This window comes from Pongo pygmaeus, chromosome 2 (assembly GCF_028885625.2).
Source record: "Pongo pygmaeus isolate AG05252 chromosome 2, NHGRI_mPonPyg2-v2.0_pri, whole genome shotgun sequence".
NCBI lineage: Eukaryota > Metazoa > Chordata > Mammalia > Primates > Hominidae > Pongo > Pongo pygmaeus.
The window spans coordinates 108,444,373-108,566,268 of record NC_085930.1 but is presented as its reverse complement, the minus strand read 5'-3'; the positions used below and the strand labels follow the sequence as shown (position 1 = coordinate 108,566,268).

The window sequence follows — 121,896 nt, the reverse complement described above, 5'->3', positions numbered from 1 at the left end:
AGAAAAAGGGGAATGTGAGCACATATTGGTCTCATGGTCTACTCACCCAGTTAGAGATTAATCCCAGTCTTTCTTTTTCATTACGATAAATGCAACCTGCAGGGGCATTGATCAGTAGAAACAAACACTCAGCCTCATTGTGGGAGGTGATAGGGCGTAGTGTGGGCTGTGGTGACCTGGTGAAGTGGACATCCCTTCTAAAGGCAGAGCTGGTGCCCAGCTCCAGCCAGTTGTTGCTAGGTGAGAATGTGAGCCCCAGCATGGCCAGATCTTCTGATCTGGGTTGTTTTTTTAAGTGTTAGATTCCGCAAGCTAAACAAAACATCCCTGTGGGCCAGATCATTTTGTAGCCTCTCCTGTGGGAGTCAGTGGCAGGAAGGTGTGATAGGCAGAATAACAGTACCCCAAAGATGTCCCGGTCCTAATCCCCACCTGTGGCTATGTTGTCTTGCATGGTAAAAGGCTCTTCCAGGATGATGAAGGATCTTCAGATGGAGAGATTATCCTGGATCTTCCTGGTGGGCTTTGTAAGTCAAAGAGGGAAGTGGGAGGGCCAGTGTCACAGTGATGCCATGTGAGAAAAGCTTGACCAGCCACTGGAGCCTGGGAATGCAGCCAGCCTCTAGAAGCTTGAAACGGCAAGGAACCGGCTTCTCCCTAGAGCCTTCAGAAGGAGCACAGCTCTGCTGACACCCTGATTTTCATTCAGGGACACTATTTTGGAATTCTGATCCCCAGGACTATAAGCTAATGTGTTGTTTTTAAGCTACCAAGTAATGGGTTGCAGTGGCAACAGAAAACTAATGCAGGGGGCCACTGTTTGGTATATATTTAAACATTTTTAGAGGATGAGAATATTCTCTAAATTTCTCTTTAAATGTCAAAGTATTGCTGCAGCTAAGAGAACCGCACATGGAAACTTGAGGAAATTTCTCTTATTGCTAGGACTACAGGACAATGGAATTCAAGATGAATTTCCACAATGGGATAACCACGAACCAACCTAGAGAATCAGGAAGTCTCTTATCAAAGCAGATATGCGTCAATGCTGCTCAAACACACACATTCTTTTCTGGCTGGACAGATTGTAAATTATTCCCACCTCCCGGGGGACAAGCACACGTTTATCTAGTGGCCGGTAGAAGTCACAATGCAGGCATCCAAACCAGTTAGTATGAGTTGTTACTAAGTCAGGTGAAAAGAGCTAGGTGGTTATGCATTTGATCTCTTAAATGCACAGGACCATCAAATAAATAATAATAAAAAGGCACATTGTCGTTTTCATCCCGGGGACCCCAGTGAGAGTAGGGACCTCAGGTAGGCTCCTTGGAATTGGAACTGTTGTCCTGAAGAGGTCAAGCCTCTGTTTAACACTCTGAATCCAGGGCTTGCTGCAACCCTGTGCTAGGTGACTCAGGCCTCTCTCCTCTCATTACAGGCTGGCCAACCACACAGCCTGAGTTGAGAAGGACATGAGCTGTCATGACTGTATCCAGATCAGAATTCATCATTTTCAATGTCTTGCCCTTAGAATGAGTCCACTGAGCAATGTGAAGTTGGTGGTGTCCAGGAAAACCTCCTGCTGTTCCTTCTGTATAATTCCTCTTCTTTAGGATTTCTGGTTAGGAACACGGACGGGTGTCTCAGTGCCCTGCTTTATGAAACTCAGCAAAGTCCCTGGAATGGATCAAGTTATTCTGCTGGCTCCACAGGCTCCTGAATGTTCAGTAAGGGAATGTCTGTGTCCTTGCTGCTTACATCCCCATTGTTGGGATGGGAGAAGGTGTACGGTTCACCCTCGGACTCAGGAGGGAAGCAAGGAGGTGGCTCCTCGGTGGCCAACTTTGCAGTTGGGGCCCTGGAGCATATGGTGGGTGGGGAGGGAGGGCAGACCCCCATGGTGCCCTGGAACGGCCGGTAGGTGTCCACCTCTGGCTGCAGGAAGGACCCGCCGGAATCCTGTAGCAGATGCCCATACACCATGGTGTCCTCGATGACTGCATACACATGGGACTCATTGTCCTTTCGCCCTTTCTGAAACTTTTTTGGCTGCCTCGGCATCTCAGTATTGATGTTGCCATTGTAGACACCCACGGCGGGGCCCTTGTTTGTCTTCTTTTTCCTATTTGGAAAAATGGAACAAGACGGAAGTCAGAAAGGCAAGAATCTTCGATGGGTACCATTGCTATGGCCCTGCTAGAGCTTGGATTCTTTAGGGTTCTGACCATGTCTCCCCCAAATCCCTCAGATTGCTCAGCATTTGAAACTGAAACTACTGTCCTCAGTGAACATTTAGAAGGGACCTGATTTTGTCTCCAGTTTTCGAAGTGGAAACAGAGATCACAGGTGGTAGAAGAGTGGTTTAGAGAGGGCACCTCTAACACTATCTGTGCTCAATTCGCTTTTGATAGATATGTGGTATCCGATGGTGGAGACATCTGACAATCCCTTTCCCCTCCATTCTACCAGAAACGGGCAGTGTCCCAGACCTTCTCAACCACGTCAGGCTCAGTCATGCCTAGGTCAACCTTCCCGCACTCTTAGTACTTTCCCCTAGCTCATGCTTTATCTCTCTTTTGCCTGGGAAAAGCTCTGACCATCTAGATTCCAAATGGTGATACAAGAAACTCAGGAGACCAGGTTGTATCTTAGTTTTCAGCATGAGCTGGGGAGAGGATAACTCAGCATTAGCAGAGAGACCCGGTGCCTCAGTAGTCACCCCCAACAGAGGAAAGAGCTAAAAAGAAGACAAAATTCAGGCTGCAGTGCCAGAGTTCTTGAATAACACCATTAGCATCTGGTTTATAATGTTCTTTGGTACTTGGACCTGCATGGGCATTGGCGCTTGCTGCCACAGAAAACAAAGCTTTGCTCTCCATCTTTGTGAGCCAAACAGCAGGGAATGCTGACTTTTTAGCTGACCAGTGATGCAAATGGAGGACATAGCTCAATTAGCGTAATGGACCATATAACGCACAGGCTGGCAGTTCATAATGGTGGACAGGCTCTCTGTACTTTGCTGAGATAAAAATAAGCCTGGTACCTTTAACTTGTAACGCTGAGCCCCTGGCCAGGATGATGGGTTCCTAAGGCTCCTGCCTGAAGCCCTGTAATGTTTGTCCCCACTAAAACTCGTCTCATGCTATCCTGAAACTGACTGTTTATTTGCCTGTCTTTTCAGTCCCCCTGCCCCCATAGAAGAGATTGTCTCACTCATCATTGTCCCCAGTACCTCATTGAATCCTAGTGCCCAGGAGACACTCAGGAAGTACTCGCTTAGTGAACAAGTTAGATGGCATTGTCTCTCTTCGTTCTCACTGCACAACCTGTCCATCCTCCTACAACAGCTTAGGCATGGACAGGCCTTATGTAAACCTGCCAGCCAGCAGCCTCACACAAGCAAGGCCTGTAGCAAGGCTGGGCTGATGATTCTCAGGCTTAAACTGGAGCTGTTTCAAGATGAGGCAAGTGCTGGATTTCTTTCCTTGTCCAATTCCCTCCTGATAAGGAACCTGGGGCCCAGTGTTAATGCCACGCTTCCCCAACTGGGTGGGCTATTCCGTGCACCCCAGATGGGAAAATTCCCTGAGAGAAACAGTAACATGATGTTTCCTTAAAAGCAGTCCTTTTTCCCCCATGTGTTATAGGTACAGCCACTTCTCACGGAGAAAAGACCTCCTGCAAGCCAGTCCTTCCTCATCAGCAGAGACATTTGTAGACAGTCTTGTTGTAGACCAGGAATTTCAGTTGTTTGCTCAGGTCCACAGTTAATTTTTAAAAAAGAATTTTTTGGCTGGGCGTGGTGGCTCACGCCTGTAATCTTAGCACTTTGGGAGGCTGAGGCGGGCAGATCACAAGGTCAAGAGATCGAGACCATCCTGGCCAACATGGTGAAACCCTGTGTCTACTAAAAATACAAAAAAAAATTAGCTGGGCGTGGTGGCGGGTGCCTGTAGTCCCAGCTACTTGGGAGGCTGAGGCAGGGGAATCGCTTGAACCCAGGAGGCAGAGGTTGCAGTGAGCCGAGATCGCGCCACTGCACTCCAGCCTGGCAACAGAGTAAGACTCTGTCTTAAAAAAAAAAAAAGAATTTTTTCAGGTTGGCTTTTTGGAAGGTCAAACCATGTTAAGGAAAATAGCTCTCTTCTCTCTCCCATGACTTTAGTCAGAAATATGAGCAGAATTTATAGTTTGGTGGCAGCATGGACTCTGTCTAAAAAGGTCAACATTTTCCTTTTATAAAATAGAAGCTCGGCCAGGCGCAGTGGCTCATGCCTGTAATCCCAACACTTTGGGAAGCCAAGGCGGGTGGATCACTTGAGGTCAGGAGTTCAAGACCAATCTGGCCAATAAGGTGAAATCCCGTCTCTACAAAAAAATACAAAAAAAGTTAGCTGGGCGTGGTGGTGTGTGCCTGTAGTCCCCGTTACTCGGGAGGCTGAGGAAGGAGAATCACTTGAACCCCGGAGGCGGAGGCTGCAGTGAACCAAGATTGCACCACTGGCAACAGAGCAAGACTCTGTCTCAAAAATAAATAAATAAATAAAACAGAAGTTGTCCTCCTGAGGGGATGGAAAGAGAGACTGAGGCAGTTAACTGGGCCTTCCTTCCTCTTGGCCACAGGCCTGGCGTCTGTTATATACCTGGAGCCCAACAGACAAGGATAAAGCAGTTTGCTTAAGAAACTGCAGGAGAACAAGCTGGGACAACACACATTCATTCTCCTTAAGGTGACGGAGGGAGTGGTTTCAGAGGCATAGTCTGGCAGAGCCTACGTGAGCATTTTCTTGCCAAGATCACCCCTGCTTGATCAATCTACTGAGCAAACAGCACTCTGCTTGCAGCGGACTTGTGCTGAGGCAGCTGCACCATGAACTACAGGTGAAAATGCCACATGTGTTTTTTATCCCCCCCCTCACCCTCAGGCATGGGATTTTTTGACTCACACCTGGCAATATTGTTTAACATTGATCTTTGGGGGAAAAAATGGGAAGCAAGAAAACAAAGTCAATAATTACTAATTGACACAGACCCAGTCTGTGTGATCTGAGGAGGCATCAAATCAGATAGAGAGTAAGAGATTCCACCTACTTCTTTTTCACACAGCAAATGATGAGTCCCAGGGCAGACAGCAGTAAGGCTCCACCTCCCACCACTGCGATGAGGATGACAGTCAAGTCTGTGAGCAGAGACATAAAGAGACAGATGAAGAGGCAGCTGGGGTTAGCTCTGCAATGAACTTGAGGCATCTCCAAAAGCAGCTGCCATCTTTCCAAAGGTGGAGCACCATACATGTGGCTCCTTGTGTGCACATGGGGCTCCTCACATCACAAAGTGTTTATTTCCTTTCTTCTTGGATCTGGGTCAGCCAATATAAGGCAACTGTGCCAGTTCTGGGCCTAACTTTTAAGAGGATGTCAGCTTGCACTTTCTCTCTGAGAGAAAGCCAGCTACTATGTAAGAAGTCTGACTATGCTGAGACCACCATGCTGTGAGGAAGCCCAAGCTAACCATGTAGAGACTCCACCGGGGAAAAAAACCAACCCAGTGAGAACCAAAGGCCATAGACATATGTCTCCAGTTGAATTCTCCAAGCCATCCTCTCTATTTGTTCAAGGCTTCTGGTTGGGGCCCCAGATATCCTGGAGCACAGATAAGATACACTGCTGTGCCCTGTCTGAATTCCTGATCCATAAATTGTGGGTAAACAAAATGGCTATTGCCTAAGCCACCAAATTTTGGGGTAGTTCATATATAGCAATGAACAATTGAAACAAACTGAGGGACCTACCAGATCGACTTCAACGGTTACTCCTGGCCTACAACAGGTGTGTTCCACTGATTGCCACAGCCTGTCTTGGAGAAGAGAAGAGCAGAGGAGGGTAAGAGAAAGCAGGGAGTCAAAAGTCAGAAGTGAGGCAGCTAAAGGGAGGGTTGTTTCCTTTGTGCTGTCCTTTTCCTGCAGCTGCACAAAGGAAAAAGAAAATAAATCAGAGGGAGAACCCTGTACCAAATAGCGATTTAGAATGTCTTGCTTATTCACCAAGAAAACAAAAGGTGAGATCCAAAGGAAAGAGGAATGGAAAGAAATGACAGAAAATGAATCTAAGAGAGGAAGAAAACCCAGGAGGTAACCTATGAGTGTGGAGAGGTTTTCACTTGTGGCATTTGGCTCCCACCAGTTCTCTTGAGGCTAACCAGTTGTGTGGCTTGGATGGACCTTCAATCACTCTGACCTCCAGAAAGGGAAAGGGAAAAAAGCAGCCTCCATGGTCCCTTCTGGTTCTGACACTGTGATGCTCTGTGCCTTCACTGAGTAAAGGGCAGACATGGCCCCATCACAGCCTGCCCTGCCACACCTGCATTCCCTTGCTTGATACCCTTCAGTGGTGCCCACGACTTTGAGGAATAAAGGCAAACTCATCATCCTGGCTCCAAGGCCTCCCATTGAGGGTATTTCATGGATTCCAACGTTTCACTGAGACTAAATAAAAAACCATGTACCTGTCAGACTTTTCAGGTCCCCATATTTTAATTCATGACACTGAATCCCATGATACTTTTATGAGGTGGCTATTATTATCTACTCTCTGTAGATGAGGAAGATCATAGGTGTGAAGAGACTTCCCCTACTTAAAAGAGAGATGAATGGTAAAGGATGCTGGTAGATTGACTAAAAAAAAATCTAGGCTAGCCAAAAGAATGCAGTCGAAGGGATGGTGTGTGAGTTCCTAACCTAAAAGTATCAGAAGATCTTATATGCCTCCTCCAGTCTCTTGTGGATCTCTCTGCCTCTGCCATGAAAACAGCCCAGGCTGGAGGACAAGAGACCATGTAGAGTCAAGCCAAGTAATCTCAGTAGTCTCAGATTATCTTGGCTGAGCCTCAGCTTCTTGAAAGCACCAAGCTAAGATCAGCAAAGTCCTCTAGCCAACCTGCAGCTGCCAGCAGTTACATGAATGACTGAGCCCTGATAAGTCCAGCTGAGACCAGAATTGCCCAGCCAACGTTGGAGCAATAATAGATGGCTGCTACTAAGCCACTATGTTCTGGGATGGTTTGTTACTCAGCACTATTGATGCAATAGCTGACTGATACATGGACAGTCAGGACTCAATCTGTGTTTCTGACTTGTCTCCAGGCTTGCTCTCTATCCTCCAGCTGACAATTTTTTTTTTATCACCATCCCCAAAGACCCTGAAGGCCCTTACCCACAGTCCTTGGGGTAAGTGTCACCGAGAAGAGCAGGTCTAGCTGCTTGCCACTCGCGGGGCTGCAGTTAGAGATGTTGACCCAGAAGCTGTGATGGTGGAAGCTTGGCTTGGGGAGCACATCCTCGTCCAGGCTGAAGATCTCCTCAGCCCGGGTCCGCTGCTCCTGGATGATCATGAATGCGCGCCCTGTCTGGCAGACCACGCTGGTCCGCTCCTTAAAGAAAGTCAGGCAGGCCACCTGGTCTCTGGGCACGCTGATGTTCCAGGACACCGAGGTGAGGGACGGCAGGCCCCGGTCCCAGTTGGGGGTCCTCAGGTAGACCTTGCTTTTTGTGTCAGGGGTCACCATGAAAACGCCTTCCTCTGCAGGAAAGGGAGGGAGATACGGACAGATGTTTCATTCAGTCAACATGGAGAGGAAAGGGAGCGGTGGAGGAGATGAAGTCCAACTGTCCAGACCAGCGCTGTCTAACAGAACTTTCTGGGATGATGGAAATCTTCTAGATCTGCACCATCTGGTAGGGTAGCCACCAGCTATATGTCTGCTGAGCCTTGAAATGTGCCCAGCATGACCAAAGAACTGCATTTTAAATTTATTTCATGTTAATTTATTATTATTAGTTATTTTTGAGAGGGAGTCTCACTCTGTTGCCCAGGCTAGAGTGCAGTGGCACGATCTCGGCTCACTGCAAACTGCAACCTCCACCTCTCAGGATCAAGCAATTCTCCGGCCTCAGCCTCCCGAGTAGCTAGGACTACAGGCATGAGCCACCATGCCCAGCTAATTTTTTGTATTTTTAGTAGAGATGGGGTTTCACCATGTTGGCCAGGCTGGTCTTGAACTCCTGAGCTCAAGTGATCTGCCTGCCTTGGCCTCCCAAAGAGCTGGGATTACAGGCATGAGCCACTGTGCCTGGCCTCATATTAATTTAAATTCAAATCATTGCTATGTGGCTAGCACTACTGTATTGGTCAGTGCTGGATCAGTCTCAGTCAGAGTAGGTACTCAGGACTTTTGAAAAAAACAAAACAAACAGGCAAACAAAAACCAGGCTAGTTTCCCAAACTGGTGGTTATCTCAGCTTCCCTTCAGAAATGCTCTCAACGTAGCTACTATGTTCATCTACTGCCCTGCTCTGGGGTGGGGCTGGTATAGACTGATTTCTGTTTCAGAGATTAAAATATCTTCAGGTTCTGGGAAGAGTTCGGGAACTGCAAAGCTGAAAGAGCTCCTGACATGTCAACTAATCCCTTCCTTACCTTCAGGAGAGATAAAACCCACACATTCCACACTGATGAGAATGTGTCTTATTTGCAAAGACTCCTCACAAGGAGTTTCTCTGGTAACCTTGGAGATATCAGGCAGCCTGGACCCACCTTAATCTTATGACCAAAGATTCTTCTCTCTCCCACTCACACCTCAGAGAATAAGAGTATGAAATAAACATCAAACAAAGGTCTTGGTCAATTTTAAAATGGCTCTAACTTAATGTTCTTGGAGCAACTTGTAATGGTGACTGTGACTTTTAAAGTCAACCATGTAGAAGTCACATTGTGAGCCATTTAGACCTCATTTACTGCCTCAGAACACGGAGACCACATGCCAGCCTCCCAGGAGGGTCGGGTCTGCCCAGCCATGCTGCTGGACTCTGGCTCCAGAGACTCATCTCCTTCCCAACGCTCCTCCCTCTGTGCTCTCTGCACTGCATTCTGAATTGTAAAAGCAGAGTCATAAAAATGTCTGCCTAAGGATTTTTATGTCACTACCTTAAAAATCCGGGACTGGGGAATATTTGGCTATTTCTCATTTACGTCCTGCCTGCTTCCAAAAAAGACTCAAACCTGATTATGTGTTTTGCTGCCTACCAACCATCGCCTCCCACTGTCGGAAACATTTTTTATTTCTAATCTCAGGAATTTTCCATGCTAGGTTAATGGTAAAGTCAGGATTAAGACTCACTGTCTTTCAAATTTCTTGTGCAAGGACCAGCATATCGAGCTATCCCTTCTTCCCAAACTGGCAGCTTAATTAAGGTGATCACAAAACTAAAATCAAATAAACGCTTAAACTAAAGGGGCATGGAGATGGGGGAGACCCCCCTTACCTTTGAAATAAGGTATAAAGGACACCGTCAGACCCTGCCTGGAGGCCTCTTGTCGGAAGCTGGGGGCAAAGGTGCGAAGGGTCACCGAGATGTTCTGCTTCACCTGGATCTGCTCGATAGAGCCTCCCGGGCAGAAGGAGCCGAAGTACAGGTCCTGGCTGGGTACGGCACTGGCCACGAGGTAGCTGAAGCTGGTGTTGCAGGGCTTCTCGTGCGTATGCTGCTGCAGCTTCTGGGCTGGCACCAGCACCAGGCTGAGCCTGTCCTTGGGCACCAGCAGCTTCCAGGAGAAGTCATGCAGCTCCACAGGCAGGTGGAGGACGTCACTGGGCACCTGGAGTGAGTAGGATTTCCTTTGGCAGTACCGGTGGTCTGTGCAGCCTGGAAGAAGTGGGGCATGCTAGCCCTGCACACAGGAGACCAGAAGTGCACCCTCCCCAGCTCTCCCGTCAGCCCGAGGTTGGGTGTCTGCATGCTGCCCTGTGTTTCCCTTTCGTCTCTCTTCTCCCACCCTGCCCTCTGCTTCTGGCTCCTCTGTGTACCTTTTCTAGTGGTCCCTCTGCTCGCTCACATTCTTACTGTTTACTAAGCTGGCAAACAAACTTCTGGGTAGTACTCAGGGTTGAAATTTCCTCTCCTTTTTTAAAAGCTTAAGTTCTTTCTTCTATGTATGTGTCTTAGATGCTAAGTGTCATGGGGCAGGGCACAGGTTTCACTCCACCCAGGTGTGTTGCTCGGGAGGCAGTTCTGGGCAGTGGTTGGAGCTGTGAGTGGCGTTGGGGAGATGTCAGTTCGTCTTCTGGCTCTGCCACTTCCTAATAGGGTGTTCTTGGGCAGGCTACTTTGCCTCTTGTGGCCTTAGTTCCTGCATTTGTAGAGATGCTAAGAGCACACATCAGAAGTCATGGTAGCCCAGCAAGGAGGTGGCTGTTGGTTTACTGGCCTTCAGTCATCAAACATTTTTTTTTTTTTTTTTGAGACCGAGTCTCGCTCTGTTGCCCAGGCTGGAGTGAAGTGGCGCGATCTCGGCTCACTGCAACCTCCACCTCCCGGGTTCAGGCGACTCTCCTGCCTCAGCTTCCCGAGTAGCTGGGATTACAGGCACCCACCACCATGCCCGGCTAACTTTTTGTATTTTTAGTAGAGATGGGGTTTCGCCATGTTGGGCAGGCTGGTCTGGAACTCCTGACCTCAAGTTATCTGCCTGCTTCGGCCTCCCAAAGTGCTGGGATTACAGGCATGAGCCACTGCGCCTGGCCAATCAAACATTTTTTAAGTGACTAGTGCATGTCCAGCACAGGTAGCGGCTAACTGGAAGAAAAACGGAACGAGCCAAAGTTCTTGACCTCAGGAATCACAGTCTTGTGTGAGAGAAGACAAGAGGGCAGTGAGTGTGGGAGTTGGGGTGTGGGGTGTGGGGGGATGGGGATGGGAGAGGCTGGGGAAGTCTGAGCAAAAGAGGAGAGGATCTCACAAGAGGAAGATTGGAAGGCTGGGCAGAGAGACATAAGCCTGAACATGGGGCAGTAAGACACACTCCTGAGGGCTGCAGGCTCTACCTGAGGCTGGTCCCAAAGGGACGTGTTGACACTCTGCTTGCCTCTTGGTCACCCTTGCTCACCTGCACTGTGGGTGGGTTTGTTTGTTTGTTTGTTTTTTGAGTCTTACTCTGTTGCCCAGGCTAGAGTGCAGTGGTGCAATCTTGGCTCACTGCAACCTCTGCCTCCCAGGTTCAGGCCATTCTCCTGCTTCAGCCTTCTGAGCAGCTGAGATTATAGGCGCCTGCCACCATGCCCAGCTAATTTTTGTATTTTTAGTAAAGATGGGGTTTCACCACGTTGGCCAGGCTGGTCTCGAACTCCTGACCTCAAGTGATCCCAGCCTTGGCCTCCCAAAGTGCTGGGATTACAGGCGTGAGCCATTGTGCCCGGCCAGGTGGGCCTTTTTGATATGATTTACAACCTACCCAGGGAACCCCACTAAGGCAAGGCAGGGAGAGAAGAGCTATCCATATCCCGGGAGAAATGCACTAATTCAGGGGCGTACTTATGGTTTTTTCCACATTCATCCACAGACGTGTCAGATCATCACAAAGGAAGGAGATTTTGTGTTTGGAGCCAGATGTCAGGGTGAGGTTGCTACTGCAGGTCCGAGATTCTAGACACACGAAACAGCCAGGGACAAACTTGCGGCTCTGTTTGACAGGCCGTGGCTCAATGGTGAGTGACATGGCTCGCTCATTACTCAAGTCAACCACGTAGATTTTATCTGAAACCACAAACAGAAAACAGCCATGAAGCATGGATCAGCAGCAACCACAGGAAACGGCAAAAATTGGTAGAAAACCTCTCCTGAGGAAGACAATGGCATAGCGGACCATGGATGGATGATGTTGGGAAAGTGTATTGTTAAGGCAACATTACAATAACTATAAAAGAAAGTTAAAAAGAAAAATAATGGACTTCACTGCAATAAAAACAAAGAGAAAATCATTATAAATGTGGAATAAACACAAATTATAAAAGTGAAAAGAGATTAAAATATCTGTCTGATGATAGGTGCTACAAATAAGGTTAAAGGACAAGGGACACGTCGGGAGAAAGTGTTTGCAATATAGAATGATTGAGCAGCTCACAGAAAAGGAGATATAAATGACCAAATATTTAAAATATAGAAAGTTCTTAATGTCACTTGTAATCAGAAAATGCAAGTTAAAACAAAGTGTTACCGTATCCCACTCCTCAGATGGGGGGAAACGTAGATGTCTGGCAATACCGAAAGCTGGGGAGGCTATAGGAAACAGGCCCTTTGGCACACGGCCGGTGGGGGCCTGGAACAGCCTGTTACAGAAACATGGGAATTAGTAAAAGAATGAACTCTTGTCCCTTCTGGGAACCAAACAGTGTGACATGGCCATGAGTGCCCACGTTTAACTGCAGCACTATGATTGTGGAAAACTAGAGACCACCTTATACTGGAATAGATAAACTATGGGGACATTCACGAATGGAATATTATGCAGCTGTTAAAAAGAATGAGGGAGGCCGGGCACAGTGGCTCATGCTTGTAATCCTAGCACTTTGGGAGGCCGAGGCGGGTGGATCACCTGAGGTCAGGAGTTAAAGACCAGCATGACATGTTGAAACCCCGTCTCTACTAAAAATACAAAAATTGGCCGGGTGTGGTAGCCTGTGCCTGTAATCCCAGCTACTTGGGAGGCTGAGACGGGAGAATCGCTTGAACCCGGGAGGCAGAGGTTGTTGTGAGCTGGGATTGCGCCACTGCACTCTAGCCTAGTGACAGAGCAAGACGCTGTCTCAAAAAAAAAAAAAAAAAAAAGAGGGAGATTTGAAAACCTAAATATAATATTGAGCAAAACAGCAAATTGTAGATAATATGTAGAGTATGATACAATGCAGATGGTAAAATCTCTCTGTGAAACAAAATAGCTATTTATATGTACAGACTTATGTATGCAGATGAAGAGAAAAAAGATGTGGAGAGAAATATGACAAATCCGTGACTGTGGTTACCCCAGGAGAGGAGCCTGGGAGTAAAGACAAACTGGGTGCTCAGGGAGGATTTCAGCTTTGCCTATAATATTTAAATTTCTAATACGAACATATTTACCTATTTCTTGCATCATTTGGAAAACTGCCGGATTATTGGTCATTTAGGTGATTTCTATAATTTTGCCATTAAAAATAAATGAATAGTGCCAGGCATGGTGGCTCACACCTGTAATCCCAGCACTTTGAGAGGCTGAGGCGGGCGAATCACTTGAGGTCAGGAGTTGCAGACCAGTCTGGCCAACATGGTGAAACCTCGTCTCTACTAAAATACAAAAATTAGCCAGGCATGATGGTGGGCGCCTGTAATCCCAGCTACTCGGGAGGCTGAGGCACAAGAATCGCTTGAACCCAGGAGGTGGAGGTTGCAGTGAGCCGAGATCCTGCTATTTCACTCCAGCCTGAGCAATAGAGCAAAAAAAAAAAAAAAAAAAAAAAAGAAAGAAAAAGAAGAAAAGAATAGGGATACCTTTTCAACTCTTTAGAATAGATTACCAGATTGGTTTATAAAAGACTCATTTCACTTTTTAATGTTATCCCTAGAAAGCTCTACACCACAGATGCCTGGGGATCAAGTTTTACTGAGTTGCTTTTGAATTTCATTCATTCTTTTGTTAAAAAAAAAAAAAAAAAAAAAAAGCCCATCGGATTAGGAAGGCGCCTGTGCAAAGTGGTGCTAACTTTGCAATTCAAGGCTGTTGACAATATCACCCATCAGCGCCAGCGAATGACTTCAATTCTAACTGGGAAAGCTCTATTTCCAAAAAGGCCTGCTAAACTTCCTTCTTCCTCATAACAGGAACCATAAAATTGATGGAATCGCTCCTTTTGAACTGGCTGCAGGGAAGCTCGGTGTCAAATTAGAAGCACAATTAGGAAAATGTTTTATAGCTGTCATATCTGTTAATTGCCTGCTGTAGTTCTTGCTGTCTATTTTCCATGTAAATTTTGACATCATATCCAACAGTGCTTTAATTAGAGAGATGCCATGTCTAGAGCTGAAGTATATATTCTAATGCTGCTAACTTAAATATAATTGGATTTAGAAAATAGTCAGCTTTTCAATCACCTAGCCCCACATCCAGCTCATTTCTTACTGTCTTTCAAAACTCACCTTCATTGTTACTTCCAGGACACCTCCCCACCCCAAAGCCATGTTAGAAGCCCCTCTGCTTCTGCAGTCCCTGCTTACCTTTACCAAGGCCCAGCCACACACTGCAGTAGTCTCCCCACCCGCTCTTCCCTCATTTCCATCTTACCAAAGCCATCCATGCACATACTTTAAAGCAGAGATTCTCAGCCTTTATTATTATTATTATTATTATTATTATTTTGGGGGACAAAGTCCCACCCTGTCACCCAGGCTAGAGTGTGGTGGCATGATCATAGCTCACTGCAGCCTCAACCTCCCAGGTTCAAGCAATTCTCCTGCTTTAGCCTCCTGAGTATCTGTGAAACAAAACAGCTATTTATATGTACAGATTTATGTATGCAGATGAAGAGAAAAAAGATCTGGAGAGAAATATGACAAATCCGTGACTGTGGTTACCCCAGGGGAGGAGCCTGGGATAACCACAATAAAACACGCTCTGTTCCATTGCTCAATAACATGGTCTGTTCCATTGCTGCCTGTGGATCTTTCAGTTTCAGGCACTGTCTATTGGCTTCCCACTCAGGAAGATGTGGATTTCTCCTCCTTCACCCCACACCCCCTCCACACCCTACACCCCCACAACACAGCACAGACTAGCAAACACTCATACCACACACACTTCCCATTCCCATTCCCCCATCTTCCTGATAGTTAGCGTCACATTTTCAGCTAGATCTTCATTCTATGTTTGTGTAATCGTGACTATGTAATAATATTAACAGTGTTTAGGTAGTCACACTATATTGCATACTATAATTATTTTTCCTTTCTGCATAAAATTTTGTGTTCCCTGTAGTGAATTATTATCATTTTAATCATTTCCTTAGTTTCTATGTACTTATCAATAATTTGATACCCAAACTCTCTTCCACTTGTATAAATCTCCTTTCAATAAATTTGAAAACATTAGGTACTTCCTCAACTTCTTAAGAAATCTCTCCAGAGCCTTTTCAATGCTCTAATCTAAAGGGGCTGCTCTTGATGCCTGGTGCTCAGGTGTGATCCTGGATCTCCTTCACTATCATTGTGGGATTCCCTTTGCTTCTCTCTTGGACTAGATCCTGGGCTTCCTGGATCCATCTTTTCTTTTCTTTTTAATTTTTACTTTCTTTTTAGGTGGATTACAGCCTTCAGGTGCTTCTTGAGAAAGTATATATGGGGGTAAATTTTTTTAGATCTTGTAGGTCTAAAAATGTCTTTATTCCACCTTCACACTTAATTGTTTGGCTTGGTATAAAATTCTAGGTTGGAAATAATATTCCTTCAGAACTTTGAAGATCTTGTTCCATTGTTTGATAATACCCAGTGTTGCTCATAAAGTTTATTGCCATTTGGTTTCTTCTTCCTCTGTATAAAACTTTTTTACCTCTTCTCTAGAAGCTTGTAGGGTCTCTGTGTCCCTGATGTTCCGAAATGTTACAATACTGTGCCTTGGTGTGGGTCTATTTATATCCATTGTGTTTGGTGGTCCCTTCCAGTTGGCAACTCATCGATCAGTCTTGGCAAATGTTCCTGAAATATTTTGTAATGATTCCTTTCCCTCTATTTTTTCTCTCTAAAACTCCATCTATCTGGATATTGGGCCTCCTTGACTGGTCCTTGAGTTTTATATTTTCTCTTTCTTTCTATTGCGCTGGCTTTTTCTTCACTCCACTTTCTGGGAGATATCCTCAACTTTATCTTTCAGCCCTTTTGACTCTTTCATTTCTGTTAACATATTTTTAATCTCCAAGAGTTCCTTTGAACTCTTGGAGATTAAAAACGAGCTTTCTCCTGAAAGCCCTTTTTAAAAATTACAACCTGTTCCTTTTACATAAATGCAGTATCTCTTCTTATTAACTTGAGAGTCTTGATAGCTGATTTTGTTTTAGTTTCTTCTCCCTCTACAGTCTCTGTTTCCTGCAAGTGGCTTTTCTTCTATTCATTGTTTTAGTCTTTGTATTTTTCATTAGGCTTCACCAGATGTCTGGGGATCTATATACTGCTCTTATTTAAAGTGAGGCACTAATGCTATTTGGAATAGCTCTGCTTGTTGACTGGGCTTCTCAGTAGGGTGATATGGCCAGATTGCTTCCTGGGGAGCCCATAACATCAATATCTTTGGGTCTTTTCTCTTAGGTTGGTCAGATGCCCCCAGAGAAGAAGTCATTCTCTACTGAAGGGAAGAAACATACCCATGGGTACCAGGGAAGGAAGGATGAAGCCTCACGCTCAGTACTTCAGTTTTACTCAATCCCCCGTGTTCAGCTTAGTACCTCCACCTTCAATGTGACTGGGATCTTTGGTTCAGGGACTCTCATCTCAGGAAAAGAAACTTCTCTTCTGTCAGCTCAGGGAAGAACAGTTGTTTGGCTGCTTGTTGTCAAGGAGACCATCTGAGGCTCTAGTGGCTCTTCCCACCTTAGCCCCACATTTGCCCCCAGTTCTGGAGGAGACTTGCTGCCAATTCTTGAGGATTTGCAAGATAAAGCAGATTTCTTCTTGGTTTTTCCCACTGTTGGCTTAGGATTCTGCCCTTTCACGTCTGCTGGATCAGTTACCACCTTTCTACTCTATGAAATGTTTTATGATATTGTTTCCTTTCTATTTCTCTTTCTCCTTGAATTTTATTTCTTTAAAAATATTAAAAAATTGTACCTTAAAAATGTTTGAAAATGCTTTAAAAATGTTCTAAGAAAACCCATTATAGTAGGGTGTATGAAGGGAGTAAAGCCATCTTTAACGGGAAGTCATGATTTTCCTTTTACTTGTTCATCTTTCCCACCAGACTGTGAACTTCACGGCTCCCCATAACTGGTATATGGTAGAGGATCAATTACAATGTTAGGCTGTTCATCCTCATGATATCCTTGAGAGGGAGCGTATAAATCAGCTGAGGCTAAATTATGCTGCAGCAACAAATGATTCCCAAATCTGAATGGTTAGAATAACAAGGGTTTATTTCTTGTTCACTTTATATATTCATTGTGAGTTGGCTGCAGCTCTGGCTTATGTCTTCTGAATTCCAGATCCAAGTTGAAGAAGCCTCTATTTGTGACACAGCAGTCTTGTGACAGAGTTTGAAAATGTGAACCACATGATGAGTGCTGAGGCTTCTCTCAGAAGCAGCAGGCTCACTTCTTTTCACATCTCGTTGGCCAAAGCAAACCCACATGGCCAAGGCTGTGGTCAATGCAGTACCAAGTCTAATCCTCCCTCAGCAGGGGTGGTGAATATTTTAGAACAAAAATGCAATCTAGCATAGGAGGCATTATCACTACCATTTCGCAGACAGAGAAACTAAGGCTAGGAAGTGGTGAGACTGGCAATGAAGTCGACATCTTCCTGATTACAAAGCCTGTGCTCTTTCTATGATGTTCACTGCTTCCTTGGACCCAACTGCCTCTCCTCTAGCCTGGTGGTTGCACTGAGGAGACAAGAAATTGTGTGGGCCCTGGGACTGGCTTCATGCAGCTCACTTACAGATGACACACTCATGGAAAAACTCTGCCAACTGCCATCCAGTTTCAAGATGATAGTGAAGCTGTTCCTTAATGTGCTGTAGAAGTGTATTAAATGTGGTCATGTGCTGGGTGCAGTGGTTCATGTCTGTAATCCCAGCACTTTGGGAGGCCGAGGTGGGCAGATCACCTGAGGTGAGGAGTTCGAGACCAGCCTGGCCAACATGGTGAAACCCCATCTCTACTAAAAATACAAAATTAGCCGGGCATGGTGGCGCATGCCTGTAATCCCAGCTACTCGGGAGGCTGAGGCAGGAGAATCACTTGAACCTGGAAGGCAGAGGTTGCAGTGAGCCGAGATCACGCCGTTGCACTCCAGCCTGGGCAACAAGAGCAAAACTCCATCTCAAAAATAAAATTAAAAAAAAAAATGTGGTGATGCTTGGTTTAATTCAACAACCGTTCATCGAATATGTACAGAGGGCGTGTTTCTACTTTCAACACTATGCTCCAGTGTTGGTACACACAATAAATAGGCTTTTCCTTAGAGAAGGTTGCAATTTAAATTTGCATTAGATAATACTGTTTTTATTATCTTCATTTTTTTTTGAGATGGAGTCTTGCTCTGTTACTCAGGCTGGAGTACAATGGCGTGATCTCAGCTCACTGTAACCTCTGCCTCCCAGGTTCAAGTGATTCCTCCGCCTCAGCCTCCTGAGTAGCTGGGATTATAGGCACTCGCCATCATGCCTGGCTACGTTTTGTACCTTTGTAGAGATGGGGTTTCACCATGTTGGCCAGGTTGGCTTTGAACTCCTGACCTCAGGTGATCCACTGCCTCGGCCTCCCAAAGTGCTGGGATTACAGGCATGAGCCACCATGCCTGGCATATATTCATTTTATAAAATACAAATTTAAAGCTTAGAAAGGTTAAGTAATTTGCCCAAACTTACATAGCTAGCTAGTGGGTGGGACCCCACATCCAAACATATGGTCTTGACCTTTCGATATATATCTTCCCTTGGTTAAAAAAAAAATTATTTGTTGGGCATGGTGGCTCATGCCTGTAATCCCAGCACTTTGGGAGGCTGAGGTGGGCAGATCACTTGAGGTTAGGAGTTCGAGACCAACCTGGCCAGTATGGTGAAACCCTATCTCTACTAAAAAAAAAAAAAAAAAAAAAAAAAAATTATTATTATTTTGAGACAGTTTCACTCTATCAACTCTGTCACCCAGGCTGGAGTTTATGGCTCACTGCAGCCTCTGCCTCCTGGCCTCAAGTGATTCTCCCACCTCAGCCTCCGTAGTAGCTGGGACCACTCCCTAGTAGCACATGCCACCACACCCAGCTATTTTTTGTAGAGACAGGGTTTTGCCATGTTGCCCAGGCTGGTCTCAAACTCCTTTGGGCTCAACCAAATGTGCCTGCCTTGGCCTCCCAAAGTGTTGGGATTACAGGCGTGAGCCACCATACCTGGTCCTGATTTTTTTTTTTTTTGACAAATAATTTACACATAATAAAATACATAGATCTTAAGTGTTCAGTGTGATGAGTCTGTACAATTTTGTTATATCCATTGTATCAAGCACCCAAAGAAAGATCTAGAACATTCTTATCATCCCAGAGTTTCCTTTGTGCTCTTTTCCAGTCAGTTTCCCCCAGCTTCCCATCCCCTAAAAGGCAACGATTTTCTGATTTCTATCACTGCAGATTCTGGCTGCCCTGGAACTTCAGAGAAATGGAGTTGTACGGTACATACTCTTTTGTCTCTGGCTTTTTTTCTCTCTACAGAATGATGTTTTTAGGGCTCATCCATGTTGTTGTGGGTATCAGTCATTCTTTCCCTTGTTATTCCTGAGCAGTACTCCATGAACGAGCACATCACATTTGTTTATCCATTCCTCTGTTGGTGATTTAGATTGTTTTCAGTTTTTGACTTTTATGGATAAGACTGCTAAAAATATCCTTGTACAAGTGTTTGAGTAGACACATAGTTTCCTTTCTCTTGAGTAAATACCTAGGTGGGTCATAGGTAGGCACTATGCTTTGAATATGGCTTGTCCCCACCCAAATTCATATTGAGGTGTGGTCGGTCCCCAGTAGGGCAATGTTGGGAGGTGGTGCCTTTAAGAGGTGATTAGGTTGCTAAAATAGATTAATCTCTTTCTCACAAGACTGGGTTAGTTCCATGGGAGTGGATCAGTTTTCACAAGAGTGGGCTGTTATAAAGCTAGGCTGCCTCTCATGTTTTCATCTTTTTCACACATGCCCGCTTCCCTTGCCACTCCTCTGCTATATTACGGCACAGCAAGAGGCTCTCACCAGAAGCTGAGCAGATGCTGGTGCCATGCTTCTTGGACTTTCCAGTCACCAGAATCGTGAGCCAAATAAATCTCTTTTCTTTATAAATTACCTAGTCTCAGGTATTCTGTTATGGCAACACTAAATGGACTATGAGAGTAGGTGTAAGTTTAACTTCATAAGAATCTGCCAGACAATTCTCCCAGGTGGTCACACCATTTGACACTCCCAGGAGCACTCCATAAGAGTTCTGTTGCCGTCCATTCTCACCATCATTTGATGTTCTCAGCCTTTCTTGTTTTAGCTATTCTAGTGGGTGTGAAACACTACTGTGGTTTTACAGTTTATATTCCTTTTGAAAATTATTGTATAATAATCAGGTGGACTGTGGTGAGACACCTTATGTCCCAGCTAAAACAGAAGCGCAGTTTATTGACTCTGGGGGCAAGACAGACCACCCATTATGAGGAGGCTCTCTGTAATATCACACTTCATTCCACTTTCTATTTTGCATTTGCACCTCATTCATTAGTCATTTTACACGTGTTCTTTCCACACTTCTTCTGGTTGGATCTTAAAATAACCTGAGGAACCTGAGGGGTAGACACAGTTAATTTCCCTGCTGCCTACAGAATGTTTTCATATGTGGCTTCAGCAGGCAAAACAGGGTGGAAATGTGTAGCCCTCACCTCTCATAGATGGGTGTTTTAAATGTAAAATTACCTATTAATATTCATAAATCTATGGAAAAACAAGACAGATCTTTACTCAGTGTGTTCTGTGTGCTTTGACAAGTTGCCTTATCTCACCCTCACAACATGGGGGGAAGGAGGAATTACTATTGTTATTTTACAGCTGAGAAGGTTGCAAATTAACCACTCAATGTTCCCTAATAAAGGGGCAGATCTGTGATCTGGACACAGTTTCCTGCCTTGAAAGAATCCCATAGTTTTTCTACAACATTGCAGATGCCTTCATATAAAAAACATTTGAGGCCAGGCGTGGTGGCTCATGCATGTAATCCTGGCACTTTGGGAGGCTGAGGTGGGCAGATCACCTGAGGTCGAGAGTTTGAGACCAGCCTGACGAACATGGAGAAACCCCGTCTCTACTGAAAATACAAAATTAGCTGGGCGTGGCGGCGCATGCCTGTAATCCCAGCTACTTGGGAGGCTGAGGCAGGAGAATCGCTTGAACCCAGGAGGTGGAGGTTGCGGTGAGCCGAGATCGTGCCATTGCACACCAGCCTGGGCAACAAGAGCGAAACTCTGTCTCAAAAAACAAACAAACAAACAAAAACATTTGAGCCTGATGTTTAGCCCCCACCCCCCACCAAAAGAAAACCCTTCACTATTTAATAGTTATTGATACTGTTTTAAAAGCCACACTGGGGAACTTTGAAGGATTAGGTTACTGACTGATGTTTCATAAAGGCCCCTAATCATTTTTGTGGTATCTAGAGATAGACATTCTGTTTTGAAATGGATTCCATGGGAATAAGTCAAAGGCCATAATACCTATCAGCTCTGGCAGGACAAATTTAAGACTCATGGAGCACAAGTTACCCAACAACAACAAAAAACAAGAAGCAAAAACAAATCCAATAATTATTTAAGGTTCCAGGTGGCTTCTGGAGGTTGTAAAAGCCAAAAAGGAGCAATGTATCTGCTTCCACAACCAGCATTCACCCAGAGTGGTTAACAAAGCGTCCTGTGTAACACACTGGAAATGCACATCTGCTTGTCTTATGACTCATGATCACCCAGAAGCCCATGGGTTTTGAAGATAATAGTTTGTTTGGTATTTTCAGGAAAGCAAACAGATTTTCCAAAAGCTAGAAGAGGATGCATAAAGCAGTAGGCTAGTAGGCTAGAAGGCTCTCCCTAAAGCCTTATAGATGGGTAGATATATAGATGGGTAGAATATAATATAGATGGGTAGAATACTGTACCATTAACTCATATAATCATTATCAGCAGGGCCACTTGAAACTTTAGAAATTATACAGAGAGAGAAACAGGCTGCCTGGTGAAAGTGGTAATAACACCAGGTATGACATGGTAATATTGTGATATCAAAAAAGAAAGGAGATGCTGCATTGTGGAGCACTTAAAAACAAGATTTGTGTGGTAGAGGTGAACGTGAACTGAGCTCTCAGACATCTCTGGTTTGCACATTGTGGGCAGCTGAAGCCATCACTGCTTACAGATGTGGTCATGGATGGCCACATCAGTTATTCCTCAGTTCCTGGGTAATCATACATGACTCAAAACACAGGATGTTTGTGGTCAAGCCATGGAAAAATACTCCCTACAGGAGTTCTCTGGGTCTAGCTTGAACCTACCTGATGTTTCTCAGCAAAGTAGAGAGAGGACTGGTAGTAGATATTTTTATTTTGTTTTTTGGACAATTAGGTTCAAGGTAACATCTGTCTGTTTTTTTTGTAGCCTGGGCCCACTGTGCTCAGGTCCTGCTGTGGATAATGAGGGGTTTGGGCTAGCTGGTGCCTCTCACAGCTTTCTCCACCCCTGCTGAGGCTCTGGCTTTCTATGGTTGCTCTTTGGCTTGAGAAGGTCTCCAGGCTCTGCCTTTGCTCTCATTTCTGATGCCCTTCTCCTTGTCTGCCCCCCCACCAAGCAGCTGCTCTCATGGGCACCCCACTTCACTGTATCTGCCTTGTCCCTTCAGATGGGCTGTGGGTTCTTATGGCGCATCTGGCTCTTAAGCCACTTTGGACAAGATGCTGACTCCTGAGATTGGTGCAACACGGATTTATGGAGGGCCTGGAATGTACCAGAAGCTGTGGTGGGAATAGAAAGAGCAATAAGACAAGATTCCTGACTGGGAGGAGTTTAGTGAGATGCAGACATGGAGACAGATAAATCCATGTTGTGTGAAGAATGCAAACCACCCACATGTGCACTCCTGGGGTAGTGGCTTTGGTCTGGTTAGTTGTTCCTCTGCTTCTGGGGACAAAGGAAGGTCAAGTTAGGGCAAAGCCTGGGTTGGACTCAGAGAGGTACAGCAGTGAAGGGGTCGAGGGGGAGACTAGCCCCAGGAGATTTTCCTCTAGCACTCACAGGAGAAGCAAGGGCAGAGGCTCTGACCCAAAACTCAGTCATCTTGAGGCCCCTCTCTCAGTTTCTTTCTCACCTCCAAGGCTAAGAAAGCAGGAGCAGCACATAGAGCTCTTCCAGTGGTCATGAGCGGCACACACCATTGGCACAGATGGGGCCTCCTGCACAGCCTGAAAAGGGCCAGACTCCGCCCAGAGTCTCCCCTTGGTATTCCTACCAGCTGCAGTCCACTCTCCTGCCTCCAACCTCACCACATGCCATTGGAACTCCTTCCATGAATGACTTGCTGCATCCTACCAATCATTTCTGGGGCCACAGTCTAATCTCTTTGTTTGGGCAAGTGTTGTGTCTTTTTTTCCTTTCTTTCTTTTTTTTTTTTTGAGATGGAGTCTTGCTGTGTTGCCCAGGCTGGAGTGCAGTGGCACAATATTGGCTCACCACAACCTCCACCTCCCGGGTTCAAGCGATTCTCCTGCCTCAGCCTCCTGAGTAGCTGGGATTACAGGTGCCTGCCACCACGCCTGGCTAATTTTTTGTATTTTTAGTAGAGATGGGGTTTCACCATATTGGCCAGGCTGGTCTCAAACTCCTGACCTTATGATCTGCCCACCTCGGCCTCTGAAAGTACTGGGATTACAGTCATGAGCCACTGCGCCCGGCCTGTGTTGTCTTTTCTAACCTTGCATACCTGCCTTGACCTAGAACCCTGCACGAAACATTTAAAGAGCACTCACTGCCTGCCAGGCGCTGTGCTGCCTCACACTGTCCTCACAACACCCCGATGAGGACAGTCTTACCACTTCCACTTTACAGATGAGCAACTGGGTCACAAAGAGGTGAAGTGACTTGCCCATGGTCAAAATAAGTGGGGGAACCAGATTCAAATCCATGCAGGCCAACTCCAGGTCATTGCCCTTAATGGGGCTATGCTGCCTGCAATACAAGCTGCCTGCAAAAACTTAGCAAATGAGAGAGAATAAAGAATGGAGGCTGGGAGTGGTGGCTCACACCTGTAATCCCAGCACTTTGGGAGGCCAAGGCGGGTGGATCACTTGAGGCCAGGAGTTCAAGACCAGCCTGGCCAACATGGTGAAACCTACTAAACTCTATTAAAAATACAAAAAATTAGTTGGGTGTGATGGCAGGCGCCTGTAATCCCAGCTACTCAAGAAGCTGAGGCAGAAGAATCGCTTGAACCTGGGAGGTGGAGGTTACAGTGAACTGAGAGCCGAGATCATGCCACTGCACTCCAGCCTGGGTGACAGAGAAAGACTCTGCCTAAAAAAAAAAAAAAAAAAAATGGGTCAGACAAACATGTGGGGGCACAGGACTGGCTTCCTTGGGCTAGCCCTTGAAATTTAGGGTCCACATAGGGGTTCAGAGGATCAAGATGAAGCTGCCCAGAGATCAGAGTTCTTAGGCAGTCCAGCCCAACCTAAACTTATCCCCAAAGACATCTCTGCCGCCAAGTCCACTCACTCCGCTAGAAACAGTGCAAAGTTATAGAGGCCTTGACACTGCTAAACACCTCTCAACAGCAGTTATTGCCCTTTAATCTCAGCACTTTAGAAATCAACCCAGCTGATGTTACAGTTAGCAGAATTAATCAGAGGTTCTAAGCAGCATTCCACCATGACTGAGGTGATAAACAAATCCCCCTGTCTTCTAAGCCCCAAACCCACTCCATTTCTAAATCCTTTTGTGGCTGTTTTCAACATTCTGATTGTGCAATTGTGACAGTGGAATCATAAAAATGTCTCAATGGATACACACACACACACTATATATATGTGTGCATGTATACATATATATATATATATATATTTATTTATTTTTGAGACAGAGTCTCACTCTGTCACCCAGGCTAGAGTGCAGTGGCCCAGTCTCGGCTCACTGCAACCTCTGCCTTCTGGGTTCAAACGATTTCCATGCCTCAGCCTCCCAAGTAGCTGGGATTACAGGTGTGTGCCATCATGCCTGGCTAATTTTTGAATTTTTTGTAGAGACGGGGTTTTGCCATGTAGGCCAGGCTGGTCTCAAACTCCTGACCTCAAGTGATTTGCCTGCCTTGGTCTCCCAAAGTGCTGGGATTACAGGCATGAGCCACCGTGCCCGGCCCCATGTATACATATCTATACACACATTATACATACATACTTATGGACGTTTCCAGGGCAGAACCAGTTGGGCAATCCCTCTAGTGGATCCCACACTGCCACTTTTCAGATGCTTATCAGCCCTACAAAAATCAGCAGCATGCCATTCCACACTCCCACTTAATTTTTCTGCCTGGCTCTGCCTACTTCCTAGAAGTAAATAATAGTAAAAACAAGAATGAGAATCAGCCCTCTGGACAGCGCCCATCCTCAGCACATATCAGAAATGTCCTGGTTCGAGAACACTTGTCACAACTCACTCCACATCATACATGAGCCCCAGGAAGAGCCACTCTGAGTTCATTTCGCATCTTTTATCTCAAAATCTGCACTGCACCCGTCAGGGCCAAGACTGGGGTGAGGCAAGCCAGGCACCCAGGGAGCAAAATTTAAGGAGGTGCTCACTCTCAGGGGCTGACCTTGCAATTACACAACCCTGAGAGTGGTTACCTCCTTAAATATTGCACCCTGCGCACTTTGCCTTACCCTAGTCCTGGCCTTAACTCTGCTCCTCTATGTTCACGGCATCTCAGCAATGTTTGTGGAATGATGTCCAACCTAATTCTCATCACCCTAATTGGGCTTCAGTATGGGCCAGATTACAGGCTCAGGGTTCTGAACTTGCTCTGCTCTTGACAAGTTGCGTGATGTCAGGCCAGTTCCGTAACCCTCTCTGAACCTTATGGTTTCTTATTAGTAAATAAAGATAATTCCCACCTCCCCTACAGAGTTGCAATAAAGATTAGCTGAGATTGTGTAAGTGGCGTGCCTAACCCAAGATGACATGCAGAGTATGTGTCCATAGTAGGGGCGCTGAGCCATAAAACTGTAAGTTCCCATCATCATCGCTGATGGTGCGGGTGACATCCTCATTCACACTGCAGGGTCAAGACATAAGATCTAGAAAATGACCTTTCAATGCCTTCGTTAAAAACAATTTAGCATCTTGAATGCAAGATTGCTTTTTATTGTGCTGAAATGGAACTACATACCAGGTGTTCACCAATGAGCCTGTCTAACTGCCTAGCAACCCACTTCCTGAAACTCTTACCAGGTCCAGAGTCTAAGTGTTTCAGAAGCCACAGATGAGAAACAGGAAGGGAGCCTCACCCAGGCAGACTACCCAGGAAACAACGAAGGTGCTGGAGGAGGAAGAAAAAGGAAAGTGGGGCTCACTCACTGCTTTCATTTTGTGGATGTTGGACTAAAACTTGGAACTGCAGCCGGAGGATCCCTGGACTTTGGGCATCTTGGTCACAGCCTTGCAGAGAGAGGTTGAAGTTCCCTGCCATGTTCCCAGGCTGCTTGTCCTCCAGCTTGAACACCTCGGGGTTGGTGGTGGAGCCCGGGATGTAGTATTCAACCCGCTCCTCCTTCCTCTCGCAGTTGGAGAGGTTGAAGTTGAGGAAGGAGACGCTGGCCCGCAGGTGTGCAGGAACGACAAACTGCCATGTCATGAGCTCATCCTCAGGGAAGCCTTCTGGGTAGTTGGCAGACATCAGGGTTGCTGAGCCTTCACCCTCAAACACAGACTCGATGATGCACAGACCTATTGAGAGTGGAACCCAAACCAGAAAGAACAGGGACCCATTAGACCCTGTCCTTGTTGTCTGCAGCCGAGGGGTGGGGGTATAGGAAAAATGACTGCAGTCTCAGATCCTGAGCAGTGGGTTTAGATACTGTATATTTGGACTCAAGGCAGAGATTGGGAATGCAGACACATTAGTGGTGTGTGAGTAAATATTAAAAACCGGTCCAGTGGTGGAGGGGAAAGCCCTGACTTATAGCATCTGCCCACTTCCATAGTGGATGTAAATAATCCCACCACGGCTGATTTCAAGCTACCAACACCAAGTGACTGAATGTGGAGTTGGGCAGTAGCACACCTTTATATTATTCCCTCCATACAGATACGACAACACAAATAACCGTGAGAGCACAGGCAACAGTAAAATAATTAGGAAGTGATGAGTTTTGAGTATTTATTACCTTTGTTTTAAAAATAATTTATTTAATTGTAAGTTAATTTAATTCTATTTTTGTAACGGATCTGTTTCACATCAGCTCACAAAATGCCTGAACACTTAATAGTCAGCTCTCTGCCAGGTGCAGTGGCTCATGCCTGTAATCCCAGCACTTTGGGAGGCCAAGGCAGGAGGATTACCTGAGGTCAGGAGTTCGAGACCAGCCTGGCCAACATGGTGAAACCCCGTCTCTACTAAAAATACAAAAGTTAGCTGGGTGTGGTGGCGCACGCCTATAGTCCCAGCTACTTGGGAGGCTGAGGCAGGAGAATCGCTTGGACCTGGAGGTAGAGGTTGCAGTGAGCCAAGACAGTGCCACTGCACTCCAGCCTGGGCCACAGACTGAGACTCTTTCTCAAAACAAACAAAAACAAAAACAAAAAACAGCTTTTATGAGCCAGTGTGAGTGAGCTCTGCACATCACTGATACATTTACAGAAAACGCGAAAGAGATGGAAGACAAAGAAGTTAGAAATGAAGCAATCAAGGTGGGTCTGTAGAATCAATCCCTTGTCATTTTTTTGAAAACAAATATCACATGCAAAAAGGACAAAGAGAATCACCCCCTGTTTGTTTAATAGAGAAGGGGGGTTCACACTAGGAATGAGTGACCCATGTCACTTATAGAAGAGTAAGATCTTTCTTTATGGTTTTTAGATCGAGTATTAGAGATTTGCTGACATTTGACCATTTCTGACCTAGAACAATGATGATCTTGTGTGTTTTAACCTAATCAGACAGTGGGGAGGGGCTTGCTCACGTTTTATAGATGAGCGGTTTGCAATGCTGAAGCCGGAGACATTTCTGGGGTGGAACCATGGTAGGTGTAAGGCCATTTTCACTCCTTCTTGCATCTTGATCCGCGACACAGTGCCATTGCTGCAGAAGGTTCCGATCCTGACCACGGTGGCATCGATTCGGCCGCTGATGGAGTGAGTGACTCCGTCTGGGCAGCTCTCACCTGGACCGATCTGCCTCAGGCGAGGGATGGAAAACTGCAGCTCTAAACCGATGCTCTTATGAGCTTTGACATCCCAGATGAAAGTTCTGTTGAGAGTAGGCAACAACGTTGTCGAGGGCTGAAGCTGAACCTCCCCAAAAGGACATGGACCCGACATACAGTCTGAAAAACAGTCACAAAAGCAATTTTGATCACAGATGCTCCAAGGCCCCACACCACTCCTCCTCCACCACTCAGCCCCCTGTAGTAGACTCTTTGGGGCTCCCCCAAGGTGGCCTTTACCAGGCAGGGGCACCCAGGCCACAACTGCTGTGAGTCTTAGTGGCCAATGGCTCACAGATGTACCCTCCTTCGGGGAAGTGCCTCAGCTCAGGGGAGCTGCCTTGAACCGGAAAAGCCTGAGAGGTGTTGCAGCCCCTCATGCCCATCCCAAGGGAGAGGTGCTGTCTACAGCCAGTAATAGCCTCTGGCAGGAATTAAAAAGTCTGACCTCCTTGCTTCAAGTGACATAACCTGGGTATGCTATTCATACTCCAGAGCTCCCCATGGGGTCAGGCTGAGGCTACTCTTCAGCTAAAACCACATCTGCATTCAGCTACGTGCCCTGCTCTATCCTGCTTTCCTCACTTCTGAGAGCACTTTCTTGATCACTGACTTAAACAAAATATCCTGTCTCAGGCTCTGCTTCCAGGTCACCAGACTTGAGACATCTCTTAATTACTGTGATTTCCAGATTAAGTTCCTGGGGTCCAGTGGGTGAAGCCAGAAGGAGGGCATTTGCAGCAGAGTCTGTGCTTTGGGATCTCCTACTTCTCCTGTACTGAGAGAGTCACGATTTCACAATTTGTAGAGCACAGTGCCAAGATCCATCCTTTAAAACTGGTTTCCCCATCAACACATTCATCAACATGGCAAATATACTCTGAACGTGCAACTCCTCTGGACAGCTGGAATCTGGCGGCACCATTTCTCTTCCTGCACTGCCTTAATACTGATATTTTATAACCACTGCAGTTGAATTTCTTTTTTTAAGGCTAACAGCTAATAATATCCTTTGATATATTTGTTTCCTAAGCCTTTTAAAACAAAGCAAGAAATATTATCATCAGAGGAAACAAGAGGAAAGAAGGGAAGAAACAGAAAGTAGGCAATGTAACATTAAGGTTTTGTTGTCTTGAGCAGGGGGCATCTGAAAGGTGTGATGGACTCTGGCCTCCATAATAATAATTTGTGAATCTTTACTGCTGTTCCATTGGGGTATTTGAAAGTACTGTCCACTCAAAATAGAATTATGGAGAATTTCAGATCAGTCTTGGATCTCTGAGGTCATCCAAGCCAGACCTCTGATTTTTGCAAAGCAGCTATGGATCCAGGTGACTTGGGCTGGCCCTTGCAGCAAGTACATGGCAATCCCAGATCCCAGGACAAAAGCTCAGGCTGTGTTTGGTCAACCCTTTCTTGCCAATGTGCTATGCTGTCTAACCAATAACACAGGGTTAGATAACATGGTGACTAACGTGACTAAAATTAGACTTTGCATGTTGCTAAAGGTAGTTCCTATTTTAGGAGCTCATGGAAACTTCAATGTTTATATCAAGCCACCTCTTTCTTTCAAAAGCTGACCTCAAGTGATTTTCCACTCACACCTCCAGTGTGCCCAGGGCAACATCAGTTGGCTCTGGCTACGTTCTGTACTCTTACGGGAACACTTAACTCTAGTAAGGCAGTGACTCTTAGCTCTGGTTCTACCTACAACTCACCTGCAGGCCATTTAAAAACTACACATGCCTGGGCCATCCCAGGGATTCTGATTTAATTCTATAGCAAAATCTGGAGTCAAAAAGCCCCATCTCCCAGCCTCAGCTCTGTCACCAGCCATGTGACACTGTGAGAGGCAGGTTATGAAAGCAATTTTTCATTTGATGCTAAGAGCTTTGTTTTTTAGGATGAACACACAGGTAAGAGTAGTCAAAATGATCGGCATGCCTCGGAATCTTCTCCTGTACTCTGTTCGGTGCAAACATTTTAAATAACTAAAATGATTCCTGTCCAGAGAATGGAGAAGTATTATTTCTGAAGTGATTCACAACTCATTTTCCCCAGCAGATTTCTACTTTCATTAACTCTCTCTTTTTTTTTTTCTTTTTGGAGATGGAGTCTTGCTCTGTCGCCCAAGCTGGAATGCAGTGGCACCATCTTGGCTCACTGCAACCTGTCTCCCAGGTTCAGGTGATCCTCCTGCCTCAGCCTCCCAAGTAGCTGGGACTATAGGCATGTGCCACCATGCCTGGGTAATTTTTTTTGTATTTTTAGTAGAGACGGGGTTTCACTATTTTGGCCAGGCTGGTCTTGAACTCCTGACCTCAGGTGATCCACCTGCCTCAGCCTCCCAGAGTGCTGGGATTACAGGCATGAGCCACCACGCTCAGCCAACTTTCATTAGCTCTCATGGAACTATTCAAGAAGAGATGAGAATGGAGACGTCAAATTTTATCTGATGCTGATTTCAGAATGATTGTTCAGAAAAGGCAGTGAAGGGCAGGTGGACCACTGGACCTGATTCAGTGTCTAGATTTATTATTTTAGAAATTGATATTTTCATATCATTTTCAAAAGTTGTGAGCATGGGTTTTTACTACATAGTAAGCCATGTGGGCATCCTAGGATTGAGAGACTGAATGCATTCAAAGGCTTGACTTGTGGAATGTGTCATTTGTTACATTTTTCCTTTTTCAAAGTGGAAGTCACTTTACTGGTTTAACTGATTATAAAAGTAATGTATAGTTGTTTTAAAAACAAACAAAAAGACAAGTGGGTGTGGTGGTGTGTGCCCAGCTACCCCAGAGGCTGAGGTGGGAGGATCACCTGAGTCCAGGAGGTTTGAGGCTACAGTGAGGTGTGGTCACCACTGCACTCCAGCCTGGGTGACAGAAAAAAAATAGGTGGGGGGTGGGGTGGGGCGGGGAAGTACAGAAAAGTAGAAAGAAGAAAATGTCAACTGTTCCCCTCTGCTATCCCCTATAGGGTAGTATAAAGTTCGAATTTTGGAGTTTTGGAGTTTATCCCTCCATACTTTGGGTTCTGTATGATTGTGTGTGCATGTTTGTGTGCATGTATGTAAGTGTGCATGTGCACATGTGTGTATTTAATAGAGTAGCATCAAACTATATAAACTATTGTCCTACTATAAGCTACGTTGTTTTTAATGGAACAAAACTATTTTGGGCATCTTTCTATGTCAAACACACAAACTTACTTCATTCTCTTAGTAGCAACACACCATTCCACTGCATTCTTAAATATATCAACGTTCTCTTTAGCTCTGTAAAAGTTCATTAAAATTTTAATTATAATTGACTTAAATTGAAAAATTAATATGGGGAGAATCTACATTTTAAAAATACTTAGTTTTTCTTTTTTTTTTTTTTTTAGTTTTTTTGAGACGAAGTCTCACTCTGTCATCCAGGCTGGAGTGCAATGGCACGATCTAGGCTCACTGCAACCTCTGCCTCCTGGGTTCGAGCGATTCTCCCACCTCAGCCTCCCGAGTAGCTGGGACTACCGGCATGTGCCACCACGCCTGGCTAATTTTTTGTAAAAATACTTATTTTTTCTATCAAGGAACATGGCATATCTTTCCATTTATTTAAGTCTTCTCTTTTGTCTTTCAACAAAATTTTATATTTTGCTTCATATACTTTATGTACTTATTAAGATAATCTCTATATATTTAATTAGAGATTCTGAAAAATGGTGACCAAGGGCATGCATAATAAGCCTCCTTATGTTATTGCCTGTTTCATTGGTAATGCTGCCATATCTGATAGTTAAATATGGTATTTGCTATCAGTTCTTGATAGACGCTCTTTATTGAATTAAGAAAATATCCTTCCATTCCTGATTTACTAAGAGTGTTTTATGAAAGACATTTAAAATCTATGTTCATACTGTTCTGTAAAAAAAAAAAGAAGACGAAGACATCTAAAGTCATCTATTGAGATGATCATATATAGTTTTTTTCCTCTAACCTAATAATGCAAAGCATCACATTAACTGATTAGCCAGGTGGTTTATGTATCATCTATGGCAGATTTCACTCTGTAATAGCAGAGTTGAGGAGCTATAGTGTTCTGTTAAAAAAAAAAAAAAGACATTTAAAATCATCTATTGAGATGATCATATGTAGTTTTTTCCTCTCTAACCTGATAATGCAAAACATCACATTAACTGATTTGCCAGGTGGTTTATGTATATTGTCTACAGCAGGTTTCACTCTGTAATAGCAGAGTTGAGGAGCTGTGATGTGACAGAAACCTCCCGGCCCACAGGCCTAAGACACCTACTATCTGACCTTATCTGAAAGAAGTTTGCCAACCTGCCTCTAGAATGGTTTGAATATCATAGAAATTAACTGCTCCTTGAAGTTTTATAGAACTTACTTGTAAAATCATCTCTAACTAACCCAAACTGTTCTCCCCTGTCTCGGGCATTTTTTCCAATCCCCTCCTTGGTTATTTATTTATTCAGTTTTCCTACCTTTCCATGAGTCAATCTAGCCCATTAAATTTTCTTTGAAAATCATCCACTTCCTTTGGATTTTCACATTTATGATGAAAATATTATACAGAGTCTCTTACAATTTTAGAAATAGTCTCTGTATATATTGTTAAGTCCATTTTTATACCTTTAATGCTGTATATTTGTATTTTGTCTCTTTTTTCCATGAGACTAGTCAGGGATTTGTCTATTTAATTAGTCTGCAGAGAACCAGGTCTTGGTATTAGTCATTAAATGTAGTTTTTAAAATTGATTTTTAGTACTTCAATTTCTCCTTTTACTTTTGAATTCCTTCCTTCCTAAGGTATGGCTTTGATTGGATGACAAATAGTGCTCTTATTCTTATTAATACATCTATTCATCCTATTTGACATGGCCCCCTTAAAATGATTGAGAAATTATAAATGCATGTTTCCCTACCTAATTATTATTATTTCCTATGTCAATCTTCTATCCCAAGCTCAAATTATGAATAATAAAACCAAATATCTATAGTTTAAGTATTATGTGTCATCCATTTTTCAATCCATTATTTTATTTCATCCTCATAACTCTCTTGTTTGGTACAATAATCCTTATTTTATAGACTAGAAAACTAAGGCATCAAGCAGTTGAATAATTCGCTTAAAGTCATGTGATCAGGTCACATGAGTAGTAGCCCTGGAGCTTGAAGCCAAACCCAACTCCATCATTCTCCAAAGGAGCCGTCTCTTCTACTGTGTCTTATGGATCCATCGCTCTATCTTTATCTCCTCAACTTCTTTTTTTTTTTTTTTTTTTTTTGAGACGTAGTCTCGCTCTATTACCCAGGCTGGAGTGCAGTGGTGTGCTCTGGGTTCACTGCAACTTGTGCCTCCCGAGTTCAAGTGATTTTCCTGCCTTAGCCTCCCAAATAGCTGGGATTACAGGCATCTGCCACCACGCCTGGCTAATTTTTGTATTTTTAGTAGAGACGGGGTTTCACCATGTTGGCCAGGCTGGTCTTGATGCCCAGCTAATTTTTGTATTTTTAGTAGAGATGGTTTCACCATGTTGGCCAGGTTGATCTTGAACTCCTGACCTCAGGGGATCCGCCTACCTCAGCCTCCTCAGTGCTGGGATTACAGGTGTGAACCACCACGCCCGGCCTTTCCTCAACCTTCTGATTCTTTTGCCTTCCATATCAGCCAGATATTTTTAGCACACAGGATGAGCATCACAGACCTGAAAATCTGTAGCTTGTGGGCTTCTGTAGTGCTGCCTGAAGAGCCCATGTGGACAGTGGCTAAGTGCAAAGACTTGAAAGCCAGAGTACCTGGGTCCTTCTCCTGATCTGCTGCTTACTAGTTGTGCTCACTTAGGCAAGTTCCTCCCTCTGTGAACTTCTCATAGGGCTGTTTTAAAGATTAAACAAATTAAGCTGTGTAATGCATTTAGAACTCTAACTAGCCACATCAGAGCTAAATTAAAAAACTGTAGAGTTTCAGAATAGATCTTAGCTCTCTAGCAGTAGAGACTACTTAGCATGGGAAAGACAGGCAGGGAGGTGTAGAGATATTTAAAAGACATTGTCAAACAGCTCACAAGTGTCTACTTACCAATATTTTTCTGGATCTCTATGACAAAGTGATTCTCAGGACTCTGGCAGCTAAAGGTAAAGACTATTCTTTCTCCAGACTTGATGGACAACATGGTTATATGTCTTTTAGAAATGACGATGTAACAGGGTTTTGCCAGCAGAGTCGGGGTCCCCAGCTTTATGAGAACTGTAATGTTGCTTTCTCGTGGCAGAGCAATCTCAAAAGCTTCTGAAGGAAGGAAGGAAACTGAAGTGAGCAGGATGATTTAGGTCTGCAAACTGCTGTGGTCCCCGACCCCAATCTGGTTCAGAGAGGATGTCCTCTCTGACAACTTTGTTCCTTCCCTCCTTTTCTGAGAAGAAGGATGGTGCAAAATGACAGTTCCGACCTTAGCAATGAAAAAGAACCACGATGCTGCCAGCTGGTCACTGACATGTGTTTCTTGTTTGCATTAATTTTTCTACAAATTGAAAACACTATACCGCATTCTAGATGTCTTGAGCAGTATGCTGTTAGATATCCCATCTGAGCAGTATTAAATAACAACCAGAGTAACCACCACACCTTTTCTCAACATGACTGTAGAACAAAGTCTACACACAGAAACCATCCATCATAGGGAGACACATTTATCTGCAAAGAGCTGCTGTCCCTTGCCCTGGGTGCTTTATATGCCCAGCACATACATACATACATACGTACGTACATACATACATACGTATGTACGTATGGTAGTGGGGGCTAGAAAAACATTTGCAGAAATTAGATATAATCATATCGTATCAATGAACTTGGAAAGTTAGAGCAAAACAATGCTATTATCTCAGATTGGGGTTTAGTAAAAATACCTGAGCAAACAATATCAAGCAAGTGAGGTGGGGGTTGGTTATTAAACAGAATTGTACAAATGTCAGAGTAGGGCTCTGGTTCACAAACAAGCCCAATCTCCTTCCCATTTGCTTTGCTTGATCGATTAAGTGCTCTTAGACCAAGAAGGGAGAGCCACTTTCTCCTTAGCTGACACTGCCCCTGCCCTATCTTGGATTCTGATTATGAGTCTCTGGGCAGCTGATGGCCTGGGAACAGCAGATGATGGGAGGATCGTCTGTAGGTGAATCCTGTGGAGGGAGGGAGCCTAGGGGCTCACAGTCCATGTAGCACCGTGTTCTGGTACAAACAGCTGGTCGGGATCTGTTATCGTGCTGGCACAAATGGTGTTTGATAAGCAGTTAGTGAATGAATAGCAATCTGATCAGAAGCTTTTGTTTCCCATCTATTCTTCTTTCCCTCCTTGTAAAAATTTATTTTTAAAAAATCAACCTTATTGACAGTAATTTACACACATTAAAAAGGACTCACTCATTTTAAGAGTTTTGACAAATGTATACACTCATGTGACCACCACAATCAAGATATACAAATATTTTCCTCACCCTCAAAAGTTCCCTCAATGCCCCTCTGCAGTCAACCTCCACTCCAAGTTCTAGAAAACTGTCAGTGAATTTGTCCTGCTCTGGACCTTCATGCAAATGGAAGCCTATAGTACTTTCTCTTTTGTAGCTGGCTGCTTCTGCTCAGCATGCTTGTGAGATTCACCCACGCTGCTGCATGGGTCAGTAGTTTCCTCCTTTTTATTGCTGAGTACTATTCCATTGACAGAATAGGCCATGATTTATTTATCCATGCACCTGTTGAATGACATCTGAGTCCTCTTCAGTGTTGGACGAGCCATGTGCTATAATTTTACCATAACTGCTAGCCTGCACAAGACTGGATGTACTTCTGCCAGCTGCCATGAGTGAGCATGCTGTATTCCCACAGCTCAGCAGCTGTATGTGATCACACATTTGGATTTCTGTCACCCTCTTCTTGTGCCTCTCTCTCCATCCTACTCTGCTCCAGCCCCGCTGGCCAGCTGCTCCTTACATAGTATGGAAATTGATCTCCCAACCTGTGATATGAACTGTAAATATTTCCCCTAGTTTATCATTTGCCTTTTGACCTCACTTAGACTGGTTTTTCAGGTATGAACTTTACCCTCTTTGGGCCTCTGTTCCTTCATTGTAAAATGAAGGGGTGGGGCTAGAATAACTCTACACTCCCTGACAGCTCTGAGTCTATGACCATTACCTGAGTAAGTAGGAAGCGACTTTGTAACTGGAAGAATTCCCAACTACTGCTCAGAAGTGACATATCTCTCTGGGCACCAGGGCACTGTCATGGCCAGCTTTATGACTGCAAGAGTGCTTAGATTTCCATTTTTGGGGCAAAACTTCTTGTCTTTCTGGCCTCTGCGTGTAACCCTCTCCACCTCAGTCACTGTGTTCAGGCCAGCCTTGCCTTCTTTCTTGAACACACCAACCTCTTTCCCACCTCAGGGCCTTTGCACATGCTGGTCCTGACACCAAAAGTGCTTTCTCTAGAAAAAGCTGGCTCCTTGTTGTCATCCCGGTCTCAGCACTAAGGTCACATTTTCAGAGTGGCCTTCCCTGACCAGCCCACCTAAAGTGCTCCCCTCCCCCCGCCACCTCAGTCCTCCTGAACCCTGTGCTTGATGTCCGTGAGCTCGTACAGGAGGCAGCAGGAACTTGCCTGTATTTTTTAGTGGTAGCCCCAGGACCAAGGCAGTGCCTGATCCCCACGAGGAGACAAAACGTTTTAAGCCCCAAAACAACTCCATATAAAACTATTAGTCCCTGTGTTCTTGTCTTCACCGCATTTAATTTCTCATAGACATACTACCATTCCCGTATTTTACTTTCGGCTAATAAATCCTGGCAAGAACAAGGGACTATGTATCTTTTAATTAATAGCTTGAGAGAGAATACATTCTCAGAGGCAGAAGTTTTATTTGCTCGAATGCTTGGTTTTCAAGCAGTGTGGCCATTTAGAATCTTCTGAGGCTGAGGGGTTCTTCAAGATGTCAGATTAAAAATGAATCCAGATCTATGTTCAGAAACCCATTTGCCAGGTTTATATCTGAGCTGTATATTACAACTCTTGTGTTCTTTTTCTGTAATCATGAAAACATCTAACTGTGTTATTTGTAAAAAAAAAAATTCTTGGAGCACTCAGTCTCTCCAAGTTGGGCTAATTCACCAGCAAGTGAAGCTGAGTCCAATCTGAGGCTACAGCCCGCCTAGCTATGTTACCAATTTCTTTCTTATTCCCATTTCCCCTTCTGTCAGCTTTTTTATCCTTTATTTAAAAATTCCTGCCCCTATGATCATTATTTTAAATCAGTGCTAGACACTAAGCAGAGTTGCATTGCCTGAGGCTAGAGATGGAGAGAGGGGATGGAGTTCCAGGGGGCCAAGCAGACTGTGCAGGGTGAGGGGACTGTTTTGTATCTTGACTATAGCAGTGATTACACCTTGTATACAAGTGCCAAAATTCATCAAACTGTACACTTAAAATTGATGATGTTTATTTTATGTAAGCTATACCTTAATAAAAAGAAAAAAAGTATTCAAAAGATCATGTTTTTACACAAAGTAGGCATGTAATAAATTAATAAAAGAATAATCATTACCACTGTTAAAATATGGTTTAATAATATTTTGGGGGGAGCCTAGGTATATGTAATATTTTAAATCTCTTTAACTTAGATTCAGAGAAGACCAAAGCTGATCTCACCAAAATCTCTCCACTCAGTTCTTCTCTGTTGTTTGGCCAGGTTAGTATCCAAAATAATTCTGGGTATATGGCAAGGTATTCTTTTATAATGACAGTCAAAGGAAAATGTATAATCTCTACTTTTTTTTTGAGACAGAATCTCACTCTGTTGCCCAGGCTGGAGTGCGGTGGTGCAACCTTGGCTCACTGCAACCTCCGCCTCCTGGGCTCAAGCTAGTCTCCTGCCTCAGCCTCCCGACTAGCTGGGACTAAAGGCATGTGCCACCATGCTCAGCTAATTTTTGTATTTTTAGTAGAGATGGGGTTTCACCATGTTGGCCAAGCTGGTCTTGAACTCCTGACCTCAGGTGATCCAACCACCTCGGCCTCCCAAAGTGCTGGGATTACAGGTGTGAGCCATTGTGCCCAGCCAGAAAAATGTATAATCTCTTTTAGAATTTTTTTTTTTTTTTTTTTTGAGACAGTTTCCCTCTGTTGCCCAGGCTGGAGTACAATGGCGTGATCTTGGCAACCTCTGCCTTTGGGACTCAAGTGATTCTCGTGCCTCAGTCTCCCGAGAAGCTGGGACTACAGGTGTGCCACCACGCCTGGCTAATTTTTGTATTTTGTAGTAAAGAGGGGGTTTCACCATGTTGGCTGGGCTGGTCTTGAACTCCTGGCCTCAAGTGATTTGCCCACCTTGGCCTCCCAAAGTGCTGGGATTACAGGTGTGAGCCACTGCGCCTGGCCTAGAAATTCATTTTTTAAAGAATTTTGGAAATGATGTATTCATTTGACAAACATTTTCTGGGTTCATAATCTATTCTAGGGACACACTTGGTGCAAATGACTTAATGATAAAAACAGCCAGAGTCCCTGCCCTTAGGGAATTAATAGCCTAGACTAAGGGCCTACAAATGGTCTGTGATAAAGTTCTAAGCCCTAGTAGGTGTAACAAGGGCTCTGGGAATCTGTGCTGGTCTATGCTGAGACGTAGGGATTTTTTTTTTTTTTGGTCCATGGTGAGAAGTAGGGATTCACTTTCATCTTTTTTTTTCCATATGGAGAGCCCACTGTTCCAACTCTAAGCGTTGAATATACCAGTCCTTCCTTCATGAATTACTAATGCTACTTCTGTTGTTTCTATTTTTTATTTATGGTCTTTCACGCAAACTCATTTTGCAATCAAGAAAGATGAAATCTTATGAGGGTTAAATGACTCACTCCTGGTAGATGTTTAACATCTTAATATGTTTCTTTGCCCTGGCTGAGATGATCAACCCAGCACGTTCTACTGTCCAGCTGTAGTTTGTAACTATTCTTTGGTGTACCAGACCAGAGAATTTGGGCTTGAGTAATCCCCCACCTGGTGTCCAGCTCATAGTTCAGAGGAAACAACTAAGCTAAAGACACATGATAGGCTAAGCTGAATTTAGCTACCTTTCCATCAGGAGGAGATGACTTATATTATAGGCTCTTTTCTAGGGTCATAGCCAAGGACACATCACTCACATGGCTGTCATTTTTAATGGTCCCCCTCATCCTAATTGATAAATAAGTTAGCTAGAAGGGGTGAATAGGAGCAAGAAGATAATGATTCAACACCTTGTACATACTTGAAATGTAGACTCTCTCCTGATCCCCACCAATTCTGCCACTCCGGAGGCACTTACTTCGCTGCAATAAAAACAGTGGTAAAATCCCCACTGCTTAAGTAGAGTAACTTGTCAGCTCATTTGATCACAAATGCTTGGATCACATCTCTTTCTTTTGCCTCCCCAGGAATTTGGTATTTCATTGGTCTAATGTTTCAGAAAATCATTACCCAGGTTCAGAGAAACTTAGAAATGCTCCAGATTCTGGTGTGACTTTGAGGCCTTACGGGCTGAAAGGCATCCAAGCTTTCACTAGAGCAGTGCGTGGGCTCCTGGGCTTAGGGCATTTGGAAAAGCTTACAAGGCACAGGCTTGGGCTCCTGAGTCACACACAGCTCTTTTCTTCAGCTCTCCTGCCTCCTGACCTCTCCTTATTAGGACACCTTTGTGAGTATATGCCTCACCAGCTCCTTCTTGGGCAGGCAGGGTTGGGGGAAGAATTTCCATTTGTTTTAATCATCATTCATGATTCACCATTCATTAATCACCATATCACACATCTCTGTTATTTCTTCTCCCTGCCATCCTATTTCTTTGCAATTCTCGATTCTTGTAAGGGAAACTAATGTAGCGGAGGGAATTCCACGTGATAAACAACAGGAAGTCATTTTTCTCCCAGATCTGTCAAATACAGTTTAAAGGACTGGCGAAATAACTGGCAACCCGTCTAAAATTTGTAGACGAATTGGAACAAGTTGCCTCAGTTCTGGGTGTGGTTGCCTGTGGGACTCGGCTCTCATTCACCTTCTCTGTCCAAGGAAGATGGACTGAGCAGCTCCCAGCCAGGGCTGGCTCAGCTTAGGCACCAGGAGATACAAATTAAGATGCATGGTGCCCTGGAGGGTGCCCAGGATGCCAAGGGAGGCAGACTCAGAAACCAAGAAGTTTGTGGCTGCTCAATCACGGCTTGCATGTGAGTCAGGTTCCACTTATGGCCAAAATAGCCCTGTCCTCTCTTAGGAAGAGGTCACATTGCAGACCAACATTCCATTCTCAACAAGTCCAGCAGCTGGTGTTTCCTCCATCCATGGAGCAGATCCCTGCTTTTCAGACTGAGCATCAGATAAGTCGTGATATGCTTTTAGGGGCCAGGTTTGCAAAATATATTTCATTAAACTGTGGATGTGCACACCATGAGAGCCCCAGGATGTCCAGCAGATTGGCAAGTTTATACCCTACCTCATATCCACCCCAAGGGGACACACACACCATTGAAATGATTTCTCCCAACCTTTATTCCCTGCAGGGAGCAAGTGTTGAATTCACATACATTGAATGAACATTTGCCTGTCTATCTGTTCATTAGACCCAGATAGTAATTTTAGGACACCAGAGAAGTTCAAGGTACTCTGAAGACATTGAGGGTCTGCTATCAACCATCTCGGGGTGGTGGTCAAGCAGGGCTTCACAGAAGGGGTATGACTTAAGATGGGTCTTAAAGAATGGATATGAGTGTGCCAACCAGGAACTGTGAGATGACTGTCAGGAAGGACAGATGGAAGGAACAGCAGGTGCAAAGATGCCAAGATATGAAAATCACGGCTTCCTTGGAGCCACTCTGGGGAGTTTGATTTGGCCAGAGTTTTGTTTGGGTAGGTAGAGGAGGCTGGAGAAGCGGGAAAGGGCTTGGTTGTTGGCCATGGAGTTTGGGCTTCACCCACTGGGACCAGCACACCTTAGCAGCTTGGTGTGGTGGTGAAGAGTACAGATTCTAGAATCAAACTATCTAGGGTCAATTCCTGGCTCTACCACTCACCCAGATGTGCTTCCTTGGGCAAATTCCTTAGCTTCTTGGTGCCTCACTTTCCTCATCTGCAAACAGGATAATAATGAAATTCCTGTAAGGCCTAAATGAGTTAATACCTACAAAGTGCTTAGAATGATGCCAGGTAGTCAATCAATATTGGCTGTTAGTATTGTTGATATTATCAATGATAGCAAATTACAACTACTACTAGCAGTGATGGGGCACCATTGAAGGTTGTTAAGCAGACAACTATAGCAGCAGTTTGGCTCTGAGTCTAAAGCCTACAGTCCTGGCTGGCTGGGTGGGGACTAGGTAAGGCAGGCAAGGCACTGAAGAGGCAAACCTTAAGGAGGCACTCACTGTCAGGGAGGTGCCACTTAAGGAGGCAAGTATGAGTGCCTCCTTAAATTCTGCACACCTTATCTACCTCACCTAGCCATGGCCCTGGCCCTGATCATTGGCTATTAATAGGCCCTTCTAAGTGTTGACTCATTTGACTCCAGCACCCTCACTGAGACCGGAGAAGTGACCTCACTTCTCCAAGTTTGCTGAGCTCAGGAGGCAGCTGGGACATTCTGGTTCAACCCTGGCACCTCTGCAGTCTCCACCCACCCAGGGTACCACACTGAGCTGCCCTCATAGAAGCTGCCAAGGCTGGTCAAGTTACCTAGCAGAAAAGGAGGAACTGCTGTCATTCTTTTTCTTTCTTTCTTTCTCTTTCTTTCTTTCTCTCTGTTCTTTCTTTCTTTCTTTCTTCCTTTCCTTCCTTCCTTCTTTCTTTTTCTTTTCTTTCTTTCTTTCCTCCTTCCTTCCTTCTTTCTTTCTTCCTTCCTTTTCTCTCTCTCTGTTTCTTTTTCTTTTTTTGTCTACCCTGGAGGTGACAGAAACTGCCATTCTTATTAAATGAATGCAGTTGTTGGCTGATTCCAAGAAGTGGGGGGTCACCTCCAACAGAATTCATTCTAACAGTGCCTGCTGTGGGAGGGGTGGGGGTGCCAGACAGTCACATCGCCAAACTTGGAGTCTTCCTAGTCTAGTGGACCTGAGGCAGTGAGGCCTAAAGGCATAGAGAGATATCTGGTTTAGACACTCAAAATCTATGTGTCATTGACTTGGCCGGCTCCATTTACAGACTGGTAAATTGAGGTGTAAGTCTTGCCAACAACAGGAAGACCACTGATCTGCCTACCTGGAAATAGTTCATTTCCACCTTCACATAAGAAAGAACTAGAACATGAATTGCCATTTCAAGGGCTAATCATTCTCTCTTGGATGGGAGAAAAACCTTTGGAATCTAGACACCAGGCCTGTCTAAATAGTAATAACAACAAACATTTAATGACTCCTTAATATGAGGCAGCCTCCCTGCATATGTTTATAAATATTTATAAATTCCCACAACCACTCCATAAAGTAGGTTCTAATATTAATCCCCATTGTACAGATGAAGAAACTGAGGCTTGGGCAGGTTAAGTAATGTGCCCAGGCATATATGATTAATAAGAGTTAGAGACAAGTTTTGTGCCCCAGCTCTGACACCAGTGCCCAGGGCATGATAAATGACTATTTAGCAGAGCTAGTCCCGCCCGAAGAATTCCACACACAACCAGGAACTTTCTGATGATGGTGGGTTGTTCTTACCAACAAAGTCAATCAAGGTAGAATAAAGCATTTCCAAGCTGCTGGCTCTCCAGGATATCGAAAGGAAAACATATTTGTTTTAAATGGTCCAACAAGCACACTGCATTACTGCAAATCCTCCTTCATGTCAAAGTAATTTGAAAGTATAGTTGGAATTTAAGCTTAAGATTTAAATTCCACAGAATTTGACATGTTTGGGGAGTGGTTGTTCTTTTGTATTGTTCTTTTTTGGCAGTGCCGGGTGTAAGGTTCTAAGAAAGGGAACTGGTATGGTTCCACTGCTGATGGCTCCACAGCTTCATGACGTCTGCCCGGGGGGTGTGGGCATGGGAGGTTAATGTGGCCGAGTTGGTGGCAAAAGAAAAGCAGCCATGATTCTAGAACAAAGCACTGGGAATGAAAGGCCAGTGCCAAGTTTTAGCAGAAAAGCATGCTATAGAAGCCCTGGCCTGCAGGACTCACTTCTCTAGACAGCTGTCAGTGAGACTCATGGGAAAATCCAATGCAAGTTTGAGTCAATTTCAACCAGGCTTCTGCTTGGGCTTGGCAGGAAATGCTTCTTCCTAAAAGAGACCCCCACATGTCCTTCTGGGTATCTGAGCTGTAAAGCCTTTCATCCACTGGTTTGGAAGTCAAGTAGGATGTGCCAAGACCTGCCAATTCCCCTTCCCCACCCCACTCCTTTCACCTTATTCCCATGGCTGGTTTCAGGAAAGGGCCTGTCAAGACAGCAGGGCAAATCTCTCATTCTCCCTCTGAGAAGTAAAGGGATGTGAAATGATGGCTGCTTACCAGACTCTCCTAGAAAGAAGCTGGGGCAAGGTACAACAGTCAGGCCAAGCTGAGGAAATGCTTTCAGGCTACTGTTGCAGGTCTGGAGAAAGGGATGGGTGGCAGGGCAGGTGACCATCCCATTCCCCAACCCCAACAGCAGGTGCACCTCCCAACTGAAGATACGGTGCCACAGGTGGCTATAAGAACTTGCCTGCCATTCTGCCATTATAGGCTCTCCAAAGGAAAGGACTACATTAAACACTGCAGTGATCAGTTAACACCCAGGAAGGACTGGACATAGACCCTAGTTATCAAGAAAGGACCTGGGGAGTGATCAAGCACAACCTCCCACCTGCAGTGGGCCTGGGACACAGGACTGCACTGGGAAGTCAGGGCAGGGAAGAAAGCCCGAGGGAGTAGGACAAGGGCATGCACAGTGCAGGTGGGAAGTGCAGAGACAACTTGCTGCAAAATGTTGATGAAGGCCGACTCTGATCTCTCTCAAGATCATTTTGCCATGAGTTACTGTCATGCCAGGTGCTGGCATACAAAGATGAACAAGGCTGGGCTCCAACTTCCAGACTTACATCCAGTGACCTCAGGGCTCGAGAGATATCAGGGTCCCACCCCCTCAGTGAAAGAGACACATAGTTCCCATTAAAATAGTTTACTATTCCCACAGCTCTTAGATTAATTACAGAAGACAGTAAAATTAAGTTCCAATAGCAACGTTAAAAAGAACCATGTGCACGCTTAGTCAATCCAACTTGTTGGAACAGTTTATCAATATGGGACTGTTTTGTACATTCATTCACTCCCTACTCTTAATTCCCAAGGTCCTTAAGAAAGAAAATGATATGTGATGATGCAAGTTGTTTCTTTTATTTATTTTACTTTTTTGAGACAGAGTCTTGCTCTTGTTGCCCAGGCTGGAGTGCAATGGTGCAATCTCGGCTCACCACAATCTCTGCCTTCCAGGTTCAAGCGATTCTCCTGCCTCAGCCTTCTGAGTAGCTGGGATTACAGGTGCCCGCCACCATGCCTGGCTAATTTTTGTACTTTTAGTAGAACAGGGTTTCACCATATTGGCCAGACTGGTCTGGAACTCCTGACCTCAGGTGATCCACCTGCCTCGGCCTCCCAAAGTGCTGGGATTACAGGGGTGAGACACTGTGCCTAGCCAAGTTATTTATTTTTTAAAGTAACTGAACCATTCCTCAAAAGCAATGCTAGCAGTTCACTGTCTGCAGAGCTTATGCTTTGAATCATTTTTCTAAAGTGGTGACAGGTTTGCATAGAACCATCCAAACTCTTCTGTTGCATTTTTCCCTTTTATGATCAAAGACACATGCCATATGAGAGAGGTGGCCCTGTCTGGGTCACAGTCTAGATCACAGTCTGCAGCAAACGGACACATCTGCGTATAAACCCCTCTGAGACTGAGGCCATCTTAAGGCTCCTTGTCAATCCAAAACATGGATGTTAACATTTAATTCCAGATTGAATCACACCATATCGGTGGAGGAATGGTTTCCAAGAGGACCACAGAGGTCAGAAAGCTGCATAATAACAGACTGAACATGGGAATTGCAGAATTAAATAACAAATATAACTCAGCTTATGACCACTGTAAATAATTCATGCAAGATGCTAAAATGCCACAAGGCTACTTTAAATCACATTAACATTTTATGAAATGTTAACAAGATTTATTTTGTTAGACCTTGAAGTGTGAGTCACGAGGACCATGAAAGTCACTGAGGATCACAAGGATGGCTGGAGAAGAATCAAAGGAGTAGATTAAAAAACCCATCTGTATGTACACTCAGGGACACACACGCAAAGGCCCACAGCCCCCCTCCCTCATCTGCTAAATGTTTAGAAGTTACTGAATTTCCAGTGTCTTTAGTATTCCCCCCAGAGTACCTCATTCAAATGGTCCAACCTTGCCATCAGAGATTAAATAGTTGTTCAAGTTCTTCTGACAAAAAGTCAGCAGGGGGGTGGTTAAACAAGAATCCACACACAAAAGACTTGATATAAATCCTATTTATATCAAGTTCAAGAAGACAAAACCAGTCTGTGCTTGTAGAAGTCAGAATAGTGAACCTGGGGTGAGGAAAGTAGGCAGGTGATTAGAAAGGGGCAAGAGAGAAAATTCTGCAGTACTAGAATGTTCCAAATCTTGGTAACAAGACACACACACACACACCCACACACATACAATACGACACACACACACCTAAAAATTATCCAGCTATACGCTTAAGATTTGTGTACTTAAGTCTCAATAAAACAACTTTTTTTTTTTTTTTTTGAGATATAGTCTCATTCTGTCACCCAGGCTGCAGAGCAGTGGTGTGATCTTGGCTCACTGCAGCTTTGGCTTCCCAGACTCAAGCAATCCTCCCACCTCAGTCTCCTGGGTAGCTGGGACCACCAGTGCATGCCACCATGCCTGACTAATTTTTTAATTTTTGTAGAGACAGGGTATCACTATGTTGCTCAGGCTGGTCTTGAACTCCCGGGCTCAAGTGATCTTCCTGCCTTGGCCTCCCAAAGTGCTGGGATTACAGGCTTGAGGCTGTATCCAGACACAATAAAACAGTTCTTAAAACTCAGAATAACCATTGCTAGCTATGTGAAACTTTCTTGGATGCTGAGAAGCTCCTCTCCCGCCATCCTTCTGGGCATATACCAAACCCCTTCTGAGTTGCTCTTTGTGCCTGTAAGGTCCTGGGCATAAGGTCTCATCCACACATGATTCAAAGTCTCTGCCCTCAAGGTACTAGGTCCTTGCAGGGCTTCACAGTTCTTGTTACAACAAATTGTTGTTTGCACAACTCTGAAAATTGAGGAGAAAAACCTGTTGGTCCTTCCTCATGATGTGAACCCTAAGTGCAGTGAGTTATGCTCGGGGGAGTTGCTTACAAGTGTTGTCCCTGGGCCTTGTAAGGGAAGGAGCCTCCTAGTGTGTCAAGGCTTCCTTTTTAGCAGAGACAGAGTCTAGCATTAGAAACCAATAGTACATTTACAAAGCTAGCCATAGAATTGGAAGGTATGCTTCATTTTTTTTTCTTTCAGTGACAGGGTCTCGTTTTGTTGCTCAGGCTGGAGTGCAATGGCACAATCACAGCTCACTGCAGCCTTGACCTCCCGGGCTCAAGCAATCCTCCCACCTCAGCCTCCTGAGTAGCTGGGACCACCAGCGCATGACACCATGCCTGGCTAAGTTTTTTGTTTTTATTTTTGTAGAGACGGGGGTCTTCCTATGTTGCCCAGGTTGGTCTTGAACTCCTAGGCTCAAGCTTTAGCCTCCCCAAATGCTGGGATGACAGGTGCATGCCATCGTGCCTGGCCTATGCTTCACTTCTTTAAAAAAAATCTTTTTTTATTGTGGTAAAAAAAAAAACCCAACTCAATAAAATAGAAAAGAGAAAAAAGCACCTATAAATAAACCCTGCAAACATTTCTTTTTGCTTTTTTATTATAGTAAAATATGCATACACAAACTTTATCATTTTAACCATTTTAAAGTGTGTAGTTCAGAAGCATTAAGCACATTCACACTGTTGTGCAACCATTACCACCATCCACCTCTGGAATGTTTTCATTATCCTAAAGAGAAACCCTGTATCCATTAAATAATAACTCCCATCTCTCCTCTCAACCCTGGTAACCAGCATCCTACTTTGTCTCTATGAATTTGACTACTAATCTAAGTGGAATCAGACAGTACTTGCCCTTTTGTATCTGGCTTATTTCATTTAGCATAATGTAGGTGAGAATTAATTGCTAATTACGAATTTGGATGCCAACCAAAAATTGACTAAAACTACATGGCCTCAAATTCATATATATTCACGGTAATCCCCTGGATTACTATGGAAGGGAGGGAGAGAAACTTGTTTAAACGAAAATTATGTCAATGACTAGAAAACTCAAAAGATGGCAAAAGGTCATGAAAAATAAGGATTTCCCTGATAAGTGAAAAGCTGGTTAGCACATAATGCAGCCCATTGACCACTGCATTCAGAGACCTTACTTTGGTTTCTGTAGACCACGCACTGAATAAGGGACACTGCTGGGGGCAGGCCTGCGAGAAATGTTCTGACAGGACTGCATTTTTTTGGCTATTAAGAGCCATGTAAGGCTGGGTGTGGTGGCTCAGGCCTGTAATCCCAGCACTTTGGGAGGCCAGGGCTGGCGGATCATCTGAGGTCAGGAGTTCGAGACCAGCCTGGCCAACACGGTAAAACTCTGTCTCTACTTAAAAAACTACAAAAATTAGCCAGGCGTGGTGGCTCATGCCTGTAATCCCAGCTACTTGGGAGGCTGAGGCAGGAGAATCACTTGAGCCCGGGAGGCAGAGGTTGCAGTGAGCCGTGATCACACCACTGCACTACAGCCTGGTGACACAGCGAGACTCCGTCTCAAAAAAAAAAGAGCCATATGAAAGAAAACTTTCTTACTTGTCTGAACATAAGCTGCTTAAACTAAAAATAAAGTTCAGTTTAAAATGAACTTTTCCAGAAGGTTATATCCGGCTATTTCTACCTTACCATTTGTCATCCCTCAAAGGATAACACTAGAGACGGGGTGGGGTGGTAGAAGGGAAACACTTCACTACCAAAATGTTCAGCTCTAGGTTAGTTCAGCCTGCAGCTTTGAAAATCCACTCATGGGGGAGGAGCAAAAGGCAGCAGGAGAGGAGGTTCTATTAAGACAGAGACCTGTTCTGCAGCCCCGTCACCTGACCTCACATGTGTAATACTCCCTGTCTTGTGTGCCTCATCACTTCAGTCACTTGGCTTGGCCACTAGAAGCCACCTGACCTCTCTGAACCACAAGTTTCTCATCTGCAGCATTTGGCTAAAAACATCAACTGTGCAGGGCTTTTACAAGCATTGGAATGAGACCACATGTGCAAAGCCAGGCACGTGGCAGGCCCTCAAAGAGTGATGGCCATGATCATTACCATTCCGACAGAGGGGGCAGAGCCTCTGTGCCACGGCCCCAGGGGCAGGCAGAATTCTAAGATGCCCTCCAGTGACTTATATCCTTGTAGAATCTCTTCCACTTGAGTGTGGGAGGGATGGGATATTACTTGCCTGATTAGGCCATGTTGAACAGTACTATTAACTTTAGGAAAGAAAGACTATCCTGCGTGGTTCTGGCCTAATCAGTTGAACTCTTAAAAGAGGCTGGGTTTTTCCTGGAGAAAAGGAGTCGACGTGTGAAAGGAATTCAACATAAGGGAGAGTCTCTGTAGCTAGTATTGAAGATGGAGGGGTCCACATAACAAGGAATGTAGGTGGTCTCTGAAAGCTGAGAGCAGTGTTGGTTGAAAGCCAGCAAGGAAAGGGAGACATCAGACCTGCAGCCACAGGAACTGAATTCTGCTACAACCAACATGCTTAGAAGAGCACCACAAGCTCCTGTTGAGAATGTAGCCTGGTCAACGTCTTGATCTTAGCCTTTTGAGACCTTGCGCAGAGAACCCACCCGTACTGTACATTTCTGGACTTCCGACCTACAGAACTGTGAGCTAACAGGTGTTGTTTTATGACACCAAGTTTCTGGCAATTTGTATGCAGCAATAGAAAACCAATACAGAACTCTTGGCTGGACGTGGTGGCTCATGCCTGTAATCCCAGCACTTTGGGAGGCCGAGGCGGTGGATCACCTAAAGTCAGGAGTTCGAGACCAGCCTGACCAACATGGAGAAACCCCATCTCTTCTAAAAATACAAAATTAGCTGGGCGTGGTGGCGCATGCCTGTAATCCCAGCTACTCGAGAGGCTGAGGCAGGAGAATCGCTTGAACCCAGGAGGTGGAGGTTGCAGTGAGCTGAGATTGAGCCATTGCACTCCAGCCTGGGCAACAAGAGTGAAACTCCGTCTAAAAAAAGAAAAAAAAATATATGCTTTTTTAAAGAAGAAAACCAATACAGAACTCTTAACTAGATGGGGTACCAGGCAGGGAAAGATGGGGTGGTTTTTGTAGGACCTGCCGAGCTGCTCAAGGAAAGAAGTTTGGACAAATACAAAGTATTGTTTGGGATGCTGAGCCTCCCCTTCTGAGCTGAATTACCAGATGGAAGGTGTTATATAGATAAGCCAGCCTTTATGAAAATATTATATCAACAAGGATTTCTAAAACATTGGAATTACTGTAAAACTTTAACGTCCAGATACTGGAAGGTGACAGGAGGGAGGCAAATCAGTGGGTCAGAGAGAAGGTGATGATATGGCCAAGAGAGGTTATGGCTGGTCATCTCACCTAGACCTATGGGCTGAGCAAGAGCCCCAGACAAAAACCAGAGATCAAAGAGCAATCCAGTGGGGAGCCTGGCTTTAAAATCCAGAATCCAGAAGAGGCAGGCTGTGTAGGCACTGGCGAAGGCTGAAGGCAGGTGGGAGAGGGCGTCTAGGAATGATGGCAATAATTTAGCAGCTGCCATTTGTTCAGCCTCTATCATGTGCCAGGCACTTTCTATACATTTTCTTTAGGTAAACTGTTTAAATTCACGCTGGGAAGACACACAGCTGAGCTTCAAACTCAGGCCTGCCTGATTCGAAGGCCCATGCACCTTCTGCTCCTCTAAGGTCACAAGCTGGACAGCCTGGGACCAAGTGTTTGCCCTGAAGCCCAGCTAGAGAAGAGCAGTGGTTAGAGATGCATTTCAGCTTGTACCATTCAACACCAGCAGCAGAGAGGAGTGCTGGAGTTTTCTGTCCTAAACACCACTCTGACTGTCCACCTTTCCCTTTACACTAGTGACGGGGCTGCAGTGGCTCCAGAAAATATTCTGTCGGTAGGAAAGAGGCTAGCAGCCCTCCAAGACAGGAGTCTCTCCCTAGCGTGGGCCCTTCCTTGGCCTATAATCTTGCCTCTGAGTCCCCCAAACTCTTCCTCATTAATCACAAGCCCTGGGCAATCAATCAGGAACAGCATCTGCTCCTCCTCCATCTCCGATGTCCTCACCACCTCCGTCACTGCCTTTACTTCCGATACTTTGGCAGCAATCCATCCTCTGCTTCACTGTGGTCTGAAGGATGACCACCAGCTGACTCACTCCTTGCTCCTTTCTTGCTGCCCTGGAAGGACAGATTGCAGCACCCACCCACGGCAGCCAAGGTGTGAGAGGAAGTGACCATTTGGGATGTCAGCTTCCCCACTGAGCAAGGGGAGAAATCCATGTTTTTGAGGCCTTAGATCTACTTCTTTCTTTCTTTCTTTTTTTTTTTTTTTTTTTTTTGAGATGGAGTCTCAGTGCAGTGGTGCAATCTCTGCTCACTGCAAGCTCCGCCTCCTGGGCTCATGTCATTCTCCTGCCTCAGCCTCCTGAGTAGCTGGGACTACAGGTGCCTGCCACCACGCCCGGCTAATTTTTTGTATTTTTAGTAGAGATGGGGTTTCACCGTGTTAGCCAGGATGGTCTCTATCTCCTGACCTCGTGATCCGCCCACCTCAGCCTCCCAAAGTGCTGGGATTACAGGCGTGAGCCACCGTGCCCGGCCCAGATCTACTTTTTTCTTAACTGCAAAGCCCCAACCTCTTGATCACTCAGGGGACTTGACTGGGGAGTGTGGGTGTATTGCCATCCCAGGGGCCAGGGCAGCCAACCAGGAATACATCCCTCAGTTTAAACCTTCTGTTTTAGGGACTAGGGATTAACACCATTTTTGTTGTTGCTATTGTTGTGTCCAGCAATCTTAAAGTGGGGGATGGGAGAGCAAACCACACAGCCTGAGATGGCAAACAGGTTTCTGAATGAAGCCCTTGCAAGCGACCACAAGCCAGGTCAATAACGTGATTCCACAGCAAACCAGGCAGCCCAGGATAAACAGATCAGCAACACAACGCGGCACACTCCAGGAGATCTTTGGGGCCAGACACATGCCTTCCTCACCCAGAGGGCCCAGGGCAGCCTCCAGGAGGTGTTATGTCAATGAGGATGTCCATTACAGACCATTCTCCAAAATAACCTACATCAGAATTTGGTTACCTTTGAAAGGTGTTATGTCGATGAGGAAGGCCATTATAGAAGATACTATATCAACAAGGATAGTCATGGTAGAAGATACATACACAAGGGTGACTGCAGTAAAAGGTACTGATGTGGAAGGTGTTAAGTCAATGAGGACAGCCATTATAAAAGGTGTTTGGGCATCATAATGAAGTTACAAGAACAAGGACAGTCATTATGGAAGGCGTTACATCAACTAAGATGGTCATTATTGACAACAAGACAGTGTCAATGTTGGGACCAGCCAGTGATCTTAAGATGAATATGCCAAAAATTAAGGGATATGAAAAACTAAGTTGAGGCACCAAGAATGCTAAGATGGGTTTTGAGAAGCTTGGCTCCAAAGCACATTTTGTGGGTGGATGGAAAAAAAAAAAAAAAAACAGATGGTTCTTCCTGAAAGGGAAAGAGATTGTGGGGCAGAGCACTTTCTGCATTCCTTCCTTACAGTAGAAGTTGGCCCTACTGCTAACAGCTATTGCCAAGGGAGGAAAAGGAGGCTTCGAACAAAACCCAAGCTAGAAAATTTGGAGTAATCAAGAATTTAATCCTCATTAGACTATATTCTGCTTGCTCTTGTAGGTGATCTCTAGTTATAAATCAGATATTGAAGGATTAACTCTGAATTGCGTCTTTCCAGATAGTGGATCACTTAGCAAGTCGTCATTTCAGAGATGGTGGGAGACACCATTTTAAATATAAAAATAAACATTGTGGGGTTATTGGTAATTAATAACAGAGCTATACTTCTGCTCCAGGGCCAAACTCGGGGTTTTGTTAATGATGTCCCACAGACCTCAGGCACCAGGAGAATATTTTGTCCTCCTCTTTCTCTTGTCTTGCCTGTAGAAGCTTATATTGCAATTCTTATACCTACATCTTTTGCTTTACTTATTACACTGGAAAGTGTTGCAAACCCAAATATGAAAGGCAACATAGGGAAGAGGGTCTTTGTTGAATTAGAGGGTGCAAGCTCTATCAAATACTTTGTAATTTAGGTTTCTTCAAAACATACAAAATGGAACTAGGCCAAGCCCCCAGGCCATCAATTTGTAGCCCCTGGTTTACATGTTTGAATCCCTTCCAGATGGTGAGTCCTTGGAGAGCAAGAGATAAGGGCACACAGAGCTAGATGCACAAGGGGTCGCCAATATCTACAGAATGAACAGAATTTGTTACCAAAATGACCTTGGACTGGGCTAGATCTTTTCAAGACCTTCTAAGAATTCAGGGATGTGAAAAACTAAGTTGAGGAACCAAGAATGCTGAGTTGGAGGTTTTAAGAAGCCTGGCTCCAAAGCACATTGTGTGGGTGGGTGGAAGAAAAAAAAGCAGATGGTTCTTCCTGAAAGGGCGAGAGACTGTAGGTCAAAGTACTTTCCTTTTCATGAACCATATTCCTTCCTTACAGTAGAAGTTAGCCCTACTGCTAAGAGCTATTGCTAAGGAAGAAAGAGGAGGATGGGAACAAAACTAGCTAGAAAATTTGGGGCAATGAAGCATTAATCCTCATTCCACTATATTCTGCTTTGCTCTTATAGATGATCTCCAGTTATCCATCAAATAATATATCAAATTTTCTAGGCCTGCTCAGTGCTAGGCCCTAAAAGTAGATAGGGAAAAAACAAAACAAAACAAATCACAGCAAGTTGCTCCTCATGAAAAGCTGCTCCAAGTCGAGAAGTAAGTTTTTTGGTCATCAACTCCTCAATTCCTAGCAACTTAACACTTCTACTCCATCCCTTCTACACAACCACATTCTTGTAGGAAGTAACTTTAGGCTTTTTTGAAGATGGGGTCTATACTTGAGAAATTTGTTTTAATGCAACAAAAATAGTGAGGGCTATATTCATACCTGGCTTTAAATTGTTTTTATTTTAAAAATATTTTAAAGGCAAAACTATGGTGATAGAAGGCAAATCAGTGGTTGCTAGGGGCTAAGGGGTATGAATTTATTACAAAGGAATCTGGAGGAACTTTGCAGGGTGATGGAAATGTTATACCATGCACTTGACAGGACCCATTGAATTATACAATTGATACTGCTGAATTTGATTGTATGTACATTATATCTCAGTAGAGCTGAAAAATATTTTTACATTTAGATAAATAATATACGAAGCACACAATAAAGTAAAACAAAATGTAAAAAGTCATTCTCTTACCTTTGAATCTGGTTCTGTTCCCATAGGCAACCACTATTACCAGTATTTGTGCACTCTTCCAGAAGTAATCTATGAATATGCAAGTGTGTATTTATATACCATCCCTATTTCATTTTATTTTGCCAAAAGGTTGCATGCCATACATACTGTTCTGATCCTTGTGTTTTTCTCTCCACATTCTAATGATGAGCATTTGGGTTGTTTCCAGTCTCTAGCAACTAAGGCAAGGAGGGGAAGATGCCAGTGGGACATACCTTCTCACCAGTATTCCAGGTTCCTGCCTGGAACTTGAGTTGTATTTCCCATAGAGGCAGAGGCCAGTGAGGCTAGAAGAAGTTATGTTGAGGGTCTGGCACCATTTGGGTTGTGGTGGGCTTCTGCAAGATGATCCAAGCATTGTTTACAACTTGAAAAATGTCTTCTAGGCTGGGTGCAGTGGTTCATACCTGTAATCCCAGCACTTTGGGAGGCCAAGGTGGGCAGATCACCTGAGGTCAGGAGTTCAAGACCAGCCTGGCCAACACGGTGAAACCCCATCTCTACTAAAAATACAAAAAAAAAAAAAATTAGCTGGGCATGGTGGCACGTGCCTGTAATCCCAGGTACACGGGAGGCTGAGGTAGGAGAATTGCCGGAACCTGGGAGGCAGAGGCTGCAGTGAGTCGAGATCATGCCACTGTACTCCAGCCTGGGCAACAGAGAAAAAAAAAAAAAAAAAAAAAGTCTTCTATGTTCCGTGAAGATAAGAACTTAACCCTGACAGATGTAGCCCAATGCTGAAGTACCTGATAAGACTGTCAGAAACTTCCAAGCCAGTTCCAGAGTAATCCTCCATCTCTCAGCAGAGATTAAAGGCCAGGGCCCTGCCAGGTTTCCCTGGCAGGTTTCCCTGGAGATCTAGCTCTAGTTTCACAGACTGGCAAACTGCAGCCCAGTCTTGGCTAATAACACCTGGTCATGAAGATAGCTGCAATCCCCAGGAGACCACTGGGGTGTTCTCATTCCCATCTCAAGTGTAATTGAGCATGACACTTAAGTTGTTATAAAACTGGTCCAGTCAGTTCCTTGATTAACAGGACTGGTCCAGTCCTGTTCCTTGGCTAACAGGAAATTCATGTGTGTGCAGGCACTTGCTCACAAAACATTTTTTTAAAACTTGTTCTAGTGTCTTTTAGAATAACTTCATACAGCTTTTCACTGAGCAGTTTCACTTCTAGGAATTTCTTCCACAGATATCCTTACATGTCCCCAAAGTCGACTGCACTGGGACAGTAACCAAAGCACAATGTGTAGGTAGCAAAAGTCAAAAACAATCTTACTGTCTCCCACTAGATACCTGGTTATACAGACTATGATAGCCTACAATTTTGGCCCAGGTTGTCTGCCTACTGAATATCTAAATGTTCTTCTTGGACCTGACTCAAATAATCAAAGTGTCTTAGTTTGTTTTGTGTTGCTATAAAGGAATACCTAAAGCTGGGTAATTGATAAAGAAAAGAGGTTTGGCTGGGCGCGGTGGCTCATTCCTGTAATCTCGGCACTTTGGGAGGCTGAGGCCGAGGCGGGTGGATCACCTGAGGTCAAGAGTTTGAGACCAGCCTGGCTGACAAGGTGAAACCTCGTCTCCACTAAAAATACAAAAATTAGCCGGAGGTGGTGGCAGGCACCTGTAATCCCAACTACTCAGGAGGCTGAGGCAAGAGAACTGCTTCCCAGGAGGCGGAGGTTGCAGTGAGCTGAGATCGTGCCATTGTACTCTAGCCTGGGCAACAGAGCAAAAACTCCATCTCAAAGAAAAAAAGAAGAATGAAAAGAAAAAGAAAGACAGAAAAGAAAAGAGGTTTATTTAGCTCATGGTTCTGCTGGCTAAAAGGTTCAAGATTGAGCATCTGGTGAGGGCCTCAGGCTGCTTCCACTCATGGCAGAGAGCAAAGGGGATCTGGTGTGTAGAGATCACATAGCGAGAGAAGAAGCAAGGGCAGGGGGTTCGTGCTGGGCTCTTTTTAACAAGCACCTCTCTAGGGAACTAACAGAGTTAAGAACTCACTCACTCCTGAGGGATCCACCCCCATGACCCAACACTTCCCATTAGGCCCCACCTCCAGCACTGGGGATCAAATTTCAACATGAGATTTGGAGGAAACAGTCATCCAAACTATAGCACAAAGTCATGACAATTCTCACTAACTGAGGAATTTGTTCTAGGCCAGACTAGTGTACACATCATTTCATTCAGACCTCCAGCCAGCCTCAGGGTGCTGCTGTCCCTACAGGTTATGCAACTTGCCCAGCTCACCTGGTTAATAAGTGGTGGAGTCAGGATTTGAACCAAGCTTTGACCAAATCCAGAGCTTGTCTGAGTGAGGCTGTCTCCAAAAATCTGGAAAGGCAACTCTGAGTCCAGTGAGGTCTTTGGCTCCAGTCCTTCCATTTCTCTGCCCTCCTCCCTCCACCAATTTGCAGCTGGGAAGCTAAGCCCTTTGGGATGCGCAGTCTGAGGACACGGGCAATGTAGCAGTGAGCAAGAACTCAGAGGCAATAGTGACCGGGAGAGCCTGGTGTTTGTATCCTTGAAGGTGGCCCAGGATGCAACTCCAGCGAGACTTGTCAGCAGGGCAGTTGATGTGAAAACAGCCCATCAACACAGGCTGAACCCTCCTGACACATTGTCCCTGGGCAGACTCCAGCAGAGCACAGAGTTCCAGTATGAGCAGCAGTGTGTAATAACTCATCCCACTATGTTGTTTGGTTCTTGGTGTGTACCTCTCCTCTGTGGCTGGTGGCCACTCTGTAGGAGGTGAGTGTCTACCTGTGTCCAAGAGATGCCATGAGTCCTTCAAACTCAGGGGCTTCATCTTACCACCTCTGCATTCTCTGTGATGTCCCAGAAACTGCTTGCCTGCTCTAAATTGTTCTCGGGGTTAAACATTGTTTTAGCCAAACTTCCTTGTTTGAGATGGCCAGATGTTCCTGCCTCCAGATCAGTAACAGAAGGCATCTCTTTGGATGCATATGGCATACGCCTGGATGTTCACCATTCTAGCTCAGCTCCCAGCTGGACCACACATTGTCAAGAATTGAAGAAGCCCTCTCATGGCTCTAAGGGTTTTGTGACATGGCAGATGCCAAGGAAGTAGGCAGACCCAAAATAAAGACAACAGCCCGACTTCAACTCTATATAATCTTTGGACTCAGGGAGTTGATAAAACTCATTTCTGGAGACTGTATTTACCCAGACAAAGGCAGCAGATTGTCACCTTGTACATTTTTGCATTTGGCACATTTCGCCCGGAACCCTTTGATCTTCTGTCATTGAGGGTAGGATCATTTGCACTTCATTTAAAACTTAAAGAAAGCTACGCCATCTGTGCTCAGGGAACAGTTTTAATTTTCTTTTCAAGACATTCTCAAATTTATTATTTAAGAATATTCACACCCTGAGGGGAGGCATTTACTGGCCTTGCAGTCCTATTACCGTGCTGGGTTCTGGAGTCATACTCCCGGGGCTGCCAGCTCAGCATCATTACATACCAGCTAGGGAGCCCTGGCAAGTCACGTCACCTCTCTGTGCCTACTAACAGGAAGTTAGTAAGAGTAATTGTTTGAGGATGGAGAATTAAATGACATGCAGACCTACTCAAGACCACCTCCCCCATTTACATTCTCTCAGGAGATAATAGCTTCATTTTTATCATTGAACACTGTAGAACTTATGTTTCATCTATCAAAGTTATTTTTGGCCAAGGTCTATTTCAGAAATGTGTATATTTACATCTCCAACCTCAACACATTTTAAACAAAATTATTTGCAGAAAGTCTTGACTTATATTCCAAATACACTAGGATCAAGAATGTCAGGATCTGGCTGGGCGTGGTGGCTCATGCCTATAATCCCAGCACTTTGGCAGAGCGAGGTGGGTGGATTGCTTGAGGCCAGGAGTTTGAGGCCAGCCTGGCCAACATGGTGAAACCCCACCTCTACTAAAAATACAAAAATTAGCTGGGCATGGTGGTACACGCCTGTAATTCCAGCTACTTGGGAGGCTGAGGCATGAGAATCACTTGAACCCAGGAGGTGGGGGGGTTGCAGTGAGCCAAGGTCATGCCACTGCATTCCAGCCTGGGCAACAGAGTGAGACTCCGTCTCAAAAAAAAAAAAAAAAAAAAAAAAAAGAATGTCAGGATCAAGCGAGGACACTCCAAGTGTCAAAAATGTCAACAAAGGGAGGTGCCCTACATTACTGCACACAAAGCAACTGTCTGCAAACAACCATGTAAATGGTTTGGTAGTCCTCAAGTGATGTCTTATGCACTTTATGCTTAACAGGATTGGTTAATTATATACGGGTATCTTCCTGTATTTCATCACACTTTCAGAAACTGTTAGAGGTTTTGCATCGCTGTGCAGTGGATTGTTATAATTTTTCCCACACAAAATAATGAGATGTATAGCGTTGCTTCGTGTTTTCACACAGAATGTCTGGTTTTCAGGAATGGATTACTGATGTTAATCAGAAGATGCTTATTTGTAAAATCCTCAGAGGAGTGGCTGGCACAGCAAATGCTCAATGTGTTGGCTATTACAAGCAGCAGTAGTAGTTAATACTTTTAAAAACTGATGGACCAGATACAAACCCAAGGCTACAAAGAGGCGAGGGAAGGAGCCTGGATCTCCTTACCTGGTTGTCTAGAATGCTGCCAGCTTCCCGGGAGATGAAGATTACAAGGTTGTGGGAAGTGGTTTGAAATAATTTGATTGTGGCATAATTTTTTAATTTAGAATGATAATTAAGGGGTACAAATGATGGACCAGATACAAACCCAAGGCTACAAAGAGGCGAGGGAAGGAGCCTGGATCTCCTTACCTGGTTGTCTAGAATGCTGCCAGCTTCCCAGGAGATGAAGATTACAAGGTTGTGGGAAGTGGTTTGAAATAATTTGATTGTGGCATAATTTTTATAATTTAGAATGATAATTAAGGGGTACAAACTTTTCTTTTTTTTTGAGACAAAGTCTTGCTCTGTCGCTTAGGCTGGAGTGCAGTGGCATGATCTAGGCTTACTGCAACCTCTGCCCCCTGGGTTCAAGCGATTCTCAAGCCTCAGCGTCCTGCGTAGCTGGGATTACAGGTGTGTATCACCATGTCTGGCTAATTTTTGTATTTTTTAGTACAGACGGTGTTTTGCCATGTTGGCCGGGCTGGTCTTGAACTCCTAACCTCATGTGATCCGCCCCCCTCAGCATCCCAAAGTGTTGGGATTACAGGTGTGAGCCACTGCGCCCAGCTGGGTATAAACTTTTCTTAACCACCAAGGCAAAGAACCCTAGCCACCGGTCCCCCACATCAGTGGTCTTATCATGTCTCACTGTCCCACCCACCCTGACCTCAATCAGGGGTCTTTCTGACCAGCAGACTCCTCTCCCTACCCACTTCCCACCTCATCCTATCCCATCCAAACCCAGGTCAGCACCACTAGGCAAAAACGCAGGTGAGGCTTGTGTTATAAGCCAAGGGATCCAGTTCTGTTTTCTTTTGGCAAAAAAGCACTGGTGAGCTATTAGTACCATCCAGCTAGGGTGGTGCTTCTAAGACTCTTGAGTCTCTACCACACTGTCCAGATTCTATCTGCCAAATTGGAGGGAGGAAAATGCTTCTTCCGTAGATGCTGGTGAAACAACAATGAGGAGAGCCTGGGAGATTGTGAGAAACAGGCACTAACACACTGATGGCTGGAAAGCACACCAGGACAGGCTCTCCACAGGCGACACGGAAAGATGCATCCAAAGCCCTAAGAGCCTCTCTACTCTTTATCCCAGCAACTCTGCTTCCAGAACACGGAAATATGCGTCCAAAGCCCTAAGAGACTCTCTACTCTTCCTCCCAGCAACTCTGCTTCCAGAATATGGAAATACGCCTCCAAAGACCTAAGAACCTCTCTACTCTTCATCCCAGCAACTCTGCTTCCAGAACATGGAAATGCGCATCCAAAGCCCTAAGAGCCTCTCTACTCTTCATCCCAGCAACTCTGCTTCCAGAACTGTAGCTGGACAAAATAGTTAAGAATGTGCAGAACATAGGCACGGTGGTTCATGCCTGTAATCCCAGCACTTTGGGAGGCCGAGGCGGGCAGATCACCTGAGGTCAGGAGTTTGAGACCAGCCTGGCTAACATGGTGAAACCCCGTTTCTACTAAAAATACAAAAAATTGGCCGGGTGTGATGGTGCACACCTGTAATCCCAGCTACTCAGGAGGCTGAGGTAGGAGAATCGCTTGAACCTGGGAGACGGAGGTTGCAGTGAGCCGAGATTGCGCCATTGCACTCCAGCTTGGGCAACAAGAGTGAAACTCTGTCTCAAAAATTAAAAAAAAGAGTGTGCAGAACAACACAGCTGAAGAACACATTCTTAGATATGTCAAAATGGGATAATCTAGTTGATACTATTTTATAACCTTGGCAACATGAGGATAATGGTTCATCCTTTCATGTCATTTTCTAGTCTGTGCTATGTAATTTCAAGTGCCTTTTCACTGAGTAGACCTATTAAAATTGATACAAGCAGCTGGCTATTGTTGGACATGTTCTATTTTTAATAAGAAAAGCTGGAAGCAACCTAAATGTCCAACAACTGGGGACTGGTTAAAGCCACACAATGGGATGATCCCATTTTTGGTTTGTGCATATGAGCGTGCATACATACACATTAAGAAGACTGCATCAAAATGAATAAGGCAGTTTGCTTATAGATGATTTTTTTCCATTTTGGTTATATTTATTGCCATTTTTTCTAAAATAACTATATGCTACTTAAAACATCTTATTTATTAACTTCCTTCCCCCACATTGATAGCCAGGGAGAATGCCCAGAAGAGTGTGTGTGTGCACATGCAAGGCGTGCAACCATCATAGATGAAATGGCAGCATCTGAGGTGAGCCCTAGGGCTAACAGGTCTGACTCCAAGTCATGCAAATCTGTGGGGATGTGGGGGAGGAGTTGGGGGAGACTCATTAGCGCTACCAGTTACACATTCCAGACAACAGCCAGTAGCTCCTCATTTGAATTGGAAACAGAATGAACACCCACACTCGCCCAGGGAGTGTGAACATATCATTTGATCTGTCTGCTCACATTTTTGGCAAGAGACAATGGTGGCAAGATTGGGGTCACTGACCCAGATTCTGGTATCTGAGTGGTTCTTAGAAAGCAACCAAATGGAGGTTTTCAAAAGGCTATGATCCCAATGTAACCAGTGTTTCACTCTTGGAAATGGGGGAGTTGGTGGGGATACCAAAGTCACACAAACACACGACACCAAGACACAAACTTTCCTTTACTCTTCATCTCTGCAGTGACACCAAGTTCATTTTTACTCTGCTGAGTCTTTCTTTGTTAACAGACTTCATGGATTTATAAAACAAATCCACTGTGCCAGGGCTCTGGCTTTCTGTATCCTTTCAGGACAGTCTCCAGGAATTTCTCAAAGGCCTTTGCCAGTTAGATCCTCAAGACTGCAGGCAACTGCTCCAATCACAAAAGCTCTCAGTTCAGCCTGATGTACCCTCAAAGGGCCAGTTGCTGAGACCATAGGGAGGAACTTAAGAAAGCGAAAGGGAAAGTTCCTAGGCTTCTACGTATTTATATATTGAACCATGAGACAGGGCTTAGCCAGTCAAGGACTTCCTGGAAGGGACTCCATTGGAGTTACTCGACCAAAATGGCAGCCTTCCCAGATCACAGGGAGAAATGAGACCAGGAACAGAGGCTCTCATTAGCAATGCCTTGATTTACACTCTGTTCTTACTGGAAGAGTTCCCCACTGTTGTCACAGAAAGCCAAAGACATCTCAAACAATTCCCAGAGTTTCAATACAGTTCCAAGATTGGTAAGCACACATTTTTCTCAGCACACATATACACATATTTTCACTTCCTTTTTATTCTTAAACTAATTCTTTTTCTTCAAAGGGAATCTTGGAAATTCAGTCCTAAGAAATTATAGTAAATATTCATCAGCCAGGCACAGTGGCTCACATCTGTAATCCCAGCACTTTGGGAGGCCCAGGTGGGAGGATCACCTGAGCTCAGGAGTTCGAGACCAGCCTGGACAACATCGTGAAACCCTGTCTCTACTTTAATATACATTTTATATATATATATATATAATATATATATATATATATATATATCTCCATGCTATGGTTTAAATGAAGTTTTAAATTTTCTATCTACTATGCAGCAATATGTCGCCTGATGTTGGAGAATGAACCAGGAAGTATTCCTGGAGCTTATATTGATATTTTAGAAGCTCCTGTCTTGTATTTGTAATGAGGGCAGTCACCGGGACGCCCAAATTCAACCTCACTTGCGTCCTTTTATTCCTTAATCTAATTTACACCTGCCAAACACAAACCCACCTTAGATGCAGCAAAGGGAATCAAACCCACATGGCTTCCTGGAGAGCTCTATTTAAAAAACACAAAACCTGTACTAATCTCGCGAAACCTGTACTAGCCTCACATCAAGTTCTTACATGAAGAAACCAGGTTATTTACTACGTTCTAATACATTCAGGGCCCACAGGGCATTTCCTGGCTGGCACAGGTCACTGGGACGTGGCGGTCCCTTCCCCCAACCGAAACAACTCGAAATTCACACACATCCCCGCAACAACAGCCTCCTGCCCTCAAAATCCACTGCCAAGTGCGAGGGACGCGGGAACGTCCAGTCTCTGCGGCGGCGCAGATGCCTGGCGGCTTTCTCTGAGACCCCTAAAAGAAATTCGGGCGCTTTCATTTTTGCACTAATGCTCTTCAACTTTAGGAGAGGGAGAATGCAGCGTGCGGACGGGAAAAAGAGGATCTAGTGGGAAATGCGGCCATGAAAGCACTTTTCTTGCACCTTCTCTCTGGACCAGGCGAGGAGGTAGAGGGCGAGCCTGGAGAGGAAAGATCTCTTCCCACACCCTACCTGGGTGTTTTCAAGAATTCCCGCAAAGACCCTGGGGCGCAGAGCGCGCCACCTTGGATATGTCGCCTGGGATCAGCTACCGGGAGCTCCTTTTCCCGCCTTCTCGGCCAGCACCGAGCTCATCCTCCCGGACCGGGAGGCTCCCCGATCGGGGACACTCTCAGATGCCGAGGGCAAGGTTGGCTCCAGAAGGGCAAGGCCCACGCGCCCGACGCGGCGCGCGCAGGAACCGGACAGTCCTGGGGACCCGGAACCACCCGCGCGTTTTGACTACGCCGCCCCCGCCCTCACTCCGCACCCTCCGCACCCCCCGCACCCTCCGCACCCTCCGCACCCTGCGTCCCTCGGCCGCATCTCCACCGGGCGTCCGCTGGCTGGCTAGCTCACCACTCCGCGCCACCCGCCTCCAAAGCCCGGCACTCACCTGCCCCACGCGGCAGGCGCGCCGCACCCAGCAGCAGAACCCCTAGCAGTGCGATAGTGACCCCGCAGTTCAGGCCGGCCATGACTCCGGTACGCCTCGGCTTTGGTGGGGAAAACGACGGTGGGGAGCGGCGGCCCCAGGCGCCCAAGCCCGGCGCAGCTGCGCTCCGCCCTGCCTCACTCACCTGCGCGCGGGCGGACCGGCCCGAGCCCCGCCCTGCGCAGCAGGAGCGCGAGCCGACCCGGTGCGTCCCTCCTCTCTCTCCTCCTCCTCTTCCTGCCTCAGCGACCGCCTCTCCCGCCCAGGGTGCAGGGCTCCCGGCACCGGGTTGCTGGGTCCCTACTACTCCCCATTGCGGCGCTGGGGCGGACTTGTCCCCACCTTTCCGGGCTTAGTCTTCCTTCCCAAGTCTGAGAATGATGAGGTCTTTTTGTCCAGAGTCGCGAAGGTCGCCCATAGAGGAAGCCAGTCTACCTTCCCTTTTCTGTCCAGGAGACAAAGGCCATTATGCGCCTCGTTTTGGAGAAGAATCCTATTTGTGGGCCACCCAAGCCCTGGATCCTCTACTACCTGACTTGGGCCAGAGGTCTGTTGGACTTTAAAGCCGGTGGTGGTACAGCTAGTATTTGCAGGACGGTGAGCCTGCAGCCTACTCCACACACATCACCTGCAGTATTTCCAGACACACAACGTGCCCAAGGTCCCCAGGGTAGCTAGTAAATTAGAGGCAGATGCACCACTTTGTTGAATTGAGTAGAGCAGTATGTATCCCTTCACTGAGCTGTGGATGGAGTAGTATGTGCCCTTCTCGAGTTGTATTATAAATGGAGTAGTGTGTGCAGTGTGGGCGTGAAGCATTCAGGTCAAACATCGGGCTGGAAAATGAATGGCGCTGTACTCCTTTTCCAAATCCTCCCAGCCGCAGGTGTGCCATCTGCCTGTCTTCAGAGGCCCTGTGGGTTCTCCTTCCACCCTGCAGGCCATACACCAAGTCCAGGCCACAGGGAGAGATTGCGGATGGTTCAGGAGTTCTTAGCTAGCAGACCTGGGTTCTGCCAAAATGACTCCCTGGGACTACTTGTGTTCATGGATAGCCAGAAGCTGGGCCAGAGTCACCCAGAGCAACCTGGGAGGCTTGGGACAGGAACCAAAGCATGTGGGACAGCATCAGTTTACAGTCCAGTCCCAACTTCTGGTTAATTCTTGAGGGCACTTAGCCTCTCCAGGCTGCCCCAATCCTTCTTGTGGACGGTGGTGGGAAATCATCTCCTAGGAGCGTCACCCCTTCCTTCTCGGTGTCCTTAATCATGAGAATAGAGCTAGCTTTGCCCTCTGGGAGCCCACAGTCCGTCGAGGGAGGCAGCACTTGGAACATGACCCTGCCCACACCCCCACCTCTGGGAGGGCCTGTAGTGTGAGCTAAAGGGGACCTTAGATGTAATCTTCTAGTCCACTTCTGTCCTTGTGCAGACAAATGGGAAAACTGAGAACTAGAGGGAAGGGAGAGGATGAGAAACGAAGGGAGGCTCTTGGTTCTCCCCACTAAATTGAGGACCAATTCATCAAGAGAAAGAAATCTTGACAAAAATCTAAACACTCTAAAAATATTTATGCTGACCAGGAGGGTGAAAGCAGATTTATCTTTTCTCCTGATTCTAAGCAGGCATATATATCCCAGCACCTTTTCCTAACATCCGTAACACCATTGTTTCCCACATACAGTAACACCCACAACAGTACTAGAATGGCAGTGTATTGAATGCAAAATATCAGAAATATTGCTTGACAAGTTAAGCCTAAGGAACAAGTTATTTCCTTACTATTTCGTCTCTCCAAAGTTTGCTTAACTGTCTTTCTTGGGATAGTTGACACCAGCTTTCTGAAAATGGAATGAGAGTCACTAATTCCCAAATATGAAGTATTGGTGATGGTTCCAGAAAGTAGCAGCAACGAGAAAGAAGAAAAGTAGGGAGGCACTTCAGCATCCTTTGCATGACAACCCAACTATATAGTTGAAGTAAAGATGTCCTGACATACTGTCCTGGTCCTCCAAGTGGAGTGTGAACAAAGCATTGCCAAGGATGGACATGTTTTGTCTTTACAAACATGGCTGAATGGAAGGAGTAAATTTTAAAAGGTTATTTCTGAACTGGAAAGCAATGTAGGTAACTATAATCTAGTGCTAGAGAGAAATGACAGATTGAAAGGTAAATTTTCGGCTGGGTGCAGTAGCTCATGCCTGTAATCCCAGCACTTTGGGAGGCCAAGGTGGGTGGATAACTTAAGGTCAGGAGTTGGAGACCAGCCTGGCCAACATGGCGAAACCTCGTCTCTACTAAAAGTACAAAAATTAGCTGGGTGTGGTGGCAGGCGCCTGTAGTCCCAGCTACTCAGGAGACTGAGACAGGAGAATCGCTTGAACCTGGGAGGCGGAGGTTGCAGTGAGCTAAGATTGCACCATTCCACTCCAGCATGAGCGACAGAGTAAGGCTCTCTGTGGGAAAAAAAAAAAAAAAAGGGAGAGTGAGTCTTAAAACAGACTGTCCCATCTAATTTTGACCTCTTCTGAAACCCTGCAAAGGCTATAAAACAGGGATTAAAAAAAATTACGTAAGCCCACAAAGGTGGGTAGAACAGAGAGAAGACAACAGCAAAATCACCCTGGAAGCTAGACAGCAGCTGGACTAGTGGTAGCTGCCTTAGGAGCCTGGAGATGGCAGAACCCTAAGCCAGTAGTGGAAAACTGAGAAATAACACGATTAACACAGAAATCCTCAAAAAAGATCCTCAGGAAATGGCAGCATAAGGTATTCTGGAACTGAAGGATGAAAGAGGAGTTAAAACAAGAAAGGCTAGGAGAAAGCTGTTTGAGAAGTACTGTGGTTAGATCCCAGAACCCATCCGCCATTACCCCTGTCTGGGCAACAGCCCCTCATCCAGCTTCCAGTGTTGTTCTTGAGAAATCCAAAACCATTCCCATTTTTGTTATTTTCTTTGAGACCCTTTTCTTGCCTCTAAAGCTGTAGAATCTTCTTGTTGTTCATTGGTTTCTGAAATTTCACCATAATATGCCTTGATGTGAGTCTGCCTATATTATCCATCTTTAGATCTTGACAAGTTAGAGGGTTGGTAAGCTTAACAACTTTAGTGTTGTTTTCTGGAGTGATTAAAACCTAGGGATGTGGGCTGAGGGATGCCAGGCATAGCTGAAGGCATAGGAAACATTGTAAAAGTAGATAAATAAAGGGAAGATGTGCATTCTGAATGCTGAGATCCCCAGCTGTCTGGCCCCAACTTGCGTCCAAGGATGAGACAAAAGGGCTTTGTTATCCATATTGGGAATGGAAAAAGTCTTCTTCTGGAGAGTCTGACCAGCACAGGAGGAAAGACCCAAACATATGGACATTTGACTCTCATAAATGGGCCAACCAGCTTCCTACCCTGAGGCTTTCAATTAAGTCCCACCAACTTAGCTTTTTAATATCTCATTTTAATTTTAATTTTTATTTATTTATTTATTTTTTTGAGATGGAGTTTCGCTCTGTCACCCAGGCTGGAGTACAGTGGCTTGATCTCGGCTCACTGCAACCTCTGCCTCCCGGGTTTAAGAGATTCTCCTGCCTCAGCCTCCCAAGTAGCTGGGACTACAGTCGCCCACCAGCACGCCTGGCTAAGTTTTGTATTTTTAGTAGAGATGAGGTTTCATCATGTTGGCCAGGCTGGTCTCGAACTGCTGACCTCATGTGATCCACCCACCTCAACCTCCCATAGTGCTGGGTTTACAGGCGTGAGCCACTGTGCCTGGCCAATATCTCACTTTTAAACATGAGCAGTCAGGATTTCAGGATATCTGAGGAGAGCTTCTAACATAATAGAGTCAACATAACAAGTAACCAAACCGAAAAAAAAAAAAGAAAGAAAGAAAGAAGCAACCTGAAAGAGACTATACAAAGAGAAGAAAATAAAAGGAAGCAAAACAAAACAATTACTAACTCTCTTAGAGTGATGTAGGCAACTATAATTTGGTGTCAGACAATATTCTCTCTATGAAGCAGGAACAGCATGTTATAAAAAACAAAACAAGGCCGGGTGTGGTGGCTCACACCTGTAATCCCAGCGCTTTGGGAGGCCGAGGTGGGCAGATCACCTAAGGTTGGGAGTTCGAGACCAACCTGACCAACATGGAGAAACCCTGTCTCTACTAAAAATACAAAAAATTAGCCAGGCGTGGTGGTGTGTGCCTGTAATCCCAGCTACTCAGGAGGCTGAGGCAGGAGAACCACTAGAACCTAGTAGGCAGAGGTTGCAGTGAGCCGGGATCGTGCCATTGCACTCCAGCCTGGGCAACAAGAGTGAAACTCCGTCGCAAAAACAAAACAAAACAAAACAAACAAACAAAACAATTCAGAGAACCACAAAAGAATTCTTGGAAATGAAAAAAAGTGATTGTAGATAAAAATAATAATAATAAATAAATAGAAGAGTTAGAAGTGCTCCCAGAAAGTAAAGCAAAAAGACAAAGAGATAAAAAGTAGGAGGGAAAAGTAAATTTGAGATCCGGTTCAGAAGATCCAACATCTGAAAAATAAGTTTCCTAGAAGGAGAGAGCAGATGAAACAGAGGAGATGACATCATCAATAATATAATTGAAGAAATTCTCCAGGCCTGAATGACATGAGTTTCCAGATTAAAAGACTCATGCAGTGTCCTGCACAATGGATAATATAGGCAGACTCACGTCAAGGCACATCATGGTGAAATATCAGAAACCAATAACAAAAAGAAGATTCTAGGCCAGGTGTGGTGGCTCACGCCTGTAATCCCAGCTATTCCTGAGGCTGAGACATGAGAATCACTTGAACTCGGGAGGCGGAGGTTGCAGTGAGCTGAGATTGTACCACTGTACTCCAGCCTGGGCGATGGAAACAAACAAACAACAAAAAAGAAGATTCTGTAGCTTCCAGAGGCAAGAAAATGGTCTCACAGAAAATAACAAAAATCAAAGTGGTTTTGGATTTCTCAAGAACAACACTGGAATTTGGAAAACAATGAAGCAATACCTTCAAAATTCTGAAGAGAGATAACTTCCAAATTAGAATTCTATACCTAGCCAAACTACCAATTAAACAATAAGGTAGAAAAAGGGCACTTTTAAATGTTCAAGATCTTAAAAAAACCTCCAAACCTCCTACATACCTCTTCTCAAGAAAATACTGGAAGATGTGTTGCATTAAAACAAAAAATGCATGCAACACAGGGAGGAGTGGATACAGGTTTGTGGGGGGTAAACATAATCACCTTAAGAAAAAGAATACAAAGTTGCAAACAGAAAATCAAGTGTGGGGCCAGGCATGGTGGCTCGCACCTGTAATCCCAGCACTTTGGGAGGCAGGGGTGGACAGATCACCTGAGGTCAGGAGTTCGAGACCAGCCTGGCCAACATGGTGAAATCCCGTCTCTACTAAAACTACAAAAATTAGCCAGGCATGGTGGCACACGCCTGTAATCCTAGCTACTTGAGAGGCTGAGGCAGGAGAATGGCTTGAACCCGGGAGGTGGAGGTTGCAGTGAGCTGATATCGCACCATTGCACTCCAGCCTGGGCGACAGGGCAAGACTCCTGTCTAAAAAAAAAAAAAAAAAAAAGAGAGAGAAAGAAAAGAAAAGAAAAAAAATCAGGTGTGAAAATGATTACTGTGTTTAGACTGAGGAAAGAAATCTCAATGAATTACAAATGGAAAAATATCACAAATGTTCCAAAATCCAGAAAAAATAACACAGTATTTTTACTGTTAATTATCTGGTTCAACTCTAAGTCATTCTCCAGGTCATTTTGCAAGATGCATCAGATAAGATGCAACTGATATGTTGAGATCCATAAGACCTGTGAATTCACATGCAGAAATACTCACTGTCCATAGAACCATTATAGTTTTGTGCCCTACAAATACAGAAATTCCTATAAGTTCCATTTGTGTGATTCCTATTAAATATAAAGATCAAAATAGTATAGTGCATTCAAAATTATACTGCTGATTACCAATTTGTTTCTGACAGAAAAAAAAGCCCATCATTTTTGATAAGCCATGATGAGTTGCATGTTCTGCTTAAAATTTTAGCTTTGATAATTGGAAAACTTTTCCACAGACTAGCTTATTCTGGATCTGTACATTTCACTTTATTCCTCCTCCTCCACTGTGCACATAATCTGGGTGTTGGCCACGGCAGCACGGGTTCATAATGTAATATCACCTCTGGCCTTGCTCCTTCTGGTCACCTCACCTTGTGAGTCAGCCCCGTGGATGGGAGGAGTATTCCTAGAAGCCATTACTGCAATGTGAGAACAAGCAATGGCTTAACTATACATGAATGTGACCATGAATCAAGTAAATATATCCCACCAAACCCCAATTATAATAAATGTACGTCTGAGTTAACATCCCTTTAGCCGGATCCCAAAATGCCCACAGCCACTCAATGCTACATTGTATAAGGGGAAGTTTGATGGAAAGAAAGTGGAGGGAGGGCTTTTTTGGCAGTCAAAATACGTGCCTTTGCAAATTTGACAAAGACCTATGACCAGGGAAGCACACTGGAGCTTTCTTAGCTTCTTTGTGTATTTGCCTCTAGATATATGAAGTAGAGATACAGCCCAAGGGAGAGTCAAGGAACTCCCAGCGTGAGGTGCCCCAGGCTTAGAGAGCCCAGCATCCAGACCGAGTCAAGCCATAAACATATGGCCAACTACACTGGGCCCTGAATTCCGTAGCCACCCTTCTCTCCTGAGTGAACAGATGGGCGGAGTTAAATCAAATGGAGCCATTGCTTTTAGTGATGAGATTCTCAAATAATAGTGGTGCTTGGTTAAAACCACCCCCCATGCCCCCGACACAAACCTGTGCTCTGCAAATGCCCTTGAGCCACGTACACCTGAACAAGCACAGAGAAGGAGCCTGCACCGGCCCTGGATAACTACCTAGCTTTTTACATGAGAGAAGAATAAACGTCTCTTTTTTAAGCTTCCAGTCACTTGTGTCTAAACCGCATCCTAAGGCAGGCTTAGGAGATTTTTCTGCTGCTATGGAAAATGTAAGGGAGAGCAAACCCATGTAATTCACTGCAAATAAAGGACTTGACCTAAGTGGGTAAGATGGAATGGCTCAGCGACTATGAATGTGCATTCTGCAGTCAGATGTCCTGGATTCAAATACTGTCTCTTGCCGGGCACGGTGGCTCATGCCTGTAATCCCAGCAATTTAGGAGGCTGAGGCAAGCAGATCACCTAAGATCAGGAGTTCAAGACCAGCCTGGCCAACACGGTGAAACCCCGTCTCTACTAAAAATACAAAAATTAGTCAGGCATGGTGGTACGGTCCTGTAGTCCCAGCTACTCGGGAGGATGAGGCAGGAGAATCATTTAAACCTGGGAGGTGGAGGTTGCAGTGAGCTGAGATTGTACCACTGCACTCCAGCCTGGGTGACAAAGCGAGACTCCATCTCAAACAAAAACAAAAACAAATACAAATACTGCCTCTGCAACTTTACTGGCTTGTGCCAACTCCTTTCACCTACATGTGCCTCAGTTTCCTCATCCATGAACTGGGTCCATGAATAGGGTGTTGTAAAGATTAATGAGGTAATATATGTAACACATTCAGCACAGTGCTTGGCACATAGTAAATGCACAGTAAAGTTAGCTGAGATTGCCTGTGTCATGAGCAAAGGAAGAAAGGAGTGGGTATCAGCTTGGTGGGGAGGGAAGCTATGGAAGTGGAGTGCAGAGTTCTGGAAAGAGAAGGCTGCAGACAAATTTCTTCACAGTCTCACTCAAATCTGAAAGTGTCAGCTCCTCAAGGCAGGAAGCTGTGTCTGTTTTATTCATCTTTATATTTCTGGAGCTGAAGATAGGGATTGAGTAAACGCTTAACAAATAGTTGGGGAATGAATGAACTCATTAGCCAAGGATGTGTGGATTACCCCACCAATTGGGCCACTGAGCCCAGGGAGCTCTTTGAAACTTGTGACCCTGAAAAGATGAATGCACAGTTCATTTTAAAGCGGGGGTAGGGCCCCTGGTCGAATGCGGTCATTGTGGCCATGTTGGGTGTCTAGCAGTCTCCCTGGCCTTGTAGGATGGGCCAGAGTCCGGTGGGACAGGACTTTATCCAGTTTGAACAGAGGGTGGAAGGAACATCTGTCCAAATCAGGTAACTTCTCTGAAACTTTCCCTTCCGGTGATTAAGCAAGTTAATAAAGTTGAGATTCTTTCAGTGCACTAATAGCTCTTAGTGTCACTGTCAATGTCAACTACTGTTTGAGGGAGAAAACTTCCCATTCACAGTTTGAGCAGAGCTTCTTTGTGAGCCTCAAAACAGAAGAGTTTGCCATTGTCTCAGGATAAGAGAGAAGTTCCTTGGGAATGACTGACTTTGCCAAGTAATTTGCCCAACGGTAACCACGTGGTATAATTTCAGTCTTAGAATGAGTAAGACAAATAAGAACAATCCTTGCAGAGCAGCTAGTCATGCCGCCGCAGATGGGATCTGAATGAACTCAGTTCTGCATGACTCAGGAACTCGGCAGCAGGCAGCTGAGCACCTTCTGAGGTCACCCCAAAGTGACCAGAGGCCTGGGATCCATGCACCATCACCTCCTCAAACTGTACCATCTAAGAGGTCAAGATGAAATGCCCCGGGGCAAAAAGAGAGGAAGAGTATAGATGTCTACTCCTTTCTTAAGTTCATGCAACCAGCTCTCAGTAAGTCACTTGCCCACAGGGTAGAGAGAGCCGTACCCTGCCCATCCCTGGAGTCTGCACCACCCTCGGATATGATCCATCCGCATGTCAGGCCTCTGCTTGCCACCCTTGCTTCTTTCTTTTCTGTGTGTTTCCTTGAAATTTGGGAGGAAAAGAGCTTTAGTCGCCCTCTCAGGGATTTTCCTCCCCCTGGAGAGGGAATTGAGTCACATCATTGTTGAGCAGGAGGACTTGGAGCTCATCTGGTTGACACCTGCCTGATGGACGCAGGCCTGGGAAGGGTGACACAGTTGAGTCAAATAGCAGGTGAGCTTCAGAGCAGAAGCCAGGTGTCCATCCAATAGTTCATGAGCTTTCCTTTCTGAAAAATCTTGATTCCTAGCTGAATGCTCTGGCTTGTGCCTGTAATCCTAGCACTTTGGGAGGCTGAGGCAGGAGGATAGCTTGATGTTAGGAATTTGAGACCAGCCTGGGCAACATACTGAGATCCTGTCTCTACAAATAAATTTTAAAAATTAGCCAGGTGAGTGCCTGACCCCCTTTTTAAAAACTGTGGTAGAATATGTATATAACATAACATTTGCCATTTTAACCATTTTTAAGTGTGCAGTTTGTGGCATTAGTACATTCACATTGTCTTGCAGCTGTCACCACCATCCGTCTCCAGAGCTTTCCCTTCTTCTCGAACTGAAACTCTGCACCCATTAAACTATAATTCCCCTTCCCTGCTTCCCTCCAGCCCCTGTCATCCATCACTCTACTTTCTTTTTTTTTTTTGAGACGGAGTCTCGCTCTGTTGCCCAGGCTGGAGTGTAGTGGTGCGATCTCGGCTCACTGCAAGCTCCGCCTCCCGGGTTCACGCCATTCTCCTGCCTCAGCATCCAGAGTAGCTGGGACTACAGGCGCCCACCACCACACCCGGCTAATTTTTTGTATTTTTAGTAGAGATGGGGTTTCACCGTATTAGCCAGGATAATCTCGATCTCCTGACCTCATGATCCACCTGCCTCGGCCTCCCAAAGTGCTGGGATTACAGGTGTGAGCCACCGCACCCGGCCTCTACTTTCTGTCTCTACAATTTTGCCTATTCTAGGTAGTAAATGGAATTGTATAATATTTGTCCATTTGAGACTGGCTTACTTCACTTAGCATAAGGTCCTCCAGATTCATCCATGTTGTCGCATGTCACAATTTCCTTCCTTCCTAAAGCTGAATAATGTTCCATTGTATAGACACACATACACACCACAATTTGTTTATCCATTTATCCATCAATGGACACTTGGATTGTTTCCACCCTTTAGTTATTGTGAGTAATGCTGCTCTGAACCGTGGTTGTACAAATATCTCTTCAAGATGCCATTTTCAGTTCTTTTGTGTATATACCCAGAGTAGAATTGCTGGATCACATGGTAATTCCATGTTTAATGTTTTGAGGAACCCCATATGTACTCTTTTTAAAAAGCATAACTACAATGCCATCATCACACCTACAAATAAATGAATCATGACTCCTTAATCACATTTTATCCAGTCACTGTCAGGTTTCCAATTATCTTATCGATGTTATTTTAAAAATATTTTAGGCCAGGCATGGTGGCTCATGCCTGTAATGCCAGCACTTTGGGATGCTGAGGCGGGAGGATTGCTTGAACTCAGGAGATCAAGACCAACCTGGGTGACATGGTAAACCCTGTCTCTACTAAATACAAAAAGTAGGCAGGGGTGGTAGTGTGTGCCTGTGGTCCCAGCTACTAGGGAAGCTGAGGTGGGAGGATTGCTTGACCCCTGGAGGTGGAGGCTGCAGTGAGCTGAGAAGGCACCGCTGCTCTCCAGCCTGGGCGAAAGAGCAAGACTCTGTCTCAAAATATAAATTGATAAATAGATAAATAAATACATAAATAAATAGAAGTTTCATTGTTTGAATCAGGATCCAAATAAAGTTCCTGTATTACAATTGGTTGGTATGCCTTTCTAAAAAAAAAAATTAATTTTGGAATCATATTTACAGAAAAACTGCAAAGGTACTACAGAGAACGCTCATGCACTCGTTCACTAGCTAGTTCTAATGTCAATATCTTGCATATTACTGTATATTTGTCAAAACTAAGAAAATAATATCAGCACTTTACTATGAGCAAACTCTGGACTTTATTCAAATTTCATTCCTTTTTCTGTGAATGTCCTCTTTCTGTTTCAAGATCCCATCCAGGACCCCACACTGCATTTAGTTATTGTGTCTCAGACTCCTCCCATTGGTGATAGGTCCTCAGGTTTTGTTTTTCATGATCTTGAAAATTTTGAGGAGTAGTGGTCAGGTATTTTGCAGAGTTTTCCCTCAATTCAGGTTTGTCCAATATTTTTGTCACGATTAGCTGGGATTAAGACACTTTGGGAAGGCCAGGCATGGTGGCTCACACCTGTAATCCCAGCACTTTGGGAGGCTGAGGTGGGTGGATCGCTTGAGGTCAGGAGTTTGAGACCAGCCTGGCCAACATGGCAAAACCCCATCTCTACTAAAAATACAAAAATTAGCCAGGTGTGGTGGTGCATGCCAGTAGTCCCAGCTACTTGGACGGCTAAGGCACGATAATTGCTTGAACTTGGGAGGTGGAGGTTGCAGTGAGCCGAGATTACGCCACTGCACTCCAGCCTGGGTGACAGAGCGAGACTCTATCTCAAAAAAAAAAAAAAAAAAAAAGGACTATTTGGGAAGAATTTCACAGACGTGATGTGCCCTTCTTGTCATAGTGCATCAGGGGTACATGATGTCCCCCCAGCATCTCTGGTGATGTTAACCTTCATCGCTTGGTTAAGGTGGTGTCTGCTAGGTTTCTCCACTGTTAAGTTACTAAATTTCCCCTTTCCATACTCTGTTCTTTGGAAGTGAGTCACTAAGTCCATGATATGTCTGTAAATCTATTTTAATGTATAAAATAAAGTCTGTATAGAGGGTAACCTTCTCTTTCTATTTTTTTTTTTTTAAATTTACTTGTTGAGGAAATCAGGTCATTCATTTGTCTCGTATTGTGTCCTGCAGTCTAATGTCATTTTACATCTTCCCTTGCCCTCTGTATTTCCTGTAAGCTGGTATTTGGAGCTGGAGGCCTGATCTCCTTCCTGTTTGATTCCTTCAGCAGGAACACTTCATGAGTAGAGTTGTGGACTTCTGTCAGGAGGCTCCTGGTGTCTCTTTTTTGTGAAGTTAGCAGCTATTGATTCTCAATGTATTGCTTTGATTCTAATAACACCTTTAGGTTCCCTCAGGACTTACCTTATCAAAGTACTTTCCTAAGTGAAGACAACTCATTTTCTACCCCCATTGCACATAGTATCTTCAGCAAATCGAAGTCACTGCCATGGTAAAGAACACTGTTATTTTATGTACAATTAAGAAAGAAAAAAACACTGCAGATTAATCTACAATACAATGCTTTCTTACATTGTCAGTATAATTTTGAGGCAAACTGAAGAATACCAAGGGTGAGTTACCATTTTCCTTTTTAACTAAACTATAGTTTTATTTTTCCCTCAATTGAATCTCATTTTCTAGAAGTCAAGTCAACATCAGTGGGAAGCCTCTGCTGACGGAGGTCTGGTGTGCTGATGGCAGCCTGTGCAGCATGGCGTGGGTCACACCAGCTTTAATTGCATGACTTTGGCCCTTCCTTCATCTACCCCATGGATTCAGCAGTTTCTCCTGTCCTTCCTTGAGTCGCTTGGTGTGTGGTCTGTTCTTTTGCATGCTTCTCTGTGACAAGACAGCTTATTCTAATTCTGTGTCTTCAGCATTCTTGCCTAAGTCCCATAAACACTTGGTTATAGCCTTGCAAGAAAGTATAGAATTGCAGCCATTCCTCTAGTGACAAATATTTGCTACTCTCCTATCAAATATCTGCCCTACTGCTGCATTTCCATGCTTTGCTGCACCCACACAAACTTTTAGTTTCCACATTGAATCGGGTTATAATCTTTTTGATGGTATTTTATTTTAGTTTCAAGGGGTACATGTGCAGGTTTGTTACATGGGTAAATTGCATGTCATGGGAGTTTGGTGTACAGATAATTTTGTCACCCAGGTAATTGGCATAATGCCTGATAGTTTTTCAATCCTCACCCTCCTCCCGTTCTTCGCCCTCAAGTAGGCCCTGGTGTTGGTTGTTCCCTTCTTTGTGTCCACGTGTACTCAATGTTTAGCTCCCACTTATAAGTGAGAACACATGGATTTGGTTTTCTGTTCCTGTGTTAATTCACTTAGGGTAATGGCCTCCAGTTCCATCCATGTTGCTGCAAAGGACATGATTTCATTCTTTATTATGGCTGCATAGTATTCCGTGGTGTATATGTACCATATTTTCTTTATTTAGTTCACCGTTGATGGACATCTAGATTGATTCTATGTCTTTGCTATTGTTAAGAGTGCTGCAGTGAACATACATGTGCATGTGTCTTTACGGTAGAATGATTTATATTCCTTTGGGTGTATACCCAATAGTGGGATTGCTGGGTCAAATGGCAGTTCTACTTTAAATTCTCTGAGAAAACGTCAGGACTTTTCACAGTGGCTGAACTAATTTACATTCCCACCAGCAGTGTATAAGTGTTCCCTTTTCTCTGCAATCTCGCCAGCATCTATTATTTTTGACTTTTTAATAATAGCAATTGTTTGTTAATTTTTTTCACATGAAAATTTATGGTTTATTAATATTCTTGTGAAAAATCCACAACGGCCACAGAGAACATCATTGCAGCAACTTTACTCCTTTGGCTTTTTGCCAGCACCAACATTGGCCTTTGCAGTTCCCCTGACTTTCTTCATTCCGTTCTTGCGTTCCTTTCGTCGCTTTCTTGAGGTCTTTTTCTTCTCATACAGGCCAAGTCTTGCAAATCTATGTTTGGGTTCGTTTTTCTTTGCATAATCCAGGGAATCGTAAATCATGCCAAAGCCAGTTGTCTTGCCACCACCAAAATGAGCTCTGAATCCAAATGCAAAGATGACATCTAGTGTGGTATTGTACATTTTGGCTAGTTTTTCCCAAATTTCTGTCTTAGGCACTGTTGCCTTCCCGGGGTGAATGACATCAATGACCATTTGTTTCCTCTAAGTAGTCGGTTGGTCATGAACTTTCTAGTGCGGGTAGTTACCGTGTCGTTCATGCTGGTGGTCTAACCTCAGACAGCCAGGAAAGAAAAAAGCTGATGATACTTTAAATGGTAATTAAGCTCCATAGCTATAGAACCAACCATGCACATACTTCAATTGAAGGTGATGCCAATATGAATAGTTATGGCCAAATGTCGGCACACACTATCATAACAACCACGTCAGAGATGCCCGACTGTGAAAGGCTGCCCAATTTCAGAGATGTTACAAGTTTTTAGGCTGGGCGCAGTGGCTCACACCTGTAATCCCAGCACTTTGGGAGGCCAAGGTGAGCAGATCACCTGAGGCCAGGAGTTCAAGACCAGCCTGGCCAACATAGTGAATCCCCGTCTCTACTAAAAATACAAAAAATTTAGTCTGGTGTGGTGGCGGGCACCTGTAATCTCAGCTACTTGGGAGGCTGAGGAAGGAGAATCGCTTGAACCTGGGAGGCGGATCTTGCAGTGAGCTGAGATCATGCTACTGCACTCCAGCCTGGGTGACAGAGAGACACTCCACCTCAAAAAAAAAAAGTTTTTAAAATGTGCATCTTAGAATCAATGAAATACAGGTTTCTGGTTATGTGAGTGGCAAGAACCCCATTTTATTTATCTGGGTGACCTTCCCAAAGAATGTAGCTCAGTGCTTACATGCTATTTCAAAAATATTTGTTGTTGGAATGAAGCCAGCAGTTAATCAATATGTATATATTTATTGAGCATTTACCAGGAACAAGGTCTAGTTGGAATGCATATTTGAAAACCCAAACCAATCCCTTTTTCTTAAAATAATTTGATTCTCCTCATCCTTATTACATTTCTATAGCTGTTCTTAGCCAAATTGAAATCTACTGCTATGTCATTGGGCTCTTTGTTTCTTTTCTGCTTGAGTAATAAACGCACCCAACTGGCCATCTTAGATTTTGGAGAGTTGCGCTCCCTCTCCTTGAGGGTGGAGTTTGAGTTTCTCTTTGAATCAGCCTCCTGTGTTTTTCTCCATCTCTTCTTCCCTTCCTGCCCTTGCCCTCGCCTTAGTTCCCACCAAAGGTCTACCTTCTGAGGTCTTTCTTCCAACATGTCTTGGTGTTTCTCTCTTCGGATTTAAATACTCCCAGGTTTTGGGCTCAGTCCCCTGTATGCACCCCTGTTTCTTAAATCAGCTTCTTCCCAGCTGACTCTACAAAACATGTTCTTGCTGGGATGCTCCGGTAGAAAGAGGTCTGTGGAAATGCATGCAGTGAACAGCTCATTCCTTGCCCCCTCTTCTCATAGTGCATGTGAGCATATTGAACACTCTGACAGGTCCTGTGTTAAGGAGGCTTGTCAAACTCAAAGATTTCCCAAATGCATTTCACCTTGAAGCCTTTTGCCACATTTTCAAATTGATTCAGTGACACTTTCTTCCTCTCACATTTGAACATTTCTGAAATTGGGATGCATGTTATAGCTGATCAGATAAGAACACAGTGGCCAGGTGCAGTGGCTCACGCCTGTAATCCCAGCACTTTGGGAGGCCAAGGCCGGGGGATCACTTGAGGTCAGGAGTTCAAGACCAGCCTGGCCAACATGGTGAAACCTCATCTCTACTAAAAATATAAAAATTAGCTGGGCGTGGTGGCGTACACCTGTAATCCCAGCTACTAGGGAGGCTGAGGCAGGAGAGTCTCTTGAACCCGGGAGGTGGAGGTTGGAGTGAGCTGAAATCATGCCATTGCACTCCAGCCTGAGCAACAGAGCAAAAAAAAAAAAAAAAAAAAAAAAAAGGACACAGTGTGTGTTTTTTTCTTCCCTAGAGGTACTTGCAACAGTGGTATAAGATACATCGATGGTATTTGAGATGGACAGGGTATTCATGGTTCATCTGTGGATATTCTTTTGAGACAGTGATAAGAGTACTCTGTATTAAGAAACCCAGCTGTCAGCTCCTGAAGCCCCATCTCTCTCTCCCTACTGCATGGCCTTCTTCCGAGGTATTCTTCAGCATGGTGAGAAGCCCACATTCACAGAGCTTGCTGCCTGGCCTCCTCTGCTTTAGACAATGACCTTAACATACCTTTAGTAATGGGTGAAAGTTATAGTCCATTTGTGCAAACCGGACCTGTCCATGGTCTAACAGTATTTAAGGGATTGGCACAAGTCTTATATTCATTCTTTCTAGACCTTTCCAAATTCACTCCACTCCATTAAGAAGATGTGCTTTAATGGGCTATTTTAAAAAATAAAGCTGACAGCTCTTTTGAGATTGAATTCACATACCATGAAGTCCACTCTTTTGAAGTGTACGACTCAGTGATTTTTAATATGTTCACAAGGTTGTGCATGAGTGACCACTATCTAATTCCAGAACATTTTCATCACTTTATAGGCTACTGGAGGAAATCAAAATATTTCACCCCACAATATACTTCTTTGACATATTTTGAGATGGCTGTTCAGAGGGTCTGCAAACAGAAGTAGCCCTGCAAAGCTGTCATTTGTGGTGGAGATTTGCATCCGTAGAGAAAATTTGCACTGATGCAACTAGAGCCACCATTCTTTCTATAATCTCAAGATGGTCTATATACTTCTGCATCCCATTGTGGGGTTTGGGTAATCACTCTGTGATTCCCTACCTCCACCTTGCACCCTAATACATGTCTATGCTTTTTCTCTTGTTAATCCGCCTTCTGTGAGTTCACTTTTTTGCAAAACTTCAGAGAGCAAAGGGGATGTTTCTTCCTTGGCTCCTCTACTGCTTTGTTTTTTCTTTTTTTGGGCTGTTGTTTGAATTTTTTTGTTTTGTTTTGTTTTGTTTGGAGACAGAGCCTTGCTTTGTCCCCCAGGCTGGAGTGCAGTGGTGTGATCTTGATCTCAGCTCACTGCAACCTCCGCCTCCTGGGTTCAAGCGATTCTCCAGCCTCAGCCTCCCACATAGCTGGGATTACAGGCATGCATGACCACACCTGGCTAATTTTTTGTATTTTTAGTAGAGACGGGCTTTTGCTATGTTGGCCAGGTTTGTCTCAAACTCCTGACCTCAGGTGATCTGCCCACCTCGGCCTCCCAAAGTGCTGGAATTACAGGCGTAAGCTACTGCGCCCGACCAGAATTTTTCAAGTAATAAAATATATTTGAAGGGTCCAAGGCTAGTCCCAAGAAAAGTGCCAAGAAAGAAAATAGCACAAACAAGAAAGTGTTTGGGAGGAAAACTCATACCACCTCCAAGGGGTATGAAGGAGATGGGGTGAACTTCATCAGTGGCAGAGGTAGTTTTTTCTGAGAGCATCTGTGGGCCTCCTGGGGTTGGATGGGGTAGGCCAAACCAATCTCATCTTTGCTTAGAAGTCAAGAAGGGTCTCCAGGCCAGGGGAGGCTCCACTGCTCCTGTGATGCTCAGAGCACTTGCTGCAATGTGCTATTCCCCAGGAAAGACTGACAGGGGAGGTTTACTAAGATAGGTGTGAGTCTTGGCATCAGGCAGGCCTGGGTCTGAATCTGCCAACAACCTGCTTTGTGACTTTGCACAAGTTACTTTGTAGCTCTGAGTTTCAGTTCCCTTATCTATAAAGTGTTCATCAGAGTGTCTGTTTTGCAGTATTGTACTGAAGAGTCAAGAGAATACTTGCAGGGTACAGACAGAACCCTACAATCGGGGCCGGAGGACACAGCCGACACCTGTACATGGCGGCATCATGGCCATCCATGGAGCAAGCCGTAAAGTTTCCTTCGAAAGCCTAGAACAGGCGATTTAGGCAGCACGAAGGCAATTAGGCAAGAGCAGACTCTGAGAGAGGTGGGGATGGTTTCCAGTGTCCGAAGGGCCATTCTCTTGAGGCAGGACTGGAATTCTTGTTTGTATCTCTACAGAGCAGAGCTCTGGGCATGGTTTGGATGTCACAGGAAGAGGACTTTTAGCTTAGTTCAAGGAAGAGCTATTTGTCCAAAGAGGTACTTGGGGTGGAGAAAATCATCTCCTGCACTGTGAAAAGTTTGTAACAGATGCCGGGTGACTGTCACCTGAGACCACGCTGGCCTATTCTAAGACACTGACTCTGAGCTGCAGAAACTCACAGCCAGTTGGGGCCAACTCTGGAGCAAGCCAGGAAGCATATGATGTTTGTCCATCTTCAAGTTGTCTCTCTAAGGCCCCTGTTCCCTGGCCCACTGTATCTCCCACCAGAGCTGGTCCTCTCTGGGGCTGACCCTCGTGGGCCATACACACCCTTCCCTTCTCTGCTATAAACACTCACATTGCTTTGGTGCCTGGATCTCACCCGTCATGAGGGGAATCAAGACCAAAATTAATCCACACCGAAGTGTGAGAGACTGACAGGGTCTTACAGCTGTTATACACCCCACTCCCATATCCCAATATTAATGTAAAAAAGAAATAACCATTCCCTTGGACCTACTGTCCCATAAGGACATTCCCGCCTAGAAGTAGTTCTCACCCTTAGCCACCCATTGGAATTACCTGGAGTTTCAAAAATATGGATGCCTGGGTCCATATGGGACTCAGGGATGGGATTTCACTGGGGGAGGGGAGGGGAGGACAGCAGGGAGGCTGGGCATTGGAAGTAATTGAAAACTTCTCAGGTGGCTAACATGCAGGCAAGGGTGACAGCCCACAGTGGTGGAGCAACACCCTTGCCCCCAGATACTTTGGGTGCTGCAGCATGCTCTGCTCAGAGGTTGGTGGCTTTTCTCTCTTTGGGGTGCAGGTGTCCTCTGCTCCTCTGTGAAATGTGCTTCAGGGCTCCACTCCCCACAGCTTCTGGTGCTGCCAAGCATGAGTGGCTAAGATAGTCTCATTCAAGAGTTATGTATTAGCAAGCCCCACTGGCAACCAATCTAAGCCAAGTCCTCCAATCAGCTGTGTTAGTAATGAGATGTGTTACTGTTCTAAGGGTACACACTCGAAGACCACCTGTCTTCAAATCTAGCCTACTGTTATGATCTTTCCCCTCTATGAGCCTCAGTTTCCTTACATATAAACTGGAGATAAATAACTGCGTCTACCTGATAGGGTCATTATAAGGACCAAATAGGACCAAATAATGGAGCATAGTGCCTGGCACTCAATGAATACTTGGAAGCATTCGCTGTTATTATGAACACAATTTTTTTTTTTTGAGACAGAGTCTTGCTCTGTCACCCAGGCTGGAGTGCAGTGGTGTGACCTTGGCTCACGGCAAACTCTGCCTCCTGGGTTCAAGCCATTCTCGTGTCTCAGCCTCCTGAGTAGCTGGAATTACAGGCGCTTACCACAATGCCTGGCTAATTTTTGTATTTTTAGTATAGAGGGGTTTCACCAGGTTGTCCAGGCTGGTCTCAAACTCCTGACCTCAGGTGATCCACCCACCTCAGCCTCCCACAGTGCTGGGATTACAGGCATGAACCACCGTACCCAGCCAAACACAATATTTTTATCTCTGTTTCCTGTGTCCTGAGTCATTTTTCAGGAACAAAAAAAGACTTGCAGACACTGACTAGCTCAGTCCCTAACGGTGGCAAGAAGCAGTAGGTAGGTGATCAGAAGAGAAATTTCCTATAGCAAATCAGGGTCTATGGTCAGGCCAGCCTTGGCTTCCTACTCAGTTTTACTGACCCCCGTTGGAAGATAGGAAGGAGGAAGCAAGGAAGGGAATGCCCTGCAGGCAGCCCAGACTTTTGAGTGGGGCAATAGTATGGCTTGGAATTGTTTCCCCACCCAAATCTCATGTCAAATTGTAATTCCCAGTGTTGGAGGAGGGGCCTGGTGGGAGGTGTTTGGATCATGGCGGCGGTTTCTAATGGTTTAGCACCATCCCCCTAGTGCTGTCTTGTGCTACAGTTATCTGGCGATCTGGTTGTTTAAAAGTGTGTAGCACTTTCTCTTTTTCTCTCTTTCTTCTGCCAGCCATGTAAGACGTGCTTGCTTCCCCTTCACCTTCCACCATGATTGTAAGTTTCCTGAGGCTTCCCCACAAGAAGAAGCCTGTACAGCCTGCAGAACCATGAGCTAATTAAACCTCTTTTCTTTATAAATTACCCAGTCTCAGGTATGTCTTTATAGCAGTGTGAGAACAGAGTAATACAGGGAACTAGTGTCAAGATGCTGGCAGAAGATTCTGAAGAAGTAGAGTTGAGGCCTCAGGAGTCTGGCTGGCCTTCAGGGTCCCTGCTTCCTCCTGTCATGTGTGTCATCCTTGGGCAGTGCTTTCTGTCCACTCCATGTTCTCCTTGTGGTTCTTACTTCCTCTCCTTGTTATCCAGGACATCTGCTTTATATGCATTTTCTCCATGTGTTCTGTCCAGTTTAATGGCTCTGTAGCAAAGGTTAATCCTGACATAAGTAAGAGACATCTGGAAACAACTGACCCTGTTAATTCTTCTCTTCTCTCCTAGGGCCTCAGGGTTCTCAGTGGCTCTGCTCCAAGGCCTCACTGGGGAGCTGTAGAGGCCCATTTCAGTGGGTGAGCAGATGGGGGCTCCTGGGCTGAGGCTTTCCCAGAGGCTGGGAGGTGGCCAGCCATGGTCATGGGCCAAGGTCACTTGTTACTGTGCTGGAAGGACAGGGCTAGGACCGGAGGTCAGGCCAACCCAGGGTCTCAAGACCCATTCCAGGCAGGACCGGTCCCCAGCAAAAGGCAGCCAGGCTGCAGCAGCCCTTGATTTTCTGAGCTGCTCAGGGTAAGGACATCCTGAGAAGGAGGCTGTCTTTAGAGAATAGGACCATTAAAAGCTCATCCTAAATGAAGCATCACCAAAACTCCTCAAGGTTGTCATGGTTGTTCGAAAGATGGCCAAAATGTCTTTCTTTTTCTCACTCTGTTCCCTCTCTAGCTGCACCCCTTGTCTCCCTTCTCTCCCTCTCCTTCCTTCTCTCGCCTAATTGCATTTCTCAGTGTGCCTGCATCTGACTGCCTGTCTGCCATTGGAATGGGCACAGGTGTTGGGGGAGGATGTCTCCACCACAGGTCAGCCTGGGTACCAAGGAAGTGTTTGGGGAAATGGCTTCACTCCTTCCACCCAAGCCTATGTCACTTTTCAACCGACCAATGCAGTGAACAAAACTCTGAGTCACGCAGGAAATACAGTAATTTTCTGAGGAAAAATAAGCATCCACTCTGCAGTTGCCAGTGGTGACTACATAGCCCTTCACTGCCATTCAGCTCTTTATTTTGGGGGGACGGGGGTGGTATGTGCATATCTGGCTCTCTATTTTATTTTTATACAAATGATAGCATATACTGTTTGTCTTGCCCTCAGGTTTGGTTTCTGTTGCCTCTGTTGTTTTCTTTTCCAACATCATCAGCCTCTTGCTTATCTTTCCATGTCTGCACACAGGGAGCTGCATCACTTGTTTTTCATGTCCTGTGCATCAAGGCACACTTTCTGCTCCTCTTTGTGCCGCCAGCCGGCCCAGGCCCACAGATGGTAGGACTTGTGCCCCAGGCTGCTGTGTGAGTCAGAGTCAGGCAGGAAGCAAATGGCAACTTCACTGCGGTGACTGAGGAATGCTTAACGAAGGCGCCACCGTTGACAACAGTGTGGGCTGGTAAAAGGAAACAGCCGGGAGCCCTGTAGTGCTGGTGACACCACCGTTTAGTCTGACTGTGCATTTGACTATGTCACAAGAGGCCAGGCCTGTGACTTTTCCGAGGGAAAAAACCACCAGAAAACCAGGTGTCTGGGCTTCCAATTAGTAATCTTCATTGGGTTTGCTTTGATTGTAAACAAACAAAAAAAAGCTTAGTTATTTAAATTCCATTCATGAATCTAGGAAGGAGCTTAGAAATTAGCCTTTTCCACAATCAAGACCAATTAGTCAACTCTTCTATTGTAAGTTTTCATCATTTTTCTGTTTACCCAACTTACAAATTGCTTTTTAAGTCATAACTTGAAGATTTATTCCTGGCAAATGTTTTTAAGAGCAAAAATTTGGAATCAGTGTATGTGTCCCCAAATAGGATAATGGGAAAGTAAATGAGGATACATCTACTCAGTGGAAAATATCTTAAACTGTATGAAGAGTTTGCAATAAAGTGGAAAATGCTTAGCTGTTATGTTCAAGAAAAATTATGAAGTCTAATTTATTTACAGTGCCATGATAATTATGCTAATTCATATAGGCACTGAAACAAACAAAAAACCCTAAAACTTACATAAAGAAAAATAGACTGGAGAGGAAGACACCAACATGTTACTGATAATGATTATCATTTTATGGGTGAAATGTGATTGATTTTTATTCACTTCTCTCAACGTTTCCAAATTTTCTCCACTGGTCATCTAATACTTCCAGAACAACAACAGCATTAACTACAAGATCACAGTTCAAAGAAACAAAAGTCACTGAGATAATTTGACAAGTGGTCTATATCCAGAGCCATTAATATAACCACAACTTCTGACCCAGTCATTTCTCTTAGGAATCTGTCCTGAGGAAGTAATTCAGCTTTCAGAAAAAGCCCTAGGCAAGGAGATGTTTACTGCAGGGAAAAACTGGAAACCACCTAGATGCCAAACACTGTAAAAATAGTTAAAGAAAACGAGGTCCAGCCACTCGACACCACTACGTATTCATTAGGAAAGAAAACGATGACAAAAAGCATGCACTGTGACACTAAAGACAAAACTCAGCATTCACAATTAAATGTGCAGTATGATAACAGGGTTTGTTTATTTTTATTTATTTTTAATTTTTATTTTTTTGAGATGGAGCCTTGCTCTGTCACCCAAGCTGGAGTGCAGTGGCACCATGTAGGCTCACTGCAACCTCTGCCTCCTGGGTTCAAGCAATTCTCCTGTCTCAGCCTCCCGAGTAGCTGGGATTAGAGGGACACGCCACCACGCCTGGTTTTTGTATTTTTAGTAGAGATGGGGTTTTGCCATGTTGGCCAGGCTGGTCTCTAACTCCTGACCTCAGGTGATCTTCCTGCCTTGGCCTCCCAAAGTGCTGGGATTACAGGTGTGAGCCACCGTGCCCGGCTATAACAGGGTTTTAAAAATGCTATAGGTGTTGAAAGAAAATACTCAAAGAAGACGAGATGAATGGTTATCGATGGTGGGGCAGGGTGGTGAGATTGTGTGTAGTTTCTTTTCTTGATTCAGCATTTTCTGTAATGTACTTGTCTTGCATTTGTAACTTTAAAATGTAATGAGTAATCGAACAATTATTTGGTTCCAAACTGCAGAGTCCAACAGGGAAGGCTGGTGGAGAGCAAACCCCTTTGTCAGCAGTAGAACAAGAGGGAAGGAGCCATAGAGGAGGGACTGATGAGATCTGACTAATTCCAGCACTAACTAAGCAGTGAGTGGGTGAAAAGAAACTGCTGGGCCTTGCAGGGGTCAAGGTGGGGAATGGAAAGATAAGGAATGCAAAATACACAGTTCTGTGGAAATCACTCAACAGTCAACAGACCACTTCTGGTGGACGAACATTAAATACTGTCAAATCCCTCCTACCCTAAAGGTCAGGGAGAGGAGAGCTGAGGGCAGCCTCTAGGCGACCTGAAGAGGGGACATGCCAGTAGGACATAGAAAGCCTGAGTGCAGGGGTCAGTACTGCCAACCTTTAACAGAGGATGCTGGGATTGACCAGAGCGCCCTGAGGCCACAGTGTCCAGCTCACAGTGTCTGTGATTTGCATTGCCTTTTTCTCTTGAAATTCTCTTCCTCATCCTCCACGGTGTGGCCAAAACAGCTTCCCCTCTGAGGCCTTCCTTCGTTTCCCCTGCCTGGACGGCACATCGTTTATATGTGAGTCTACAGCTCGGTGCCACAGCTCAGAACTGATTTTGTTCCATCTGAAAACAGCGGAATATACACCTGTCAGCTGAGGAATGTTTATGATGTTCCATATACTGTGCTTGGTTCCCAGTTGTCCCAGGTTGGTTTAGAGCCTGGGTCTGTGTATTTGTGCTCCAGTTACTTCATGCTGCATAATAAACATTCCAAAACTTAGGGGCTTTATTTTGCTTGCCTCTGTGGTATCAGCTAGGGCAGCCAGAAGGCTGGGGCAGGAATCTTCCAAGGCTCGTTCACTAACGGCTGGTGACTGGTGCTGGCTGTCAGCTGGGACCTTAGCTGGCACTGCTGGCTGGAACACCCATGAGTGTTCCCCCCTTAATGGCCTGGGCTTCTTCACAGCATGGTGGCTGGACTCCAGAAGAAAGAAAGGAAGAGAGAGAGAACACGTCAGACAGGAGGAAGCTGTATTTTCTTTTATGACCTAGCCTCAGAAATCACACAATGTCACTCCCCTGTGTTTCATTGGTTAGAATCGAGTCACTAAAAGGGACTCATAGTCAAGGGAAGGGGAATGAGGCTCTACCATTTCCTAGGAGGAATGTTGCAGACAGGTCTTCAATCCCCACTGTTGGCCTTTGTTGTACACCTCTTCTTTGTACCTAACATAGAGCCCTGAACAGAATATTAGGCAAAATTGCTGGTTCAGTCAAGTTGCCTTTTGGATTGGTACAGATCTGGGTGCAGAAGATAGATTGGAATGAACCCACTTCCTTCCCATTAAGTCATTCAGAAACACAAAATGTTTGGAGAAGTCAATCATTTTCTGCCTCCAGCTGCCCACAAGCTTGGGAGTTGACTAGGTCAAGTTTACTGTCTACATTCTGTCCCCAGTTTCCCTACCCAGCCTTTCCCCCGCTGCAGCATAATGTCAAACCCATGGTTTAATCAGACAGGTACCCTCACGGTCTCCCAGCAGGGGTACCCCAGGGCCTTTGCTCAGGTGGTTTCCCCTGCCTGGGATGCCGTCTCTGCTTCTCCTTACTTTCTGTTTTTGTTTTGTTTTGTTGTTTTGTTTTTTGAGACAGAGTCTCACTATGTCACCCAGGCTGGAGTGCAGTAATGTGATCTCTGCTCACTGCAACTTCTGCCTCTTGGTTTGAAGGGATTCTCACGCCTCAGCCTCTCAAGCAGCTGGGATTACAGGCATGCACCATCACGCCTGGCTTATTTTTTAATTTTTTGGTAGAGATAGGGTTTTGCCATGTTGGCCAGGCTGGTCTCGAACTCCTGGCCTCAAGTGATCCACCCATCTTGGCCTCCCAAAGTGCTGGGATTACAGGCGTGAGCCCCCGTGCCTGGCCTTCTTACTTTCTCACTCCTGTCTAGTCTTCCCCACCCAGCTCATAGAGCTTTCTTGGCATTTCCATCTCATCACCGTCACTTGCTCCCCAACCTTTGCCTCAGCAAAAGAAGTGACTAACAAATCTGTATTCCCAAAGCCACAACCTTGCGCCCATAAGGGAGCTCAGGGCAGCAAAGCCAAAGCCTCTGGCTCCAGGCAGCAAGGCAGAGTGGGGCAATCCGGACCACAGGAAAAACCAAAGCAAGAGGAGGTGGCTCCTTCTTGCAACAGCCAATGCCACCAGAGGAAATTGAAGGATAGACTGATCTCTTTAGAGAAGCATAAAAATACAAAATTTTATATGAAATTCCTTAGTTTGTAAAGGTTGATAACTAATTTAAAAATTTAGGCTGCAAACGAATCCCCTGGGCCACATTTGCCCTTCTCTCCCCTTCACAACTTTTGACTGAAAAGATTTGGAACTGAGAAAAAGGGTTTAGGGAGGGCCTTGGGGAGTGTGGGGTTTCCTCTGGAGGCTAGAAGCTAGAAAGGACCAGTGTGTTGAGGATGGAACTTCTGGAGGATTCTTGAGAGGCCTTGGTGCAAAAGAAGCTCCCAGACTTGGACTCTGCTCCAAGGGAGGCGTCTACCACTGCAGCAGAATGGGGCTTCAGTGGAAGTTGGGTTGAGTTATAGAAAAATAAAACCTTCGGCAGGGCGCAGTGGCTCACATCTGTAATCCCAGAACTTTGAGAGGCTGAGGTGGGTGGATCACCTGAGGTCAGAAGTTTGAGACCAGCCTGGGCAACATGGTGAAACCCCGTCTCTACAAAAATACAAAACTTAGCTAGGTGTGGTGGTGGGCACCTGTAATCCCAGCTACTCAGGAGACTGAGGCAGGAGAATCGCTTGAACCTGGGAGGCAGAGGTTGCAGTGAGCCAAGACCACGCCACTGCACTCTAGACTGGGCAATAGAGTGAAACTCCATCTCTAAAGAAATAAACAAATAAATAAAAATAAATAAATAAATAAATAAATTGGGGCCAGGAGAACCAAGGGATGCCCCAGTGGACCACCTGAGTGCCAAACATATTCTTGCCTGCCCCTGTTGTGTAATCAGCAACCCTGCTTTCTCCTGATGACCAGGGTCCCATTACCCATGATGGGATGGTGGCTCTTCTCCCTTCCTGCTGGTCTCTCTGCACAAAGAGCCCAAAGTGACTGCAGAGCAGCCATAGCTAGGGGTTTGATGGAATCCTCAGAGTGTCACCAGTGGAAGTGTATCCTCCTCTGGGAACCAAGATCTCTAAACCACAGAGCTGTGGGAATGGGACATTGAAACTGGTTAATGTCCCATTCCTATATCTCTGTGGTTTAGAGATCTTGTCCTGGAAGTGATGGTAAGTGGGGCGACTCAAGCTTCCACCCCTGGATTTCCAGGTGAACCACTCCTCTCAGGGGATAGGGGCACAGTACCATACAATGCCTGTTGACTTAGAGTGTCAGGATACATAGTGCCCTCTCCAGCTTGTGGTTTGGATGCCTGGAACTTCAGTGACCATTCCACCTCAGGCTGGCCTCTAGAGGATGAGGACGTGGTATCACCAGGGACCTCATGGTCACTTGCCTTTGCAAAGTAGGTCTCTTTGTTTCAATGCTACATGGGACCCTGTATCGCTAGACCACATATTCTGCAGGTGCTGGCCAAAGTCTGTGGGCATAAAAGGTGAATCCATGCCCACAGTATGGGTCAGTTCCACTCAGAGTGAATTGCTGCTCCTTCTAAGGTGGAAGGGGTCAAATGTTGAACTAGCCACTGAAAGGCTGGCTCGGCTCCCTAAGTGTTGTTGCCGTTTCGGCCTCAGTGTTGGTTTCCGGGGCTGTCAGGTTAGACACTGGATAGTGGCAGTTGCTGCATCACCTTGGAGAGTGGAAGGCTGTGGTGTCCAGCCCATGCACAATCCTCCATCTGTTCTGCCTTGATGGGTGTGAAAGAACCCAGCTTGTGGTAGCATGCACTCTTCTGCAATAACTACTCTGTTCATGTACCCATGTGGCCAGTGTTGGAGGCTGGGAAAGTGACTCTGATCATGTGGCTGTTCAGTGCCTTTCCTGTAGTGGGTGCTCTAGGGTGGACATTGCTGTGCGATACAATTCGGTGCCCTTTCCTGTGGGCCCATCCTCTTGTCTTGCAGATCACACTGTGCTCCTTCCCGAGGGTCCATCCAGGTGCCTCTTTCCTAGCCCTCCTTGGTCTCTTTCTTCCAATTTTTCTCTTCTGGTCCCCTGAGGAACTAGCGCAGCCATTCTCTGCTGCCTGCATGCCTGCATAAATTCTAATTTAAGACCACTTCTCTTTCTATGGGGAGGATTTTCTTTCCCTGCTGCCTTTCAGGGCTGCCCCTGGATGGAGTTGTGGTCAATTTTTGGCCCTTACCCACAAATTAGGTTGAGTTATTTGTGAACCAGATGCAGCCTTCCACCCAAGCCCCCAACTCATGGTCATTGGTGTGGCCTGAAGGAGGGAGGGGGTGGTCCTGGTGCCAGAGTGTGCAGATGACACGAGGTCTGGGCCATCTGCTTGTACAGGTGACTTGTGCCCTCTGGCCCTGCTTGGACCTGATCTTGCAGGTGTCAATTCCATCTTATGATGGCTTCCTGCTGAGTCTGACCTTCTGCTTTGGTAGATGCGAAAGAACCCAGCTCATGATGGCAGCCTTGGCTGTGTAAGGGAGGAAATATTTCACCTCTACTCTCTTAGAGTGTTTTGGCTGGGCCTGAGAATTAAGTTGATTTAAGATGGATCAGTGGGAGAAAAGCATACAAGTTTATTTCATACAAGTTTTATGTGGCACAAGAGTCTTCATAAGGAAATGAAGGCCTAAAGCCACAGTTAGAGTTGAACGCTTATGAACTGAATTGAGCAAAGAATAATAAGTTGTAAAAAAGCAACTGAACTATGTGGGGAGGCTAAAAGAAGGTAAGTGATTTTCACTAGCTTTGTTCAGAATTCTCTCAGTCTCAGCTTCTCATCCTTGATGATAACACTGTTACTTTCCTTCTAGCATGGGGAGGGCATCTTTCATAGGGGAACTTCATCTCCTTTTAAGAAACAGCATGGAGCCTGGAGTGATATTCTTGCACTTGCTGTTTTTCAAGTGCCTTTCACTCAAAGAAGTTGACATGCCAGAGAGGAATACTTTGGGGTGGCATGTTCTTACTTCCTTTAGCTGTGTGGTCACTTTAAGTCCCATGGCCAGGGCTCAGGAACTTGCTAGGTCCTGTTTAGCAGAAAGTATGTAATTCTCCACTGCAGGTGGCATGGCGTTCCTGCAGAATCCTAGTCAGCTACATTGATCCTTCTATTGAGACTTGTTACAAACTGCGAACAACATCTTTTCCCACCACAGATACCTCTAATACCAGAGGGTCTACTGGTCCATAAAGCCCAAGTGGCTGGGCCCCTTGTACTGCAGCCTGGACCTGCTGCACGGCTCTTTCCTGCTCAGGGACCCACTCAAGCTGGACCTGGGCCTGCCCATCAGTACCTGGTTCCAAGCAGTATTCACAAGTGTGTCATATGCAGGCTTCAAGTCTGAAGAAGCTGACCAGGCATTATACTTCCTTCTTAGGGGGAGGTACAAGAAGCCATAATGTGCTCATTACTTAGGAGGGGTGTTCTGGCATGCCTTGGACCCCTGGGCTTCTAAACACTTGCCCGATCTGGTGGGTGCCTGAGTCCCCATAGGAATTCTCTCCCATCCCCTGGAATGTGCATGTCTCATTGACATCTCTAACATGCTAGTCACTTCTTGATCCTCTCTTCCAATGACATGATCTCCTCAGTGCAGTGGATCAAGGATGCTCTGAGGGCTGTTGACACGAGATAGGTCCCCACATTACAACAGAGGGCAGGGGAGTTAACATAGCCCTTGGGCAAGGTCAGCAATGTGCACTGCTGCCTATCCCAAGGGGAAGTGACTTGTTTCTGATCCCCTTTTCTTATAAAGATGTAAAAAAAAAAAAAAAGGAAAATGCATTTTCCAGACTATGACTGCATACTGTGTATGTGAGGCCTTGTTAATCTGCTGTAGCAAAGATACTACATTTGGCAACAGCCACTGAGGCTACGACTTGGTTAAGTTTGCAGTAGTTCATTGTCATCCTCCAGGACCTGTCTTTTGTGAGGGACCACAACCTCTTCATCTTTTAGAATGTTTAACAGTGGAACTAGTCTTTGCCAGTCCTCCAGGGATGTTATATGGTCGGTAGGGGGTCCGTTTGACCCTTTCTACTATGGTAGCTCCCACCCTACAGCCTAAGGAACTAATAATGGGGTTTTGCTTCCAAATATCTCCATTAGGGGATTAGAGGAATGACCACCAATCCTCTTCATAGATGAACCATGTAGACCCTCTGTGAGCTGGGCTAAGAATCCATTTATTACCTCAGAGGTTGTTGTTAAGGTCAAATAAGATAATACAGGAGATGGCCAGGTGCGGTGGTTCATGCTTATAATCCCAGCACTTTGGGAGGCCAAGGCAGGCGTATCGTCTGAGGTCAGGAGTTCGAGATCAGCCTGGCCAATCTAGAGAAACCCTGTCTCTACTAAAAATATAAAAAGTAGGTGGGTGTGGTGGTGCGCACCTGTAATCTCAGCTACTTGGGAGGCTGAGGCAGGAGAATCACTTGAACCTGGGAGACGGAGGTTGCAGTGAGCTGAGATTGTGCCTCTGCACTCCAGCCTGGGCAACAGAGCAAGACTCTGTAAAATAATAATAATATAATAATAATAATAATAATAATAATACAGGAGAGGAAGATTTGTAATATGCAATAAGTGACAGTTGATATTTTTTGCTTATTCATTCCACAACCATTGATTGAACATCTACGTTGTACTGGACACTGTGCCAGGTTTTGGAGTGTTCAAAAAGGCGTACATGATTCTATGAGGTGAAAATTTCATACCCATGACCTGGGATGAACAGCTCTGCACTGATGCTTAACAGACAGTAAATACTGCACAACTGAGGCAGGGCTCAAGCTAGGAAGGAAAACCCAGCACACTAGTAGCTGGAGACCTCAACTCCAAGACTTTGTGACAATCCTTCCTGCTGGTCTAGACTGCAGTGGAGAAAAATGAATATTGCTCAGAAGTTACCTGGAAGCTCTGTCAGGGAGGGGGAATGCACTCTAGGGGGAGATCCTGGGCTTTGGAACCAACTTTTCTGGGCTGGAATCCTGCCACTGCCAGATGAATGGATTGTGTGCATCCCTGGGCAGGTTACAATGCCTCCGAGCTTCAGTTTTCTCATCTATAAAATGGGTATAATGACTCCTGCTTTGCAGAGTTGTAATTGTAAATGAGCTGCTATAAAACAGTAAGTGTTTGGCATAGTTCCAGATACAGCTTTTCCTGAATGCACGCTTTATTTTATCAAGAATTCTTTACTCTATTCCTTCATAGGGCCTCTTGCCTTTAGGATTGATGGAGCTTTGACCAAGCCCCAAATCAGCTTTATGCAGGACTGTCAAAGCTGGGTCCTCCAGGACTTAATTTTCCAGCTCACCGGGAAGGCCCCTTACCTCCAAATGCAGCTCTTCCTCTGGCCTGCCTGTGCTTGACATTCCACCAAAGCCAGTTCTTCGCAACTTTTTCATCTCCAGGAAGCCCCTGTCCATCACTAACATCTGCTGATTGTATGGCACTTGCTTTATCCTGTTCAAACTACCTTTTGGTCTTTCCAATAGCCTTGGGAAGTAAATTGGAGATTTGTTCCAAGGTTACTCAGCTGGAAAGGGAGGAGCTGGGATTTGAACCTAACATTCCCTGTGACGTTCTCAGCTAGAAGCAGTCCGAATTCTTAACTCCAGGCACTACTATGTTGTCTTGCGAGCCACGTGCTACCACTCTAGGTAAGGTAAAAACAAGTTAATCATTATCAGTTAAAAATAAAATATTAAGGGCCAGGCGCAGTGGCTCATGCCTATAATTCCAGCACTTTGGGAGGCTGAGGACTGCTTGAGCCTAGGAGTCTGAAACCAGCCTGGGCAACATAGTGAGATGCTGTCTCTACAAAAAAATAATAAAAATTAGCCAGGCAAGATGGCTTGCCCTGTAGCCCTAGCTACTTGGGAGGCTGAGGTGGGAGGATCATTTGAGCTTGGGAGATCAAGGCTGCAGTGAGCTGTGATTGTGCCACTGCACTCCAGCCTGGGTGACAGAGTGAGACCCTGTCTCAAAAATACATATATAAATAAAACATTAAGAGCTTTCCCTCCCAGCACTTTGGGAGGCTGAGGCAGGCAGATCACGAGGTCAGGAAATCAAGACCATCCTGGCTAACACGGTGAAACCCCATCTCTACTAAAAATACAAAAAATTAGCCAGGTGTGGCAGTGGGCGTCTGTAGTCCCAGCTACTGGGGAGGCTGAGGCAGGAGAATGGCGTGAACCAGGGAGGCAGAGCTTGCAGTGAGCCGAGATTACTGCACTCCAGCCTGGGAGACAGAGCAAGACTCCATCTCAAAAAAAAAAAAAAAAAAAAAAAAAAAAAGAGCTTTCCCTGTGTCTCAGGTGCCCTGTCTACATCATATCTACCCCAGGGTCTCCAGACCTCAAAACAGTGCCTGACCCATAGAATTTTATGAGATTAGATAGATAGATAGATAGGTCACTGTCCTTTATGTTTCAGGCTGTCTGCCAAGTGCTTAACATCTAATTTATCTTATTTAGTACTCCTAGCAGCCTTCCAAGGTGTCTCTGGCTCCATTTTACACAGAAGAACAAGGAGAAGTTGAATACCTTGCCCACATTCACACATTTGTCTGGCAGCAGAGCCTGAAATATAGCCCCAGACGCAGGATTCCAGGGCCTGATCCCAAGCCCTTAAGCACTACGCCTCACTGCCATCCACATGAAAAATGATCTAGGAAATGTTTACGAGACGAAGCGTGGAGAAGTCATTGCGGACAAGGGAGCCAGCCTGAGGACAGACCAAAGTGGTGAAGCTGCCCTGTGTGTTCAGAGTCACTGGAGAACAAAGTGTGAGAGAGGCCACACAGGTGACAGCAGGGGCACTGTCTCTAGTGAGAACACCCTCCAGAGATTGTGCAAGCTGGAGCTTGTGGCGTCATTTGAAAGCACTCTTCTTGGCCCTGCCTTTGGGGAACAGTGTCCAGGTTCCAGCATCACCACCAGTCACCTCTTACCACCAGGCCCAACTGCCAAGGGAGTAGGTGTCGCCACTGCCTCCAGCATCAGCCCGGGAGGTCCTGGCATGGAGGGCTGCCTCTTCTGTGAAATGTCTGTGGTCATAGTGGTAATCAGAGAAGTGGGTTTATGTTTCTGGGTTAAAAAAACAAACAAGCGCAAACAGCTCCTAACCTGCCTGGATCTGGGAAGCCGGGAGGTGCACTGTGTACCAGGAGCGTGGCTCTGGAGTAATAATCTGAGGCAGAACCCCAGCTCCCCCACTTTTCTCTCCTGTGGGGCTTGGGTTGATCTCTTAACCACCTACTGAAGGTACAGTTTCTCAGTTTTTCCAGTTGTAACTTGGCACGCACAATACTCTTTGTTGAGAGCTGGCTCTAAACGCAGCGGGCACAGCCCCACTCAGTATCACGTGTCCTATAATGGTAATTCTTGGCATGACACCCTAGAGGTACTAACTGGTGTGCTCCCCCAGTCTCAGGACAGGTTCCCCCAGAACCTAGGGCCAAGAATTTGGGTGCCAGCAATTTTTTTTTTTTGTGGCATTGTCTCACTCTGTCACCCAGGCTGCAGTGCAGTGGCACCATCTCAGCAGCCTCCACCTCCTTGGTTGAAGCAATTCTTGTGCCACAAGATATTGTGGGATAACAGGCATGTGCCACCATCCCTGGCTAATCTTTGTATTTTAAATACAGATGGGGTTTCACCATGTTGCCCAAGCTGGTCTTGAACGCCTGACTTCAAGCTATCTGCCTACCTTGGCCTTCCAAAATGCTGGGATTATAGGCGAGAGCCATTGCGCCTGGCCAGGGGAAGGTTTCAGAAGGGACCGCCTCAGCCAGATCCCTGGGGAGCTCTGGGTTTGTCTTGCCTGGAGGCACAGGAGCTGGTGTTTGTCCCTGACATCAGTCAGTTATTGGCCACAGGCTGCTGGGAGTGGAGTCGGGACGTAAAACTCCCAGACTCTCCACAAGGGCCCAGTAGCTGTGGTACCCGGGTCTTGGGGGCGGGTGGGGGGGGGTTGGTCCCAAGGCGCAAACACAAAGAAGCTGGGGAGGGACCGTGCAGCTGTGAAAGGGGTTGGAAGAGATCTGCATGAACTTGAATTTCCACACTTGTATTCTAAGGTCCTTCCCCAAGCCCAGGTGGCTGGGACCAGGACTCATGACTGTCAGAGAATAAAGTTGACAAAATCTTGACCTTTAAGTTTGAAAGCCTTCATCAGGTGTAAGACAGAAGATGTTTGGAAGAAAACATGACCTAGTTTCTCTCCCCAAGATAACTGACTGGCCTTGGGAAGGGCTCCCTGCCCACAGGGCACCCTAGTTGGCTGGATTTGAGGCCAGATTGGAGCTCTCTCCAGGATATGAGGATCAGACAGTGTCTTCTGGCTGCTGTTGGGAGGCAGCCAGAGGGAACTAATGCTCAGAGGGGTTAGGTACCTTGCCCAAGGACATGAGCAGATGAGTGGAGCTGGGATTTGAATGTGTAACTGCAATGCTTGTATTTGTTATCTATTGATGCATAACAAATTACTCCAAACTGTAGTGGCATTAAACAACAAACATTTACTATCCCGCAGTTTCAGTGGGTCAGGAATTCAGAAGCAGCTTAGCTGAATGGTTCTGGCTCAGGGTATCTCGTGAAGTTGTAGTCAAGCTATCACCCAGGGATGCAGTCATCTGAAGGCTCAACTGGGGCCAGAGCATGGAATACCAAGCAGATCACTCACATCCCTCATGACTGGAGGCTTCGGTTCCTTGCCACTGGGTTGTTCCTAGGGCTCCTTGATTATGCTCATGATTTGGCAGCTGGCTTCCCCCAGAGCAAGAAGCCCAAGAGAGACAGCAAGTAGGAAGCCAAAATGCCTTGTATGTCCCAGTCTTGACATCACACACCACCTCTTCTGCACATTTTATTGGTTAGAAGCAAGTCACTAAGGACACCCACACTTAAGGCAAGGGGAATTAGTCCCACTGTATAAAGGGAGATGTATCAAACAACTTAAGGGCTTGTTTTAAAACCCCACAGTCTATACAGCTGCTCCCTGGCTTGCAGATGGGCTCAGGAGTGCTGCTGATTAAGGACCCCTGTGTCATTCTGCCACTCAAGGGGACTATCCCCTACTCTCATGCTGCACACCACTTGCCCAGGCCTGGAACTCCTGGCCAGTTCTGCCCTCCAAATCTCCTCTCAGCTTCTTCAAGCATCTCAGTTCCATTTCCAGGGATGGGTGAGAGATGCTCTGAGACCTGTGGGACTTGGTATCTCAGAAGTTCACATTTGTGGAAAAGGGGTTCAATTGGCCACATCCACCAAGTATTGTTGGAGGTATCTCTGTAGGGGTGAGGCAGAGTGTCACTGACCAGAAGATCCAGTCCCCATGAAAGACTCATCCAGCGCTCAGCATACAGAACCTTTGATCTGAGGACCAAGAAGTACTTAGTCTCATCAGCTCATTTGTTTCTCTAGGGTATCTGTGAGCCAGCTGGGAAAACTGGGGGAGAGGTGGTTTCTCCTGACCTTGTTTCAAGGAGGTCAAGCTGGGGCTAGAACACAGGTGACCACTGGCAGCCTCTGCCGAGCCTTCTGCCACTCTGGGCTTTGCATTGGGGTGTGGTGGCATGGGGGTTGGCCTCGCAGGCCTCCAGTTATGGTAGTACAACTGGCCCAGGGCCCCACCCCTGGCTCTAGAATCCATCCCCTGGTTTGTGCTGACGTCAAGATGGAGTGCAGCGGGGATACCAAAGCTGGCCCAAGCCTGGAAGCTGGGGGATTCCTCCCCTACCTTTGGATCAAGGATTCCCCGATGACTTTACTGAACCTCCTCTAGACGGTACTGCAGTCCAGGGTGCTCCTACTCAGCCTGCCTTTCTCCTTCACTGGGAGTCGGGGTTGCCAGATACAACACAGGACGCCCAGGAAAATCTGAATACTAGATAAACAAAGAATTATTAGTGTAAATATGGCTCAAATATTGCATGGGATATTCTTATACTAAAAAGATTATTTGTTGTTTATCTGAAATTCATATTTACCTGATTATCCTGGCTATTTGACAAATTTGGTGACCCTCCTTGGGGTCAGACTCACACTGTAGCCTGATCTGCTCCTTTTTACTTTCTGTCATATATGCACTTCCTCCAACAAAATCTTTGCCTGTTTAATCCTTTCTTAACCTCTGTTTCTCAGAGGACTGGGACTAACACAGTGGGGATGGAGGGGCGGGGCGGGGTGGGGTGAACATTTGCAATGTGGGCAGGGTTGACTTACAAACATCTAGTTTCATTAGAGCTGGCGTGGTCCTGGGAGTGGGATCCTCTTTGGCTGCTCAAAGTCACAGTAGTGAGGGAAAGGGGAGCTACTTTCCCAGGGTCCAAGTTGAAATGCAGCTTCCTTTCCAAGCGTAAAGAAGTTCTGAAACAGTTCTCTAACTTTAGGATGCCCAAGAATTCCGTGGGGAATACAAAGGAAATGCAGCTTCCAGGGTCTATCCCCTGAGAGATTCCATTTCCGTGGGTCTGGGGATGGGATCAGCAATTTGCATTTTTGCAGGCTCCACAGGTGATTCTGAAACCATCACAGGGAAAATAACTCTGCGTATGTTATAAAACTTTCCATGGATGCCACTGCCCATGCTTATTTGATGCTCTCCCCAGCTGATAATTGATTAGTGTTTAGTAGTGAAGGTGTCAAGGCTAGGAGTAAGTTTGCTTTCCCTTCTTCCCTCTACTTTTTTTTTGACACAGTCTCATTATGTCGCCCAGGCTGGAGTACAGTGGACCAATCTCCACTCACCGCAACCTCTGCCTCCTGGGTTCAAGGGATTCTTGTGCTTCAGCCTCCCTAGTAGCTGGGATTGCAGGCGTGCACCACCACGCCCAGCTAATTTTTGTATTTTTTAGTAGAGACAGGTTTTCACCATGTTGGCCAGGCTGGTCTCCAACTCCTGACCTCAGGTGATCCGCTCGCCTTGACCTCCCAAAGTGCTGGGATTACAGGCATGAGCCACTGCACCCGGTCTCACACTTATTTTTTGAAGCCCTTTTCTAGGTTAGAAAAAAATTGCTAAGAGTTTTGGTGCCTGAGAAGACATGGTATGCTTTTTAACATCTGCTAAGAGAGCAGCACAAACCATTTTCCCCTTTGCTTCCTAGAAGACTCAGTACAAGATTTTGTGTAAATTATAGTATTCTTTCTAAATCAGGACTTCTTTTCTTTATCTTTCTTTTTTTTTTTTTGTTGAGAGGGGGTCTTGCTCTGTCACCCAGCCTGGAGTGCAGTGGCATGATCATAGCTCCCTGCAACCTCCAACTCCTGGTCTCAAGAGATCTTCCCACCTCAGCATTCCAGGTAGCCAGGACTACAGGCACACACCAACATGCCTGGCTCATTTTTTTAGTTTCTGTAGAGACAAGGTCTTGCTGTGTTGACCAGGCTGGTCTCCAACTCTTGGCCTCAAGCTACCCTCACACCTGGGCCTCCCAAAGTGCTGGGATTACAGGTTTAACCCACCCAGCCTGGTTTAAATCAGGATTCCTGACACAAGGAATTCTTGCCTGCTGCCAAGCAAAGGCACATGGACTTCATTACATTGTTACTGTTCTTCCATTCCAGGCCTTCATAGTGGATTGTTTCTTTGTTTCTTATTGTAAACAGCAGCCTCCAGTCGTTTCAGAAGTAAGCACTGTAAAAACCAGTCCTCACTTATCTGACTCCTGAGAGTTGGAGGTGCTTCCAGTGGGCCGGGTTAATCTGTTTCTGTGCTTCCGTGGGAGGTTTAAAGCTGCAGAGAGGGTGTGGCAAAACAGGTGCCACCCTTGCAGGCAGAGCTGGGTGGAGGTGGACTGTGTAACCAGTGTGTTTGGAATGGGTGTTGGTTAATTCTGATCCCAGGCAGGCAGGCAGGTGAGGTGAGGCAGAGAACGAATGTGCTGACTCATGCACTTCTCAGTTTCTCTTAGGGTGGAGGGCTGCCCCCAGGAGAGCTGGGGAATCTGGAAAGAAAAAGATGACAGTGGAGCTTAATATGAAGCCTGGGAAGAGTCTCAGCCACAAAAGTTCAAGGCCTCTTTCATTCTAACATTCCACCAGCAACCGTGTACTAAGGACCTATGAAGTGCAGGCCCTGCACTAGGGGCTGGATCTGGGGCCATCAGGATATCTGCCACCCCAGTCACTCAGGCCACCAAGTTCTTAGTTTTGGATCTGCCTTTGAGGACATCTGCCTGAGGTTGAAAGAATCCGACTTCCTTCTTTTTTATTTCCCAGCATCTTTAAGCAGCTGCTCTTCAGTCTCAGCAAGGTGACATAGGCAGGTCACTTGAGCCAGTTCACCTGTAGAATGGGTGCTGGGGGTTGGGGTGGAGGGCAGTGGGGCTCTGAATCCCATTGTCTCCCCTCCTTGTGCTGGAGTAAGCTCCTCTGCCTCTGGCACTGTGATGGCTGCACATCTGGTAGAAGCCTGGCGGGGACAGAAGTCCCGTCCCGGGGGTTCTTTATGCACCCAGCCCTAAGTACTGGCTCAGAGTCACCTCCAGAATGGGTTAACCCACTGGGTGTTTGCATCGTATTTCTGGTTTTCATTAAGGAAGTACCAAAACCAGTTTGCTCTATGGACATGTAGTTTTTCTTCCAAACAGAGCTCCAGTTCTAAGGGGCTGGGGCCAGAAAGCAGAGGCTGAGTTCTGAGCAGGCTCAGTCCATCTTCTGGAGGGGCCCCAAATGGGATTCACCTAAAAGAGAGAGAGCCCCCCTCAAACACTAGACTTCAAAACATGAGGCACAAAAGTGGTGATACTACCAACAGGTTTTTATGCCCAAACCAAAGGTGGCTGGAGGATATTGCCTGCAAAACAAAGCCCTGGCCCAGTTGCCCCCAGCTGGCATTAGGGACAGGACAAATTCTGGCCCATAGCAGCTGGAAGACTGTGGGCAAGTCACTGGCCACCTTGGAGGCTTCCAGTCCTCCCAAGTAACATAGGGAGAATTCTGTCTCCTGTGGAGTTTTTGGGGAGATGCAGATGTGAGTACTCCAGAGACCAGGGACCAGGTAGTGTGTGGTCCTCACTGCTTTCAGCTCCCCTCTGCCTTCCAGGAAGATGAGGATAAGGATCTTGGGACTATATTCTGCAGGGGCGATAAGGAGCCATTTGGGGCCCTGCTAGGTGCATTTTTGGAAACTAAATCATAGACACATGAGCACTCTTCAAAAGTTACCATTTCAGAACTTGGTGAACTTTCAAGGCCCCCTAACTCCACAGTGTGGGCTTGCTTCCCAAATGCTCCCCACCCTTGTAGGGCAGACAATTTCCTGTCCTTATTGAAAAAGTAAACTGAAACTTACTGAACTGCAGTGAGTGCGTCTCTGAGTCTGTGATTACTGCCGAGTATTACATCTCTGACTGGTGAAGATCACTAATTAGCTAATGCCTGATGCTCACTGGGGCTCCTAAATGTTGTCCTTGTCCTACAGGGGAAGAGAATAAATGGAAGTGTGGAGGGGCCTGTCTGGGTCTGCAGGAGAAGAGTGAGCTCCTAGGGAAGCCCTGTCCCTTTGCTGAGGCTCACCTGGTTTCTTGGGACCTGGGTTAATGTGGTCACTTCAGAATGAGAGATTGCAGCTGGAATAATGACCTGAGCTGCAAACTCCACTTTCCAGGTGCTTCTAACCCTTCTTCCTCTCAAATAAGTGCACTCAGCAAATTTTTTCTTAAAAATGTGGACATATTCTTACTTTCCCAGTCACTAGCATGGGGGGAAAGAACGCACCTTTGCTGCGTAGATGTGATACTTGGCCTGATGTAGGAAGGAGACAAGCCCATGGACTGTTCCAGAGGGGATCAGTGGAGAGGAGTGGGAAGCTGAAAGAGAGGTGCTGCCAAGGAAGGGAGGAGTGGAGCATGGAAGGCTCCCCCACCCTGTGAAGTGGCTTTTCTGTTTCATTCCACAAACTCAAGCAAGATCTAAGGAAATCATGACATGCTGAGTATGGCTGTGTTTTCGTGTGTGTGTGGAAGGAAGCTGGTGTACAGCCACAGCCTGTGCATGAATTGATGGAGGACAAGACACAATAGGAAGGATGGATGAGGGCACTACTGACCTCTGGCTGGGCCTAGCCAGAAGGACAGTCTCTGCCCTCAGGGAGGCCCTATCTTGAAGAAGGGAGGCTACTGACTTCATGGTGTCCCCACCCGCAGGCTGCTTTGGTGGCTTTGAGGCTGGGTGATCTTCATGGAGATCTCTATTAATTATGTCTTGCCCTTACAAAGAGAGAAGAAAAGGCCCTTTCCCCCTTGCCCTGAGTTTCTCTTCTAAGGGTCTGGCCAGGACTGTAGGGCACCTGGAGGGGCCAGGCAGGGTACTGTGAATACAAGCCAGGGAGGAGGAAAAGGGAAAGCTGCTGGGTCCAGTCCTGTCCAAGGGGTCACTGCTGCACATCTCTCCCCAGCATTGCCCTGGGCCCCAGGTTGCAGAAGCTGATTTATTTTATATTTATTTATTTGTTTATTGAGATGGAGTCTCGCTCTGTCACCCAGGCTGGTGTGCAGTGGTGTGATCTCGGCTCACTGCAACATCTGCCTCCCAGGTTCAAGCTATTCTCCTGCCTCAGCCTCCCAAGTAGGTGGGATTACAGGCACCTGCCACCATGCCTAGCTAATTTTTGTATTTTTAGTAGAGATGGGGTTTCACCATGTTGGCCAGCCTGGTCTCAAACTCCTGAACTCTGAGTCCTGGCTGACCTCGGCCTCCCAAAGTGCTGGGGTGGCAGGCGTGAGTCACCTTGCCCAGCCAGAATCTGATTTTTGAAGTGTGACTGGACGTCTAAATGAAATCATGGGACATGCAAACATTGGTGGCTCACTAAAAAAAATTGTAGAAACAGTTTTTGTTTGTTTGTTTGTTTTTGCCAAGTAAAACCCCATCTGTATCCATCAATGGCTGAATGGATCGTAAGTGTGGTCTATCTGTACAATAGAATGTTATTTACACAAAAATGAGAATGAAGTTCTGACATGCCACAAACCTAAAAACCATTATGAACCTAAAAAACATTATGCTAAGTGAAAGAAGCCAGACACAAAAAGCCATGCATGGCACTATTCCAATGTAATGAAATATCCAGAATAGGATTAAATCCGTAGAGACAGAGAGGTTGGTGATTGTCAGGGGCTAGGGGGAGGAGAGGTGGTAGGGTAAGTGTTTAATGTGTAAGGGATTCTTCTGGAGTGGTGAAAATGTTTGGAAGTGGATGGCGGTGATAGTTGCACAATGTGAGTTGCACAACTCATTGTCACTGAGTTGTTCATTTAAAAGTGGCAAATTTTATGTTATGTGAATTTCACCTAATCCCGCCCCCTCCAAAAAAAACTCCAACTGTCTGCCTCCATTACACATTTGCTATAAGGCTCACCTGGTGAGGAGCCTCACTCAGGCCATTCTTCCTTCCCAGGAATGAGTCTGGTAGTGTCCGTGGCCCAAGTCCTGGGGATGGGGAGCTGGTTCCAGGGTGGCTGTAGGGTTGGCCACTGAGTGTGGGGGACCCAACAGCATGGGGTGGCTCCCTGTGCAGACCTGCTGTGATGGGCATCTCTGGTCTTCAGGAGCTGCAGTGCCAGGTTAGGGCTGGGGAGAAGCACTTGACAATGGTCTCGCATAGCAGAAGGAGCCACAGTGATGTCTGTGTCCACCAGGGACCAAGATGGGCCCTCTCCCTGTTTTCTTGGCACCACACACACTCTGAAATTTTGGTAGAATCCAAAGGAAGTGTGGAAATGACTGCTCCTGCACATCCTCCAGGTAAAGGGACACAGAGTCACATTTAGTTTGATTTAGAAAAGAAAAAAAATTACCACTCCCAGGGAACCACACAAAGAGCTTGGGTAACCCAGGGTCTGCAGGGAGGCAGGAGGGTAGATATACTTATCCAAGTGTACTTACCCAAACTTTTTTGGGTAAGGAAGACCAACTAAGTGTGTACAGAAAAGGTAGGCATGGGCATGGTGCAGGGAATAATTGGTTGAAATAACATGAGCATCCCAGGGTAGGCCACCGCCGGGCGCACTCTTACTAGGGTGGAATGCTGCCGGGACCTGTTGTTTGTCTTTCTTCCCTTCGTATTCACTCCACTCTCATGTGGGCTCTCTCCTGGGATCACTAGAAGGCTGCAGCAGTCTCCCATGTCTCTCAGCAGGTGTTTCTGACTCAGCAAAAGTGGCCTTGAGTCTTGTTGTCCTCAGTTCCTGAAGCTATCACTGTGCATCAAGTGAGCCCAGGGGCAGCCCCACACTGCATCCCTAGAGTAGGGCTGGTCTCAGCCTTGCTTCAGCAAATGGACTGAAACCAGGGGAAGTGTGTGGTTTTCTAGTGAAACTGAGGGATGCTCCTGGAAGGGGGATGAATGGATGCTTGGTGGTCACCTAAGCAACCACAAAGTTCTAGATGGGAAGGCTTCCTGGAGGAGGTGATGTCTAAGCTGAAGGATAGAGATATCTGGGCCTTGATGGTGAGACTGCCTAGTCAGAGCAGCATGTGTGCATCTCAGAGGTGAGCTCAGAGCCCAGGGAGTTCAGGATCTAGGGGCACATGGTGCATGTGGGAGCATGGTGGGAGGGCCTGTTCCCGAGGTCCGGAAAACCATCCTCAAGGACTGTGTTTGCCAGGCCAAAAGGGCATTAGCTTATCCTGAAGACAATGGGGAGCCATGGAAAGGTTTTTTACAGGGAACAAATATGGTCAGATTTGTGTGAAACAAAGACCACTCTAGGTGCTATGGGCAACCCCCCAATATCTATTATCTATAGAAAGTCATCAAGTCATCCCTCTGTAAGGGGCTTACTATACCCACCCCTGGGAAAGACTCCTTTAATCTAATGATTTCCATCTCTAAGTTTAGGGTTTTTTTTTCTTAATTTAAATTATAAAATATTTTGAACATAGAGAAAATTAGGTACCATTTACTCAGATTTAACAGAAGTTAACTTATTGCTGCAGTTGCTCAGACACTGTTATTTTATTTCAGAAATAAGAAGTAACACACATAGACACATTTCTCTTCCTGCCTGCCCAGAAAACTACTACCTCAAAGTAAGTTTCAGTCTTTCCCATGTATGTTTTTACACTTTTGTTATGAACATCATAATATATATACATAAGTGTGCATTGAACACTTTGTTTTTACATTTCCTTGAAATACACTTAAGAATTCTGTCTTTCTTAATTGCTTACAGCACAAAGACCAGGTCTTCACAAGAAAGCTGAAATAGCGCATTGACACTGATATTAGGCTAATTTATCCCCACGAAATGCTTTGGCCTAAACTATTCTGAGAAGCAAGGAGAACATCTGCCTTACTTCAAAAGAGCTGTTCATAAGCACAATCTCCCACTTAATTGCTTGATAGGGTCTTGGCTTAAGCCCCAGAAAGGATCAAACAAATCATCCATATGCTCTATCAGAGTTTACATCTTTCAAGAGAGTCTTGAGTCAGTATTAAGATCTTCTGGGATCTCAGATCTTAGCTTCCTTTTATCTCCCAAGAACAGTCCCTTAAATCACCTTGGTGCTTTCTTTCTGGGCTTCCTGCAATAGACATTTTCAAGGGCTGTTTGTGGTGGCTGTGCTTGCTGAGACCTTTCAGGCAGGCAAGGAAGACACATCCTTGGAATATGTATCAATCCTGTACAAGATTAATCGCTGTCCTTCCTGGGTAATTAACTTCCCGCCAAGCAGTCGTTTGGTCTCCTCAAGGGATAATACCATGTTGGAGCCTCAGAGTTAATCTCCATTGCTGGCAGGTAGGATACGCAGCAGCAACAAGAGCTAGAGGAGTCTCGGTGAGAGGTGAGCCATGCTATTGGCCTCTGCATAGACTCCATCTCTACCACCCTGGCTACTCCATTTATGAGCCCACTGTGCAAACACTGAGTGGTTGAGGACAAAGACTGATGTCTACTGGTGGAGTCATCCTGTTCACTTAGTTATTTAGTGCCTATTCTTTTTTTTTTTTTTTTTTGAGATAGAGTCTCACTCTGTTGTCCAGGCTGGAGTGCAGTGATGTCATCTAGGCTCACTGCAACCTCTGCCTGCCAGGTTCAAGTGATTCTCCTGCCTCAGCCTTCCGAGTAGCTGGGAATACAGGCACCTGCCACCACACCTGATTAATTTTTGTATTTTTAGTAGAGATGGGGTTTCACCATGTTGGCCAGCCTGGTCTCGAACTCCTGACCTCAGGTGATCCACCCACCTCGGCCTCCCAGTGCTGGGATTACGGGGGTGAGCCACAGTGCCCATCCTTTGGTGCTTATTCTGCAGCAGATATTCTCTGATGGGCATTAACATGCAACACAGAGATCCTCACAATTTGTGTGTACTCTCGTAGATCCACCATCTGCCTTTTCTCCAGATCTTCTTGTCCCTGATCTCCCAATCTTGTTAGTTTAGGCCCCTCATCAACCAGCTCAGCCATTCCTCACTGCTCATGCATCTGTGTATATTCTTATTTCAGGCCTCTCTTTCCACACAAAGTGGAGGGCCAGTGCACTTTACCCAAAGCCCGGCCCATCAGGAAGATTTCCTTGCAAGCTGCCTTCCAGGGTCACCCACGTGGGGCTGTGGTACAGCAGCAATCCGTTTCAACTGGTACCCACATATCAAGCCAACTCACGCATAAACCACGCTCTGACTTTTCCCATCCTGTGTCAGCAGGTCATAGGAACTTCTTGTGGGGCCAAAGGGGTGGGCAGAGGGAGAGATGTTGGTGCAACAGTGATGGTGCCATGTGGGGCTGCCACCTCATCATGTGGCCCACTCGTGCGCTCTGCCGTTTGTACACCTGATCCTGCCTCCATGGCTTCTATCTTTGAAGAACTGCTGCTGGGCCTGCCAGCCTTATCAACTGGCGGGTCTGACATTAGCCAGCACATGATGGGCCATTCTGGCGACAAGGTCATTTGCTGTCCCATGGTCAATCTCCCTCATGGGAGAAGTGGACAGCTTTCCCACTGTGGGGTGATGGCACTTGGGTAGGTCTGATTCGTGTCTCTGGTTTTGATGGGGCTGAGAAATCAATGCTCTGAAGTTCTGCTGTTCTTACAGTTGGGTCCTAAGGCTGCCCTTCAGCACAGTCTGCCTTTTGGCTATAAGAGACAAGCCACTATGCCTTTAACCACTGCCAAGGAAGCCCTCTGACTTTCACAGTTTGAACTGATGATGACTTGTCACTGGCTTGTCATTTTCTCTCTTTAAAGCATGAGTGGTGGTTAGTAAGAGCTGCCCAATTTCACAGTCTTTATAATAATCCCTTCTCCCTTAATTTTTTTTTAAGAAATGGAGTCTCACTCTGTCACCCAGGATGGAGTGCAGTGATGTGATTGTAGCTCATTGCAGCCTTGAACTTCTGGGCTTAAGCTATCCTCCCACCTCATCCTCCTGAGTAGCTGGGACTACAGCCGTACATTACTATATCTGGCTAATTTTTAAAAAATTTACAGATTGGTGTCTCACTTTGTTGCCCAGGGTGGTCCAGAGTAGTACCTGGCACATAGTCCATAGTCTGTGTTTGCCAAAAGCAAAAAACAAACACGTACTGTATGGCAGAGTGGGAGCAGAGAGGAAAGTAGAGAAAACCTGCAAAGGGAGGAAAAAAATTGTTAAGGGAAGGTTGGGCTCCTGGAATTGTTTCAGTTGCCAAATCTCTCATTTTCACTCTAGTCCATGTATTTCCTATAGGAAACCTATTTTCTATGAAATAGTCTGAGTTGGTTTTCTTTTTCTCTTTGCTATCAAAAAAAGTCTTTCTGAAGCAAATACCCTTTTTTTCCACTTCCACACATTGAAGCCCCACCTTCACTTTAAACTCTCGCTTGGCCCTTCCTTCCTCCGTGAAGTCTTCCCAGATTGGCCAAGTCAGGACTCTCCTCTTCCAAGTCCCTGTAGCACAATCTGTGTCTCCTTTATGCTTCTCACTACTTTCTACTTTGCATCGTGGGCATTTGTATGCATACCTTTGCTCCTTTGATAAACTACACAGTGTCTGCAAAGTAAGGTGACATACGTCAACATACATAACATCATCAAGAGCTTTTCAATCTATAGAAAAATAAAATATGATCTACGTCTCCAGAATTTGTGGCCACACCATAGATGCTCCTAGTACACATGAACCTGTCTTATTCCATTTTGAAGGCACCCTAGCAGGTTACTGTTGTATCCTGATATATTATATATTGTGATAGTATATTTTATACACTGTTAGAGCCTGTTATAGGGAGAGGGAGGCTTCTTAGGCTGCCCTGACACCTAGCTCCTCCCAGGGGAGGAAGAGTTTGTAACATGAGTGATCAGATCCCGAGACATGGATTGGGTGGCAGTTTACCAGTGGGTCGGGTCACTGAGTGTCAGAGGTGAGGGCACACTACAGAGTTTCCCCTTGCCCTTCCCATCCATGTGTGGTAAGTATAAATAAGCAAAGCCTGTCTTCTCCGGGCAGGCCCAGCCATCCTTTTCTCCTTCACTTTCTGTTCCATGTAGTGCACACAACCTGGCAAGATCTGCCTCTCTTTCTAGTCTACTTTCTCCATCTAAGGTTGGAAGCTTCAGATTCGGGTATCTGAGATTCATGGGGAGTCGGGTTGGTGTGTGAGAATCAAGGGTTCTTTTAGGCTTCCTAACCTGAACTGCTTGCTCCACATCAGCTCGTACAAGAACTCTGCACTGGGATTCTCAGTAGGGACACCATATAACTCATGATCCAACCAGGCATCTTGAGAGTATAGAGGGGGCCAGTTATTAACATGGACGCTGAGAAAATAGGCACAAACTGGGCATGTTCCAATGACACCAGGGCATATGGTCACCCTAGTTACAGGGTCTTCCTCTGTGTTTATGCAGCACTACCTTATTTCCCATTTAGTTCTCATTCCTTATGAGTACAGTCCCTTTGATGAGAAATCCCAGGGGTAGAAGAGAGGAATGTCAGAATCTAAAAACCAAAACCCAACCTTGAATACCTTACACATATAATAGACTCTTGATTAATATGGGTGAAAGAATAATGCATGTAGCTGAATTATTGCAAAATTATATTTAATAATAAAAATAGGGGCTGGCTGCAGTGGCTCACACCTGTAATCCCAGCACTTTGGGAGGCCGAGGCAGGTGGATCATTTGAGGTCAAGAGTTTGAGACCAGCCTGGCCAACATGGTGAAACCCCGTTTCTACTAAAAATACAAACATTTGCTGGGTGTGGTGGTGCGTGCCTACAGTCCCAGCTACTCAGGAGGCTGATGCAGGAGAATCGCTTGAACCTGGGAGGTGGAGGTTGCAATGAGCCGAGATTGCACCATTGCACTCCAGCCTGGGCGACAAGAGTGATATTCCATCTCAAAAAAACACATAATAATAATAATAAAAATAGAAGTCAATATTATGGCAGTACCAGTAATTAAGAAAAATAACCTTTAAAACATTTTTCTTTCCTTTGATGGATCTGAGTCAGAATAGGCTTGGGATCCTAGCTTGTCACTTAGGAACTGTGTCATTCTGGGCATGCTGCTTAACTCAGGGCTGTGTGTGTGTGATCTGAATGTCATTTGGGGGTCTTCCTGCCCCTTAGAGATTTAGGAAATTTGACTTAAACACAGTGTGTAGTGGGTTAAGTAAACTCAGAGTTTGCCTCACAGTTTCTGCGTGTTCTAATTCCTAATTCTTTTTAAAAACTTTTTTGGGCTGGGTGTGGTGGCTCACGCCTGTAGTCCCACTACTTTGGGAGGCCAAGGCAGCAGGATCGCTTGAGCCCAGGAGTTTGAGACCAGCCTGGGGCAATATAGTGAGACCTCATCTCTACTAAAAAATTTTAAGATTAAAAAAAATTAAATTAGCCAAGTGTGGTGGTGTGCACCTGTAGTCCCAGCTACTCAGGAGGCCAGGGTGGAAGGATTACTTGAGCCTGGGAGGTCAAGGCTGCAGTGAGCCATGATCAGTCCACTGCACTCCAGCCTGGGCAACAGAGTGAGACCCTGTCTCAAAAGACTTTTTTGTTTGTTTTTCTCTGCCTTCACCCTGTATGTCTGAGTGTGTTGCCTCACAGCAAACCCAAATGTAAATTTTAGCCCCCACCACTCTTTTCTATAGGAAACCTAACCTTTCTCAACATTTCATGAGTTTGGTGAATTCCGTGACGCTTGGAGGGGCTATGCAGAGAGCTCACCACATGACATGGGCATCTACCATCTGGGTGCCTGCAGCCCTTCTTCGTTTTTCCACTTGGTTATTTTCCAAAGTTCCTCTCTTCCCCTTTTCATTCCATAAACATTTGTGGAACACAGTCCAGACTCTTTATGACTTCTCCCATGAGAACAGCGTGCCCCACCCACCCTGCCCCACTGCTCTCTTCTAAAGCCTTCTCCTGATTTTTGGTGAAGAAAATTTTCTCCATCCCATTTCTTGAATAAAAAACACAGCACCATGAACACACCTTAGGCTGTAGAGATTCCCACTAGTGATTCCAAAGTCCCTCTGGAAACTTTAGCATATGGGCACATTCGGGTGTGCATGTGCACATTTCTAATGAGCTACCTCTTGGCTCTTACCAGATTTTCCCTTCCTTCCTTCCTACCTTCCTTCCTTTCTTCCTTCCTTCCTTCCTTTCTTCCCTTCTTCCCTTCCCCCCTTCCTCCCTTTCCTTCTCTTTCTTTCTTTTCCTTCCTTCTCTTCTTCCTTCCTTCCTTCTTTTTTTGCTTTCTTTCCTTCTGAGTCTCATGCTGTCACCCAGGCTAAAGTGCAGTGGTGCGATCTCAGCTCACTGCAACCTCCACCTCCTGGGTTTGAGCGATTCTCCTGCCTCAGCCTCCTGAGTAACTGGGACTACAGGCGCCCACCAGTATGCCTGGCTAACTTTTGTATTTTTGGTAGAGACTGTGTTTCACCATGTTGGCCAGGCTGGTCTCGAACTCCTGACCTCAAGAGATCCACCCATCTTGGCCTCCCAAAGTGCTGGGATCACAGGTGTGAGCCATCACACCCAGCTTCTTATCAGATTTTCAAAGGGATCTGTGACCCCTGAGAAGTAGAACAATTCCTTTGGAACATGTTGTGTCATTTAACTTTAAAACTTCAGGGTTTCTCTTTCTATGATACAGGTGCAAGGTTGAGCTGTCTCTTAAACCTATCAGCAATTATGATAGCTACCTTTGGGTTCACAAAAGGAATAAAAAGAGAAAGGAAAATATAGAGACAGAGAATCCCTAAGCTGCTTTCTCCAACTGGGCAAAAGCTGGAAGAATGGAGGAAGGAGTAAGTTAAATGGTTATATCAGTTAGGATATTTCCAGATACAAGCAACAGAAATACCAACTGACAGTGGACCAACCAATAAAAATACCGAAGCCGGGGTGTCTCCAACATTGATAGTTTGGCAGCTCAACGAACGACAGGACCAAATACCTGGGTTCTTTCCTTGTTTTTGCTCTTTTATCATTAGGTTGGCTCTCCTTACTCCCAGAATGGCCACCACAGTTCTAGCATCATCAGCAGACCCAACCATGTCTAGTGATAAAAGGGAGAGGTATGTCTCTTTTACCAGTAAAAAATGATTCCCAGGCTTGGCCCAGTGGCTCATGCCTGTAATCCCAGCACTTTGGGAGGCCAAGATGGATTGTTTGAGCCTAGGGTTTGAGGCCAGGCTGAGCAACACGATGAGACCCCATCTCTATTAAAAAGCCAAACCAAAACAAAAATGTTTCCCAAAAGCTCCCCACAAACATTCACTCATATTTCATTGGTCAAAATTGTATGATATGTTCCTGCCTAACCCAATCACAGGTGAGGGTAATGGTGCCACCAACATTGGCTTACACTAACTAGCACCCACTCTTTGGGAGATGAGGTTGGGCTCATCCCCTAAAAATCATATAACTGCCATGGAGGAAAGTAGGTACAGAACAAAGCTGGGATCTTGTTGGACAAGTGGTTGGGTAGCAGCCGTATGTCTGGGAGCTAATTGATCCATGAGTACTGAAGACAGAAGAAAGGAGGAATGGGCTGAAGGAGGGCACCCGTTGCCTGGCAGGAGAGGAAAGAGATGGTGGGTCAGATATCTCTATGGCAAGAGTGAGGTACTGCTGTTAGTCAAAGACATTTTGGTGATTTTCTGAAAAGCCTCAGGGTGGGTAGGAGTTGGGGAAAGTATTTTCACAGTGGCCATGGTAAGTAGAAGCTCTTTTGAATATGGAGCTTCTCACCTTGGGCGATTCTCTGGTGAGATGTCATTTGCAGTCTGTGATAATAGTGGCTTCTGCTTCAGAATTTCCATTCCACCTTCTTCTGCACTGACTTTCACTAACATTGAATGTCTCTTTCCTTGTTGCAGACTCTTTAAAGCCATAGCTTTTCTTTTCATTTCTTTCCTATGTCTTTGATTTTCATGAGGTCTCAACAAATAATTTCCTCATCTTTAGTGTCCTGTCTAGAGACTCCAAGTAGGTACACAGCTGCAGATTTCAGCTCAGATTCTGTTCTGCATGGCTGCAAAAATGTTCCATACCACCGTAGCTGTCCTTTCAGATTCCCAGTGACCAGATAGATATACCCATCTATTAATGGATCCCAGTAATCATGTAGACCAGGACTCTGGGATAACCAGCTCTTAGCTGATTTCAGGTCTATGGCATAAAGCCTGCAGAGCATAATTTAAATGCATTTTTAAAGCAAACTGGTTTGCAGAGAACCCCGTGTTGTGAAATGTTTCCATAATGGCACCAGTGTCTGCTCAAGTCTGTAATGAAACGTGCAATAATGCTCCCACAAAATCCACCAGGAAAGATTCCCATAAATGGAAGAGTTTAATTGCCAGCAGGTTGTATATCTTAATTCTCTCACCTCCATTTCTCTGAAATACAATTTAAATACTCCTTTTAAAAATTTTTGACCCTCAGAAGTCAAATGTACTCTGTGGAGATGAGGCTGTTGGTTGAGATGATTCCAGTTAGGAAGCATTTTTGTTGGGTTGCACAAGAGCCCTGATGTGTAAAAATCACCCCGTCCCAACCCAGCTTCTCTTTGTATGCATGGGATCTTTTTAAAAATATTTTTTGAGATGGAGTTTCACTCTTTTTGCCCAGGCTGGAGTGCAGTGGCCTCATCTCAGCTCACTGCAACCTCCGCCTCCTGGGTTCAAGCAATTCTCCTGCCTCAGCCTCCTGAGTAGCTGGAACTACAGGCATGTGCCACCACACCCAGGTAATTTTTGTATTTTTAGTAGAGACAGGGTTTCACCATGTTGGCCAGGCTGGTCTTGAACTCCTGACCTCAAGTGATCCTCCCTCCTCGACCTCCCAAAGTGCTGGGATTACAGGTGTGAGCCACCGCTCCTGGCCTGCATGGGATCTTTTGAGCTACAGTGAGGGGAAGAGGGATCAGTTTTAATTGGAGAATGGGCTGGAGGAGACAGAAGGACCACCAGAGGGATGCTATGGCATCTCTTCTTTGAACCATAATAGAGAAAGGAAAAGGGTTAGAGAATGAAGCTGCTCAGATGAGATTTTTGGAGACCCTGGGCCCAAGCACATCTGCTTTAGGGTCCCGGGAGCACCACGGGGCACTAGTTGTGGGCAGGACTGGTCACCTTGCCTCAGCGCCAGAACCACTGATGGCATGGTAGTGGGAAAGCTCCACCAAATGACCTTGTGGGCAATGTCCTGGCCGGGAGGAGGGGTGGCTGGGGCAGGAAGTGACACAGAGGTGGGACAGAAACTGCAGTGTATCAGCAGGCCTGAGAGGACACCCCACGTGACTCCTAGAAGTAGCAGGTTCAACCACAGGGTTGCTGATAGCCAGTGGTCAAGATGATGGGGCTTGGGTCTTTACCATGTGGTTATAAGGAAGGAGGGCATCATTTTGAGGCCATAGGCTGGTGAAGGTGCTATTGATTTAATCCAAAATGCTTTGGCATAGAAAATCCAGAAAAGACAAGTAAACGTGTTTCTTTCTTCAAACGATTTACAATGACTCCACTTTGTTATCTTGCCTAATATAGATTTGGCCAGAACTTCTGTTTAGCTAGCTAGTGCCGCAGAACAAATCACCTCACAATTTAGTGCCTTACAGTTTTGTAATCTCTCAGGATTTCTGTAGATAAGGAGTTTGGGAAAGGCTTGTTAGGGTGGTTCTGGTTCCAGTCATTCGTGTGGTTACTCTCAGACAGTGGCTGGAGCTTGGAGAGCCAGGGTTGAAGCAGCAGGTGGCCGGCTGGGCACCTCTGCTTCTTTATATGGTTTCAGGGCCTCTGTGGCCTCTCCATGTGGACTGGTTTAGGCTTCCTCACAGACTGATGGCCTCAGGACAGTCAAAATGCTTACACAGGGCTCAAAACTTCAGGAGTGAGGATCACAGGTAATAAGGTGGAATATGGGTCCATTTTATAGCTGAGCCTCTGAAGTCACACAGCATCACTTCAATGGCATGCTGTTAATTGAAACAATCACAAAGAGGCTGGGTGTGGTGGCTCACACCTCTAGTCCCAGCACTTTGGGAGGCTGAGGTGGGCAGATTGCTTGAGATTAGGAGTTCAAGACCGGCCTGGGCAACATGGCAAAACACTGTCTCTACAAAATATACAAAAATTAGCTGTGCATGGCAGTGTGTGCCTGTAGTCCTAGCTACACAGGAGGCTGAGGTGGGAGGATTGCTTGAGTTTGGGGAGGTCAAGGCTGCAGTGAAGCCGTGATCGTGCCACTGCACTCCAGCCTGAGTGACAGAGTGAGACCCTGTCTTAAAAAACAAACACGCAAACAAACAAACCAGTCACAAAAGCCCACCCCACATCAAGGGGAGGGGAATTGAACTCCACCTCTTGATGGAGAAATGATAAGGTAATAGAAAAGCATGGGGTTGAGGAGAGGCGGGAGATATTGCATCCATCTTTAAAAAATACAACTGCAACCATCTTTTCCATGCAGAGTGAAATCATCCTCGCAAGCTTTCCTCCAAGGCTAGCTCCTTTCAAGATAGCCTTCCTCTGTGACTGTGTTTTTTCCTGCCCAGCATTCAGCCACCTTTTCTACCTGTTTTAATCTCCACTCTTCCCCCAGCCCAGCCCCTCAACTGTATTTGTCATCTCCTTGTGATTCCCACTTATTATGCAGACCAAAACCTCTCCAGCTCTCCTGCTGGGTGATCCTTTCCTAAAAAGGCACTGAACTAACAGTTCTTACGAATGAAGGGAGTGCAGAAACCCATCGGAACACGATGACTAAGACGCAGGGCAGCTCTGGGATAGTCGCTGATTGAAACATCCCTGAGTTGTCTGAGCATCAAACATGCCTGTGAGATCCTTGATTACATTGCGGGTAAGCAGACAGGAGGACAGATGGTGTGTAAGGTTGAGGAACGCCAGGAAGATGAATGGACTTCAAGACAAGGAAAGTCTCTCAGGGAATACTTTCCAAGCCCGCAGGAATGTAAGGACACTCCCACATTGCTGGTAAGTGAGTCATCACCAATCACCATCCAGTTAAGAATCATTGTATGTAACAGGCTTAGAATCAAAGCCTTATTATTATTATTATTATTTTAATCAACAGAAAAGAGAATCTATTTAGAAGTCTGGAGAATGATCTAAAAGGACAGGCTAAGATGGGAACACTTGGAGGCAGGACGGTAGAAAGACAGGGACACTCCTGTGTGACTGTTAGGAAGAGCAAACTCATAGGGAAGCAAGGAGGCACTTGTCAGCTGGGACCTGCTGGTGTCATCGTCTAGTTCTCCTGAACTCACAAGATATTTGCCACCCTTCAGGGGACTTCATCACCATGTGCTGCTCTTCTCCCTGGGGCAATTATCTTTTTTAATTATGTGGCAGTGACATAACTGGGCCCCACATTTGTCAGGCACATTGGTTTGTTTGCAATAATTCTAGCTAGAGGAGGTCAGACTCAGGCCCAAGTGAGAATTCTGGCTCTGTTACTGTCCAGCCTGGTGACTTAACCTTTCTGGAGCTCTGTTTGCTCATGGAAACTGTAAAATGGGGATTATTACACCCTACCTTTGTGTCACAATAATAAAATGGGATACAGTGAGTAAAATGTTTAGAATAGCCTCAGACCCCATTGGTGCTTAATCAAGTGTGTTCTTTTTCTGTTCTCTCTTAATTATTCAGCACCATTAGTGAGCATCTTTTTTTCCTTTTGTAACCAGCCTCAAACTTGTTTATTTTTCCAGGTGTACATTGTCACTAGAAGCCAGGCATTTAAAATAAAACATGGTTATAATAAACGGTTGGTCATATTACACAGTAATTATTACTCTAGGAGGTTCAGCAAAGGAACACCCCTTTTCCACAGCTTCCTCTTCATGTATAGGCCTTCCAAACCAATTTTTCTGTAAGAGGTCCTTTTTCTGGCAAGTTAAAAGCCACCAACTCCTTCAAAGATCAGCTGTAGGCAATGAGATGCTACCGAGTAGGGCAATACAGCCCACCTCGCATCCTGGCTCTGGTCCTTGGGTCCCTAGATTTCCCAATGGGTCACCTGTTGCCACCACAGGTCTGGAAAGGGGATGTTTGGAAATTTTGTTTTGGAGTTTGAGCCCATGAGGCACGTAGAAGCCTTGAAGGCAGGCTGTAAATGTCCCCATTCAAGCCCAGTCCCTTATAAGCACAAACCACAGATCACCTATTTCTTCTCCTTGGAATAAAACCCCTCAGGCCAGGCGCAATGGCTGACGCCTGTAATCCCAGCACTTTGGGAGGCCAAGGCGGGTGGATCACCTGAGGTCGGGAGTTCAAGACTAGCCTGGCCAAGATGGTGAAACCTCATCTCTACTAATAACACAAAAATTAGCTGGGCGTGGTGGCAGGCGCCTGTAATCCCAGCCGCTCAGGAGGCTGAGGCAGGAGAATCACTTGAATCCGGGAGGCAAAGTTTGCAGTGAGCCGAGATCACGCCATTGCACTCTAGCCTGGGTGAAAAGAGCGAAACTCCATCTAAAACAAACAAACAAACAAAACCCATACCCTCCATCCCTATCCACCTGAGAGCTCTCACACAGCTGCTTAAGACCCAATTCCTAAGTATCTCTCTTCTTCTGCAGGCCTTCTCTCTCAAGCAGATGCACTCTTATCCTTTGAGGCTGCAGATGCCCAGGACACGCTTCCATTGCAGCAGTATCAAGATGACCTGGGATCAAGATGACTTGGGCGCATTATCCTCCCGACCAGGCCCAGAGCAACACCATCATTTCTCATTCCTAATTCCCGGGAGACATGGCACAGAGAGGTGCTCAGTGAGTATTTGTTGACCTGAGTCAGACCAATGAAAGGAAAGACTTTTCAGACTTTGCAACCCTGATATTCCATGATGAATTAAAAAGAAAAAAACAACCGAGGCAGTAAACTTTAATTTTCAGAGTCCAACTAAGTCTAAAATATATGTTTTAGAGCTGAAATGTTCACATTACAACTTGGATGTACATAAACATTTTGCTTACAATTTTTTCTCTAAGTGATTCTTACTTTAAAATTTCATTTCTTTCTACCTAAAATCATCTTTAAAATTCAGTCTCTGCAATAGGCAAATATTTCTTAAATATAACACAAAAGGCATTAAACATCAGGGGAAATTTTGATAAATTGGGCTACATTAAATTTAAGAACTTCCAACCATCAGAAGGTAAGACTATGAAAACGATGTCACAGACTTGAGAGGGCATTTGTTGATAAATACATCTCACAGAGGATTCACAGGACATAAAGAACCCTCCATGCCAATAGACAATGTCAACAGCTCAGTAAGAAAATGGGCAAATGACCTGAACTGGCAGTTCACAACAGAGAATGCAGTCATGCACCACTTAATGACAGGGGTATGATCTGAGAAATGGGTTGTATGATTCTGTCATTGTATAAATATCACACAGTGTACTTATGCAATCCTAGATGGTATAGCCTACTATACACCTAGGCTATATGGTGTAGCCTTATTGCTCCGAAGCTACAAACCTGCTCAGCATGTTACTGTACTGAATACTGTAGACAGCTGTAACACAATAAGTATTTGTGCATCAAAACACACCTAAACATAGAAAAGGTATAGTAAAAATATGGTGTTATAAACGTATAATATAATATAATTGTTGTATGTGCAGTCTGTCATTGACCAAAACATCATTATGTGGTGCATGACTGTATTTAAATGGCTAATAGGGATATGAAATGCAGTTCAATCTAAAACCACAACGGATTACCGCTACACACCTACTGGAATGCTAAAATTAAAAGGCTGGCCATCCTAAGTGTTGGAGAGGACATGGAACAACAGTAACTCCCTATCTACTCAATCAGAACACATAAAGACTCTATGACATAGACACACACTCTTGAGTATGTAGTAAACCCAAATGAATGTGTGTGATTACCAAAGATAATGTGCAAGAAGGCTGGGCACTGTGGCTCCCGCCTGTAGTCCCAATACTTTGAGAGGCTGAGGCAGGAGGATCATTTGAGGCCAGAAGTTCAAGACCAGCCTGGGCAACACAGGGAGACCCCATCTCTACAAAAAATATTTTAAGTTAGCCAGGTGTGGTGGCACACATCTGTAGTCCCAGCTACTCAGGGGGCAGAGGTTGGAGGATTGCTTGAGCCTAGGAGTTTGAGACCAGCCTAGGCAACATAGTGAGAACCCATCTCTATAAAAAACACAAAATTTAGCCAGGCATGGTGGCACGTGCCTGTAGTCCCAGCTACTTGGGAAGCTGAGGTATGAGGATCACTCGAGCCTGGGAGGTCAAGGCAGAGGTGAGCCATGATGGTGCCTCTGCACTCCAGCCTTGGTGATAGAGTGAGACCCTGTCTCAATAATAATAATAATAACAATAATAATAATAATAATAATATACAAGAAAGTACATAGTAACCCTATTTGTAATTACCAAAACCTGGAAACTGCCTACATGTCTGTCATCAGTAGAATGGCACTTCTACTCCATGAGATGCCATGCGGCGATGGGAATGCATGAACCATGATGGCACACAACAGCATGGACGCATCTCACAAACATGGTAGTGAGCCACAGGAGCCAGCCGGAGAAGAGTACAAACTGCCTGGATTCATTGCATAAAGTTCAAAAACAGGCAAAACGCAAAACTACTCTATGCTGCTTGACACTTTCATTGACATACATCATACCTATAGAAAAGTCTACAACTGACCTGGGGTAGTGACTGCAAGGGAAATTAGTGGGGCTGTAGGTGACGGTAAGTTCTGATTCTTGATCTTAGTGCTGGCTAGGCAAGTGTCTTTAATCTATTATGAAAATTCATCGAATTGGGAGTTTTTGATTTGTGCACTTTTCTAATCCTTAAATAAAAACTTTACAAAAAAACTTTTACATAGCTTTGCGCTTCGACTGATTTGGATTGCACACTCCCTAACAGGGTCCTTTCTTCTCCTGAAGGCATCTTCCTGAGACTTACAGAAGAAGCCAAGGAGCTGAGAGCAGCAGAGACAAGAAACAGAGGGAGAGTGAGAAAGTCCAGAGTAAGTCTTGGCTCTTGTCTCTCTCTGAGCCCAGCTGCAGTCCTCTGCTTCCTGGGATTTGGTTACTTAATCCAGGAAATTCCCCTTTTGGCCCATGCTACTTTGAAATGGGTTTATGCCCTCAACAATCAACAGAGTCCTGACTAATAGTCCCATTAGAGGTTTTTCCCAAAAGAAACCGACTTCCTTCAAAGGTACATTCAAACTCCTGGCTCTAAGAAGGCAGAAAAATGTGTTTACATTATGTATGTACGTATGTATGTATTTATTTGAGACAGGGTCGTCCTCTGTTGCCCCGGCTGGAGTGCAGTGATGCAATCATAGCTCACTGCAACCTTCACTTCCCAAGCTTAAGCAATCCTTCCACCTCAGCCTCCCAAGTAGCTGGGACTACAGGTATGCACTACCGTGCCCGGATAATTTTTTATTTCTTGTAGAGATGGGATCTCATCATGTTACCCAGGCTGGTCTTCAACTCCTGAGTTCAAGTGATCCTCCTGCCTTGGCCTTCCAAAGTGCTGGGATTATAGGCATGAGCCACTGTGCCCAGCTTGTGTTTAAGTTTTAAAAGAACAGTACCCACCTCTTCACCCACTCCCCTTCTGATCATCAAGGTTGGCAGAAAGAAGGCTCAATCTCAACTTGGGCACCTATTCCACAAAGATTAGGACTGAGCACTTAGCTGATGGTCCATGCATAGGTGTTAACTCAATGAATAGATGAACTAGATATGGCACAGTAATACAGTAGCAGGAAATACACATCAGAGCCAGGACATATCACCTCAGGTGTTGGCTTATATTTTATGCGGATGATATAGTATTTCTGGGAATGCTTACAGAGCTAACAAATATTCAGTTATTTGTCAGGTAAGTGGAGTAAGCTATTTGATTGCAGAGAGAGTTTTCAATATTTTCCTCATGGTTGCAGTTCCAGAGCTTGATGACCTATTTGAGTGTTTATAGAAACACAACCTTTCCAGGAGCAGCTGAGAGAGCTTGTCGAAAGCAAGAAGTGATTGTAATGTGGATATCACTGCAGGATGTGACATGACATGCCAGTGGAAAGATGCAGCAGACATCAGCAGAGGAAGTAGAGTCACTTTAATGATGAAGGCTGTGGAAATGTGTGGAAATGGTTACAGAAAGCAGAAGGCAATCCAGCTGTTTCACAGTGGGCAGGTCTATGCAAACCTGCCACAAAGTTTGAGGAAGCTGAGAAGCCAAAGAAAGAGGCTGACAAATCTGGTTTCATACACACACACACACACACGCACACACACATATACACACACACATATATATACACATACATATACATATATATACACACATATGTTTTATTTTTTATTTTTATATTTATTTATTTATTTTGAGACGGAGTCTGGCTCTGTCGCCCAGGCTGTAGTGCAGTGGCTCGATCTTGGCTCACTGCAATCTCCGCCTCCTGGGTTCACGCCATTCTCCTGCCACAGCCTCCCGAGTAGCTGGGACTATAGGTGCCCACCACCACACCCGGCTAATTTTTTGTATTTTTAGTAGAGACGGGGTTTCACCATGTTAGCCAGGATGGTTTCGATCTCCTGACCTCGTGATCTGCCTGCCTCGGCCTCCCAAAGTGCTGGGATTACAGGCGTGAGCCACTGTGCCCGGCCATATATATATTTTAAACAGAGTCTTGCTGTGTCACCCAGGTTGGAATGCAGTGGCACTCTTGCTCACTGCAACCTCCGCCTCCCAGGTTTAAGAGATTCTCCTGTCTCAGCCTCCCTAGTAGCTGGAACTACAGGCATGCACCACCACGCCTGGCTACTTTTTGTGTTTTTAGTGGAGACGGGGTTTCACCATGTTGGTCAGGCTGGTCTCAAACTGCTGACCTCAAATGATCCACCTGCCTCGGCTTCCCAAAGTGCTGGAATTATAGGCATGAGCCCCTGTGCCCAGCCAAATCTGGTTTCTTAGAAAGAAACATTTAATAGGGTCTTAGGAACAGAAGCCATGTCTATGTCTCCAGTGGCAGCGAGACAAGATGGTGCATCCCTGCACCATCATCCCCCAA

At 45.5% G+C, this 121,896-nt stretch overlaps 1 protein-coding gene and 1 pseudogene across 4 annotated transcripts; both read right to left on the bottom strand.

Moving 5' to 3' along the window:
- Positions 1–920: 920 nt before the first annotated feature.
- On the bottom strand, positions 921–63,406 carry CDCP1 (CUB domain containing protein 1). Of its 4 annotated transcripts, none has more exons than XM_054482620.2 (9): positions 63,322–63,406; positions 34,136–34,345; positions 27,801–28,163; positions 26,197–26,565; positions 11,366–11,587; positions 9,320–9,700; positions 7,212–7,577; positions 5,092–5,179; positions 921–2,122 (listed from the first exon to the last, which is right to left on the bottom strand). In XM_054482620.2, exons 2-9 carry the CDS (start codon positions 34,227–34,229, stop codon positions 1,693–1,695), a joined length of 2,313 nt encoding a protein of 770 aa, XP_054338595.1. In that variant the 5' UTR covers positions 34,230–34,345; positions 63,322–63,406; the 3' UTR covers positions 921–1,692. The 4 variants fall into 4 exon arrangements, with proteins under 4 accessions (XP_054338595.1, XP_054338594.1, XP_054338596.1 ...); XM_054482619.2 differs by having other exon boundaries at positions 63,138–63,364; XM_054482621.2 differs by lacking the exons at positions 34,136–34,345; positions 63,322–63,406 and adding an exon at positions 63,138–63,309.
- Positions 63,407–76,628: 13,222 nt separating this feature from the next.
- Positions 76,629–77,051, bottom strand: LOC129033708 (small ribosomal subunit protein eS24-like; annotated as a pseudogene).
- Positions 77,052–121,896: the final 44,845 nt, after the last annotated feature.

Bases quoted from the DNA above. Each gene is read 5' to 3' on its own strand.
- CDCP1 (XM_054482619.2), bottom strand. From the start codon at position 63,219: ATGGCCGGCCTGAACTGCGGGGTCACTATCGCACTGCTAGGGGTTCTG. The intron at 28,164-34,135 runs GTAAGTAGACAC...ACTGTTTTTCAG, and splicing joins AGAGATCCAGAAAAATATTG to ACTGTATGTCGGGTCCATGT. The intron at 26,566-27,800 runs GTGAGCAAGCCC...CACTCTCAATAG, and splicing joins AAACCGCTCATCTATAAAAC to GTCTGTGCATCATCGAGTCT.